Source organism: Amphibalanus amphitrite, unplaced genomic scaffold (assembly GCF_019059575.1).
Source record: "Amphibalanus amphitrite isolate SeventyFive unplaced genomic scaffold, NRLGWU_Aamphi_draft 000303F_arrow, whole genome shotgun sequence".
NCBI lineage: Eukaryota > Metazoa > Arthropoda > Thecostraca > Balanomorpha > Balanidae > Amphibalanus > Amphibalanus amphitrite.
In genome coordinates this window covers 1-108,051 of record NW_024881798.1, presented here as the reverse complement: position 1 = coordinate 108,051, position 108,051 = coordinate 1, and the positions used below count along the sequence as shown (strand labels likewise).

Sequence of the window (108,051 nt, the reverse complement as noted above, 5' to 3'; positions counted from 1 at the left end):
ACCCCTACCCTACCCTACTCTACCCTACCCTACCTACGCAATCACCCTACCCTATCCTACCCTACCCTACCCTACCCTACCCTACCCTACCCTACCCTACCCTAACCTACCCTACCCTAACCTTACACTACCCTACCCTACCCTACCCCTACCCCTACATTACCCTACCCTACCCTACCCTAACCTACCCTACCCTACCCTACCCTACCCTACAATCCCCTACCCTACCCTACCCTACCCTACCCTACCCTACCTTACCCTACCCTACCCTACCCTTCCCTACCCTACCCTACCCTACCCCTACCCCTACACTACCCTACCCTACACTGCCACCGACAATCCAAGTTTCAGCTAAATCAGTCCAGAAACGGCTGAGATATTGCAAGAACAAATTTATTGTATTTACTGGCGAATCCCCTTGGCGAGCGGTGCCTTGTGTCGGCCTTCGTTGTCAAAGGTCAATGACCTGCCGGCTCTGATGCTTTTCACTCAGTTTTGCAAGCGAACAACTGAGCCTAAAGCACGTGCGTTCTGCTCGGCGCCGGTCGCGGCCGCACCACGTGCACACCGCTGAACCCACACCCTCGAAAATTTAATACGACAATTGAGTGCACGCGTCCGACTTGCAGCGAAAATTTCACCCCCGTAGCCCTTACCGTTCCCGAGCAATAGCCTGTTGCCGATTCTAGTGTAAACCTTATGGCACACCACGTGAGCACGCGCCACGGGCGCACCCCCGGCCGCATCGTGCCCAAAATTTAATACGACCTGTTGAATGACGCGACCCACGAGTGGCAAAAATTTCACCCTCCTGCGTCAATCGACGGCGCCGCAATAAGCCATTTTGGGAGTTACCCCGACGGCGGCGGACTTTTTAGGATTTATAATATAGACTAGAGGTACAGGTTTACGCGATAACTGTATGTTTTGATTTATGTTATGTTACGGGTGCATCAGTTTTGGGTGATTGACTTGTATTTTTAGCTGTATTATTTGGGTAGATTTGGGTAGCTGTTTTTAATTGAACTGTAAGGGATGGTGATAGTTGCGGGGTGTTCAAGTGTTTTGTATGTTGGGCCCTTTTTGAACTCAACCCTACCCCTACCCTATCCTACCCTACCCTACCCTACACTACCCTACCCTACCCTACCCTACCCTACCCTACCCTACCCTACTACCCTACCCTACCCTACCCTACTACCCTACCCTACCATACCCTACCCTACCCTACCCTACTCTACCCTACCCTACTACCCTACCCTACCCTACCCTACCCTACCCTACTACCCCACCCTACCCTACCCTACCTAACTCTACCCTACCCTACCCTACCCTACCCTACCCTACCCTACCCTACCCTACCTTACAATTCCCTACCCTACCCTAGTCCATACCCTACCCTACTACCCTACCCTACCCTACCTTACCCTACCCTACCCTTACACTACCCTACCCTACCCTACCCTACCCTACCCTACCCTACCCTACCCTACCCTTACACTACCCTACCCTACCCTACCCTTACACTACCCTACCCTACCCTACCCTACCGTACCCTACCCTACCCTACCATACCCCTACCCCTACACTACCCTACCCAACCCTACCCCTACCCTACCCCTACCCCTACCCTCCCCTACCCCTAACCCTACCCTACCCAACCCCTACCCTACCCCTACCCTACCCTACCCTACCCTACCCTACTCTACCCCAACACTACCCTACCTTACCCTACCCTACCCCTACCCTACCCTACCCTACCCCACTCCTATACACTAACCTACCCTACCCTACCCCTACACTACCCTAACCTACCCTACCCTACCCTACCCTACCCTACCCTACCCTTACACTACCCTACCCTACCCTACCCTTACACTACCCTACCCTACCCTACCGTACCCTACCCTACCCTACCGTACCCCACCCTACCCTACCGTACCCCACCCTACCCCTACCCTACCATACCCCTACCCCTACACTACCCTACCCAACCCTACCCCTACCCCTACCCCTACCCCTACCCTACCCAACCCCTACCCTACCCCTACCCTACCCTACCCTACCCTACCCTACTCTACCCTAACACTACCCTACCTTACCCTACCCTACCCCTACCCTACCCTACCCTACCCCACTCCTATACACTAACCTACCCTACCCTACCCCTACACTACCCTAACCTACCCTACCCTACCCTACCCTACCCTACCCTACCCTACCATACCCCTACTCCTACCCCTACCCCTACACTACCCTAACCTACCCTACCATGCCCTACCATACCTCTACCCTACCCCTACCCCTACACTACCCTACCCTACCCTACCCTACCCTACCCTACCCTACCCTACCCTACCCTACCCTACACTGCCACCGACAGTCCAAGTTTCAGCTAAATCGGCCCAGAAACGGCTGAGATATCGCAAAAACAAATTAATTGTATTTACTGGCGAATCCCCTTGGCGAGCGGTGCCTTGTGTCGGCCTTCGTTGTCAAAGGTCAACGACCTCCCGACTCCGATGCTTTTCACTCAGTTTTAAGCGAACAACTGAACCTAAAGCACGTGCCTTCTGCTCGGCACCGGTCGCGCCCCCACCACGTGCACACCGCTGAACCCACACCCTCGAAAATTTAATACGACAATTGAGTGCACGCGTCCGACTTACAGCGAAAATTTCACCCCCGTAGCCCTTACCGTTCCCGAGCATGATAGCCTGTTGCCGATTCTAGTGTTAACCCTACGGCACACCACGTGAGCACGCGGTACGGGCGCACCCCCGGCCGCATCGTGCCCAAAATTTAATACGACCTGTTGAATGACGCGACCCACGAGTGGCAAAAATTTCACCCTCTTGCGTCAATCGACGGCGCCGTAATAAGCCATTTTGGGAGTTACCCCGACGGCGGCGGACTTTTTAGGATTTATAATATAGACTAGAGGGACAGCATTACGCGCAGCGTAATAAATCGATTTTCATTAAAATCGGCCCAGTAGCGGCCGAGTTATTGCCAGAATAAATTTGGCGTCTCCTCTTGGCCGGCGGTGCCCTGTTCCGGTATTCATTGCCAAAGGTCAGTGACCTTCCGTCTCTGATTTCGCTCAGTTTTGCAAGCGAAGAAACTGAGCCTAAGGCGCGTGGCTCTCTGATCGGCGCCGGCCGCGGCCTAAAATCCCGCAAAGATGCGCCCGCCACGTGCAAACCACCGAACCCACCCCCACCAAAATTCAATACGACAAACAGATGCACGCGTCCGACTTGCGTCGAAAATTTCACCCCCGTAGCCCGTACCGTTCCACAGTAATAGCCCGCCAAGCGTGACTGACGCGTTACATACGTACAGACATTTTGATTTTTATATATGTAAACTAGAGGGACAGCATTACGCGCAGCGTAAAGAGGGACAGCATTACGCGCAGCGTGGTAAGGCAATTTTCATTAAAATCGACCCGGTAGCGGCCGAGTTATGGCCGGAATAAATTTGGCGACTCCTCTTGGCCGGCGGTGCCCAGCGCCGGTGTTCGTTGCCAAAGGCCAGCGACCTTCCGGCTCTAATTTCGCTCAGTTTTGCAAGCGAAGAAACTGAGCCTAAGGCGCGTGCTCTCTGCTCGGCGCCGGCCGCGGCCCAAAATGCGGCAAAGATGCGCCCGCCACGTGCAAACCACCAAACCCACCCCCACCAAAATTTAATACGACAAACAGATGCACGCGTCCGACTTGCGCCCAAAATTTCACCCCCCTAGCCCGCACCGTTCCGGAGCAATAGCCCGCCAAGCGTGACTGACGCGTTACATACATACATACGGACATTTTGATTTTTATATATATCCTATGATTTTTATATATATCCGCCACGTGCAAACCGGCGAGCGCACCCCCACCAAAATTTAATACGACAAACAGATGCACGCGTCCGACTTGCGTCGAAAATTTCACCCCCGTAGCCCGCACCGTCGCCTCGCAACAGCCCGCCAAGCGTGACTGACGCGTTACATACATACATACGGACATTTTGACATACATACATACATACATACATACGGACATTACATACATACATACGCAAAAACAAATTAATTGTATTTACTGGCGAATCCCCTTGGCGAGCGGTGCCTTGTGTCGGCCTTCGTTGTCAAAGGTCAACGACCTCCCGACTCCGATGCTTTTCACTCAGTTTTAAGCGAACAACTGAACCTAAAGCACGTGCCTTCTGCTCGGCACCGGTCGCGCCCCCACCACGTGCACACCGCTGAACCCACACCCTCGAAAATTTAATACGACAATTGAGTGCACGCGTCCGACTTACAGCGAAAATTTCACCCCCGTAGCCCTTACCGTTCCCGAGCATGATAGCCTGTTGCCGATTCTAGTGTTAACCCTACGGCACACCACGTGAGCACGCGGTACGGGCGCACCCCCGGCCGCATCGTGCCCAAAATTTAATACGACCTGTTGAATGACGCGACCCACGAGTGGCAAAAATTTCACCCTCTTGCGTCAATCGACGGCGCCGTAATAAGCCATTTTGGGAGTTACCCCGACGGCGGCGGACTTTTTAGGATTTATAATATAGACTAGAGGGACAGCATTACGCGCAGCGTAATAAATCGATTTTCATTAAAATCGGCCCAGTAGCGGCCGAGTTATTGCCAGAATAAATTTGGCGTCTCCTCTTGGCCGGCGGTGCCCTGTTCCGGTATTCATTGCCAAAGGTCAGTGACCTTCCGTCTCTGATTTCGCTCAGTTTTGCAAGCGAAGAAACTGAGCCTAAGGCGCGTGGCTCTCTGATCGGCGCCGGCCGCGGCCTAAAATCCCGCAAAGATGCGCCCGCCACGTGCAAACCACCGAACCCACCCCCACCAAAATTCAATACGACAAACAGATGCACGCGTCCGACTTGCGTCGAAAATTTCACCCCCGTAGCCCGTACCGTTCCACAGTAATAGCCCGCCAAGCGTGACTGACGCGTTACATACGTACAGACATTTTGATTTTTATATATGTAAACTAGAGGGACAGCATTACGCGCAGCGTAAAGAGGGACAGCATTACGCGCAGCGTAATAAATCAATTTTCATTAAAATCGGCCCAGTAGCGGCCGAGTTATTACCAGAATAAATTTGGCGTCTCCTCCTGGCCGGCGGTGCTCTGTTCCGGTATTCATTGCCAAAGGTCAGTGACCTTCCGGCTCTGATTTTGCTCAGTTTGGCAAGCGAAGAAACTGAGCCTAAGGCGCGTGCTCTCTGCTCGGCGCCGGCCGCGGCCCAAAATGCGGCAAAGATGCGCCCGCCACGTGCAAACCACCAAACCCACCCCCACCAAAATTTAATACGACAAACAGATGCACGCGTCCGACTTAAGTCCAAAATTTCACCCCCGTAGCCCGCACCGTTCCGGAGCAATAGCCCGCCAAGCGTGACTGACGCGTTACATACATACATACATACATACATACGTACAGACGTTTTGATCAAACCACCGAGCGCACCCCCACCAAAATTTAATACAATAAACAGATGCACGCGTCCGACTTGCGCCCAAAATTTCACCCCCGTAGCCCGCACCGTTCCGGAGCAATAGCCCGCCAAGCGTGACTGACGCGTTACATACATACATACATACATACATACATACGTACAGACGTTTTGATTTTTATATATGTAGATATGGCCACCCAAGGAATGTTGCGTTTCTGGCGCGTAAAAGACAAAAAGTCTTCCACAAATAATTGCATTATTGAAGTTTTGAACTATTAAAAAATAATTCGTTGCAATTCGTTGTATTGCTCGGGTTTACAGGTCTTAATATAATTCAATCGAAGCTTATTTTCTTTATTGTCTCACTCATGCCCTTCTCTGATGGTGATAGGCTCTGCTAGAAATTTTGTCTCTGGGATGGAAAGTCAAAGGCTCAGGCTGAATCATAGCTGATAGGTTATATTTTGAGTGTTTATCATGGACATTGGTGTTTAGGAGACAATTTCGGACATTTTGTGCTTAGGAGACATTATTGACAGCATTGGTATTTACTATTGCAATAGATATTGGCTGGCTCAGATAATTGAAGCTGGAAACTTGTTTGTCCTGTAATTAAAACCATCATCAAATAGGTAGGTACTAGGTACCTACTTTCACATCTTTTGTCCAAATAGGTAAGTACCTAGTTCACTACTTCTGTGTTCCAAAAATCCATTTCAGCATCACAATTGCATCTAAAATTAGCTTTCAAAAGAAACGTCTTAGCTCGATAAAATTGCATCAGTTGAATAGATATCCGTAGCTAGGTACATTGTATGCGCTTTAGTTTAGTTTGTGTTATGTACCAAGAAATTAAAAAAAAATATTGTCTGCGTCACCCAAAAAAACTTAAAAAGAAAAGTTATGTATTTACTTTGAAAAAAGAAAATAAAAGATTTTTTTTTTGGCAGGACATTTTGAGGTGCTTGCCTTCTAATATTTAAGTAGGTGCCATATTTCTGGATCTGCAAATGTACCTAGTTATTTGTAAAATATAATCTAGGTTTTGTCTAATTGTTTTCTCTGTATTTCTTTTTTCTTAGCCCCTGTTCCTCAAAAGGGCTGAATCTGATAGGTGTCTACAGCAATGATATATTAAACATCTGACAACCTCAACCTGGGCAATAAGCATTACAGTGGATAGTTATTTTTTACATCAAACCTCGACAATAACAAGGACATTTATGCAACACCTTCCAACAATAACAATATCTGTCACATCTGTTGCATTCCACCTTAAAAAGTCATCAAAATTGTGTTTCTTTAATGAAAAAAACTGAAGTTTTACCATGTTCTTCACTCACTTCAGTACCTACCTTCCTATTTTCAGTGATTGTAGTGCTAATTAATACTGTGTCTGGCTTTGTCATTGTTTCCAGTAATCCAAGAATGTTGTCATCACTAATTCGCCTGCAGGCCTGTAGGACTGTGCCATTGAAGAGCACCATCTTGCAGGCTACCAGGTAAGATTGGCTCATGTTGACATGTTGCACCTCGATACACTTAAGAAAACCCTCACTGTGCAAGTTCATGTAGTAATTGTGGTGGTGTTGTATGAATGTGGTTGTAAAATAAAGCCTCCATAGCTTATGGGAATGCCTTTCTGCCAGACTAAACTCTGTGACCTGGTATGATCCCCAAAGGTCCCTGTCCTGCTTATGGCTGTGATGCACCACTCTAATCTCTCCCCTGTTACTGCACTGGTTCCTCTTCTTCCATCCAGCCTCTGCTCTCTAGTGTTTGCTGATCAATTTAAACAGTCTCTGACACTTATTCTAGATACCATTGGGAAGTCTACTGGGATCTAGTCGGTTTCTTACACACCTCTCTCGCCTCACTGAACCACATTGACCCCCTGAAGTTCTCTGATCCTTCCTCCGTTCCCAGGGTGCCGCTGCGGACCCCAGTGAACCGGCCAGTGACGCGATGGGCGCCTCGGCAGCCGGTGGGCAGAGCGCCGGCTCGGTCCGGCCGGCCCGTTCCACCTTTCTCCATCCTGCCTCTCGGCCTGAGCGTGTCGGCTGTTTGCGTGTGGCGCTGGCGTCTGGGGAGCGTCACGGCACGTTGTGAGCACGAGCACAGTCGCGTGGTGCCGGAGGAGCCGGCGACGGAGCGACTGCGACTGGACTGGCGCCGCCTCTGGAGCCTGCTCAGACCCTACCTGCACTACCTGATCGGAGCCGTCTGCGTGAGTGGGCGTGTCGGGTGGGCCGAGCGGACGGGCGACAAAAGACAAAAAAAAATATTCCTACTGTATCTGATATCTAGATATCTAATCTTATGATAAAATGGACACAAACTGATTGTCTTGTAGATGTCGCCGTACACTTCGAATTTTATGCAATTTTGCTCTGGAATTAATTTGCTATGTACCAAAAACATTCACATATGAGTTATGCCTCACAAGTCACAACTATGCCATCTCTGGCTCCTGCAGAGTGCAGCCATAGTGGCGCTATGTAATGTGGAGATTCCACGTCTGCTGGGAGACCTGATCAACGTGCTCACCCACTTCGCGTCTGCGGAGGGTGGCGGCCTCCACTTCACCGATGAGCTGCGCGCACCGGCCCTGCGACTCATCTCGTTCTATGGACTTCAGGTGGGAGAGGGATGGGTAATGACAGATGGTGTTGGCAGCAGCGATAGTACGGCATTGAGGACGTCTGAATTTGCTTACCATCCAGTAAGGTATAAACGTTAATGTCTGGTGTCCATCCCTATGTAGTATTGGTGTCTCTCACGCCTTAGTTAGGGGATCAAGATGATAATGACAACGGACTTATTGGCCCGTTTCCCTTTGCGTTCTTGCTTTCTTTTTCTGGACACTCTGCAAGTTATATCTACAAGTTCGGTGCTCTACAAGTACCGAAAAGTAATCTTGCTCCATACGCCTGACACTGCTCTTCCTCGTTTTCTCTCTCTTTCTCTGCAGTCTCTGTTCACGTTCGCCTACATCGTGTGTCTGTCGTACATGGGCGAGGGCATGGCGGCCGACCTGCGCTCGCAGCTGTTTTCCGTGCTCATGCAGCAAGACGTAGCCTTCTACGACCACCACAAGACGGGCGAGGTCATCAACCGACTCACCACTGACGTCCAGGACTTCAAGAGCTCGTTCAAGATGTGCGTGTCGCAGGGCATGCGCAGCGTAGCGCAGGTATGTACGGGACGTTTCTGGAGGGACAGACTCGACAGTTGAGGGCGAGGCTTTGGTTAGGGTAAGGTGATGGCTATGACTAGGAACAGGTCACGAGAAAAAAAAATAGTCGACGAATGGTAGATAATTTTGTTATTTCCGCTCTTCTCGGTTGCAGTTACCACGGAAAACTGATAAATTATCACTGATACGATTGTGATCCTCCCCAATTCGTTGAATGGCTGAGTTACGAGGTTGGTCTGGATAAGAAGCTCATCACTGGACAGTGGACAGGTCGGATATCTTCATGCAAAGTCTGGCCTGTTCCAGAAGTACTACTGAATATGCGACTGGCTGCTCTGTGCGGTCACATCTCACCCCTGCTAAGTCCCATGCCATGTCCCCAGGTGCTGGGCTGTGTGGCCGCTCTGTACCACATGTCACCGCAGCTCACGCTCGGCTCAGCTGTGGTGATCACCTCTGTGATCAGTGTGGGTACACTGATCGGCAGGGGACTGCGAGAGCTCTCCCGCGAGGCGCAGCAGCAGGTCAGTTACAGTGGAGCGCGTTTTCTCAGATATAATGCTCCTCAGATATATGACTCGCCATCACTGAGCGAACAGTTTCAAGACGTTTCCTTGACATCTCTAGACATCACATTGCGATGTCACGTGTGCCTGTGTTGGTATTCAAAGATCGACTAAACCTGTTTTTTTGCATTTAAAAGTGTGATGTGGCTGAAAGGCGAAACTCAGTTTCGCTGCGCGCCCGGCAGGTGGCGCACTCGACGGCGGTAGCTGAGGAAGCCGTCGGGAACGTACGAACGGTGCGAGCCTTCGCCATGGAGGATAGCGAGACGGAAATATACGTGGAGGAGGTGAACAAGTCTCGTGACATGCATATCCGGCTGGGAATTGGCATCGGCTGCTTCCAGGTATGACGGCTGGATTGGCTCAGGTTTGTGGGATGCGAGGGTAGAGATGTTGAGGATGTAAGAGCTCAGATGTTCTGTAGTTGCATAGTGTGAGAAGTCTGTCTTTAAACTCGGGAGTGACCTCAGGTGACAGACATATTGTTCTGGTGACTGGTGAACACATATTCGGCGTTTCTGTCTCCATCTCATGTCGCACTATCCATAACTTCGTCATCGTGTTCGCTTGTATCGTAAGGCGAACGTCATTGATATCATGTCCTGTCAAACGCGTCTGATTTAGGTAGGTACATCCCCGACCCCCACCCCCAGTCGTACTGACCAACCTGCCCTACCTTCAGGCAGGCGCCAACCTGTTCATGAACAGCGTGGTGCTGGCTACTCTCTACTACGGCGGCTACCTGATGTCCATGCAGCAGCTCTCGGCCGGCGACCTGATGTCCTTCCTCGTGGCATCTCAGACCATCCAGCGCTCCCTGGCGCAAATGTCCATCCTGTTTGGGACGTTCGTGCGTGGGATGAGCGCTGGTGCACGTGTGTTTGAGGTGAGAATGGGTGGGGGTGGGGTGAGAGGACTGGGAAGATCCTGGGAGAGAAAGGCTGTGAGAGTAAGGGTGAGCTTGGGTAAGGCTGTGAGAGTAAGGGTAAGAGAGATAGGGTGTGAGGTGGCGGGATGCCGGATGAGTTGATGTGGGCTGAGAGCACGGTCTGAAGAAAAATGAGGGGTCAAGCTGAGCTAGTGAGCTAGGTAAGAGCGTGAGTGAGCTGGGATGAGTGGCCTTGGGAAAGTTACGCTTATTCATATTGTGTGAGAAGAGGTCGGGTTGCAAAGTGCATATTGCGGAGCGTTTGTTTTCGGCGAGCGGTATGTCATACGAAAGGTTTAAATATGTGCTCAGACTTAATCCTGTGCTTGCTTGTCAGACTCGCGAGACATGTCTACGTGGTTTTTGCGTGACACTCGAGGAATTACATGAGTTCCTGCATTAATTGTGGACTAATGACAGGAACAGCTTTCAACTAGCCTTTCACTGAAACATGTGGTAATCAAACATTGCACACATTTCGTACCAGTGTCTGGAAGATGTAGCACATGTACTTTTGGGATCCAAACATTGTTCAACAGGTTAGCAGCATTCCAAGCCAGCATCATCTAAAATATGCACAATCCTCATGCCACTATCTGACTTCAACTGTTCTTACAAATTTGGGAAATCTGATTGACCCGTGGAATGAAATAATGCGGCACCAATGACGTAAAACGTGTGCCTATTTGAATACGTTTATGGGAATGCGCATTGCGTATGAAATGTCCTTGTCATGTCGTGATTGAGGCTTTTGCGTGCGTGCAATGTGTATAAGTCTAGATCATTTGTGCGACATTCATGACTCACTGATATGAGTCACCTCGACATTTCTGCACACCCTGTAGGTCTGTAATAATCTCAGCACACTGTATTCTGTCATGAATTCACGAGATCGTGGCGTTGTTTTCACAGTACATCAACCTGAAGTCTGAGATCCCGATCCGCGGCGGTGATATAATTCCTGTCAGTCAGCTGACTGGCAGCGTGGAGTTCCGTGACGTTACATTCAGCTACCCCACCCGGCCCGGAGTGGTGAGTAGGACAATAATTTTCCAGGGGGCAGGGATCCATGCATGATCTTTTTTTTGCGAGTATAAACCACAAATGGGACTGGTTGTGCCAGTTGTGGGGCAATGGACAATATGATTTTAATCGAGGTGTTGAGTTGGTTCTGCCTTTTTCCTGTGCTGTGTTTCTGCTTACGTATAATTCCTTCCACCAAATGACACTGCCGTTGTCTCTGTTCTGGTCGTCACTACTGGGAGATCAATTGCTAATTGAATTAATGTTTCTTGCCAGTACTCTGATTAAATTGTGCCGGTCTTATCCTTTCAAGCGGTGCTGGACTTGGTGCTGTCAGGTCCCCATGTTCAGCTATTGTTACGATCCCTTTCCCTTTCAGACGGTATTCTACGGCCTGCAGCAGCAGTCGTTATCAGTTCCCCCACGTTCACTGATCAGTGATCAATACGATCTTCCCCTTGGCCCTTACAGACGGTGCTGGACGGCCTTCAGCTGAAGGTGCCGTCGGGTCACATGCTCGCCCTGGTCGGATACTCTGGAGGAGGAAAGTCCACCTGTGCGGCTCTGCTGGAGAGGTTGGTATTGTTCTCAACCATTGGATAGCAGATTTTTAATGTCATGCTTCTAATCATATTAGGGGTGACATCACAGGACACTTATCTTCTATCGGACACATATCTTGTACCTTAGCGACTTTGTATTTTTTATGTACAATTAGTGTTATGATTACCAGTTTCCTCGGAGTGAGTGAAATAGTGTGATTCCAAGACTACAATGTTTCCTTTTCCAACAACGTTTTGATGAGATTGAAAAAGAGACATTGACCCAGTACCGAGACTGACGGCTGACTGCTGAGCCAGACTGATACCGGTTTCCCTGACACCGAGTCGATTGGTGACGACCCGGCAGCCTGGTCCTGGCGTGTCTTTTCCGACTACTACTGCACACAATCCTCTGGTTCCTGATCTTGTCAACTGTCTCCGTTTGTTTTCCGCTCATATTGCTCCACGCACCACTTTATTCCTAACAAATGCAACGGTTACTTATGAAGTTCATACGTTTTTTTCAGTCGCTGCTGCCATAAAACGAACGGCCGCCATATAACCTGGACAGTTATGACTTAATGACAAACGTGCTCATGAACGTGGCATTAGGGAGAATCAACTGAGCTATATGTCGCTGAATAGTACGCATCCGTGTTGAATTTATAGAATTCCGTTCGGGGAATTAGAGACATCAGTTCCTGTCCACCGTAACCATTTTGCGTAGACGACGAGATTGCATACTGGCCAAAGTCACTCAGCCAAACTTAAACGCAGAAACTGCAGCTACGACGGTGGCGGTGCTGGAGGCCTGTGACTGTGACAATGGTCTCTACCAGTAACCCGTACCGATATCAGTAACTCGACGATGACATTGACCTTTCACGGTGACGATGCTAGCCTGACAGTCCAGTGACGATATGTGCTATTCGCTGGCCAGGTCCTATCCTATGGCCCGCTGTTGGGTCAGGTATATTCTGAACGTGTGTTCTCTCCACCGGCCAGGTTCTGTGATTAACTGACAGGCCAGATGCTGCTGGACGGTCACGTGTGTTCTGATTTCTGAACGTGTATTCCCTCTGCCGGTCAGGTTCTATGACCCAATGTCTGGCTAAGTGTGTTCTGAACGTGCCTTCTCTGTCTGTCAGGTTCTATGACCCGGTATCTGGCCAGGTTCTCCTAGACGGTCACGACCTGCGCTCTCTGGACCCTCACTGGCTGCGCGGCCGTGTCATTGGCTACATCAACCAGGAGCCGGTGCTGTTCGCCACCTCCATCCGGGAGAACATTCGCTACGGCAGGGAGGACGCCACTGATGAGGAGGTATGCACTCGGCAGACGCCCGGCCAGCTCTGCAGCTGTCCAATGTCCATTTCCTTCTAGGGACGGTCAGCTTGCACGGGTTCTGGACAAAAAGTCAAATGATAAAAGGTAAAAGGATGATAAGTCAACAGACATTACGTCAAAAGCAACGTTTTGACTTTTCATCCGTGCATCAGCGTGCACACTTTGTTTCTGTCTGTAGACAGACTCTGTCTAGTGGCGCCGCCGTCTGTCTTCTAGTCTCTCTAATGTGGATGTGGCGATGGGGCGTCACTTTGATGTAACGTACCGTTTGTCTGGGAGGGCTGCAACTAGGAGTCATATTTAGGACTCGTGTAAATGCACTGGCTCGCATGCGTTTTTTTTCGGCCCCAATTCTCGGCCCCGCAACCACCCTATCCACTCCCCCACTTACCTTTCCCTTCCCCTTTACCCCCAGGTGATGCAGGCGGCGCGCCTGGCCAACGCGCATCACTTCATCTCCGACCTGCCGGACGGTTACGACACGGCGGTCGGCGAGCGGGGAGTCACCCTGTCCGGCGGTCAGAAGCAGCGCGTGGCCATCGCACGAGCGCTCCTCAAGGACCCGCGCATCCTCGTGTTGGATGAGGCAACTAGGTAAGTGGCGGGGAAGGTAGAGGAAGGGACAGGTAAAGGGCGGAGAGCGGATGAGGAAGACTCAGACGGAGAGGGAAAGGGAAGGAGGATGATTCGGAGAAAAAGGCTACATTGGCATGGCCAAGTGTTGATAATCGGCAGGATACAAATGCTTTTAGACAACACACCGAACTGTCTTCTTTGTGACATCATACTTGGCTACGTCATATAAAACTTGCACCACGGTTGTTATGAAATTTGTTTGTTTATTGTGGCTTTAGGACGCGCCGGCTACAGCGGTCATTTTGTGCCCAGTTGGTCTGTCATTGCGCTGACCTGTGCCTTTCCTCCCTCCTAGCGCGCTGGACGCCGAGTCTGAGAAGGTGGTGCAGGAGGCGCTGGACCGGGTGGTGACGGGTCGGACCGTACTGGTGATCGCCCATCGGCTCTCCACCGTCAGACACGCCGACTGCATCGCCGTTATCGCCAACGGCAGGGTGGCAGAGGTGAGAGAGGAGGGAGGGAGGAGGGGAGAAAGGCAGAGTAGATGAGGGGGAGGAGAATATCAGAGCCGATCGGATCACATAGGAAAAACCATTCACAGCAGTCATAAGCTCAAATCAGCATGATGTAACAAAATTATCAACATATGTTCTATCAAAACAATTAGACATGATTGACGGAATTTCAATGAGATCCGATAATTAGGCATTTACGCGTGCAATCCACGTGTGCATTTTTCCTCGATCCCTATTTCGCAACGTCATATTACCGCTGTGCTCCGCCCGCATCGGTTGCGATTTTGCGCCTGAGCGCCCGCGTGTCTTTGCCTGCAGAGTTCTGCAGAGCTTGCCGCAATGACCGACCGAGGCGGCACGATTTTATGATACCTTATCTCCGGCCGTGTGGCCAGTTTCCCCGTCTGACTCGTTCAGGGCCGTGCAACGGTTATCCCACGGCGGGGCCGGAAACGCTCGGTCGGAGATGTGGGGCGGGGCTCGGCTGTACCAGACCGTTCGGGCGGGGTCCGGCGGGTTCTGCTGGGAGAGTGGCAGGTCCCTGACCCGGAGTGATAAGCCGCTGACGATCATCCCTCGATCAGTGACCGGCAGTCTCATCGTGGGCGACACTGTTTCTGTCCTCATGACTGGGTTTAGGCGATCTTGTGTCATGCCCGGAGCTGTCTTCTTCGGTAGCTATAAACCTACCCCTTTTGAGGTCTATGATAAAACTGGTTTTGTCTAAAATTTGGTTTTGTCTGGTCTGATTTGTGATGTTTCCTCATTCCTAGCGTGTCTGTCAGTGCCCATTTTATGTCTCTAACCGTGTCCCTCGCCGTCTCCTCTGCCTCAGATGGGCTCACACGCCGAACTGGTCAAGAAGAAGGGCCTATACTGGGACCTGGTGAAACACAACACACTACAAGGCGAGGGTGGCGTTCAGGCCGACACTCGTTCATTGTAACTACGGTGCCAGGGGCCTGTGGAGGCTTTAGATACCAATTATAGTCTGTGATCTATGTAGACAGAGGATAGGTGTGCCGGGAATAGAGTAACGGGTAGGAACAACGATGAAAACGAACAGCAGTTCGGTACGGTACTGGCTGCGGAAGCCGTCTTATATCATGAACAGAATGATTGCCCGATGTCCGTCTGTTTGTGTGCAGAAGTTTGTGGTGTTTGTATACGGTCCAGCTGCGAGCGACCGGTCGATCGCACGCCAGCGGGCGTTTTAGTCCGTGAGAGATCCCGCCAGATCGTGAGTCACTCGTGAGTCATTGGTGAGTCGACAGTGAGTCGACGGTTATTTGTTCACGCTTCGTGAGTCGCATGACGACTCCATGGCCTCGGCCCCGGGCCCGGTTTTATGCAGTGCAATCAGTGTTGGTACTTTGGATTGAGTGGCGAATGAGGTAGCGCGGGTTACACAATTTTAACGGCTGATCCACTCAGGTGAAGTAATTTAAAGCATACGAGGTGAAGAAATCAGCGATAGCTTGTGTCACGTCAGCATAGATAATATGCTTTACAAATGATTTGTAGTGCCAGTTGATACTCTCAGATACTGGAGTGTGACGCGTTACCCAGTATTTTTAGGTGGCACTCTGTGATTGCTCGTTAGTGTGAATGGGTTATATCATCCACATCGTGGGCGTGTATTGTATTCTGTGGTGTCACAATCAATACCTCAATGGAGTGATCAAACAATACACCCATGCATTATCTTTTGATCATCCGGTGTGTACGTATGTAATTGCGCTCCGATGCAGGCAGACTCCCCAACGGGTGTAGACGGAGCTGTGAAAATACTGGACATATCGACTGATATGCTTACTTACGATCTGTCAGCGACCCACGAGAACATATCGTCCATGGCAATGCAGTTCGACCCGGCGCGACGCTATCTCCGTTTGTTATACGAGAACGTCAAATGCCAGATTGTGAATATTTTACGCCCGATTTCCTTAGCCTCACACAAAGCCTGCAGCTCGCGTGCGTGCTGATCCTGATCTATTGGCGGCTGACATCGTGTGAGCGGTGTCGATTGTCCCCCCCCCCATCCACACCACCCCCTTCGGGCCAGCGCAGATTGGCGGAGGTGCCCGAGTGACGTCACCGCGACGGAAGCCCCGGGGCAGCGGCTGGGTCACCGGGAACCGCTGACGGGCAGGGTCGCCTGAAGACAGGGGTAAGCCGGCGGTGAACGCCCGCCGGTGCTGTGACGAACTCTGGCCTGCATCGAGTCCGGATGGAGGCTCTGAGCAAATCGATTGGGGTTGGGGACGAGATGATTGGAAGCAACAATAAAAATGCTTTGCAATCAATCATAAAATCGTGCGTCCGGTGTCAGTTCAGCTTTGAACGCCTCACGATGAGACAAACACTTAGTTTGGAATCGTTCCCAGTCCTACCTCCGATTATTTTGTTGTCTTCCGTTGAACCAAATGAACCAAACTACCTCTCTCTTACCCCCATTCTTTCAGATTTAAGTACAACGTGAAGCGCGGATCACGTTTTCAGTCTGGCCGAGCACGTTCCAAGAAAGGTAATCAACTAGCTGGCACGGCAGACGAAATTTATGTCCTCACGGGAGGAAGCGAAGTCCGGGTAGAACTGAAAATCAAAAGTAAAGTGAAGATGCTCGTAGCTTGAGCAAATTGAAGAACCCTTTACCTACTAGATCTCTAGGCGCGTTCTGGCTCGCACAACGTTCGTGGTGCATTGACTACTTTTTGTCGACCACCTGAGATTCGAACAAAAACTGTCATTTTTTGCGTCCCTCTCACCACCTCTCACGCTGATCACTAACAGAGACTCTCGGCGCGGTACCGACAGCAGGCCCTGGCTCCGTGCGACCCCTGGTGATGGTAATAAGGTTATCGATGTCACAGAGCAGGTGACCACATCGAGCGCTGAATGGTCTCCGCGGGAGGTATGGGGCAGGGGAGTCAGGGAGAGGTCAATGAGATTCATCTCCTGGCTGGGAGGCCGAGCCCTCCTTCAGCCAGTAGCAAATTGTGATCCACTCATCCGTTTTTATCCAACCCACAGGCTGCCGGAGTCCCTTTCGGGCGCAGATGACCAGCACTCTTGAGCTACCTCGTGCGGCATCTCCCCCGTTTGGGGTCAGTGGTACGGCCACCGTTTGTCCTCCCCCGGGCCGCCGCCGCCCGGCCGACCCACGATCGACTCGGCCGCCATCGATCCGCCGCCCCCGCCCCCGCCCGGCCGGCCGCACTGGACGCCCGCCCACCGTACGCCGCCAGGCCGGCCGGCCCGAGCCAGCGTATGTAGGCCGGGCGGGCGAACCGACGGGAGGCGACTGGTACGACTAGGGGCGCAGCGGGGGCCGAGAGCGTACGGGCAAACAGGGTACGCGAGTACGAAAAAAGCAGAGGGTTTGGTACGGACGAGTACGCTCAGGGAACGGTTATCAAAACGCCGGGTGGAGCAGAGTAAGGGTACACACAGACTCGGATAGGGCGCAAAAAGTAAACAGCAAGACTACGGACGGATGGGGAGTAAACTATTCTTGACAGCATTGCGGTAGCGCTAAGTGAATAATATACGCCCATTACTGCGGTGCATAGCCGGTGACGTCTCAATCCAGCCCGTCGGTCGGTGTGGCTCGCTCCGACACCGAACAAGCTGTGCTGACTGGTCGATGGCGAGGCACAGGATACGGCCGTAATTGGCTTAAGCCAACAGACTGCTGGCTCACTCAACCGCGTTGTGCATGAACCCCGAGCGACTAGATTGTAGCGTGCTGTGTGGTCAGAGGCTGGGATTGTTACAGTGTTTGTACAGTCGCATCATCACCCTATGATACCATATCTAATAGCACATGAAATGCACTCAACGGAGACGAATGCAGTGCAAACGCGAACAGACAGTCGACGGCATGGTTCTCAGTCGAGTGGCACTCTGGCCAATCAGTTTGTTCATGATAGTGGTCCGACGGTCTAAGCCGTTCCTTTCTCCCCAGTCCGGCACGAGCCAGTCCGCACCACGACGGTCCTAACTCCTAGATAGCCGGAGCCACGCCGTACCGCGCACCGCCCCCGGCCGGGTTCCGCCCCTGCATACCCTGAAATCGGAGCCACGACCGCCGGAACGCAAACATGTGCACTCAATTTGTTCCAGATTTTGCAGAGTCGCTGTTCGACATACCGGAAGGTTCGCATGTTTTCAGTGATCTCGCAGTGGACAAAAAACGAGTTCCTTTCCGCTTTCGCCGGATGATACCCTGTCGCTTCCGTCGCCTGGACACAGCCAATCCACTTGACGACAGATGTATTTACCACTCCTGGAACGCACAAGATATGCTACGACTCTCAGTGCACATCGAGATGATGATTTAATCAGATCATTATTTTCAGCATCAGGTAAACGTATCAACGCTTAACAAACCCAATTCAATCGGGAGCACATATCACAATGCGACGCGGGAGATTGTGTCAACTGAACGTCTCTACAAATGATGCCATCTATCACGCTGGCCCTGAGCCTAGCTAAACGTCCATTATGCCGTATCGCGACGGGCAACTGTCGGTAACGCCGCCACTGAAGCGTCATGTACAGCTGAGGGGCCGGTGAGGACCGGCGGCGACCCCGGAGTGCAGAACATCACCACGCTGGCCTAGAGCCGTACCGTGAGACCAACAACACCAACTAGAGGCCGACGGGCCGGCTACCGCGCCGCGGCGGGCCGCCCGCGCGGGACCGACACCCGAGCGCACGGCGCCTCGGCCACACCGGATCGGTAATAACAGTAACAACGACTAACAGCTTGAGCTACGTTCGACAATAGTGGGGTGGAGGCCGGGGCGGGCACACCGGCCGGACGCAGAGGAGCGCCGTCCAACAGAGGGGCGACAGGCCGGCCCGTTGGCACACCGCCGGACGCGGCACAGGGCGGGCCGAGCGAGGGTCCGCGCCACATCAAGACGGCCAAAAATCTCGGGAGATCTCAATTACCTATGGAAGCTGTTATTGGAATGCAGAACAACATTAACGATAGTTGCAAGCATTAACATTGTCATGGGCAAAGATACGAAAAACTATGTCATATGAAAGCAAAACTTATCACCGAGCTAAGTAGCGTTTTAGGCATGCTCCCTCAACCAAATACAACAATGTACAATGCACAACAAGTCTTTGCCGTAACGGCAAAATAGAGTTCCAAATAGAACCAAGTAGCGACACAAAGTCCAATAAATGTGTCGGTCAACTTCAGTCAGTGTCACACCGGTGCCGATCCCACGGGGAGGGAGCCGGACCGACACACTGTCCCAGAAGACTCCCTCGAGCCACCTACCATGACGGACGACTCCGCGGGCCGGTGTCGGGCCGGTGTGCCTTCCTCGGCGGCCGCAGCCACCTCAGATCTAGGCTATGGCGGCCGTCCCCGGCGGCCGCCGGCTAGGGGCGCCTGGGTCTCGCGTCTTGGCGCCTAGCGCGGCCGGCCGGGCACGGGCGGCGGCGCGCCGGCCCGGCTCGGCTGCAGCGGCGGCGGCAGGCCCTGGCGGCCGCCCGGTCGCGATGGGATGGCCGGCGCCGGACGGCTGGAGGCCGGCACGGGCGGTGGGCCGCGGGAGGCCGCCGGCGGCGGAGGGCCGCGCCGCGCCACGCCCGGCGACGGCCCGCTGCTGGTCGAGTTGGCGAAGTCCATGTTGACGGCGGCAGAGGTGGGCGCCGCCGTGCAGGCCAGCTGGGCGCTGCTGATGATGCGCAGCGCCTCCTTGCAGGCGTGGTACATGCGCAGCATCTCCTCCCGCTTGGCGGCCTCCTCCTCCGACTCCTCCATCATGCTGGTCTGGTCGCCGCTGGCGTACAGGTGCGCCAGCAACTCGCCCATGATGAACGTCTTGCACTGGTTGATCATCATGTACATGATTGTCTTGGGCACCAGGTCGCCGGTGGTTTTGGTGACGATCTTCATGTAGCTGTCCACCAGGTTGCGGATGGTCTCCACCTGCCGCTCGAGGGCGGGGTCCAGCGAGGCGGACGGCTCAGAGTTGCCCTCATCTCCGTTGGCGGGCGCCTCCTTCTCCGGGTAGACACCGGCGCGCAGGAACGACGCCTTCCACGAGTCCATTTCCTCGGAAGTTTCACACGACAGCTCCAGCTGCTTCAGGTCCTTGTAGACGTTCTTCCCACCCGGCGAGAAGATGGCGAACGCCGAGCGGCGCGACATGAAGCCGCTCTCGACGTCGCGCACCTTCAGGTTGTCCAGCGGCAGCATGTACTTTTTGTCACGTTCCTCCTCGTCCTTGAACCAGCTGAGGCTCTCGGACGTCAGCACGAACCAGTAGTCACGCGAGCCGCCGCGCATGATGCCCAGGTTGCTGATGCCGAGGAAACCCTTCCGGATCACCTGGTTGCCCAGCTTGCGGCCGGTCTTGTTGGCATTCTCCGTCTGAGACTGGGCGTTGGCGAAGCCGATGAAGTCCTCGTGGTTGGTGTTCATGTAGGCGAGCTCGCAGTCCACCAGCAGAATGATCTGGCGCTTCACCTCCGACTCGCGCTCGCGGATGAAGGTGCAGACGATGCGCTCCGTCTCGTCGCGCAGACGCGGGTACCGTGCCATCTTGTCGGTGCACGAGCGCACCACGTTCGTGAGCTCCTGCACCACCAGATCGACGCACTTGAGGCTGGGCTCCTTCAGCCGCTCGATCTGCTTCTTGACGATGGCCTCAAAGGCCATGTCGGGCGTGAAGAGACCGACGCGAATACCGTGGATGTTACGGATGGCGAAGGCGATCTCCTTGCGCAGCTCTTTCTCGTCAAATTCCATCTTGACGATCTCGAATGGGAAACGTTCGTGGAAGAGCCGGTTGATCTTGGCGCCGCCCGACAGCTCAGCGGTGTTGATGCGGCCGTCGCCCTTCCCGGAGCCTTCGATGGAGCGATCAAAGTCTGCCTGCAGTTGCTGGATCATCTGCAGCATCGCCTTCGTCTTGATGCTGGGATCGTCTGGTCGGAAGTGCTTGTACTCCTCCACTTCCTTCTCCATGCTCAGCAGCTGCTTCTGCAACTTGTCCCGCAGGGCTGGCAAGGTGTCTTTGATGTGATTGGACAGCTGCTGGTTCAGGACTCGCTGGAGGTAGGGTGTGCCCATGCGGTCAGCCATTGCCCTGTATGCAGGATGACTGAGGAAGAACTTTCTCTCGGCTGCCATGGCAGCTTTGATATCCTTCCTGCCATCAATATCCCTCTGGCTGCGGTTGACTACACCCACGTACCCTCGTCTCAGGGGGTATGTTCTGTTCTCCAGGATATCTTTGGCATCAGTGCCATCATCCATCAAGTCAAGCTTGGTGATGACTCCAATTGTACGAATACCATCAGGATCCACTTCTTTTGCCAGCTTCAGTGCATCACTGATTGCCAAATCCTGGTTTGCAGGAGTGACTGCAAGAATCAGGCAGTTTGGCTTTGAGATGAACTGCATGAGCATGCTTCTAATTTGTTCCTCAATGTCTTTTGGCTGATCACCAACTGGTACCCTTGTCATACCAGGTAGATCCACTAACGTCAAGTTCAAGACATGGGGTGAGTACACTCTCAGGTTAATTGGTATTGGACTGATCCCTTTGTTAGATCCAGTCATCCGATCAGTTTCTGCTTCAATCTCTTTCCTGATATCATCAAAGTTGGCAAATTGTTGACCTTTGCAGTGCAGGAATTCACCATACTCTGATGGTCCATTTATCAACTGAAGCACCAAGGGTCGTCTTGTCACAATACCTGATCCACGAGGAAGGAAATCTTGTCCGACAAAGTTTTCCAATACTGATGACTTGCCAGCACTCTGTCCTCCAACAACAGCTATTTGGGGCAAGTCCAGCTGCATTGATACACCCATTTGAGAAAAAGCATCTTGCAGTTGGTTTACAATACCAATAAGGTTTTCCATTCCAGTGTTTCCCGACATTTTGATCAGGTGAGTTCACTGTCACTGAGTCCAAGAAGCAAAACTGGAAGATTATGTACTGAAGGTATCAAATTAAAGAGCAGCAATTTCTCTCACATATTACAATGTTTGTCTTCAAGATCAACTGAGCCAGAAAGGTTCAAAATAAAATACCCTTCGTTCAACACATAGTAAGGGTTGAAAACAATCACAGCTGGGACTGGAACTTGGGATCCGAGGACTTGCACCGAGGACTCGGAAGCGAGCCTTGTTTGTTTGTTTGTTTTCTTGATTGTTTAACGACGCATCAGTCAGACTTGACTATTAGCGTCGGTTCTTCTTATTCGCCGGAAGCGAGCCTTGGGAAGCGAGATACGCAAAGCAATAACAAGAGACGGCAGGTCAATATTTTCCTGTCATTTCATACATAAATGGCGCACCAGTTACAAAAACTGAAAAATGTGAGAAGCATGCTGCCACCAATTCAATATTTGCGATTCCTTGTGTCATGCGAAATTTTCTTATCGAATGATACTGCAACTGAGGGACAAAAGAAGAAATTTGGCTTGAAATATTTCTGATGTGGTTTTAAAATTGATATTTTGCTGTTGAGGAAAAATTATCCCAAAAATCTTAATTCAGATAAAACATCAACCACAACAAAAACGCACGGCTACGTCCTCTAGCGTTCGAAATCCAAGCTAAGCTTTGTCGATCGCCGCTAGGTCTTGTCCACTCAGCCCTTGACTCAGCCTGGTCAAGCCGGTCGGTCTGATCTACAGCGCCATCTGATTTTCTTTTCTAAATCCACAGAGGGCAGCACTTATTCCTCCTGTCGTTTTTCGGTGTTGTCTGCTGGAAGAAGGGGAGCCGAAACACCCGCAGGCCGCACGGCAATGGCAGGCGTGCTGGAGCCTCGAGCTTTCGGGTGGCCAATGGCATGATGCGCCGCGCCTTTTCGTACCTACCGGGATGCCTCGTTCCGGAACCGCCAGGTTTCGGCTGTCACTATCTCCCGAACAGGAACGAACTTAGGATTTGGCCGAGGGGGGGGGGGGAGGAATCCCGGGGGCCTCCTCTCTAGGACCTCCCTACTGAGGAGTCAGAGGGGCCCCATGGTCTTGTGGGTTTGTTGATCATTGAGCCACTTTATTAAAACATTTTCATCCACCCCGTAATTGAGAGTTTTGATGTTTCATATAATATCTAAGTATCATCTAAAATGTCTACCTACAAACATTGATGCATGCATAGCATGCTTTGAAACATGGATGCGCAAAAATCCTTCTCTAGCCCTCCCCATATGATCCCTCTCCCTGAGTGCGCCACTGCCGTGACCTCTGACCCACTCGGTGGCCCTGACCGCCAGCCGGCCACATACCAATACGTGACCGTCTCTAATCGCAAGACTCACCCCACTCCGTCCGGGTGAGTTTTCCGTGCGGTTGCGGTGTGGTGCGTTGCGTCGCGGGATAATGGGACGCCGGTGAAAACAGGGCGCCGGAGGGCATATTAGTCACGTGACATTTGGAACTTCTCCCGCTTCATGGGCCTTCTATATCCCAAACGTCACGTGTAAATTTAACGAACCTTGATCAAATCGCCCCAGGCGCCCTGTTTTCACCGTCGTCCGGATAATGCGGTGTGTTGCATTGCGGTGTAGTGCAGTGAGTTTGGGACAGTGTAGTGAGTTGCAGGATGGTGCCGTGTGTTGTGTTGCACTGTGCTGTGTTTCGGTGCGAGTTGTGGTGCGTTGCAGACGTTGTGGTGCAGTGCGCTGAGGTGCGATGCGACAACTCGTGAGGCGATGCGTTGCGTTGCAGGACGGTGCATGAGTTTCAGTACTGCGCGACTTGGTACGGAGGCGGCCTAACTCAGCATACAGAGACAAAGTGTAATCTGAAGACTGAACCACATACATTTTACGTGACCTGTCCAAGAAGACTTGCCCTGTTTGAAAGTTGAGCTCAGTCGCGAAACTGAGCCATTAATTCGGCAAAGTTTGAGGCGCTGTGCCCGGTTTGCCTCGAGCCTTGCTCTTCGTTCCTGGCCGGAACAACATGCGACAGGCGGCAGGCGAATGGAACCGGCACTACAACTATGGACCATCGACTCCGAGAATGGGCAACGGAACATAAAAGGTAAGTGTGACGTCAATCCGTCATTTCTGTAGCCCTAACTATTAGCAAACGGTCAGTCGTCCATAAGCACCTTTTAGCACATTAGCGAACAGTCGCCGAAAGCTTTTAAGTTCTCTGTCTTCAATCCTGGTGCAATGCAATTTCTGGCCGACCGACTTGAATTTTTCATTTATCCAATATTGGCAAATTCAATGACAGCTTATAGCTTTTTTTAAAGCGGTCTTATGCTTGTAAAAATAAATGCGCAGTTTTACCAAAGATTGAAAGGGGGGCTATTAAAGCATCCAAGAGCGCAGCATCCAAAATACGCAACAACCAAAACCGCAGCATCCAGTGATCAAAACCTCCAAATAACATCCAAAATCGGCCCTTTTGGGAGCATTTAGAGCATCCAAGAGCGAAACATCCAAGGATGCAGAATCCAAAACCGTATCATCCAAAATGGCAGCACGAGAATATCTGAGAATCGTATAATCCAAAGACGGTTCATCCAAGAGCGAAACATCCAAGCATGCAACATCCAGAATCGTAATTCGTATCATCCAAAACAATACAGAAAAGATGGATCCACTCAAGAGACTCAGAAGCGCCACCTGGCATATTTGTTATAAACTATTAGTTTTAGGCTCGCTTGACAGGTGGCGAATGCGTCGTGTTTAGCGGCACATCTTCACGATGTGACGTCACTAGGTAATATGACGCCACTAGGTATTATACAGTGGATCCCGCTTATATTTATTAACAACCAGAGCCGACTGCCGGTGGCTGCTCTGTGCTCCCGCCGCCGCCGCCGCCGCCGCCACTCTGTCTCCCGCCAAATAGCAAGAAAGCGCGGGAACCAAAAGCGCGCCAAATCGGTGCGCCGCGTGCTAGCTCTTCGCTCGCTAGGTGCAGCTGCACTCGGCGCCGGCTGCGCACCGCGTGGCAACTCGTTGTTCGGCCGGTACAGATGCACTTAACAAAGCAATGAATTGCGGACAGAGCTGTTAGCTGTTGGCGCCTGGTGGCATTACCGAAAGGTTGGGAGGTCGATGGTATTTGGTTTGATGGATATTGGATAACCTTACTAGAAGTTATTCGTTGAGGCTGCAGGCAGGGGCGTCGCCACGGATTTTTGACTGGGGGGGGGGGGACGATCGACAGAGGTGAAATCTAAAAAAAAAAAAACATAAACAACACGGCCAGGCAACCGTGTTTGGGACAACACGGCCAGTTAACTTATCAAGCTAACAGGGTATCAACATTTTATACATCACGCAAGGTATGTCATTAAAATAAAAAGAGCTTATTATGCCGGGCTTCCCCCGGCTTCCCCCACTGTAGGGTAAGGTGCCTAATTAGCGACCCTTTCCTATTTGCGACATAGGTACCTCCCTACAGAAAAGCTGGGAAGATAAATCGGGGTAAAAACAATGTCAAAAGGTCTGCCATGCTTTGGTTATCAAACTAAATTTTTTTCCGGTTGCTGGTGCTTCTGGTGGAACGTTTTAGGGGAGTTGCGATAAAAATGGCCAGTTTCTTATCCAAAACGTGTGCATTTGGACCCTATCTGATGAAAAGCGATGCACATTAAGATAATGCACCTTTTTTATTCTAAATCGACAATCATTTTCCAATTGATTGCCGTTTTCCCGTATGTGAATCTTGTTACTGTGCACTGCATGGTAGTCAAAAATGTGTCGCAACCCATATTTCCTATTTGCGCCCAACACGGTAGCAAATAGCTCAAGAAGAGAAAGAAAGGAAACAGACAGAAATTAAAATGAGGTGTTGCTGAAGTTTGCGATGTGTGGCGGGTGATACCAACTGTCGTCACCGACTGCAGGGGTGCCGATGCCGAATCCAGGGCGGGCCTCGAATATCATGCGAGATAGCCCGCGATATATGGGTTTTCGCCTTATTTTTGCCTTTGGTGCATCACGTGATCAGTTTTCACCTTCATAAAGGTGTTGGACAAACGCTCCTGTTCCAATGATTGAGTGCTTTGCGTATAAGTTGCCTGTTTGGAACCATATTGCAAATTTGCAGGCGTCGCATTTTTTGCCATTTTTATTATGGGAAAACCCATAGACTTATTAGCGACCCTCACCGTGGTCGCTAATCGGGACGAGTTCCCTATTAACGTTTTTGCAATGGTTTGCCAAAATGCTCAGTGCAAATAAATTAGTGGATATTGGTGCAGAAAATGAATGGATTTTAATAGCAAAATGTACGATCTCTTCGAAGATCAAGCCAGTAATACAGTGGCACCCATAGAGCGTGAGCAATGACGGTTCAAATTAAGGGGGTCGCTAATTAGGCACCTTACCCTACAGATCCGTATGTATTCTGAGTTCTCTCATCTAAGAAAAATGATTTAGTTAAGAAACTAAGCTCTTGGGAGCGATTACCGTAGCTGAATGTTTTGCATCGAAATTGGCCGAACATGACGTCACTCTGACGTTATTTCCGGTTGACCTATGAGAAGCGAATAAATTTTCATTGGAACACGAGGTGTCAAAGTGATGGAGCCGAAGGTTCAAGGTAGTAGGTACTGCAAGTTTCGTGTGCATGGATACGCCCAGTCGTTTAGAAGATGTTGCAGAAAAGCGAGGGGAGTTCTCTGTAGTCCCCCCTCCCCACCCCCAGCGCGGGTTAATGGCAGCCGACCGATTACCTGTACCTACATTTGCAGCCCGATAATTCAACTTAGTACGGTTACAGGTAAAGCCTCTGGGCTGCCATCATTATCGTCGCCACGGGGATGGGGGGGGGGGGTGCAGGCGGGGTCGGGGGTAGCTTCCCCGCCCAAGCTCCGACCGTTTTAGCTTAATCGTTTTGAACTCGTTAGACATAAAATTTGTACCATCCTTTTTCCGTCGAGATGGTTCGAAATATGTATTTGATAGACCTCGGTAGTCGGTAGGTCACTTTCACTATTCGACCCACGTCAAGGTCAGGTCTTGTCTTGACCCAGGCAGGTCTTTTTGCACCTAGCGATCGACATGTCATGACAGTTTGGTACCACACTATTTACTAGTTTTAAGCACCATTATATCGTGGAAAAACTACTTTTTACCATATTTGACCTCAGATGACCTATCCATTTCAGTAAATGGTATCCGGGTCATCCTCACCACTCCAGAGCCGGTGAGGGCCCTTAGAAACTGGCGGGGCCAGCTGGGATAACTGGGCTTTTAGGTACCGGTGCGGGGCCCTCAGACTTCGGCCCCAAGAGACCTAAGGGGGCTGGGGCCCTTAAGAGCCGGCGAGAGCCTTTCGATACTGGCCCATGGGGCCCTGAGATAACCTGCAAGATAACACCCGCACGTACAGCCCACCGCTAAAGTACCTAATGTGTGGTTTTACCAATCTCAACGGATGGCTTTGACCGACGATTTTTAAATGCGGACTGATTGAAAAGAAGACGTCAATAGACAAAGTTGTAGCTGCAAGGGTGAAGTTACATGTAAGCTACATTTAAAGTCTCGTTGCAGTCTGGCTAATCGTTCATAGGCTTCAGAAGCAGAACATACCCATGACTGAAACCACACATTACTTCTGCTGTGGACTGTACCTGTTTAGGACTTAAAGTTCCGGTGCGGGGCCATCAGGCTCGGGCTGGGGCCCTCGAGCATCGGGCTGAGACAAGCAAGCGCCTGTGAGAGCCCTTATTAGCCCGCATGAGCCCGCAATGAAATGTGGATGTGCAAAAAATAGTGTTTGCAGTTTACACACCTTGGGATTTTCAACGTCTGCAATTGCACATGCCCTGCCTCCCCCCCCTCGCCGGAATCCGCAGCCCCATAATCCAAAGTGTTTTTAAAAATATAATTATTCTGTATAATAAAATATCAACATCAGCGCAAAAGATCTACACGCAAAAGCTCTACAGTCTTGCTTTTTGTAGAACACTAAACACTTGGTATGTTTAACGTTACGGTCCGTTTGAAAACTCGGCCCGTATTAATGCTGCCCGGCCCGTATCAATAATGACCGTAAGGCCGGCCTGTATAAATTCGGGCCGGTCAGTAGGTAATCGGCCGGTAGGGCAGTTCTAATACCGACCGGGCGGTATTAGAACCCAATGTTTTCCTCACGGCCATATCAAAACTCGGGCCATATCAAAACTAAAGCAAATAGTCACTATTCGATGTACCTACCCATTAGCAACGCAGGCCTGCAGTGGACTTATTTTTTTTAATGCTGTACAGTGGAATCTGCTTAATAAATCCTCGAATAATAAATCCAGCCGCTTATTGTGGCCGCTTGAGCCATAGGCGGCGGAACGGGGAGGGCACCGGGGCACCGTGTCCCCTTTTGATTTTGGCATTTTAACATGAGCCCTATAGGCGACGCATGGAAAGAATGGGACCTAAAGTCGGCAGTGCCCACCCCCCCCTTAATTGAAGGTGTTCCGCCGCTACTGGCTTGAGCTGTTCTCGGATTTTCTCCATAGATATCCATAGTTTATCAATCCGCTTAATAAAGTCATTTTGGAGTTTCGAAGTCTGCAGTGACGTCTCCCGACTCGAAATGTGGCATGGCATCGAACCCGCTCCTTAACTAAGGTCCGCTCCTTAACACTTAACTAAGGTCTGGTCACAAAGTCAAATAGCCCTCTAAAAAAATGTGGTCCTTTAACCGTATAACTTATTTCCTAGAAGTTTGTAATTTTGTGTAGTGCAAGTGCAGGACTGCGGGATCGGAGCCGGAGCTTGACAGCTCGTCAGCTTGACTTGACAGCTCTGGCCAGAGTCAGAGATGGAGTCACCGAAGTCGTTTGTACTTCGACTCCGAAGTCAGAGTCGACATTCTCTGGCTTGAAGTCATGCTCATTGCTCTTAACTGGTTAGTCGAAATTTATGAAGCCGTTTTAGCCGATCGTGGGCAGGTGAGATAAGAGCTGTAGGTTCTGTTGACCGTTGTGACTGGTGGACGGTGGTTGTATCAGTAAAGAGGTCAGACCAATATAGGCCCACACTGAGTATTCAAACCTCCTGGACACTCTCATACCACACACCGTTCCGTCATTTCTATCCTCAGGACAGTCAAATCCCTCTCCTCCACGCCTCAACTCCTTGTTCCGGGCTGGACGGGCAACTTTATCCCATGCGGGAACCCCCTATAAGAGCACGACCGTAACCGGGTGCGGTGACTGGTGTGTGCTTGGGGTGCTGGTCGGCCTGCCCCTCTGGACGGGCTCAGCCTCGTCGACTCATCAGGGTGCTCGCCCAGACCAAATGTCCCCCCTCGCCCTCCCCCTAATTCCCATCTCCTTCCGGCTCTGAAATGGTCTCGTCAGACCGAAAAGTCCTAACCCAATAAAAAAAAATCCCAGACCGTGGCGAGGTCCTCTGACCTCTCACACCAGCATCAGGTACTCTAAGGTCATGGTGAACTGGTGAGCCCCTTCAGCTGTCGTTTTGCCTAGCACGGGAGGATGGCCGTTTAGAAGTGCTTGAGTATTGTGAATATTCGAATGTGTGGCCTATGCAGCTGTCACCCCACCCAGAGGACCGAACTTCAGCCTTTGGTGGGTGTACAGTCCACAGCAGAAGTAATGTGGGGTTTCAGTCATGAGTATGTTCTGCTTCTGAAGCTTAGGAACGATTAGCCAGACTACAATGAAACTTTGAATGTAGCTTATGTGTATCGTCACCCTTGCAGCTGCAACTTTAGCTATTGACATCTTCTTTTCGATCACTCCGCATTAAACAATCGCCAGTCAAAGCCAACCGTTGAGATTGGTAAAACCCTACATTACTTTAGCGGTGGGCTGTACCTGAGCCGCTGAAGTGTCTGAGTTCTCAGTTGTACCGTCGAACTGACCAGCATCAGTAGGTATTCTTTTAAAAATGGTTTATTTCTGTTTACATGACTCCATATTGAATGACCGTTGCAAATAGTCACTTTTGAAATCCTTTATGGCCGATTTTTTTTTAGGGGACGTCCCCCCCCGGATTCATCGACTGCCGGCGGGGGGGGGGGCGTCCCCCGTCCCCCCGCTTTCGACGCCCCATGCTATCTATAAACACTCTCAAACATCGGTTTTTTGGAAAACATGACACACCCGAATATTGCACCCGTTACCCCTTTGTGTGACCCTGAGGTTATCTCAGGTCATGAAGGGTCACCAGCAGTTTTTTTTAAAACTATTTCTTTTGAATTGATATAAGAGACGACAGACGTGCTAGAGCGGTAAAAACATGTCAGATGTGTTCCACTCGGCGATACGGATCAACTGATATGCAGCATGACCCTTTCCGGTCAGGCCATGCCCTGACCCGAGGTCAAATTTTCCAAATGACCTTAGAAGTCCCAATTTCATTCGACGCGACTCGACGAGGGGAACACGTTGCTGGTAAAAGTAATGTCGTGGCTCCCTTCAGTCAAAATCTGTTACCTAAAACTTTTTTTCGTATAAACCAGGGATGCGGAGCCGTGGAAATTTCAGACGGTCCGGCTTTGGCTCCGAGTAAAATGGTCCGGCTCCGGCGGCTCCGGCTCCTTCTCAGTAGGTACAGCCCACCGCTAAAGTAATGTAGGGTTTTACCAATCTCAACGGTTGGCTTTGACTGGCGATTGTTTAATGCGGAGTGATCGAAAAGAAGATGTCAATAGCTAAAGTTGCAGCTGCAAGGGTGACGATACACATAAGCTACATTCAAAGTTTCATTGTAGTCTGGCTAATCGTTCCTAAGCTTCAGAAGCAGAACATACCCATGACTGAAACCCCACATTACTTCTGCTGTGGACTGTACATCCCCTATTGCGATTAATTAAATACCTACGGGTGGAAGAGAAAGGGCGATTGAAATTGGATTGGTACACGTTGCCTCTGTATTTGCATAACAAGGCTAATTTGAATAGTGAACACCGCATGGCCTTGTACTGTCAAACCGAACTAGGTCAATAATTTTTTCTTCTTAAAAAAAGAGCCGGAGTCACCCCCTTTTTTGACGGCTCCGGCTCCGGTTCCGGCTCCGGGCTATATTGTTTTACGGCTCCGGCTCCGGCTCTGGGCAAAATATGCCGGCTCCGGCTGCTCCGGCTCCGGCTCCGCACCCCTGGTATAAACGGCTATTTTTATATTTTTTGCCCTCTGGAACATGGAATATGTATATCACATAGGACAGGAAAAAGGTTAACTGTGAAGGAACGGGAGGAGCTGACGATGATAAGCGCGATCTGACGGTGAGATGAAGATCCTTGAGGAGGCTTGGTTACGGGGATAGTGGACACTTCACGACTTATTAGGCACTTCTGGTGTGAAAACAAAGGGCAATTAATAAACCCACTTTCGGTATCGGTCTCCATTATCGACACTTCAGCGGCTCAGCCTACCTACATACGTGCCGCGCTTGGATACGCTGCAATGCGTCTTCATGTCATATGTCAGGTTTGTAGTGGTATCGCAGCGATGTCGCTACCAGCAGCTACGCACCTCCGTCTTGAGGATGTAAGGTCATTATAGGGATGCCACTGTATAGAGACTCAGTGATGTACATCACTGAGTCTCTATATTGTATGACGTCATACAATTCCGTCACTTATGAACCGTACGTGCCACCACCTATCGGACAGCCATTGAACTAATAGTTTACAGCTTGTACAACAGATGTCACTATTTTGGATGATACGGTCTTGGATGCTGCGGTGCCAAAAATGTTTTTTGGATGATACGGTCTTGGATGCTGCGGTGCCAAAAATGTTTTTTGGATGATACGGTTTTGGATGCTGCACCCTTGGATGTTTCACTCTTGGATGCTGCAATTCCTCGTCCTTGGTTGCTGCCAATTTGGATGATACGATTTTGGATGCTGTGGTCCTGGATGTTGCAGTTTTGGATGTTTCGCTCTTGGATGCTCTGAATCATCCCTAAGGGGTCGGTTTTGGATGTTATTTGGACGTTTTGATCGCTGGATGCTAAGGTTTTGGATGTTGCGTCCCTTGGATGCTGCGCTCTTGGATGCTTCAATACTCACCCGATTGAAAATTGCGTCGCCAAAGCGACACAAGTCACTATTATAAATCGTTATACAATAAAATAAAAAAAATAAAAAAAATAAAAAAAATAAAAAAAAATAAAAAAATGAAATGAAATAAAATAAAATAAAATAAAATAAAATAACATAAAATAAAATACAAGTTATACTTATATCTTTTATCAACATTGCTATCCTTTATGAATCTGTTATGAGATATGTAGGTAATACATAATGGTTGATAAAGACGCAAAGCCGAAAGCTCCCGAAACTGTAGGCATTTTGTCTTTTGAATTTTTTATCTTTTGGCTAATATGAGGGTAAGGTCAAAATATCTTATTATATTCAATATTCATAATGTCTCTCAAAACTGTACTCAAAACCATTCAAGATGATTGAGTAATTGAATGCAACAAGTCAAGTGCAGATGTAGGTACTTTAGAATGGTAACACTAATGCACTTGTGCATGGCTATGAGCTGTTGTAATCGCTGTGACTGTGCTGTAAGCGCCTTCGACAATTACGTAACAATGGACAGAATGGAGTGAAAATCACCGGGGGCGTGGCGTAATGGTGTTAGCGAGCGGCGTCCGAAGGGCGGGTGGGTGGAGTCGCGTGTCGCTGGCTCGTTCCGTGCAGGTGACGGGTCTTGTGGAGTGGCGCGGGGACCGGGTGACACCACGGTCCGGCCACCGTGTCAGGTGGTGGTCCTGTCTACACCGAGATCGATCGCTCATAATATCGGCATATCCTAGCAACCGACCTCCAAACACAGCCGCCGTCCGGCCTCTGACAGCGGGCCCGGGCTGCGGAGGTCCAGCGGCACCGGTCCGGCCAGCGGGGGTCCTCCGCGCCGAGGCCGTACCTCCCGATCGGGAGTGTTTGGTTCCTCCGCAGCGGGCTCCGGCTGCAAGTGCTCGCCCGGTGCCCGTTGCAAGCACACGGAGAGTCTTGGGTCCCGTCAGAGGACGCGAGGGTAGCCATGCGCGAGGTCATCAGCATCCACGTCGGCCAGGCCGGCGTCCAGATGGGCAACGCCTGCTGGGAGCTCTACTGCCTCGAGCACGGCATCACACCAGACGGACATATGCCCTCAGACACCAGCTTCGGCGTCGCCGACGACAGCTTCAACACCTTCTTCCATGAGACGGGCACGGGCAAGCACGTGCCACGCGCTCTGTTTGTGGACCTGGAGCCGACGGTGGTGGATGAGGTGCGCATGGGCACGTACCGCCAGCTCTTCCACCCGTCTCAGCTGCAGTCCGGCAAGGAGGACGCCGCTAACAACTACGCGCGAGGCCACTACACCATCGGCAAGGAGCTGATCGATCACACCATGGATGTAATCGGTAAGATGGTGGAAAACTGCAGCGGCTTCCAGGGTTTCCTGGTGTTCCACTCGTTCGGCGGCGGCACCGGCTCCGGCTTCACCTCGCTGCTGATGGAGAAGCTGTCACTCGACTACGGTAAGAAGTCCAAACTGTGCTTCTCCATCTACCCGGCGCCGCAGGTGGCCACGGCTGTCGTGGAGCCGTACAACGCGATCCTCTTCACGCACACAACTCTGGAGCACGCCGATGTCGAGTTCATGGTCGACAACGAGGCCATCTACCAGCTGGCGCAGAGAAACCTGGACATCGAGCGTCCGACGTACACCAACCTGAACCGTCTTATCGGCCAGATCGTCTCCTCCATCACGGCCTCGCTGCGCTTCGAAGGTGCGCTCAACGTCGACCTGACTGAGTTCCAGACCAATCTGGTGCCGTATCCGCGCATCCACTTCCCATTGGCGACCTACGCTCCGGTCATCTCTGCGGAGAAGGCCCAGCACGAGAAGATGTCTGTAGATGAGATCACTCAGGCCTGCTTCGATCCCGCCAACCAGATGGTCAAGTGTGACCCACGAAGCGGCAAGTACATGGCCTGCTGTCTCCTGTATCGCGGAGACGTTGTGCCGAAGGACGTCAACGGGTCCATCGCTGCCCTCCGCAACAAGCGCAGCATTCAGTTTGTCGACTGGTGTCCGACCGGCTTCAAGGTGGGCATCAACTACCAGCCGCCGACCGTGGTGCCCGGCGGCGACCTGGCCAAGGTGCAGCGCGCCGTCTGCATGCTCTGTAACACCACTGCCATCAAGGAGGCGTGGGGCCGTCTCGACCACAAGTTTGACGTGATGTACGCCAAGCGCGCCTTCGTGCACTGGTACGTCAGCGAGGGCATGGAGGAGGGTGAGTTTTCCGAGGCTCGCGAAGACATCGCGGCTCTGGAGAAGGATTACGAGGAGGTAGAGACCACGGCGATCTTTGACGACGACGATGACGACGACTATTGAGCCGAATGAGAAGGTGAATTGGAGAGGCTCTCATACGTCACCGTCAGTGAAGTTCACTGGAAAAGCTGCACAAGTATTGAGGAGAAGCTGCTTAACTCAGGAAGGCGTGAAAAGCTTGATAATCTCTTAGAAGGAACAGCAATACATTTATCAGGATTGTTCATAGACATAGCTCACCACTATGCTCGTGAACTAATATCACTTTTGTCTTTTGTCACAAGAAATCTACGGATGCTTCGTTATACTTGACCGAAATCATTAGTGGAAGCTTATTGTGTTGGTAGGGTACGCGATGTCTTAGCATTGTGCGCGCTTGTGGCGCTTGTTGTTTGGGGTAGTGTTATGGCGATTTACATTGTTATTATCTGTCGGTTCACTCTTACATAAAGTGTCTACACTGTCTATCACGGGGACTAGAATAAGGCGGCACCTGCCCAATTACATGGTAGACTTGGACATTTATATACTAATTAATCAGTCTAATGGAACTGAGTGTTCCTTTTGTCATAACCTCATTAAATGCATTGAGCAGCATCCAAGCCTTAATCCGCGTCTTAACCCGCGCCCCGTAGGGCTACCGGAGGACCCTACCACCCGTAGGGGGGGGGGGCCGTTTCGGCCCCCCCTAAGATCTCGGAAAGTTACCGGCCGATTTTCAAAATTCAAACGGTGTTCGATAGCCCCACCCGGGAACTACCTTGTGACCAAATTTCATTGACCTAGGTCAAACCGATGACGTCACAGGTCAGGTCAAAGGTCAGATTTTCACCGTTCACAGGCAATTCAAGAAATGTGCTGTGAAAGCGAGTAAATTGGTAATTTATTGAAAACCATCGATGGTGCATTGTTCGTCAAACACATACTTTGCTATCTGAGGTCACTGATACCAGGTCAGGTCACAGCGAGGTCAGGTGACCGGGGGTCACAATATGAATGTGTCGTGTGATACATGTTTTATGGTCCATTTTACATGACAAATGCGATTATGTGGGTTAGGCAGCCTTTGGGGCCAGCCTAGGTCACGTTTTTGTGAAGGTCAGGTCAAGGTCAGGTCAAATTAGGTCAAATTTCAAAGTTGATATTTTTGCATAAAATGGGTATCGATTCGATGCAGCTCGTCACGGGGAGTCTAATGGTGGTCTTCGTTTGGCTCTACGAGTTCTAGAATTGCCAAAAATTGAGTTTGAAAATTTGACGTCATCATTTTTGAACAGTTTTTTCGCTATAACTTGGCCAAAAAACGAGGTATCGATCTGAAATTTGGTATGTGGATAGAAGACGGTAGGCACTATCACATATATTCCGGTTTTTTCGAAACTCAAAAAACTTTTTGGATTTTTTGGCGAATATATCCAAAAAACGTTTTTTTTATTTTTGGGGGTCAAAACTCAAAAATTTCAAAAATTCGAGATAGTAGTTTTGTAGCCCTGTCAATTCTACACCTTTTATGTCCTGATCATTTTTCTATATCTTCAAAGCTGTAGTCCTGACAGGTCTTCTCGCGAAGGTCTTTTTTCGGTCGAAAATGACAGAACATGACGTCACTCTGACGTCATTTGTGGCCAACCTATCATAGCCTCTGGAAAAAATTTTTGGTCGCAATGTGTAAAATTGATGCCCGGAGGGGTCCTGAAAGTTTGGCGGCGATATCTCCAGCCGTTTAGGAGATATCGACCGAAAAGGACAGGGGGGGGGGGCCGTTTCGGCCCCCCCTACGGGGCGCGGGTTAAGAACTTGTAGACCTATCAAGTTTTTGTTTCAATTATTGTTATTGCCTATAATGAGCTTATTTACATGTCAGTGATGACATTTTATATCGCTTTAGTAATGTTTTGCGCGACGCTTTTCTGCTCTGACAATGATGAATGGTCCTTTTTAACATTGAAATGTAAGACACTTTCATACTTCAGACACTTGGTATCGGACAGTGTCTGTTTATTTCGCAAAGATTTAGATTTATCCTGCATTCTGACCTATATCCCTGCATCATGCTGATTGTACCCATGAGAAGTAATTTTTGAACGATGTAATGCGATGTAGGTACTGTGATAGACATTCATGCAATACACGTCGAGCTTGACAATTATGTTCAATTTAGGTATGCATTCGATAGGCGCCTACCGCAATTTGTTTGAAGGAAACTGAGTATAGAAACTGAAATGCAGCGGACAAGACGTTTCATCTTGATGCCAGTGCGCAGAAGGCCAATAGCAGCAGCACTCGCACTCGCAGTCCTGCACCACTCCTTCTGTGCTTACGGTATTTGTATCGCTCAAAAAAGAGAAAAAAATACGTTCGTGTAGTATCGGCTATGGATCAAATTTCGTCTTTTATTGTCAATAATGGTGACAAGAGTAAAAAGTAAAAACACCGTCAGAAAGGTGACTTTCATTACATTCAATGAGCCGAAACGCCGTTTAAACTGCACACCATCAGTTGGTTCAAATGATAGATGATTGGCTATTTGTTACCCTGGCTTCTATTACTTTTTTGCTATGTTTTTCATCTAACATTTGAAATAGGTTTAAGTCACTACAAGCATAGGTCACTATGTTTGATATCCGAGGACGTATATCCTGGACGCTATTGCCAGTGTTACCGTCAATTAAAACGTTTCATGATGGTGCTCCCTCGCCCCGTTGGGGGGGGGGGCATTTTGGCCCCCCCCCTGTGGTTTTTCCTGAATAATAAGAATAAGAATAAGAATTTTTCCTGAAATTTTCATTACCCTCCCGGGCATCAATTTGACACCTTCACACCAAATTTCAAGTTTTAGGTCACCTTAGGTCAGGAGTTATTGAGGTCAAACTGAGGTCATGTTCGAGCAAAAATGAGCAAAAAACATGCAATCTTGAAACGCTCACCAAATCTACAGTTATCAAGCAATTTCAAAGTTCTTTATATGGTCTAGTAGACAAAAAGCGGCGCTACAAAACTGCTATCTCGGATTTTCAAAATTTTGGGTTTTTGACCCAAAAAATTTCAAAAATTGATTTTTTAGAAAAACTAAAAAAATCCAAAACATTTCCGAATTTCGAAAAAACCGGAATATATGTGATAGTCCCTGCGCTCTTCCATATACATACCAAATTTCAGATCGATATCTCGTTTTTTGGCCAAGTTATAGCGAAAAAAACTGTTCAAAAATGATGACGTCAAATTTTTTAACTCAATTTTTAGCGATTCTAGACCTTGTACGGCAAAACAAAGACCACCATTGAACTTCCCGTGACGAGCTGCATCGATTCGATACCCATTTTATGCAAAAATATCAACTTTGAAATTTGACCTAATTTGACCTGACCTTGACCTGACCTTGACCTGACCTTGACCAAAACGTGACCTAAGCTGGCCCAAAAGGCTGCCTGACCCACATAATCGCATTTGTCATGTAAAATGGACCATAAAACATGCATCACACGACACTTTCATATTGTGACCCCCCAGTGACCTGACCTCTGTGACCTGACCTGGTATCAGTGACCTCAACTAGCAAAGTATGTGTTTGAAGAACATTTCCCCATCGATGATTTTCAATGAAATGCATTTTACTCCATTTTACAACGCATTTCTTGAAATGCCTGTAAAGTGTAAACGGTGAAAATTGGACCTTTGACCTGACCTGTGACGTCATCGGTTTGACCTAGGTCAATAAAATTGGGTCACAAGGTAGTTCCCTGATAGGGCTATCCAACACCGTTTGCCGCTTGTCGCTAGGTTGCGTGGTTCTCGAGATCCTAGGGGGGGGGGGCAAAATGCCCCCCCCCCCCCAACGGGGCGCGTTGCTCGGCAGAGCCCAACGGGGCGCGGGTTAATAGCCAGGATAGTATTTACAATTCAGATCATCATGTAGAAATGCTTCGGTCTAGATGTAACATGCATGTATAGCATACTAAACTCGTCTTTCGGATTTTAATGTCGTAAAGACAGTTAACATCGTGACGTGAGTTTCGCGATGTCTTGAAACTCAGTTAGGTATAGTCAAAACATAATCCTGTTCATTGAGGTAGTGCTTTAACCCACGCCCCCACTGGGGTCTGCGTACAACACGCCCTACTGGGGGGAGGGGGGTCTATTCATAGCCCCACTCCTAACTCTGAAACTACTGCGCTGATTGTCAAAATTCAAAAGGCGTCTGATAGCCCTGGAAAAACTGTCGAACGAAACCTAATTTCATTGACATCGAGGTCACCGATGACGTCACAAGTCAGGTAAAATTGAGAATTATTATCGATGATTGACTTGTTCATATTTTTGGGCTCTGGCCGCCGGCTTACCAGTCAGATCAGTCTCATTTTTAGTTTACACACTCGTGAATAGATACTTTAGCTGGAGACTTCCAGTTTGCGGTTAACTTGCGTTTATTTTGGTGGCTAACTTCCTTACACGCGTGTAGCTGCCCACCAACTTTTACCCGGGGACTTCCATCCGCGGTTAACTGGTGGGTAGCTACACGCGTGTAAATATTTAAATGCCGACTTACACGCCAGTTTAAAGGGCTTCCCGATCAGCTGATCGGGATGCGGCGATCAGCTGGTCCAATGAACAAGTGCGTAATTCCGTTATTTATGGGACCGGTGGCCCCCAATCAGTGTTTTTACACATGCGATGAGTACACCGTAACAATGGGATGTGGTGATGCATTAACCTAACCAGAACAGCGTTTGAAGCCGTGCAAATCAGCATCAATAATGCTAATCGCCTTGTGTTATTTCACTCTGTATGGCCGACCGCCAGTCTACTGCATGATCTTACAACAGCCGTATCTCAGATTACTCGTCTGCCCTCGTCGGTTCGTCTCCGTCACCCCCGTCCTCACCCCCGCCCCGTCACTTCACCGGTGAGGCGTCGTCGGTGTCCAATTCAATGCCACACAAAGGACAATTATCACCGAGTGATCAGTTTAATATGTGCGTGTCGCGGGGGTGGCTGACGTTCTAACGGCGCAGGATCCGGTCCACCACCAGTGCCCATTTGCTGCCGTTTAAACCGCTAATGGTTCTTTTTGGCCGTCCTTTTCATATCTCTCCAGAGCTGTGTCAGCTGTTTCTAGTCCCATTTTTCTTCTGACCTTGCATTACAGGCTGTAACAATGTTCTTCCAAGACCGTTTTCGTTCTTCATTACTCCTTCCATCGTCAGGGGCCCGACACTAGCCGGCTGGCTCGACGATCACATTATTTCGGATGCGATACGAATCCCATCTCACTATCCCGAAGATTACGAAATAGCAGCTGGTGGCAAGGAGATAGGTGCGATGGAAATAGACTAATCCCTCCGTATTTGAAAATTTGAGTCCTACATCCTCAAATCTGTCAACTCAAATATTGCTCTGATTACTAATGTATGACTTGTTGAAAACATCTGGATACTTGCAGTGATGAAATACGTAATTTGTAACCCCTCAACAAGCACAGAGGCCAGTTTAACCAACAGAAAAATAGCCGCCTGGCGGAATTTTTTGCCTAAAGACCGTTTCACATACGGAGTGTAAACGCGATAAGCACGTAAGCGGATAGGGCTTTACCGCTCTCAATCCGTATGTGAATCGGCCTTTAGGCGAAAAATTCCGCCAGGCGGCTATTTTTTCTGTTGGTAAAACTGGCCTCAGTACTATGAAAAGGTGACCTCAAATTCGTCTAATCTTAGCAGCCGAACGGTTAGGCCGAACTGGCTGAAAAAGCCAGAACTAGATGATTGTACTATTGTCTATCACTTGCACATACAATTTGCACAGAAATAAACTTTTAAAACCCCCTAAGGACCAAAAAAAGCACCACCGAAAAGATACCCGCGAACTTAATACATGGGGTGGCTCGCGTGTAAGTTCGTTCGCTAACTTAGCGAACAAACTATTTACCCGCAGATGGAAGTCTCCGGGCAAAGTTACCCGCCGACTTAAACGCGAGATAAACGCCAACTTACCCGCAAACCACTTACACGCGACTTACCCGCGTGTGGAAGTGTGGTGCTGTGGGGCTGTTCACCACATATCAGTGACTGGATTTAACGGTAATCAGAAATGGAGAATATCAACCTGGTGCGTGTTCCAAAAATTCAATCAGTTCGATCCAAACGGCCCCAAGTAAAAGAATTAATTAAAAGAGCGGGTTGTTATATTTAAATTACCAAAACGAAGTCAAAAACCAAAACAGCGAATCAGACAATGGAGCGACGAAGAGACGAGAATGAAATCCAAGTTTGCCAAATATGCCCTGCCTAATCTAAGTTATAAATCCCGGACAGAACGGGCCAAATCGCGGAGCCAGACGTGACGCGTCTGCTCGGGCCAAGAGCTCGGCCAGAAGTCCCGGGGTAGCGCGCGGCCCGACGCAGCGGGCCGGGCCCAGACATGCGCAGAAGCACTCGGACACCACGTGGCTGCCGATCGGAGCGCGGATTGGTCACTGGCCGACGCACTGCGGCAGCGCAGGCCGCAGACACGCGGTCGCATCGTGATGGGACAAAGTTCACGAACAGACACGTCCTGGGCCGCCCCCCAGCGCCGGGGCGGGGTAGCGACGTCACAAGTCGGCGCGCGAATCGGTCTGCGCCGGGAACTCCCGTGCCGGCCGGCGACACACGTGGTTACCACAGTACTCACCGCCTCAGCGCGGAGCGCATACACGATAAGCCAAAACAATCACTTTTCACATCACTCGGTGCGCGACGCGATCGACACTTCACTGCGCGACGCAATAATCACTACACGGTACGGCGCAACGCAATTGTCACTGCACGGTCCTGCGCGACGCAAGAATCACTACACCGCGCGACGCAGTTATCACTTCACTGTCGGCGCCACGCGATCAGGATCGTCCTCGAACGCACGTACGCGGGCGCACTCAAAAGTATCGGAAGTCCGGTTGCGGCCGGAACTGCACGCGGCGGCCGCTGCGGGTGTGCACCGGCGCAGCCGCGGACGGCTTGTCGTCCTTGGCCGGCGATGCGGAAGACGTCACTCCAGGTTTTGAAGTCCTCTTGCTGGACGGTCTTGTAGTCGTTGGCGTCGGTGTCGGCTCGTCGGGCGCCCCAGTGGCGAGGGACCCGAGCGAGGTCGACGGTGACGGCTGCTGCTCCGGCGCCGTAGGCTCGGTACTGCTCGGACCAAGCGTGTCCGCAGATGGCGGCATGTGTGCCGGTTTGAGTCTGTCGACGCTTACAGTGTCGTGGGCGCCAGTCGGCAGCTCCAACGTGAACACTTTAGGGCTGCGTCTGATGACTCGCATGGGGCCGCGGTACGGGGACTCCAGAGAGTGCCGCACGCGGTCAACGCGTACCCACACGTGTGTGCATGTCATGAGATCGGGTGGCACGTGCGTCGGTGGTGTGCGGGCGTGGTTCGAGCCCTGTGAGAGTGTGACGAAATCGATTTCTGACATACGCTTTGCCAGTTCTTGGACGTACTTTGTCCCGACGGGGACCTTCTCGACGGCGCAGCGGGGAAACAGCACCTGCGCGCCTGTGACGGCAGTGAATGCCGAAAAACCTGACTCTGCTGGCATAGCTCTCAAACCTAGCAAAACGACGGGTAGCGCGCGCAGCCACTCTTGCTTGCGCGCCCGGATGGCGGCTTTGAGCGTTCGGTGGACTCTTTCCACCATCCCATTACATGTCGGATGATAAGCAGTGGTTCGGAGGCGATGGAAACCTATCATTGAAGACAAGTGTGAAAACAGTTCTGATTCGAATTGGGAGCCGCGGTCTGTGACTACATGCAGTGGCACTCCGAACCGGGACACCCAAGTGTCGAGGAAAGCAGAGGCTACACTTTCCGCGGTGATCGAGACCAACGGCACGGCCTCGACCCAACGCGTGGCGCGATCGATGCATGTCAACAAATAACGAAATGGCGCGGTGAAGGGGTGCCCGTGGGGTACTGACGGGGGCAGCGGCCCGACTATGTCTATATGTACAGTTTCGAACCGCTGCGAGGGCACATCAAATCGACCGGGCGGAGAACGAGTGTGCCTGTGCACCTTGGCTTCCTGGCATGCTTCACACTCCTTCACCCATCGCGCAATGTCACGGCGCATATCATGCCAGAAATAGCGAGAGCTGATGAGACGGGTGGTGCCTTTCCTACCCGGGTGTGACAGGCCGTGGAAACGATCAAACACGGCGCGCCTGCATGCCTCTGGTACGTACGGGCGTGGATGTGGTCCAGAGTTTTCACACAGGACTGTGATGTCACCAGACAGTGTTACTGGCTCCAATCGGGAGGTGTCCTGCGGCTTTGAGCGCGATCCTGGACCTGACTCGGAATCCTGGTGCTCTGAATCGGCACTGCCGGCGTCTCTCTCCTTTTCCTGCTTCTGAGCCGCCGCGATAAAATGGAGGTCACATGCATCGAGGGACACTGCATTTACCGGGCGACTGAGGCAGTCCGCCACCACGTTGTCACTGCCACGAATGTACGAGACCTCCGTGATGTATTCCGTGACGACACACCAGTGGCGCTGTTGGCGGTCAGACTTAGCCGTGTGCGGGCTGTGAAAAGCGCGCACTAGTGGCTTGTGGTCTGTTCGCAGGGTAACGTGGCGGCCTTCGATCATGTCACGAAAATGGAGTGTGGCCAGATAAGCCGCGAGTAGCTCTCTGTCATACGCGGCGTACTTCTGTTGGGCCTGACTGAGCTTCCGTGAGAAGAAGCCAATGGGAACGGGTACTCCGTCCACAATCTGATGGAGCGCGGCACCCACCGCGACTTGTGATGCGTCAGTAACGAGCTCGTACTGCTCGCAGTGTGGCACTGGGTGTGGCAGAGTGCAGGCGCCAGCCAGCGCTGCTTTACTGTCACTGAACGCCTGAGTCTGTTCCTCCGTCCACGTCAGTTCTTTGCTTTTTGGGTTGAGTCGAATCAGTTCGGTCAGGTGGAACGTGACATCGGCGAATCGCGGAATCATACGCCGGTAGAAGCCGATGAGTCCCAGATAGCGACGCAGTGACTCTGAGTCATGCGGTAGAGGGAGGTCCAGAATCTCCTTCACTCTGGCCTTGGGAGGTGTGACACCTGTGCTGGTGACGTCATGACCGAGGAAAATGAGTGACTTCTTCATGAACTCGCATTTCTCCAGTGAGATGCGAAGCTTGTGCTCAGCCAGCTTGCTGAACACGAGGCGCAGATCTTTCTCATGCTGCTCCTGGTTCTCGGAAAATACCAGAATATCGTCGAGATAGACGAATACGCACGGCACGTCTCGGAAGATGCCGTCCATGACCCTCTGGAATGTGGCACCTGCGTTGCGAAGCCCCATTGGAATGAAGGCGTATTCGTACAAGCCGAAGGGCGTGGTGACGGCCGTCTTCTCTGAGTCAGCGGGGTTCATAGGCACCTGGTGATATGCACGGAGCAGATCGATTTTGCTGAACCACTGAGCGTTGTGGAGCTTGGTTGGGAGGCTCTGAATGTGCGGCAGTGGGTAGCGGTCCGGTTTGGTTACGGCGTTGAGCGCGCGGTAATCACCGGTGACACGCCACTCACCAGGGGTACTCTTCGGAACCATGTGAATGGGTGAGGCCCACGGGGACCTAGAGGGACGAATCACTCCTGTTTTGAGCAGCACATCGAGTGCTTGCTTTGCTGCGGTTAGTTTGTCGGGCGGCAGCTTGCGTGGGCTGGCGAACGTGGGTGGAGCGCTGCCGGTGTCGATGAAGTGAGTGGTTTTGATTGGCGAGTCTGTGTAATCCGGCTGGCTAGGGCTGAGAACAGCGGGGTGATCCTCTAGGATGGGCCGCACTGCCTCAGGCACCTGAGCGAGATCATTTATCACCAAATGAACAGACTCCCCGGTCGTCGGTACACCGGGAGCAGAGAGCAGAGTGGTGGAGTCGCGGAGAACTTGGGAACCACAATCGACAACCAACGAGTTGTGAGCGAGAAAATCGTTACCGAGTAGTGGCTCTGTCACTTCAGCCACTACAAATGTCCATGTGTAACTGCGTCGGAGTGTGGGGAGGGCAATATCAAGAGTGGCCTCGCCATGTACGCGCAGTGGCTGCCCGCTGGCAGTCGTGATCGAAACAGCGGACGGGTGAATTAGAGTTCCATTCACATAGGAGGGTGGAACCAGGGATACACCAGCGCCAGTATCCACGATGAATTTCAGGGGCTGATCATTCACCTTGGCTGTTACCCTAAGGAGCGGCAGGCCGAGGGCTGCGTTTACGGCCTGCTCCTCTCGTTTCCCGACTCTGAGGCTGCACGGGAGGGAGATGCAGCTCGTGAGGACGGCTGCATGGTCAGATCAGCAGCTTTGTCGGGCCAGTGACACCATGGCTTGCAAGTGCGTGCTCGGCTGCCGAAAAACAGGTGAGCACGGCATACTTTCGGCTTCTGGTCAGGGTGGAACGGCGTGAGACCGAGAGACGCCCTTGAATCACGAGCATCACGAGCAGGGGAGTGTGTGGCGGCTCGGCTCTGCGGCTGAGTGGCCCTGTGGTACCTTGGGTGCTGCTGAGCCACAAGGAACGCCTGTGAGTCAGACTGTGGGTCCTGATCCTGACAGTGAACCATGTTAGCAGCTGAGTTTTGCACAAGAGGCACCAGCTCGTCCGCGAGTTTGCCCAACTGCGACAATGAGAGCTCGCGCTGAGAAGCCAGGGCCGTTGCAATGCCTGTAGGTAGCGACTGGATAAATTTGTGCCGAACGAGATCGTCTCCGACACCAACCTTGTCGGCCACCTCTCTGAGTTCGCTTAGAAAGAGTGAGGGTCGGCCCGTCAGACGCGTTTTGCTGATCAGTTTCTCAAACATCTCTGGCTTTGTCTTTTCGTACATGTCAGTGACGGCTGTCTGTAGCTCAGAGAAATTTTTGTTGCTCAAGACAGCACGCGGAATGTGCGAGATGGTTTCCGGAGGCAGGGCAGAGAGAACGTGGTAGAATTTGGTCTGCGAGTTGGTGATTTTGGCAATGTTAAATTGGGCGTCCATAATAGCAAACCAGCCGTCAACCGCGGTGTCCATAAAAACCGGCGGCTTGATCGACACATGATGGAGCGGCTCAGCATGAGCGGGTTCCATCGTGCCCTCGTTCGTCATGATCGTTAAAGTATAGCCGGTGTTTGCAATGCACTGAACAATTAAAATTTAAAACACCGAGTGCAAAATCCGAAAGAGCCAATGGAACGCCGAAATAAAATCACCGAGAAGATAAATGCCTAACTAATCACACGGCGGAGGGATGGCACAGAAACCATCATGGAAAAGTGGCGCAGAAGCCACTGTGGAGCGACGGAATAGCAATCCATGTGGGGGGAATAATATAAAATAATTGATTCGGGAATGAGCGGAGGCGACAACCCGGAAGTATGGAAAAATCGAACAAGAATCACGTCGGCGGTCACCAATATGTGGTGCTGTGGGGCTGTTCACCACATATCAGTGACTGGATTTAACGGTAATCAGAAATGGAGAATATCAACCTGGTGCGTGTTCCAAAAATTCAATCAGTTCGATCCAAACGGCCCCAAGTAAAAGAATTAATTAAAAGAGCGGGTTGTTATATTTAAATTACCAAAACGAAGTCAAAAACCAAAACAGCGAATCAGACAATGGAGCGACGAAGAGACGAGAATGAAATCCAAGTTTGCCAAATATGCCCTGCCTAATCTAAGTTATAAATCCCGGACAGAACGGGCCAAATCGCGGAGCCAGACGTGACGCGTCTGCTCGGGCCAAGAGCTCGGCCAGAAGTCCCGGGGTAGCGCGCGGCCCGACGCAGCGGGCCGGGCCCAGACATGCGCAGAAGCACTCGGACACCACGTGGCTGCCGATCGGAGCGCGGATTGGTCACTGGCCGACGCACTGCGGCAGCGCAGGCCGCAGACACGCGGTCGCATCGTGATGGGACAAAGTTCACGAACAGACACGTCCTGGGCCGCCCCCCAGCGCCGGGGCGGGGTAGCGACGTCACAAGTCGGCGCGCGAATCGGTCTGCGCCGGGAACTCCCGTGCCGGCCGGCGACACACGTGGTTACCACAGAAGTCTCCAGCTAGATGTCCTGAGGGTATCAAACTTGTACTTTGATTTTCAAGTCAGGGTCAGGTCATCACAGATCACGGAAATCTTATATCATATATTGGTCACGAGACACATGTTTTATGGCCCATTTAGGCCACAAATTTCGAATTTGGTGTCGCCTGTGTTGTTTGAGGCCATTTTCAGCTGAACATATAGCTGAGGTCAGGTCACTTTCAGGTAAAAAAGGTCAAATTTTAAAGCTGCAATTTTTCATGAAAAAGGATGTCCATCAGATGCAATTTGAGCTCCGAAACACGATGGTGCTATTCATTTGCTGTACGATGTCAAATACGTACTGAAAAAAACGATTTAAAAATCTAAAATTGTGAAATTTTTGCTATAGGTAATGCGTAAAACTGGGCTATTTTTAAATATATCTGGCTATAGGGTATATCATAGCCTATGCTAGGGTTTATCATGGGCATGTGTTCCGTCACATATATTCCGTTTTTTTTTCGAAAAGTCAAAAACATTTGGGAAAAAATATGTTTTTTTTTAAAGTTGATGCATAAATGATATAATTTTCCAAATTATCAACATTTTGGAGATCCGAGATAGCCGTTGGATAGCCCGGTGTATTCTGAGTCCTCTCATGCTAAGAAATTGGATCTAGCTCAAACACTGAGCTCTTGAGAGCAATTGCCGTAGTTCAATGGTTTGCGTCGAAATCGACCGGACATGACGTCACTCTGACGTCATTTCCGGCCGACCAATAATAGCTACGAGGTTCATATTTTACCACAAGGTGTCAAATTGATGTAGCCGAAGGTACTGGAAGTTTCGCGTCGATATGTCTAGCGGTTTAGAATTTATTGCAGAAAAACGAGAGGGAGCTATGAATAGCCCCCCTCTCCCAGTGGGGCGCGGGTTAGCTTTCCATATATGCGTTTTATGATCCCGCCCTCTACGCCGTTGCAACTAATTTGAGTGTAACGTATGCCCCATGATGTACGATCTCTGCTGCTCACCTCCCCGTTAAGTTCTTCGTCTGGCAGACATTTCCGCGTTATGATACTAGCATTACTCATGTAGCACGTCCTTCGCGTGACTTTCATAATACATTGAGACATATGTTCCACCATTGTTAGCCCTGTTGCACGCTTCACACGACCCTTCGTTCTGCATTCGTTCTGCAAATGCTCCAGCTCTGTTTCCCGTGTAAGGATGGTCGTCACGACCAGCGACCAATGCATGGTCGTCACGACCAGCGAGGGGTGCTCCATTCAGGCGAACTATTCGGGTCAAATGTCCGCCGCACCGCCTGAAAACGTGAGACCTTGTTAGCTTCCATTAAATGAGTGCCATTAAATAGGTCACAGTCGATGTCCACACTGGTCCACACAGCGGGTACTGTCATATGTAGGCATGTGGTTTGAGACAAACTCTCAGGAAGTCAATGAGAGCTAGCATTTACCAGAAGACTCGTGACTTCAATTGACCCGTAGTTCAATGTAACAGAAATGCTATTGAAATTAGATTACAGTTTACGTAACGTGCAAAGGACATTGCAATGTATAACTCATGGTATGCTGCTTTACTGTATGCCTGGCCTATTCAAATACATTAGCCAGAGGGGTGTGGTAATAACTGGTGTAAGCAAATTGACCACGGTCAAAAACGAATTACCAAGTCAACATTTTGGGATGGCCTCGTTCAAAAAACGGCTAAGAGCTTCGGTCTAGACAATTATTTTATCGTTGGCATACAGTAAAATACATACCAAACTCGGCCGGTGATAAATTTTCAAGACCTCAGTCCTTACTGATTTTTGAACTCGGCCTTCGGCCTCGTTCAAAAATTCAGTAAGGACCTCGGTCTTGAAAATGTATTTACACCGGCCTCGTTCAGTATTATATATGACCCAGAAAGAGTAATTCAGGTCCAGTTCACCTCGGCGTTCGTTATTTTGCTGATCGGATAGCGTGCAACTAATGACAGCGATTATGTTCGAGGCCAGGCATCGAGCCTCTCTGTAAGACAGCGTGTGTTCTGCTGGTGGAACACGTCAACTTCGCCAATTAATTTCGTCATTCAGCCTGACGTTCCCCGATTGGGTCTAGTGATCTTTGACCAGCACACATGGCTTCAGATGGGCTGATGCTGGCTGGTTCGTATAACAGATGCCATTCCCATGAGCTCTAGTCGCCATGCCTTGGTGGACTGTCGTCATTATTGTCTCAGTTTAGTTTTATTGCTAAAAACCATAGGTATCCAACACGTACAGTATGAGGCTGGTCTTTTCTCCCCTCAGCATTTTTTTTTTATTCTATAACTCGACTGAATGCAAAGCTGAGTGAATTTGCCGAAATTAGTCAAATATTGATTTTATAATTATTATATAAAAACATGAGAGAAGTGGGTGTAAATAAAACGGGAAGCGCTCATGATGTACGACATCCACATAAAAAGTTCCTGTAAGTTTTTGTTCTCGATTGATTAGTGATTCTCCGGCCTTTTCCTCTTTTTCGATGCCGTCGCATGTAGTTATGGTGGTTGTTCCGCAGACGTATCGAGGATGACAATCCGGTGTTATCGCTGGCTTCCAGCGGGCTTCCAGCGGATGAGCCGCCTCTCAGCCCTCTGCCGTCATAAGTGCGTTAGAGGGGAGAGGGCGGTATAGGGAGGGTGTCTAGTGGGCAGTGGCGGGAGCCGCTCCCCGGCGCCGCTCCTATATACAGCCCAGACGCCGGAGAATCTCCCGTCAGCCGCGCACAATGGACGCCCACAAAGGCGACGCTCTCCATCCGTCACCAGTCGATGAGAGCCGCTGCGTCGGACCCCCTCCCCCTCCCCCCGGGCCAGCTAATCCTGCCAATTTCCTCCGGGCCCGTCAGACCCGCGCGTCGTTTTCCGCCAGTTCTTGGTGTCTGCTTCTCGAGATATTTCAGTCAAATTAATTTACTTTCATCCAAAGGCGGCGGAACGGGGGGGGGGGCACCGGGGCACCGCGCCCCCTTGATTTTACCATTTTAACATAAGCCCTATGGGCGTTGCAAGGAAAGAATGGGACCAAAAGTCGGCAGTGCCCCCCCCCTCCCCCTTAACCCGCGCGGGGCTGGGGGGGTAAATTTTACCCCCCCTCGCGAATTTTTGCGATATCTCAAAAACGGCGGCGCGCAGCGCCGCCAAACTTTCAGTACCTTTTCTTACATCAATTTGACACGTTCCTTGAAAATTTGAGCGAAATCCGTCGGAAATTTTTTGCGAAATTGACGTTTTAGTGACGTCATGTTCGCCATTTTCGCCTCAAAAACGGCAAAAGTTCAAACGCCGCTAACATCTTCATTTTTAAAGGAATCAAGACGTAACAAAAAAGGTTATACGTAATTTTACTTTGTCTATCAAATGGCTATCTCGGTTTTTTGAAAATTTTGGATTTTGGCCTAAATTTTTTCAAAAAACTGATTTTTTTGGGAAAATCATTATAAAATCCAAAATTTTGAGTCTATCGAAAAAACCGGAATATATGTCAGAGAAGTGGTCTATGTGCACCTACATACCAAATTTTAGAAGAATCGGTTCAAAAATGTGGGAGTTATTCAAAATTTTATGACGTCACGACACACAAATTTTTTGAAAAATGACATTTTTGGAAGTTCTAGACCTCGTACGGAAACAAAAATAGCACCATTCGATTCGCCGTGAAAAACTGCATCAGATAGACACCTTTTTAGGCCTTAACAACCAACTTCAAAATTTGACCTCACTTGACCTGACCTTGACCTGACCTCGACCTGAAATTCATCCAGAGGTGGTCCATATCACTTATTGAGTGTGCCTATTGAATTCTATGAGTAAAATGACCCATAAAACATGTGTCGCACATGCCCTTTTCTATATTTTGTTTTTTGGTGACCTGACCTGACCTGACCTGACCTTGACCTTGACCTCTGAATGATATTGTATGCAACGAATATTGTCTTGGTAGCCTAAGAACACGTTTTGGGCGATCAGTCTCAGTCCATGACTCCATTCTTCGGCAACTACGGTGCATGGCCGATACTGTAGAAACTTGTAATTTGTACCCTTGACCTGACTTTGACCTTGACCTCAAACTTTAAATTAAGTACCTGTGTTTAGTAGTTCGTGATGAGAGCTTTCGATTGGCGTTTGAATTTTCCAAATCGGACCATTAGTTCGGGAGATAACAGGGGGGGGGGGGTAAAATTTACCCCCCCCAGCCCCGCGCGTTCGGCTGGAGACCCCAGCCCCGCGCGGGTTAATTAACTGATGGTGTTCCGCCGCTACTGCACTCAACCAGGCCCATGTCGATGCTTACCTTCTCTTAGTCTAGAAACCCTCGCTGTTTTTCGGAAATTTTTTCTTTTGGTCTCAGCTCTTCATCAGTCCTCAAACAGGTCTTTACGCCAATTCTATGCAGAACGTTTTATCGTACCAGCACTTATTCGTCGGCTGAGTTTTTTTTTATAAATTTAGTCCGAATCTTTTCATAGGAAGGATTCTCAATGACAGAGCCACCGCTTAGCGAAGCTTGTTGCGGTGACCCTGCCTTCTACCCTCCGATCGCGCAATTCCAGCTCTATGGCAGAATTTAGAGTGCAAAGTCTAACGTGCGCACATAGCCGCGCACGGCCGGTCCCCTCACTGACTTCGCCTAGCTACGGCCTGCCACCAACCGCAACCATACCTGTCAGGAGGCCCATAAATGTCAAGCGTCCGTCGCGCTTCGAACCCGGACTGTTATAACCGGGAACGTGTGCTCTCACCACGCGGAATCCAACACTCTACCAACTGAGCTACGGGACCGGCGTATCGAGTTCAAACCCTGCTTCCGATACCTGTGGTCATGGCCACTTCCTCAGGCCTCAATCCTCACCAGTCTGCGTCAAATCTATCAGCAGTGTCAGTGGTTGACGATACGAGTTGAGCAAACAGAAGCGCGACACTGATCATCACACAACAGTTGACAGCCCTTTATTCAGGATTTTGAGTAATAGCACGAGATTACAGCCATGCTTAGCTCCAATCGCCACTCAAAGTGACGCAGTAAATCATGAAATCAAATTGTTTTGAAAGAATCATAGTTGAAGTTCTGCCATTTCTTTCGATTTATGTGCGACAATAAAATCGTGCTTCGCAGGTGTTTCCGTTTCCAATGGCTTAAGTTTGACGAATGCTGTCACAAAGCGACGTTTCCTGTGCTGGCCTGTTTTTTTTTTCAAAGGACGCACGACAATAGCGTGTCTTTGCTATCACCACTTACCCGGCAATTAGCAGTCCTTTGCAAAATGCAACTAGCAACATCAACAATCAACATTCAACATGTTTGGCAGTGTTAGTTCGTCAAAACTTTTCCAGTATCGAGTATCAGCATGTTCTAACGTGGAATATTCCCAACAACATCAAAGAAAACGTGCACGCAGAGACCTTACAAATTTAACGCACGGGGACTCGCCGATGTGCATGTGCTACATGCTGCATGGCCTGCATGTGACAGTCTGAATGGTCGCCAATAGGCCCTAATGCGTATTGCCACATGCCGTCAACTCCAAAGGACTTTTTCTACTAGAGGCCGAAAAGACTTTGATGTCCCATGAAACATTGACATAGCGCTGCTAGTCTCACTTCATTTTGAGTGCATTTTCACGTGGAGTAAATTCCTGCTAATGCATGTTGTGACTGCCTTTCGCCACGATGTTAGGTCGCGCGGCCCAATGTGTGTATAATCGACCACGACTCTGCAGATTAAACAATACGAGCCAAAGGAGGGGTGGCCTCACGCCACCCACCAATGCTGCCGGCCACAGCTGCCTCACTGAATCTATCAACAACAACAACACCAAAAAATATGCTGCCCTTATTAATGATCATAGCGGACCTCTTAGACAGTGAAAGAGATCCGAATTTATGATCCAATATAATCCCAAATCAAGATCCTGGAATCAGATCTCACATACACCTCGGATATCTCTGATACATGTTCATTTCAGGTCTGTTCTATTTTTCCTCTCATTTGTTCTCGTCTTTTGAGTTTTTTTTATAACCGGGCCATAGTACCTACCCCATCTGAAAATCGGAGACGAGGCCATAATTGGTTTAGTCCTTTGTGGCTGAGCGTACACACATAGTGAACGCCTTGATATGTAATCATTAGGCGTTCTGCAACTTGCAAGATACTTCCAGCCTTGAGGGCTCAAGTGTTCTCACTGAATTTTCGTGAAACTGCTGCTGATTATGGCAAAGCTTTTGTAAATAAGAACTCCAAAAATTTTCGTGAAACTGCTGCTGATTATGGCAAAGCTTTTGTAAATAAGAACTCCAAACCAAAGCTAAATCCCTTCCAGGTATTATGCTCAGCTTGGAAACTTCCTCGAGCACACACCAACTTACACGGGATAATTCGCCGCCTCAGTTTCCAATTCTCGACATGATTATCGTCGGAATTAATCAAATTTCAAAAAGCTATGATATCCTTGGTGGCATGTAACGCGCTGTTTAAGCCGGTTATATTTTGTGGGATACCTTTTGGTGGTTTCCATCACCACACCAAGTATATTCTATGTAGTCAGTATGCAATTTGTAATAATTTGGTGACAAATTTCACTTGCACTTATAAGTCTTCGGTCCATTTCCATTGCACTGAAAGCAATAACATGACACTCCTTTTGCCGTTGTGGCAGACCATGGTGACCGCCAGCAGGTCAATCTGCAGGGGCGCAGCCAGGCACACTGCAGAGTGGGTATCAGCTGGGCGGCCGGCAGAGGCGGCGATAGACGGACATACAACCGACTACAACGTAAATACTATCTATGATATGATTACAAGCTAAATTTTCTTGCAGTGCAAACAATTAAACAAGACCAAACTGTAGAGCTTTATAGACTTCAAAGCAACAATTACTCAAGGCAGAAGACGCGACCGAATTCATTCTATCCTCTTGCACTTTCTCTCACCCCAACCTCTGACGGCGGGAACAACATAATATCATTTCCCGGCGGAGTTGACGGCGGCCGATTCCATTTCGGTTTGATTCGCCCCCAGGGCACGTCGCCCGCAATCGCGTCGCGCGAGCGACACACGCTCGTCAGCTCGCGGACACGAGGAGCAGAACGGGACGGCGATTGGACGTCGGCCGGCGCTGCTGAAATGTGCCCTCGCACACTGCTGTCTCCAAGCGGGGATCAGAGACGGCCAGTGGGTGGGAGCAGAGCAGAGAATGGCGGAGGAATTGAACCCACAGATGAACTTACGGAGCGGCAGGTCAACTCAACGAGAAGAATCGCTGGAATTAAGGAAGCATTAAACTTCGTGAAAGTGTTTTTAGATTTGCTGTGTCGATGCACTATTTCGAGATCCCCGGAAACATTTTATTTGCTTCAGACATAACCAATTTTGTGTAAACGAATAATTCTGATCCTTGACATAATCATCTGAAAAAATGTCCGCTGCGTGGGCAATTTTATTTCATGCTGAATTTAAAAGCTTCTAGCTACAGATGTGCTTAATGTCAACAGTCAGTGATTAGTAACTCCTTAGTTAATGAATCAATATTAAGACAGATAACTCGTCAGTTTGGTATGAATTTTTAGAGTCTATTTTTCAGGTTCATGTCAGCGAATGGGACGAAGCAAGTCAGGCACTGCATGCATGCTAAAATTTGTTTTCTTAATTTTTCCTAGGGCTCGGACTTTCCCAACTGAGCTGGTATAGGTAAAGGTAGGTACGTAAAAATGTAGATAAAGATGTGTGTGCTGCATAGCAAGCTCTGCTTAGCGCGGTACAAACGTGCTTCGTTAACCCGTCCATTGAATTCATTGAAGCTCACGACCACTTAAAACAAATTACATTCAATTTATAAGCCTTATAGAAGACGTGCTATATCCATTTAATCACCAACATCATTCATCACAGGCTCACAGCGCGTTCCGAAAATGAATTTAGGCAGAGACGCATTGCCCTTGCTGGCTGCGTAGTAATACTGTGCCGCCTAGCACGTAAATTCCTCACTCTGCCACTAGGTGGTGCTAGTAAAAACGCCTGAAGTTATGCTGTGCCGGCGTACTCCGAGCTAACGACCAGTGACGTATCGTTTGTAATTAGCGTCAAAGGACGTGTCATATATTTCTAAAATTTGTCCCTTAGTGCAGTTCTTGAAAGCGCGAAGAACATGATAATAACATTTAAATGTTTTACGACCGAATTTGTGGCGCATCACTCATCACTCATCAGTTACCATTGCTTACACACATTTGCTAGCTCCGGCCAACGAGGCATATAAATAAACTGACAAAACAACGCACTGGTCTTACAAAAAAAGCCCGAGCACTGCCTCAGGCCGAGTTGGGTTACCAGAGCTCAGGTTATTTAAACGCTAACCCACCACTCCTATACGTAACGAATATACCGGGGAAGGAAATCCAAACTAACAGAGAATGCAGACGCTCTTTCGGAACATTCTCGCACCACAGACAGTTTATCACCTATCCTACTGCGTGATAAATGAATGATCCAGGCTACATCTGCTGGTACTTACGTCCGGATCGATGCTTCTAGTAAATAAAGGACGATTATATTATCTTGATTGATAAATTATGTCGAAGCTGGTGTGTTGATAAATTATACACAATATGCAACATTATTGATCATACGCAAGTACAACCATAATAATCTACATACAGTACGCATAAACGTCGGCGTATCATGCAGTTTACACTTGGCATTTATCAACTGTGCATTTATTCACCAAATTCTCTTGCATCGAACTGCTAATTAGGCTGATAGCTAATTGGACAATGCCTGACAGCTGGCGTTCTCTACTGCGTGGTCGGTCCGTATTCGGCGGCCTGACGGGAGCGTTACTGTTGGTTATCGATAGTCGATCGAGGGGCACAGACCGACCTCTCCTCAGCTATGTAGCACATCGATTGATTCCGGCGCTGACCTGGGCTGGAGGCTGTTCGCCATGGCACCAACACGCTAATGGCCAACAGTGGCAGGTGTTAGCCATTAGCATGACGTAATGCAGCACCGGGTGAAACGAAATTCGGGTGTGAGAAGTGCGCCTATGACACTCGTTTACTAAACTGTAGGGGTGTTATTAGCATGCTAAAATAATCATAAAAACATAAACATGAACAGCTAAATGCACTGTAACCATCAAAAAGTATTTTCCAGGAAACAGATGGCTGCAATCTCGGCTTTTTTGCAGAAGGACTTAGACGAGACTGTCATGCAAGCTATGTAGCAAACCTAAGCTGATTGTGTGTACACGAAGTCTATGTAAACGAGATATGGAACGATAATAAGGTGGAATGGGCCATACGATATATGTGATCCAGCGCGCAAATACGGACACCACGTCATTTGCGTCACGCCACTGTAATGTTACTGCGTTTCAGCAAGCCGTATTGCTGGATACAACCAATGGCCAATGCTCCAAAAGCAAAGTCATTGAATCACTTCTGGAAGCAAGCCTCTAGAAAATGTCATGCATACAAGACAGATGATATTACGAGGCAAGTAATGCAATAGTTTTGAAGTTGGGAAAATATTTTTTTTAATATACAACGCAATCCAGCTAAGATGAATCATGCTAAAATGATGAAATGAAGACGCCACTTTCGAAACAGCACATTCCATTCCATCCTTGATCTACCCACATGCGCTTCACCCCGGGCCGACCACCCGTGTCGGCGCCTCCGTCGCTGCCGGCGCGTCGACCGGTCACCGCCAGACGAGCCGGTCGACACCGAGTGGCTCTCCAGTCGACAGGCGAGCGACGCCCGCCGGGACCGAGGAGCCACTTGTTACACTTCACGTGACCAGCCGAGACGCGCCGGGCGGCAGCGAAAACAGCTCGCCGCGGGGCCTCCGGCGGCGGCGGGGACGGCCGTGCCGGTCGTTTCCATATCGAGCGCTCCAGTTGGAGCGGCCTGCGAGGTCGGGTCCGACCTGGCTAATGACGCTAAAAATCATCCTGGCCGTGGTAATTGTCAGGCTGGGCGCCGCCGCCTGGCGCCGGAGTCGCCCGTTATGGCTCTGCTTAGTCGCCAAACAGCGCTAAGCTGTTTTCATAAGTGAGCTTTATATTGAATTCTATGTGTAGTTTTGTGGAATGTGATTCGTGAGGCAATAAGTGTGGTCATAAATATTTGCTGATTTTATAGCTCCAAATTAACAGTAAGTTGGGAGACACTTTCTACTAATTAGTGTCATTATTCTCATAGCAATTAAAGCTATTTCAACAATGCGACTCCTTCGTGCTATTTTTAGGAAATATCGATCGGCAACTGGTACCAATTTATAGATATTAGGGTAACCCTCCACACGCCGGGTGTGACGTGCAATCCTCATTGGTATTCGCTGTGCGTCGCAGTGTGGTGGATTGTGGCGGCTTCTCGGTGCTGACTCGCTAACGGAATCAGTTCCACGCCCCGCCAGCGCTGCGTCTAACCGCTCCCACTATCGCTCCGACCGAGCCTTATGACAAACTTCTACCGCCGTCACCTTCGAGGTCGCATTTTCCTAATGCACCTGAGATTGTGTTGAATCAGGCTTTCTTACGTATTTTTTTTTTTAATAGCACAACGAGAGTTGCACTTCGCTTTGTTTTTCTCCGTATAGGTTGCAAAGTTCTGTAGAAATAGCGCATAGAGCAAGCAGCTCCTAAATTTGGCAAATTAGCAACACCAAACAAGTTTGATATTGATCTGCGCCGATGGCCATTGGCCATATCCTCAAACTAAAGCCAAGACCAAAACGCAGTGCTAACACTACATAGTGCGCACATAGTGCTAACAAGTGCTAACACTATGCAGTGCGTACGAGTACGAGTACGAGTACGCCTCCAGTAACCAATGTCTTTTATAAGTCGCCAACAGTCACTACACTGTAAAAAAATGTCACGAGCCAATTCTATGACAAGGAGTGGGTTACACGGTCGTCCATTGTACCTTGCTGTTATATATAGGGACATTATCAGCCTGAGCGTTGTTAGTTAAGGAGTGTCCTCGTAAAACAATTGGTTACAAACGGTAACCTAATAACGTAAATGCTTCCCTAGCACCCCTTCCTGCTTATCAACAGATTTCGCGCTGTGTCGGAAAACTACGCATAGTCTCATAATTAAATCCGCCAGAAGCTTGTTGCATGCTAGTTACATGCGTGTTTCATTATCGTGTCATATTATTATTATGTCGGCTAATGAGGCACCGCCCTGCACTTGCTTTAAATATAATCCTGCGCACACGCCACCTAGTCGGAAACTCATCATCGGACTAGTCCTGGTGGGTTTTCGTGTTGCCGAATGAGGCGAAACGACTTTGATTCGGTAGTGCCTCATAAATCCCTGCTACGGTGAGCAGCGACGAGTCTGAGACTGCTTCTAAAACGCGTCCTTCACTTCCGGCGGACCGTCATTTCCGGCCGCCATTGTTCAGTTCTGCGGCTGCCGGCGGTTGGTGCGGTTGTGTTTTGGCACGGTGCGTTGTGAAGTCCTCGAACTGGGATATTTCGAAGGTACGTTATATTGTATGATATTCACGTAGCAATGGGCGACATTTCATTTATTTTGTAATATTCTGAACACATGTTGCGTCATAGAATTCACCCCTTGACCGTTGTGGGCCACTTTTTCGTTTGAATTCCGACTATTGGAAGACGGACTTTCTTTCAGTTGCTGTCTAGCCTTTTTTTCCAAATGTTTAAGCTACACATATTGCCTCGAATTGATTTATCGTATACAAAAGTCAGTTGATGTAGATAATAAAGCCATCCTCACTAATATTTTTAAATCAGCAGTTAATTTTCTTTTCTGTTTGCAGAGTTGCTTAAAGTTGTGGGAGACTGAGGCATGAAGGTATACCAGAAGCCAGCGATATTTCTGTTGGTAAGCCTCGCCCAGAAAAACATACTTGCTTGAATCTGCAAAGTATGGCAAACATTAGATGGACTGCACAGTGCACAATGTACCTGGCATGGCAGGATCAACTTGCTCACTCGCCTGTTGTAAGTGCCGTTGCGTCAGAGCCCGTGGAAGTGCCGGATCGTGTCTCATGCAACCGTATTATTTTGTGAATGTTATTGGTGGTGACTCGAATCAGCTTTTGCACCACTCCACTATGATATTGTAATATGTATATATTTAGATATTTTGTATCGTATGCTAATAAGTAATAAACGTTATTTTTGTGTACGTTTTTTTGTAACGTGGTTGGCACGCTGTCGTGGCTGTCGTTGGCCGGGTCGTCCACCAGTCGAAGGGGCGGCTGGGGAGAAGGGGGGGGGGTGTGACGCAATTGAGCTAGTATTACTACTGGGCAGCAATAGCAGGCGCTAGCTGGTTGGGTTACCAGGCGAGTCCTGCTAAGGAGCCTAATCGGCGTACCGATCTGCTGGTTTTGTCCTCGTTTTCAAACGAGGTACCGAATAACGAAACGAGGGGCTGACACGGGGGTGCTCGGTTTATGAGGCGTGGGCTTGTCATTTACTACCGAAACAAGCTTGTACCCTCTTACTAGCTAAATATGAGGCGATTTTTACACGTCGCTGCATGCTCATTTTTGCGCCAGAGGTTTTCCTACAAGGGGCTTGTAAGATTTTTTTTACACGCGGTCAGGACTGCGAGTAGCCGGGACGATTGCTCACGTGCGGTGGCCATCCGGCGGATTCGGAGGCTTTCGGCAGAGATTGCTCACTTTGCATGCGCCTGCTCAAGTGTCGTGACCTCCGGATTGGGGACGGCCCTGCCTGAGAGATGTGGCTACGAGCTGAATGTATGCTTTGGTATTCCGTGGGCGAGCATTGATTCAATTGTTTCATATGGGCCTGTCGTGTTCACGATAAAGCAGCTGTGCCTCGGGTGCGGCAGCTGCAGTCGTAATGGGTTGTCCGTGATCGGAGCTGCTGGTAACAGGCCGCTGCTCATCAATCGGATCTGGTACGATTGTTACCACTGACCGCTAGGTCATGTTGCTAGCCGTCGGCACAAAGCCACGTGATCTGAACTGACCCACAGAGTCGAGCCGACATTCTTGAGAAGGAAAGGAAATTATGAGCTAAGGCGTCGGCAGCTTGTAGATGATAGCCTATACTGCATGGACGACATCTTTGACAATTATCTGGAATGTCACTATTAATTTTGTTCGGAACAGCACGTCCGCTGGGTTCTTGATTTTCCACGCCCTGCTGGAGTACTAAGGCGGGCGAATGGGGCACTAATTACCCTTCTAACCCATCTTTTTTCTTGGGTCGCATTATAGATAATGGGGAATCATGCGGATGTGACAGTCGAAATTTCGCTAAAATAATATTGACGGTACTTCGGCAACTTTGGTATTTACTATTGAGTGAGCATTGAGCAATGAGGTCACCTAAAGTCAACTTTTTATCAGCTCTTCGGCATTTCGGAATCGTGGAAAACAGGAAGATCATTCACAGCTTTATCGTGAACTTGTCAAACTTGTCACTGAGTCATTGGTTTGACCTCCGCATGTCAGCGTTAAATGTCAGCCATCTGCAAACTGTTAGTTTGTACTAACTCTGGATGTTTGGTGTAGATGTGATTTATCAGCCGGTCGCATAGAAACAGCGTGGAGCACATGTGAGTACATTCAGTAACATGTTTTTATTGCACGATTGTGTCGGTATCTCCATCAAACACTGGCGGATATACGGCGGATACAGTCGAAGCAAAGTCGCAATCATACAAAGTGACTGTCAAAGACGCCCCTCACAGATCCCAATTCTAAGCGGTACCGAGAGGGGACAAAGTGGATGTTTCTTTACTTCAATAAACACTCAAAATTCATCAACAATCCGGAAAATATTCATTGTAAATTAAGTTTCAACTAATTTCAATGCAATGCCAGAAGTATTCATGAGTCCTAATAATGACACCCACCCAGCTTTGCACACCTTTTCAGCAGAGCCCGGATGAATGCATGGATTGAGTGTGGGGAGGGGAGAGAGGGGAGGAGGAGAGAGAGAGGAGGGGAGACGGGCGCGGCCCCTGTGCAGAGGGCTCAGCGAACGGAGCTGGTCAGAGTGACGTCACTCACGCGGGCCTGACACTGACCTGACACATATTGAAGGTCAGTCACCGGTCAGATACCTGAGTGGGGAGACGAGAAAACTGGTGAGCATGGCGCGAATAACCAAGAATGGTGCTGTGCGTTTGCAGAGCTCGGTTTGGTTGCTAGACTGGTTGGGTCGTATCTACTGGTGCGTCATTTCTCGAGCCATTGAAATAAAAGCTGCTGGTTGAGGGGTGGAGGGGATTCTCAGGAGCCACTCCAGGCCCGCGTGAGTGACTACGACGGGGGCGGGTATCTCCACTTCTGTCTGAGTCTGACCGGGACCGGTGGGGGCCGCGCCCGTCACCATCCCTGCGCGTAAACCCCACCCGCCGGGAAATGACACGGAAATCAGACACCGCACAGTGTGACACCAACACGGTTTAACCCTATTCCTGGCGGGGGGGGGGGCCTCAGGAGCCCCCCCCTGAGGTTTTTTGGTTATTTCTCCCAAACGCGTTGAGCTAGGAAGCTCAAATTTTCTGACTTTTCCTAAAAGGCTTCTACGGAACATGTCTGAAAATTTTGAGTTGATCTGACCTCAGGTCAGGTCACCAGAGGCGGTTTGGTGACCCTACCTCAGAAAAGTTTGCAATCACGCCAGAGCTAGAGTTTTTGACCGATCAATTTCTTCTCTTCAGGCTTTAGTTAGGGTACCAGTATGTGCAATTTGTATATCTCGGAATTTTGATATCGGTGACCTAAGGTCAGGTCAGTTTCGCGACCTCCCCATTATAAGTCAATGGGGGAAAAATCAACTCCCTGTTTTTACCACTAAAACGGGTCGGAATGGCCCCATATACCATACATGACTTCATATACGATCAACCTACACTACCTTGAGGTCTGTTTTGCTGTTGGGCAGCTGTGAGGTCATGTGACGTCATCAAAGGTCACCAAAGGTTTTTGGCCAATAACTCCGTACAGGAACAAGATACAGACATGTGGATGGTCTCATTGTGTTCAGCTCGTCAAGACGCATCTAATGATATACATGATGACCTCGAGGTCACGTGACCTGAGGTCAACCTTTGACCTTGACCTTGCGAGGTCAACATATATATCATTCGATGCGGATTGACGAGAGGATCACGATGATGCCCTTAGTTTGTTCCTATCTTGACTAATTCGAAAGTTATTCGAGAATAACTCTCTCCATATCTAGCGCCACCATTTTGACTTTTTCGACCCCTGTGACGTCATCTTTGACCTGACCTGAAAATGACCTTAGTAAAAATTGTAGATCTTGACCGTGCGTATCCGATGCCGTTTACCGTTTGTCGCTATCTTGCTTCGTTCTCGAGATCTCAGGGGGGGGGGCCGAATCGGCCCCCCCCGCCAGTTTCTTGTCCCGGCGGAGCCCGCCAGGAATAGGGTTAACACCCATGACACGGCTCGACACCTGACCCGACACTGAACTGGGTACAGCGCCTCAGTACAGAGCGGCAATACACAATGTACAGTGCAGCCATTTCAGTACCGGGCGATGAGACGTGGATGTTGAATGCTTTTTCATTGACACAACGCACATGTAACAGCTACTCGGTTACATAACTGATTGAGGAACGATTTCATATCGTTTAGGTCTTAGGATAATGCTGGTTTTGTAATGACACATTTGTCTGTCTATCTATCTACAACTACATACATCTACATTCTACGTCAACATAAAAGGGGGTATGAGTTTATACAATGCACATTGCACATTATTCTGGTTTCCTGTGTCATAATTACGTTGGAGATAAACGTAACAACACATTAATGGCTGAGTGATCAGCGACTTTATCATACACATGGGTCGTAACATCATGCTTTTAAAAATATAGACATTATCAGCTGTTTTATATCTGTTTGTCGCATTTGGCATCAAAGGAAGGTAGATTTCCCTCACAGCGAGTAAATTGCCAAACGGTTTTGGCACATGCATCACTCAGCACCTGCCTCTCATTCATTCATTTTGAACAATTTGCCTCCTCTCAGGTTAACAGCGAACCTCGGCAACTTGAGATCAGTCTTTGGCGGAATAGTGGGAGAGTTCCAGCCCGAGATCACAATCACAATAGTCGACGAAAATATCTCACAAACCACAGTTAACCCATGTGCGTTCACTCCAGTTCCTTATTCACATTCATCAGGTAGCGTTGGAGCTCCCCGTCAGATCACCCCTTACACGTAACGCGACGCATCTGAGCAACACGAATGCATGCATTTCAGTTGAGATAGATCACAACCAACTTCACAACGATTACCATAAAAGAACTCAACCAGTATCAGCCAATTTCTTACCACAAGTTCTACATATTCCTCATGCCAAGCACCGGTTTCACGGCCTCTCGTTCTTCAATCACCGCTCTCCCTTTGACCCAATACATCTAGCTACTACACAGTTTACATGTGAAGATCGGTCGCTGAGAAACTGAGCCTCGTTTGTGGTCGGAGCTGACACCGCGGTCGGTCCGCACGGCCGGCGCACATCAGATCCAGATCTCCTCGTGTTTGACGATCTGTATGTCCTCGCCGGAGCTGAAATAGGCGCTGGCACTGCGTCTCACCGAGTCACTGAGCTCCAGTTTCTCCAGAATTCGGTCGAGGCTGCGTGCCGTCGGCAGAGGACCCGGCGCAGGCTGCTCGGCCTTCTCTGCTGCCGCCGAGTCCGGGGTATCTGTTGGGGGCGGCACCAGCGCCGGCGGGTCCTCCGCTGGTGTTTTCTCAGAGAGGAGGCCAGCCGCAGGAGGATACTCACTGGTCGGAGGCTGGGGGTCCGACGGGCGGGGCGCGGTGTCCTTTGGGACTGCCAGCAGTGGCTGCTGCTCGTCGACGGCTGGTGGCGGGGCGCGGTCGGAGCCGCCCCCCGCCGCGTGGCCTCAGCTCACCGCACTGACCAGCAGAGGAGCGCAGGAGCCGCCGGCGCCGGCCGGGCTGAGCAGAGGCGTGTTGCCGTTGGCCGCCGGCTCGCCCTCTGAAGCCGTGCTCAGCGCCTTCACGTTGAGCGACATGGATGACGCCGGGGCCGAGTTGAGCTGTGTCAGCTGTGAGCTCGCTGTCGGGATCTGTCGTGTCCGTGCGAACCGCATGTTGTTCGGCCGGCCAGCCGAGTTCTGAAAGAAGACACGACGATGATCAGGGCCGAGAGAGTGAGAAGCCTGATCGCACGGCAACTACACTGTAGTAGCATCACCTACATTTCCTAAATTTTGATAACAGGATTGTTTTTACCCTCTCAGACTTCCCTCAATGACGAGGCCCGTGGAGTTTTAATAAAAGTTACAGGTCCTCGTGTCTCCCGCCCGGTACGTACCCACACCTCTCTATCCTGTCTTTCCCTGCAGTAGCAGATCTATTTCAAGCTCTCTGCCGCGGTCTATAACCCGTTCTGAGTGAACTGTCCATTCGGGCGTCAGGCGACTTAGCCATTCTATCAGCTAACAAGCCTTGCTAGGAAAGCCGTCCGGGAACTAAGCCGGTAAACCAAACTGTGATCGCGACACTGATTCAAGGATCGCAACTGTTGTGAATGCGGTTCTGAGAAAGTCAGTTTAATCTTCCCAAAATCCATGGACAGCTGTCGACCGAGCCGGCAGTACCATAGACTTTAAGCAGTTCTCCTGAACTTGTATTAACTGTATTTATTTTCAACATTATTTTAGAGCACAGAGCCTTGTGAATGACAATATCATTATTCATGGCTCGTAAAGGCAAGGTTCCCTAACGATTAATATATTTGTGATTCAGATTTAAGTCATGACTCATTGTGGGAAACTCTTTACCTATATTTTCGAACTGTAGCGCACCAATTTATCCTACTGAGTACCTACTGATGCAAGACAGCTGGTAGTAACCTATGGCCCGTAAAAATAATCATCGCGTTACACCTTTATTTGTCCCCAAGCACTTCCATCAAAGCTGGTCGTCTCTCCACACATCAGTGTACCAAAATCATATTTTTGCTTGGGTGTCAGAGGGGAAAATTGCTGACCAAAAAAAAAAGGATGAGAGTGAAAATTGTCGGTCAGGTAAGGCCCAAAAAGAGTGGGAAAATGATCAAAAACATTAATCTATCTACAATTGTGACAGATGTAAAACAACCATTCCCGCAATTGCTCCTTCTCGGTGGGATTGGGAGTGGAGAATTGGGCTTGAAAACTGGAGGCGAGAGTGGAAAATGATTTGCATTTCGATGTCGTTTCCCACCCACATCTACAAATTTTGGGACACTGCCACACATGGATCTTGAATTCATTGGTCGAGGGTTCGCCAGGTCGGGAATGACCAGCCGAGTCGCCATGAGGTGTCTCTCGCGAGTTGATTTGATGAATTTTCCATTAGTTGGTCTGACAGGCCAACCAGATGAGACGACTCGTCGCTGCTGTCTGCCGTCGCTGCCGGCACGCGCTGCGGGCCGTAACGGAAGGAGCCTCGGAGCCCGGCCGGTCAGACGGTGAGGGTCAGTAACGGAAGGAGCCCCGGGGTCCGGCCGGTCAGGCGGTGAGGGTCAGCTGCTTCTAGCAGTCGACCAGTTCCATAGTGCTGGTACTCCACGCTAAAGTCCACGTTCTTCCCGCTTTAGTGGGGAGGATCCTGCCCTACCATACCCGCTGCTAAGGTGCCCAATCCTTTTTGATTGTAGTGATGCTTATCTTCGTTAATACGAGTAGCATCTCATCATCTCGTATACCACCGCTTCCCGCTGTCAATGGACAACGTCTTATCCTTTTCGGTAATAATCCTTCTCGGTAGCATCACCAGTTCTCCCCGCCCATCTCTTGAGCATCCAGTTATCCATGCCAGCAATCGAAGCCTTCAAGGTCAAATAGAACCCGAAGTTAGCGCTTCTCTAAATGTCAGCCCTCTCATTTTGTCGCGCCAATGCATCCGCACATGGACGGAACGTAGCAGAACGACCGAACTGAATTACAATGTTGCCACCATATTCAACTCGACGAGTTCGAAGTTTCAGCTGGCTGTCGTACGCGGTTCCACTTCTCAGTTGCTTGAAGAGGCGAGCAGTTATAAATAGTTTACCCAGAAACACATGTATTCATCAATTTCTGCAGCAAGAGGAAAAGAAGATAATTACCAAGGGAGCTGAAGGGAAGGTTAACGTGAGGTGAGCAAAAGGAAGCAGTAGAGGATTAAATTTAGCAGAAAGTGGAAGAGATAAACAACTTCACAATGAGAAGGAAGCATCCATCGGTTTAAATTCAGATAGCGAACATACAAAAGCTCCATAATCAGTTGGTCCTTTATGGAAAAGCAAAAGCACTATCTAAGGCTAACGAGGAAGCCGATCAAATATCGGCATAAGCTAGATACATGTATATTTATTCCCCTTCTTTCATCAGTCCCACAATTCTTTACATCATTTTACTATATAAAAGTCGTAGCTGTCAGCTGAGAATATAACAGTGCAACTCATGGGCCAAATCGCTCATAGCATAAGCACTAAGCACGGGAAATGCCATCACTCATCACCCTCGGTATGATTGGGGTCGGTATGAGTCGCTCCATCATCCGGCACGACAGGAGCCAGACGGACAGACGGAGAGTAGACTCCTTGGACCGCACATGTCCGACGCTGGCCGGAGTGGGTGTGCCACTGCCCTCTGCTGTCCGTCCGTCCGCCCCCGTCCGCCGCGCGCCCCTCCGCCCGGCGCTAATTCAGCAGCAGAGCGGCGCAGAGGTTCAGCGATTCGTCGGCGGGATGGGTGAGTCGCTGTGTCAGCCCGTCGGTCGGCCGCTGCCTCAGTTCCGGCCCGGACGGAGCGGCCGCGGTCACTGGTCGCCGGCACCGACAGATGGTCGGGCTGCGTGCCGACCTTCGCCGCCCCTCCAGCTGCGTCCCGCGGAGTGGCGGATGAGCGGTCCGCCGCCCGTCCAGCTGCGTACCGGTGGCGGCGGATGAGCGGGCCGACGTGCCATCTCCCCAGTGAGGATCGGACAGAAACAGGACAACGTGCACCGGTTATGATGATGAAAGGCGACAGTTTCGCAGCGCCGGCGCTGACTCTTCATCTGGGCGGACGGCGCCGGGCTTTGGAGGGCCCGACCAATCCCGGGGCTTTGTAGTAATGAATGCACGTCTTGTTGGATGGGAAAGCGCACAGCGGGTGACGCAAGACGCCATAAGCCAAGCGCCAAATTCGCCCGGGGTGGTGACTTCGACCACGTTGGGGTGAGGTGCCGGTACTATAATAGTTTATTTCACCGGTCGAAGTCGGCGTCGGCCTGGCTCCACCAGGTGCCATCAATTCCGTAACACGCGAACACGATCCTTCCCGGGACCACAAATTATAATGATCAAATATGGCCCCATAAAGGGTGATGTTCCATCATGTCCCTTTGTTCCACTCGAAGCAATAAATACAATAATATTGAATGAAGATGAATACATGCGACAAAGTTGCTCCGTCTTTCTATGCATAATGCAATTTTTTACGGCATAACACTTTGATACAATACAGCATAATACTTACAACAAAAGCTGTGCTTCAATACATATTTCGTCCACCTTTAACGTCGATGGTTGAGAAATTAACAAGATGTTGAAAGCACACATGAATTCAGAAAACAAACCAGCTTAATTTTGCGCATATTAAGTTTGCCTGGCAGCATGTTTGCAGCCTGCAATTTTAAATTTTCTTGCTGCTCATTTCTTTTCGATGTTATCCTCGTGGCTTTTTCGTCGAGATATAGAGGCTGCGTACTGCGTAGTGTGTTTTATTTCGTCCATTGCAATTTCCAACAACCAGTTGAGTGCCAGCTCTGTACCTCACCTTATCTAGTAAATACAGCCCACACCCGCAGTCCCACGGTTATAGGTGATATATTTGTGGTCAAGACAGACCATTTCTGAAACTTTTCTTGCTTCGGTGAGAAATTTAGCCGCCAAAATGAAATTTCACGCCATCTTGGTGCCGCCTACTGACGTGGGTTGGCCGCGGCACCCACCGAGCAAGTTCGGCGCGGAAAAGTTTGCGACTTCAAAAGTCATCCCAGAAGTTTGAGCCTATCAATTAATATCAATATCCTCGGACTGCCTGGTCAGCCGAAGTGACCCTGTTCCGACACAATAGTGGCTTCTGAGAAACAATGGTGGCTGATACCGAACAGATCCTCGCGCGGCGGAATAAGAGGCATATGGAGGTCGTCGTATCCAAGGGTTAACGAGTTGATCTTGTGTGTGTTACCGCCAGAATACTTCTGCACAGTTAGTTACTTAATGCCGTCGAAGGATTATTCTTAAATGCATTAGAAAACAGATGAAAACTACAACACAATGATCAATAACGAACGTAAGCATAGTACCAAGATGTGTTTAACCTGAAAGTTAACACCGTCGTCCATCACATCGCGTTCAGAAACGCATTACTTTGTCTGCATTACAACTAATTTGGCCTCAAGCTGTGAACGATTCTATGTTATCTCTCAACGTGATAGCCTTCTCTCCCCTATAAGATCAAGCACAACTAATTCAACATCTGACCATCAACTCTCCACCATTTACAGCGAATTCATCAAGCCATCACATCCCCACACTATTTACCGTGACCCATCCAACCAGGCCTCTCCCTCGTACGACCCGGCCGACCCTGCCGCGCCTTTGATGGCTCAGCATGGGACCGGCTGTGACATTTTTAACCCTGCGTCTGCCTGAGACACGTCGATTAGGGTGCCATCTCCACCATCGAGTGACGGCCGATGCACCTGGCACCGCCCTCAGGACCATTTGAACCGCGTTCAGACCCCACTTTTCAGCTGGGCCGGAATCGAGTCGCGCCCCGCCCCGACATCCGTTCGAGCCCGGCCACTCGCCTGATTGCCACCGCCCGCCTGCCGGACGTTCTTGTACGGCTGGAAGATGACGATGTACAGTTTGGGAGTGAACAGACAGAGCAGGGCCACCGTAGCGCTGATGGTGACACAGATGCACAGACTGGCCAGCTGCACCTGTTCGGAACAGGGGGAGAGAGATAGGTCAGATCAGTGAGGCCGGTATGGAGGGAGTTCATGCGTGATGGACCGCCGACCGGGGTCAATAACAACTCAAAATAATCAAGCTTGCTGTAGTAGATTGTAGTGACTATCTGGGACAGCTAATGAAGAGCTATGCGTTGTATCGGCTTATATCCAGCGTGACGAGTACCTAGTGACCGTAAGTGGACCTGTCACAAGCGTCAAATCAAATTCGACGTTTATTTCCAGAGACAATCTCATGCACCTGACCCTAAATATTTTTGACAATTATAAAATGCTTGTAGCACGTAACGTTCGCACGTTCAGTAAAAATTCAATCGATTTTTCACTTATCCATGCGCATCGACATAATATGTAATTCATCAGAACCAGCCAGTAAATGCAAGTACTTTTATGTGAAGTGATAACACAAATATTGACCTGTCAGTGAGCACTGGCAGAAGATGGAAACTGCACGGATGCAATGGAAATCGGGAACGCTTTTGCATTCAATATTCACGCATCCGTCTTGAGTAAGACCCATCCGACGGGCGGTACGTCTGGAGCATAATTCATTATCACCAACACACCTCGTGCCACCTCCGCGCCTCTGTCTGCCGACTGATTGCATCTCGCTGGGTCTGCCCTGGGGGTCTGCCCGCGTGGGATCTGCATACGCCAGGGGCAGATTATCCGGCGCCCCCGCCGCTCCCGACATGCGCCGTACGGCAGCGGTCGAGTGACGGGCATTGCGTATACGACTGCTCGGGTGTCGGCTGCTTGTGAATGTGCACATACCCTGTAGGTGCACCTATGGCTCACGCCCCATAGAACGTGGAACGTGAGTAGAGCAGCAAGAACATGAAATAGGCACGTCCAACAGGCACTATGAAGACTGGCAGATGGGCGAATTAATGGAAATATGCGGAATTTTCCTACATTTTGTAAGTTTCCAACTAGCCTGTCTTTATGAAAAATGAAAAAAAAAAAACATCATAAACCTTCCCTTATTTTGTTGGACGAAGCGAATCCCATTCGTTGAACACTTAAAAAGGGGAGCTAGTTAATATTTGTCCTGGGCTTAGGTTTAAAAAGCGAGGTTAATTGGGACGTTAAGCTTGATGAGTGGCATGGTTCTACGAATGCAGTGAATATCGAGTCCATTTAGCTTTGATTATGCGTGCAGTGTGCGTGGCATACATGCATAGGACATGCATGTTAACCCGCGCCGGGCCGGGGGGGGGGTGTTTGAACACCCCCCCTGCGGTTTTTCGCAGATATCTCAAAAACGGCGGCGCGAAGCGCCGCCGTTTTTGGCACACCTGTTTATGCATCTTTTCCACACATGTTGTGAAAATTTCAGACCCAGGTCACCTTAGGTCAGGTCACCAGGTCACGCCAAGTGACCTCACCTCAGAAAAAATAAGAATGCTCGTCATAGCTATACCGATTGATCGATTGCCTTGAAACTTTCAGCGATTGATTAGAGCAACATTATCTATAAAATGTATATCTCGGAATTTTGATATCGGTGACCTAAGGTCAGGTCAATTTTGCGACCTCTCCATTATAAGTCAATGGGAGAAAATTGAAAAGCGTCTGTTTTGCACGAACGTTATTCTAGACACTCTCAAACATCGAGATGTAGGTAAAATGGACTCACTGAACTGGAAAATGGCAACTGTGACCCCTCGTTATGTCCCCGAGGTCATCTCAGGTCACGAACAGAATCTAACAGTTTTTCGCTAATAACTTCTGATAGAGACGTGCTAGAGCGCTGAAAACGCCTTAGATGTGTTCGGCTCGACGTTGCGGATCGACTGATATGCAACATGACCTTTTCCGGTCAGGTCATGACCTTGACCTGAGGTCAAATTTTCAAGTTGACCTTTCAAGGTCAACTTATGGTTCATTCGACGCGTCTCAACGAGAGGAGCACGATGGTGGCAAAAGTAATGTCATGACTCTTTTGAGTCAAAAGTTATTGCCGAAAAAACGTTTTTCGTAAAAACGGCTATTTTTGGAGTTTTTGCCCCCTGGAGGCTAAACCGTTGACCTGAGGTCAAATCTGAGAACATTACTCAGAAAGGTCTGTAAAAGGTCTATCGAATGCGCTTTTCCGCGGCGCTGTAGCTCTATCGGTTCCCGAGATAGCCGTTGGCAGTTTCCAAAATGTTAAAATAGTGGACATTTGACCTTTGGTGACCTCTGGTGACCTGACCTTTGACCTGACCCAAAAAATGACTGAAGTGTTTTCGTCCTTATTTTGGACGTTCTTTCGATTGCCGCTTACCGCGTGTCGCTACGTGGCCCAGGAGCCGAGTTAGAAGGGGGGGGGTGTTCAGACACCCCCCCCCCCGGCCCGGCGCGGAATCTCAGAGCACCGGCCCGGCGCGGGTTAAAGGCTAGTTATTTTCTGTTTTATGAGACGATCCAATGAGCCGTAACAAAACGTCGGTGAATTGATCAGATGGTGCCGGAGTATGACCTGTTCCGTAGTTTTGGCCCCTGCACTCTCCTGGCGTTGTTCTTGTAATCTCCTGACCAACATAATTAGCCACGAATTCTTCCCATGAGACCACAAGCTATTATGAATACAGCGAACCAGTTATACAGCAATATGAGTTCCCACTACTTATTACGTTCGCCCTTGATGGATGCCAGCTAGATGGATAACAAGAATCTGCTGCTCGAAGAGATTTCTTCCGTCTCGTCTGCCAAGGTCCAAAATATTAAAAAACATCATCGCGCATGTGTGGAACCATTCAGGTTACTCCAATGTGTTAGTTTTGTCTTAACGACTTAATATACAGAGTTTGCCACTGTGTCGTCCCTTACAATCCATTTTGAATTTCGATGTTTTTATTAAATTATCCAGCAATACCGTATTGAAACCACCGATAACTGAGCATGAATAGGCTAATGACACAAAATAACCACACTGCCGCTGCCACGGCAGTCCAACGCGACCCATGCAGTCCGTTCATGAAGCCCTGGCATTCCTTCTAAGTTCCGGGTACGGCTGATGAAGGGAGTCTCCAGTGTGAGTGCGCGCAATAGCGCATACATAGCGTTCCACAGACGGTCGGTACGTCACCTCACGCAGTCTCAGTAATGTGATTAATACCGAGTGGCGACCACCTCCCTCGCTTCTCAGTAACAGGGCGCTATCAGCGTACACGTATAGTCCATCTCCGCCTGCTCATGGAGAAGCGGGGAGGGGGGGGGGGCAAGACGCTCTGTCGGTAGACGACAGAGGACCGTAGGCGTACACGTATAGTTCGAACGGGCATGCGTACGGACGGTATACGTATACGTACACGTATAGTCAATCTCCGCCTGTGTACTGGTCTCATGGAGAAGAGAGGTGCAACAGAGACGTTCTGCCGGGGTACGGCAGCGGCCCGTACACGGATAGTCCGTAAGTACGCCTCCTTACGTCTGCTCATGGGTCTGTGCACACCCGGAACATGGACGTCCGACCGCCGAGGGCTCTCAGACCATTATTGCCACGCTGTGATGCGACTGGTGAACGCGGCTCAAACCAGCTGTAAACGGCTATAAATGCGCCGCTGTCTCGCGACGACAGGGGAAATCTATGGGTTCAGTGGATCGGAGCGAAGCCGGATAACACTACTCACTCGTATAGAACCCAGTGAAGGATGGGGGAGATGGGGCTATTTATATCGTCATTATAGTGTGGCGGAATAGTCAAAACATTATCCGAGACTGGTCAGCATGATTGTATGTTGATTAAAACTTTGAGCTGCAGTACGAAGCTGGTCTTTGAATTAGCTACAATATTGCAAGACATTTGTTTGCTGTGGTTTAAGTATTTTCAAATGAATTGGAACACTCTTTCAACAGATCTGAAGCCAATTCCTGCACTTAATCTGAAAAAAGGCAACGAACCACCTTTTCGTGTTACTCTAACGCACTCCGCAACTCCTTTATACCGCGTCTCGGCGGCGGCCGACCCTGCCATTTCTTCTGCCGTGCGCTCTCTGTACCCCGATCAGGGTACCATCCGGCACCGAGCAGCCGCCTGTCAAAGTTCGGCATTCAGCGGCCCAAGTGCACCGGCCGGGCCGGCGCCGCGCCTTTCTCCTCCCGATCGGGTCGGCCAGCCACGCCAGACCCGGACAAAGTTGGCCGCTAACTTGCTGGGTGCGCCGCTGCCTTTTGGACGGGTGACAGATTTCGCCAGAGCGCCGGCTTGAGAGGCCAGCCGTTTTACCCTGATTTTAGTCAGAAAACAGAATTTGACATTAGGAGAATTCAACATGTGGTCGGTTCGATGCCAGCTCTGAATGGCAGTCTTGAAACCCAGTAATTATTACAAGTTTCTAATTGAAACTGCTCTGCTGAATAAGAAACGCTTTGAAGCTAGTGGCTGGGTCTTTTAATGACAACTCCTTAGCAATTTAGCGTCGAGGCGAAGAAGTGTTTAGTCTCGAATGCGTGCCATATCAAAGACGCTTTGAAAATAAAACAGTCATTTACTTCCGAGTTGTTGCGCTCCACGTCTTGATTAGGATCCCCTTTGTTTACACCAGCCGCTAGGCACGGAGTGTTTTATTTATAGTTAGCGGGGTACGCACTTCAACAGCTTTCCACTTTGCAACACCATTCAAACTTCTGACCCACCATAATCAGCAGTATGCCAGTGTTCCTCATTTAGACGAGTTTTAAACATAAAGGACTGCAAAGTCTAATCAACGTTCAAACGTTAAAGTGAATTGTAAGATTGATTGAAAAAAGCTGAAAAGTAGCCCACCTAAAAAATGTTGACACATTTTTGACAATCTGAAGCGATGTAAACCCATTTCGGTGGACATCAGCTTACCTGCATAAGCATGCATTAACTAGGTACAAAAATGCATTAGCGGTATGATAAAATCACGTAATGTTGAATTGGAAAATAAAATTAACGCAAAAAGTGAGGGAAAAGAGAAAGGGAGAGAGAGAGAGAGAGAGAGAGAGAGAGAGAGAGAGAGAGAGAGAGAGAGAGAGAGAGAGAGAGAGAGAGAGAGAGAGAGAGAGAGAGGGAGAGAGAGAGAGAACGAGTGACAGGGAGCAAGTGACAGGTAGACACAGTAACAGATAAAGGGAATATTTCGAGAGTATCACGTACCTTATATTCGTTATACGTCGTGAAGTAGATGGGTACGAAGGCCAGCCACACGATGCATGTGCTGTACATGGTAAAGCCGATGTACTTGGCCTCGTTGAAGTTCTCGGGTATCTTGCGCGTCTTGAAGGCGTACCAGGTGCAGAGTATGATGAGCACCATGTTATAGCCGAGGGAAACCACCTGCGAGAGACTGCTGATGCCACAGGTGAGCACGGCTGTTCGCCGGTTCGGGTAGACCTCCTTGGTGGAGGGTCGCTCCAGGATCAGCCAGACCACGATACCGATTAGCTGAATCGACACCAGGCCTGGAGAGGAGAGATCAGACGATCACTGGCGGTAAGAGACCATTGTCGAGCTGGAAGGAATCGGGGTAATTGTCTTTGTCATCTCGGTCAAAAGGTGCATAATTTTCCATAACTGCTGAACAAGCACTACGCAGAGAAAGAGAAAAGGGTTAGAGAAAGTGAAAGAGAAAGAGAGAGAGAGAGAGAGAGAGAGAGAGAGAGAGTGAGAGAGAGAGAGAGAGAGAGAGATAGAAAGAAAGAAAGAGAGAGGTAGAGAGACAGAGGGTAGAGAGACAGAGGGGGCGAAAGACCTGAGACCCATCGACTGACCGAAGCAGATGGCGATCTGAGACCTCGGCGACGTATAGGGCGGTCGTTTGATGCTCCTCATACCCATGTTGAAGATACGGGAGATCCTGCCGGCAGTCGGGAGGATCACATTTCGTCAGCGTCAGAGGGGTCACCATATTCGGCATGTCAGCACATCAGCCACCACCCAGACTAAGGAGGCCGATCAGCTGGGAGTGCCTACGCTGGGGGCACATATCCCGCCCCTCCCCGCCGCCGATCTATTTCGGAGCCACCCGAGCCAGCCGTGTCCGTCTGATTAAACGGAGCCAATCATGGGCTCGCTACTTTATGTCGCCGCTGGCCCAAATCAATGCTGCCGGGATGCTCTGGATGAAAACTGGACGACGGCGGAAGTCGCGGCATGCCTCGACTGTAAAATATTGAATGTGGTGAGGATATCATATTTGGGCGACATGCCGGGCTGCAATGTGTCGACTAGAATCACCGCACGCTAGCTGAGTCCAGAATAGATATTCGGCAAGTGTTGGGAAGTATGAATGAGGCTACTTGAGGCCAGCAACCGCCACTTTGCAATGTAAATGTGATTCACTGAGAGGATGGCCGACTAAAATTGAACGGATACATTTTCGCAGAAGCTCTACATACAGAGCCAGTTCATCGTTTCCTGTGACGCCCAGTAACCGGACACGGCCTGTCCAACGCCGAGCTTGCTCCACCCGCCGACCAGCTCTCTGACTCTCCCGCTCACATCGACGCTCTAACTCACTCCCCACAGGCCCATCTCCCCACACTCCCACTACCTTGACCTCGCTTCTCCCTCCGGCATGGACCCTACTCCTCCTCACCGACCCTCCACGTTCCTTCCCAGTGACTCTCCTCCTTCCCTCTCCTCTTCCAGAGACCCACGGCCTCCTCCTTCCCCCCGCATTCTCTCCCCTTATCACTGGTTCGTCATTTTTCTCACCGGTTCGTCTTGGTGAGCAGGGCGCTGTAGCAGATGTTGAGACACAGCCCGAGTCCGATCCTCATCATGGTGCACGACACCACCGACGGCTTCATCAGGATCACAAACGTCATGGCGTAGCAGACGACGATGCCGCAGAGCAGGACGTAGCAGAGCTCGCGGCCCGACGCCTTGATGACGGGTGTGTTGTTGAAGCGCAGGAAGACGGCGATGACCAGCAGGGTGACGACAATGCCGACCGAGCTGATGGCGGCCGGAACCAGCGCCCAGCCGGAGCTCCAGGCCATGTACTCGGCGGTGAGCCGGTAGCACGAGCGGTAGTCGGCCGTCGGCAGGTGGCCCAGCGGACACTCCACGCACGTGTCGTTGTCGATCCGGTCTCCCTCCGGACATTTGACGCAGCTCCAGCAGCACGCGTCCTGCCGGTAACGACCACTTCCGGTCACCCCGGCTCCCGGCACGGTCATATCCGAGTGAAGTCTAGTGGAAAATAAGTTGCAACTTGTAATATTGAGTGCCGGAACCTAGAAACCTGTGATTAATTTACGCCTATTTTTGCATGAACATTTTGTGAATTATTTTTGGTTTGATCATAGAACATTGAATGTCAAAAACAAACGCACGCGAGAATAAATTCACTGGGAACATGGAAACAGTTACTTTTTGTAAAGAAAGGGGCACATATAACCATCCATCCTTCTCCATTCCAGATGCTCTGTTATTTTCCTTCGACTCACAGAAAATGTAAATCAGTATTCAGCTCTAAGTCCGCCATAGATCTGAGTGAAGGGCAATCATTGCCGTGGTATTATTTTTCCATTCAGATTTTTGCTTCAATGCCTTGCGGCCTGACGGGCCGCTATCTATGGAGTGCAGGGCGGCGCTGGCTAATTTAGATTCGTCATCCTGTGTTCAAAACGTCAACCGGACAACATATGCTTTCCGGCAGCCAATCTCGCCGAAAGCTGGCTGTCAATCTCACGCTTGTTCGCTTGTGGCGCAGCCATAAACTCCGACTGGTTCCTCGAAGCCGCATTCTTGAAACAGAGGCCGGCTGGCTGTGACAGACATTGGCTCTGGTACACCCGTGGCCGTCCAGTTGAGACAGCATTTCAGGTAAAATAGCCTCGCGGAAATTTATTTGTTAAGGCCAGCATGACGTGTTTCTTGACATATTAACTGGAGAATTCGCAAACAGCCAGCCCAGGCCTCCCAGGGCGACACTCATCTCGCCGGCTTCTCAACTCATCCAAAATTCAACGGACATGGTGACTATGCGAGCCCACCAAACACAACCCTGACAAATGATGTCATTTATCACAGTGAGGGGCACGCTAAAGTTTGTAACAACTTCTGTAGCGGTAATAAAAATTAAATGCCAGATGGCAACAATCCATAACATTTATTGCCTCCCCATAACCCACGAAACATGCCTTCTCAATAACGTCGTGGAAGCAATACATTCAACCTTCCGAAAAGTTGCTACTAGCTAGAGAGGAAAAGATAAGTATAAAGCTGGCCAATTTTAACGCTCCAGTCTCCAAGTAAAGGCAACTCAAATACGAGTTTGGAAACAAGAGTGTGCTAAAAAAATAAAACAGGTCGCCTGGCCGCCTGAGACGTCAGAAATGTTGTAACCGTTGATAAAGGTTGCTGCATGTACACACACTTCTAGATACCTCGTCGCCTTACGTAATAAAGCATGCCCACTTCTCATCACACCCCGAATGCCACCACAATTTGAGGAGCGTCGGGAGGGTTACGATGCAGTTGTGGCGGGCACTAACCTGAAAGTTGCGAATCTTGCCGAGCGGACACGGCTGACTGCAGATAGAGGATGGAGTCTCACTGCTGTCACCTCGCCACTTCATCTTACTGGTGCTCAGGTAGCTCAGGCTGAGAGACACGGGGAGTTCAGGTCAGGGGGACTGAGACACGAGGTCAGGTAAGGGAGCTTGAGACTTAGGTGAAATTGTGACCGCACCTAATTGCCAGGTTAGGGATACAAAGACTATATGCTAGGAATGCTCAGTAGTTGGGGGAAACTGAGACATGAAACGGTCAGATTATCCGATACTGAGACACGGAACTGTCGGGGAAGACTGTGGAAGTGTTGAGCGGTACGAGCAGAGGAAACTGAGCTACGACGAACTTTGGTTGAAGGGAGACTAAGCTATTTAGTTCATGCCTGACTTAGGGAATGAGACGTAATTAATGGGAGAGCCAGTTTACGGTCAACTGAAATACGTCAAAGCGAGCTTTTGTGAAAAGTTAATTGAAAAGTGGCGAGTTCAGCGAGAAATTAAGTAATATTTCTTATATCACACTTTAATTATTCAAGCAACATAACATACCTTTCAACCCACTCTCCAATTTGATAATATTCATATTTTCCATCCCTCTTCTGGAACTGGTAGATATTGTAGAACCCGATGGCATCTCCATATTCATTAAAGCGAACTTTCCGCTTCTGTCTGCCTGAAATGAGAATTGGCCAGAAAATTTAATCACTTTTTCGAAGACAACGGTTAAGACGTGTGCGAGATTTGTCCGACAGTTGGCGTGGTTGATAACATACTTGGTCGCAAACTACTTAGCCAAATTACTTCCGCGCACATCCCACAGCTGTTAACATCCGCTAGCAAAACAGATCTGATCAACGATAAAGAAACAGAAGGGAAACAAAGAGAGTCTAAGCACAAGCGAGTGTCGGTTATTCTGATTTCATCAACAAAGCTGTACTTGCTTCTAAAATATGGCACCGTTTTTTACTTGAGCTATATTCTTCCATATCCAGACCGGGTGTGCCGTTACTTCAGTTCAGCTGCAAGAGTGTCTGGTAACAACTCTAATCTCCCCCATTTCCGTGTTCCAATTTCGCTCCGTTTGGCCGCTATCTGGGCCGTTGCTGAGGTGTGAGTCTGGCCATGGCCCAGCTAACTGGACACGGCACCACTGCCGTAACCTACTGCCGTCGGGCGAGGTAGGGCGACGTGCGGCTCATGTGGGCCGAACGGTCGGCTCCGACTCCGATAGCGCGGATATTTTCCCAGCTCGGGTCGTCTTGGGAGCGGCCAATCTCGCCCGTAGCCGGGCCGGTCACAGGGGAGGGGCGCCGCCGGCGCTAGACCGAGCCCGTCATATCTGCGGCGCGGCGCTCATAGGGACGAGGAGAGAGGAGGAGAGGGAGGAGAGGGGTTGCGCGGAGACACCCCTCCCTCGGCCCCGGATACGCTGCCGGGTCGCTGGGCTCGGGCAGCTGCCGGCGATTGACACGGTCGAGCGGTGGCGGCATCGGAGCAGCGGCTCCCGGCTCCCGGCTCCGGGTCGGGTCGGGTCCTGGCGCGGGGGGAATTCGACAGGTCGGCAGCGCGACCGAGGGTGCAGCCGTCTCTCACCCGTCTTGGTAGACCGCAGCCGTGCGACTTTTTTTTAGGACCTGTCTCAATTTACCGCAGTCGGGTGACATGTGTCGCGGACTGGCCTCGATAGACGGGCTACGTGTAGGTATAAGAGCAAGTCACGCGACTTTCCGCAGAGGCAAGCCTTCCTGGACCAGCCAGTCATAGCACATCCAATATGACTCTGATCTGATTATGGGGTTCGTCATGCATGGGGGCGTCTCAAGAGGATTGAGGAGGTCAAAGGGTACTACTCGGCCATGGTCATGACAAAGCGATACAGGAAGAACTAGTCACCAAGGATCCCGAATCTAATGACGTGAATTGAATTGCTTTGTTCAGTTCTGCCTGGGAATCTATGCGTCATTCCAGTTATAGGTACTTCGTCACCAAAATAGGCTCATTTGTCGTCTGGTATACATACATCCCTTCACTCGACTGTGACATCAAAGAAGATGTTTCTCCCACCTGGCCTCACCTACTGAAGACACGTTTCTTCCATGTCTGATCTCGCCCATGAAGGAGACGTTTCTCCGATCTGCGGCCTCACCTATGAAGGAGACGTTTCGGATATGTTTGAGCAGCTGCTGTCCATCGGGTACCGGTTGCACCTCCTTGCAGAGGGTCACTCCGCCACAGCGCGCCACCAGCATGTTGTGCAATGCGTGAGCCAGCGCGTACACGGCGTCCACTGGCGACGAAATGTGACGTCAGTGATGGCGTCATTGGTGGTGAAATGGATTGAAAGGACGTCGTTGATACTGCTGGTTGGTACATTAGCATCATGCAGCCACATACAGGGTGACACAAAAAAAAACGGTCATCACCAAATTTCGAATAACTTCGGAAGTTTTATTCAGATCATCACCAAACTTCGGTCACTTAAGGTCACACCTATGTAGCATACATCCACCAAGTTTGAGGTCTTCACTACGAATACTTTTAGTACAGTGTGTGTTTTACTGACGCTCCACAATGTGCTCCAGGTGAGCGCCACGGCGCTGCAGGGCGTAGGCACACTTGCATCCGGCGGTCAAAGTTGTCGATAACCCGATGGCTGTGCACTTTACAGAGTGCAATGGCCTCTGAAGACAGTGCTCAGGGGGTGTGCTACCCCTGAAACGTTATTCTTATCGGGTTATCGGCAACTTTGCCCGCCGGATGCAGGTGTGCCTACGCCCTGCAGCGCCGGGGCGCTCACCTGGAGCACATTGTGGAGCGTCCGTAAAACACACACTGTACTAAAACTATTCGTCGAGAAGACTTGAAACTTGGTGGATGTCTGCCACATAGGTGTGACCTAAAGTGGCCGAAGTTTGGTGATGATCTAAATAAAACTTCCGAAGTTATTCGAATTTTGGTGATGACCGCTTTTTTTGTGTCACCCTGTACAATATCGGTTTTCTATGCTGTGAATTGACGTGATTGTCGAGGAAATTTCAAACATTTTCGTTCAAATCCTCCACTAAAAGTAATTCATCTCAATGTAGCTGGAACAGGTGGGGAACTCAAGTAATTCTGGGGAAACTTTCCACCTTTCTCAATGTCATTAGGCCGCAATTTACGATGGAACCACACTGGGTGCTTAAAAGCTCAACCTTCAGAGGCATATGCCACATTTCAAGGCATCAGCCGCGAGAAACAAAAGGGCCGGAGCTGGGGGCGTTCATCGCTCCTCCCAGGTTGGACCATATAAGCACGCTGCTATTTGTTAAGAGCATCGGAGGCGGTGAGAGATCATTTTGGCCGCACGGCAGGCGGCTAAGCTCGGGGGCACCACTATCCAAAGCCGATTTATACCCGCCCAATGGCCCAGAACAGCTGAATGGTCCCAACCGGCCGGTTTTATGCCGCCATCTGTCTTGAACTGGCTCAAGATAAGCTCGTCGCAAATGGCAGCGCCGATTGAACAGCTGATCGCGGTGTAAGGCCGCAGCCTCGCTACTTCAATGGTGTCCTGTCGAGAAGGTGTCGGGTGGGTGACGACAGACCCGAAATGGACAGGACAGGGACAGTTTGAAGTGCCATACTTTAGATAGAAAAGAGGTGGAATTTGTATGTAATAACATTAAAGGTGTAATTGATACAGCCAGATGCTATCTTGACATCATGCAGTTGTGCTATTTTTCCTCTGAATTTGGTCGATGAAGCCGTCATACGTGAGTCACGTACAGCAAAACGGATGGCCGGTGTCAGCATTTTTAGACCGAATCATCTATCTCATAATATTGCAGTTTCATTTTCCATTTGCCGAATGGAGCCCGGAATGGATTACGATTCCTAACTTCACAAAGCGCTGCAGCATCAGTTTCTTGTTGAATTGTCTGACGATGTTTGGATAACAATCGAGCAGCAGGTTCAATGTAGACTTTAGCAGCTTCCGATCTAACTATCCCAATCTGCAGCACTGCCGTTTTTATCAGCTGCGGAGACATCTCGCATATAAAAAAGTGCGCAGATTTACTCCATATCTACGATATCCTGCCGACAATATCCAATGCTTTTTCCGTCCGCTATTTTTCTGATTGTTGTGAGCGAAAACTCACGTTCCGTTAGTTGCCAAATCGATAGCTTCCCTGGCCTAGCTATATGAGGGCAATTCAACTCCATTAGTTGCTCCAGACCCGCCAAAGGAATCGATAGCATATATGAGCTGTGATCCTGCACATAAGATGAACAACAAACGCTGACTATATCACACGTAATGCGTAACAGCCACAGTATATAAGGTGACTTACGCGATTTATGGCAACTTCTCTGAAGAACAGCACTCATTCCCAAATATCTTTCGTCCATCTATCATAATGTGTGCACGGGATCTAATGTTACATGTCATATGACGCGCAATATGTTTAGAACATGGATCCGTTATCCGACTACCTTTCATTAGTGAGTCATTCATCTCCCTCCATTCGTTTCCGTCCCGTTGTATGCCTACTTCCTGTGGCTGCTTATCCTGATTATATTTTCCATTATTATATTTCCTCCCTGCCGCGGTGGCACTCAGCCTCCCTCGGCTGTGGTTGTCCTATGTACAGGGCCGACCGGCCGGCCGCCGCTCCCCACTACCTGGATCCATTACGGCGGCCGCGCTGCCCGTCTGCAGCACAATCGGTGCTCGGGCCGACCGGGGAGCGCCTGACTCTCACATTGTAACCACTACGAACTATCTCGCCGCCACCCAGGGGTGGTCAGTGGAGCGGTGTCCCAGACGCATCGGAGTGCCAGACTGTACGCTCACTGACCGCTCAGGGGTTGACCGGGTATACCGTCCCTGGATTTCTCCTAGTCCTGTTACTCTGACCCTCTGAATCTCTCTCTCTCTCTCTCTCTCTCTCTCTCTCTCTCTCTCTCTCTCTCTCTCTCTCTCTCTCTCTCTCTCTCTCTCTCTCTCTCTCTCTCTCTCTCTCTCTCTGTCTCTCTCTCTCTAATTTGCATCTCCTCCTTCGTTCTTTTTTCTCCGATCTCTTGCTTGCTGTTTCTGATCCCCATTCCTCACATTCCCTGCCTCCTCCTCTGTCCCTTTTCTCTGCTCTTCCTCCCTCCTCTACCTTTCCTAACATCCCTCCACTCTGGCGCCGTGTCGCGCCCGTGCTGATGACCAACAAATGCCTACCGTCAGTCACTAGCACAATTGGACCTGACCCCTGACAGCCCATTTGTGGCAGTTAATATTGGCCCGCATTAGCATAGCGTATGGCGGCCCGCGCCGCCAGCCAGTCGCACTATTTCGGTCTTAATCGCAGTTCGCGCGGGTCAACCAACGCTCGACAGTGGCGACAGTTGCACCAGCGGGTATGAATTGTAGCTGCTGATTGTTTGCTGGGTAAAGAGGAGGTAAACATGAGATGGTAAAGAGGAGCGGTGTTTTTGTCTGTTTGAAATTGCAATGTTCTGTGAAAATACTTCCTTTTTCAGACACAAATGGCATGCATGTAACACACACTAAGAAGAGTAATTAGGAAATTACTTATCACTGAAATTGACAACCATTTTCAAAAATGGACGTTAAAGGCGCACGTCACATTACACGAACAGATTATTAGAACAGATATGATACAAGCCTATCAGCGTTTCGGTATGAATCCTTTTCTAATCGTAGCCTTATATGTTATCTGTTCCAAATGAATGCACACACTGCACAATACACATGCAAGCGTTTATAATCTGGACCTGTTTGTTTCAGCATATAGCAATGGCGGGGAACAGCAGGCTTGCTCCGTCTTTCTCATCGACCTGAATTCTGCAAATACCGTCCCGGTAAGTACCATGCATGTGGCCCAGTTCGCGGAACCAATCTGATGCACTCTCGGGTCAGCCTCAGACAACCGATTCCACTTACCAGTACCACCAGGCACCAACTCCCGTCTCCGTCGCGTCTCCGTCGCGTCTCCGTCGCGTCTCCGCCCAGTCTCCGCCCCGTCTCCGTCCCGTCTTTGTCACGTCTCCGTCCCGTCTCCGTCCCGTCTCCGTCCCGTCTCCGTCCCGTCTCCGTCCCGTCTCCGTCCCTTCTCCGTCCCGTCTCCGTCCCGTCTCTCCCGTCTCCGTCTCCGTCCCGTCTCCGTCCCGTCTCCGTCCCGTCTCCGTCCCGTCTCCGTCACGTCTCCGTCCGATCTCCATCCCGTCACTCACCTACAAACGGCACGAGTCCCTCCTGTTTGTACTTGGTGAGCGTCTCGTTGCCCGTGCAGCGGCGCTCGCCCCGCTCCCTCCGGTCGAATGTGCAGTTGAAGGCCTGGCTCCAGAACTCGTGGAACCAGATGTCGCGGCAGTTGATGTGCGGTCGCCGTGGCCGGCCCCCGACACAGTCGTCCTCCCGCACCGGCGGCCGCAGTGAACGGAAATATTTGTCGAATCCTGTCAAACATGATCATATTTTAATGATTCATCTTGCCAGCATTGACGTTAAAATGTTTTTTTTAATGAACTCTTTTAATAGCTTCGAGCTTGAATATGCTTTAACGCTAGTTCGAGACACATAGCTAAAAATAGTAAGAAAAATAACCCCACTCTCATGCTACCTGCATATTTATATTCCTAATGCAAAAGAAAGAAAGCGACTTTTCGAAAAGCTTTCGATATTTCGCCATCATTAGCTCTCAAATTGTGCAGTGAGATGATGATAACGAAATGCCGAAGGCTTCTCGAAAAGTTATTTCTCTCTTTTAAATTTGTATTTATATTTAGTCAATATCAGAGGTTATCAGCATAACAATAATTAGCCCAGGACTCTAGATGCGGACGGATCTTAGGCCTACGGTAAAAAAAAAACTAAGAAGACAAGTAGCTTTGACAGCTTTAGATTGGCAGCTTGACTCGTCAAAAATAACTTAACCCTCGCCCGCACATGGGGGGGGGGGGGTGGTTGCCACCCCCCCAGGTAGTCTTTCTGCTCTGCACTCAACATTTTTAGAGCTAGAAGGCTGATTTTTCGTATAGCTGCTCCTCTATCCTTTCTTGATGTCCACTGAAAATTTCAAGTTTCTGTGACCTTTGGTTTCGGAGATATGACCTTGTTTTTTAGGTCATGTCATGACCCAAATGGCCAATTCTCGACATCTTGCGTTGGCTATGGGCCTTGTGAGCTTTTGACACCTTGATTTCGGCCTTTTTTACCAGTCTTACCTCCCACCCATCATGGAACATGTTGATCGACGATGTACAGATGTCAAGGTCAAGGTCAAGGTCAACCTAGGTCATCTAAGATAATTGCGTTTTAGGCAAGCATAATTTACTTTTTGTGAAGTTTTTTGACTGCATTTTTGGTAAAAGCTTCTCAGATCATGATTTCATGTAATATGGACACATAAACAATCGGTGCACACATCAGTATTCAGTATACACACAGACACATACAGACATACAAACACATATAATTGACCTTGACCTAACTTGACCTGAAATGACCTCAGCAGCAAAAACCTGGTCGGGTAGTGTGAGAAAGAGGTTCTAGCTGGCTTGGCACCAGAAAACAGCATCGTTATCGGTATATGATAAGCAGCGCACTTGATATCCAACGGTGACCCAAAACAGCAACATTTTTTAGTTTGACCTGACCTGGAAGGTCAATGACTGACCTGAGAAGGTAAAACTGGGTATCATTGGATTTGTCTCTTCCCAAATAATCTTTTTGGTCTTTACCGCTAAGCTCTATCTCCAACAGGAACGAAATGGCGCGGGGGGGTGGCAACCACCCCCCCATGTGCGTTCTAGGATGGGAAAATGGCATGTGCGGGCGAGGGTTAAAAGCCAACATAAGTGTTTTGAGGTACATGTTTTTGTGGTTGTATCACACAGCACAGTTTTTGTAATGGAGGCCTATGTACAGGCACCTTCCGGCACCCCGTCTGTCTCGCGTGCGTCATATCTGACTCACCGGGCAGCGGGGTGCGCTGGGGCAGAATGGTGATGGCGCCCTCGGCCACGTGCTCCTGGTTCCTGACCGGGTGCACCTTGGCACCCCACGAGTCGCTGCCCACCCAGAGGAAGCGGTCCGTGATGTTGGCGCGCACAGCGGCCGCCAACAGTTTCCTGCCGGGCACCAGAGCGGCGCTCGTCACAGCCCGCGGCCAGCGCCAGCCACGCCGCCGGAAGATTGCCAGTTGACACGAAATCGCAGCGATTATGCTCCAGAATGAAAACAAGACGCCGTGCCGGTGAGGCGATGGAGTTAATACAGTGCCGAGAAAGTTGTGAGGAAAACAACTGAGATTGTACGTAACCTATATTTGGTATAAGATGAACTTCTCTGCTTTATATTTGTGCTCTATTATGTCTTGAATTTATTCATTGTTCAACAAGTACGCACACCTATGCAACTATTTGAAACAAAATGCTTTACATGAAAATAACCCTAAACATTATGGCCTTATTGGCGGAGAATATGGTTAAGAAAAATATGTTAACGCTAATCATAAATGTCTCTGCATTACTCGTAAATTACAGAGGAAGGAACACATCATCACAAATTCAAACCGTACATTTAGGCAAAAATCGGGTAATTAATGGCCAATTAGGATCGTGGCCCAGATTAGTGGAATTAGCTCGGCAACATCGCACACTGGGCCTTCCAGAGAAGCTGAGTCAGACGACCGATGCTACCGAATGCATCAAATCCACTGCCCTGCATCCAGGCTGCAGAAGTGAGATCAAACTCCTAAAACGCAACAATCATCAGAATTGAGCAAATAAATTGGATCATTTGTCATTCAAATACCATTACCCTGGACGACAATTGCTAGTGTGTTGTGTACAATGAGCTGGTCTAGTTATCATTAGCAGGGAAACAAACTAGACTCGGTGAGCCATTTCTCTCTCAGCTTCCGTGCCTTTTCATTTATGCATGCACCAATTATGTTGCACTACGGAAATGCAGTCAGCTGGAATGGTGGCCTCATCTGCAATGCCCATCCTCACCTCTGTCGGTAGGCATTTAGCCGAGCCAACTAACCATTAGCCGTTTTATCATATTTCTTCCCATGGGACCACGTAGAATGAATGCGTGTTGCGTAGTAAACAAACCTTCTCAAGTCTTGAATGATAAACCGTGCAGCCCAACTAGTTAGCTTGAACTTTGTGCTGAGATGTATTTGTATAAAAACGCTAGCGGTGCTTGTTAGCTCCTAACTTACAATGGTATTTGTGTTTGGATAACCAATTCTCGTTGAATGCGGCATGCGCGCATTACAATGAATGATTTTATAAATTATTCCCTGTCTTCATCAACGATCATTGAATTAGACAGGCGGTGTTGTATCGATCTAATCGACCATCCTCCCCATCTGGTCACTCCCATACAACTAGCCTCATCCAGGGTAATTGTATATTCCGATCACCTTCCCTGCCGGCGGGTGGGAGCTGCATTCTCTCCGTTCGCGTCAGCACCGCGGGGCGTTCCTCCAGACCTCTCGTCTCTCCCTGCCGCGCGCGAGCATGCATGTACAAGCAGCCGGATCCGTTTCCTCGACGAGCGATGCTGATTTCGCACCGCTGTCTGACGCCGGCAGCGTCGGGCGGGGGCGGGGGCGGGGGCGGCGGGCGGCGGGCGTCGAGCAGTGAGTCTGATGGAGTGGGGGCGCGCGCCGTGCAGGCGGACTGGCCGATGGATGTGGTGCGATCTCGGGACGCTCACAGTCTCCGTCAGAAGAGGGGATGGGCCCCCAAACCTCCCAGATGGACCCCCGGTGACACTCAGAGGAGCTGTCCTCCGCCTCCGCCCACTCCAGCCGGCGGTGAGAGGAGGCGGCGTCCGCAAGGCCTCTCCCCGCCCGTCGAGACGGCGTCTCTCCATCAGTGTTACACCAAACGGGAATAAACGATGGCCGCTACGCCGACCGTATTCCCGAACGTCCATTTCTCTTCAGGAAAGCGCACACAGAAGAAGTAAACATCACGGTATACCGGTGGATGCTCACCGTCGGGAGTGGGCTAAGTGCTACAGTTTATCACACCAATGATGCTGAGCGATGCCATGATGCTGCTATATTTTGGCATCTATTCTTCACAATTTCTGTTTGTTTGGTGCTTCCGGTGATAGTTTTTGTAGCGGTTGGAAGAACCAAGATCGCAAGTTTGCAGATTTAGGCATGATTTTTCCTCAGCTGCCTTTCAATTTATTTGCTGCTAGTGTATCACTGTCACGGACACCGAGCAACTGCTGTTCACAACGCCAATAAACGGTATGCCGAATCGGCTCCGGCAACCCGAGCGGGATGATTGGCTTGGGTCGCCGCGGGGGCCGACTGGTGATGACAAGACATGTTCTCCAACTGACAGCCGGAGGTCTGCCTCCCACCCCGGCCCCAGACCCGGCCCCAACCCCTGCCTCGCCGCCCAGCGAAAACATTCGCCCCGGCTCAATAGCGGACGCGAAGTGGGACGTGGCGGGTGGTCCGCTCAGATCGTCGTCATTCGGAGGGGCCACCATATGCTGCAGTGCTTCCGTATGATGGGTGCCCGAAACGGCGCTGTGGCAAGCGCGGAAGTTTTTGCGAGCCTTGTTTACGCTAAAAAGATGGCGATGTGGAACAAATAACGCATTAAGGAGCATCGCGATGAGTTTTTGGGATAAAACGTCAGAGGAAGTTTCTGCGATCGCTTGAACTTGTGGAAAAATAACAGCGCCTCTTAAAGCATAGCTGCATAGTCGATGAAACCGCGATTCAAGTCTTTCAAAGGATAGTTTTAAAATGTAATAAATACAATGTGCATTTACCATTCGTCAATGATGATCACAAAGTTATAATTTCTATAGCAAGTGTCCGCTCTGGTTAATTCATGAAATCTTCAGATTGTCTTACGTGCAGTTTTTCAAATTTCCACTACCATACCGTGCCATATCTGCATCACATCGTTCCAAAGCCGGAGCCCTGGATAGGTAGACTGTGCCGCGCTGTCTCGGTGCTGGGCGGGACAGTCTACCTTAGCGCACTCGACTGCCAGCGCAACAGCAGGAGCACTGATGGCAGTCGAAAATTGTTTTCTGGAGATATCCATGTAAGCCTTAGCTAGTTTGTAGATAAATAACCATACATCTGTCGCAACATAACACTGGAATAATGGGAGAAAAACACGGAACAAATAGTGCATGGACGCGTTTCGATTATTAAATCTTCATCAGCATGACATATTCACAGAGAAAACAAGACATACCTATTACCTAGCACACAAACATTTGAGCTCGTCACAGTGCTGTTTGTGTGCTATGTCTTGTTTTCTCTGTGAATATGTCATGCTGATGAAGATTTAATAATCGAAACGCGTCCATGCACTATTTGTTCCGTGTTTTTCTACTTGTCTCTATCAATATACATTTGACTGGAATAATGCTGTTGTAACTTAGGCAGAGTCGTCAATGATTTCGATAAGGCGTTGAGCCATTTGTAGTGCATAGCACGAGGCGCACACTGACCCATGTTACAGCAGCCTGTAAAGATTGTCGGTCAATTTCATGGTATCAGATGCAAACGTATGAACTTTAAAAGTTCACGGTTCACGCGTCTCATCTCCATACGAGGCGCATTGGCACCACACAATGATGGCGTTTCAATAAGGCTATCTCATTCGTTCGAAAGCGGCGGCGTCGCTCTACAAAGATAATGGAAGCGCCGTTCAGAAGGCCGGCGACCCTCTCGACTATCCAGCGGGCGTGAAGCGAGCCGTCATCCTTATCTGGCGCCGGCAGATGCATGATGGATGCGGCTTGAGCTGAGAGGGCGACGACAACCGAAAGGCCAGCTCGCTCGGCAGAGCCGCCGTCAGCCGAAATGCTGCCGCAGAAAGTCTGAATTGGAGGGACAGACGTCGGTGGCGGAACATTATTTTTCGAAGCATTTTAGGTGATCGTCTACATAGCAGGCTCGGTAAATTTGCGTTATTGCTCTTAATAGCTGAATACTACAAGATACTACAGCCGTCGCTGTAGCTTTTCCTTGCGACCGCTCCCCCGTTTTAGGCCCGGAGTAGAGGGGAAAAGGGGGCGGTGCGGGGAAGGGGAGCGGAGATATGCCGTTCGTTCACGCCTGGCTCGTCCGGACAGGGTCACGGGGTGGCCGTCGGGGCGCGTTATCGGGTTGACGGCTGGCGGCTCCGATGATCCCTGGAAGCCGGCCAGACCGATGATCTGCATAATTACCAGCAGTATGCCGCCGTCTGTGTGAGGCCGGCCCGCCATGATGTAGAGGTCATGACGTCATGGTCAGGGTCAGATCAGGTGGGTAGGATCGACGGAACTGTCAGAGATCTTACGAACAACTGATCTGATTCGGTCGCCTCTGCTGCACCATGATAGCAAATTTTAAGAGAATATTTAGCGAGGTTCGAAGTTGGATTCGGATTTAGACTCAGACCCGAAGGTTTGAATCAGATGCCTTGGACTCAGAGCTTGAACGCATAATTTTCATTTGGACCGAACTTACCCCAGACCCGGGTCCGACCCCATGATCCCTTAGCTCTTACCGGGCTACGGAACTGATCATAAGCGGTGGCACAGATCGTAAGCGGTGGCACAGATCGTAAGCGGTGCTGTGGATCGTTGGCGGCGTTCAGTGTGGGAAGGGGGATCCGTTAGGCAGCTGCCCGCCCCCTCCTGTGGGAACAGGCGGTCTGGGAAGATGGTCCCCAGTGACCCGGGGGACGCTGATGGTGCACAGGCAGATACGCTCGATAAGAGAGGTACCAGAACAGATGTTAATGTCCCACCCTCAACCGTCTGCAGATGTGAGGCTCTATTCGACTGAACTCTGGGAAAGAAAGAAATGATGGGATTTAAGCGTTTGGGTTATTTACACGAGTCTCATCACTGCAAATAGACCGAAGAAGCCTGCATAACTGAACCTTGATAGAAATGTCCTGGAACGTTAAGGAAGAAACGCATTCAGGGAGGCGCAACGCTAACTGCTGCGTTTATTTTGAGAGCATTTCGTACGAAACAAACGCCAGGTCTAGCTTTCTTCCGTTGACCTATGATGCAGACGTCGAAGATGTCAAAAATAGCTTGACCTTTGGTTACCGATATTAAATATTTGAGATTAATTTAAAATATTGGACTGGGAGAAAGCTAAAACGTCATCTGTAATAATCATCACGCGGTCTACATAGTCCATGACATCAAGCAATACATTTGCTCTTTTCGTACACACAGAAAAATATTAACACCGTTAGCGGTGTAACTGCACAGTACATATCTGAGCACTTGAGGAAAGTTAATTTAGTCCCTTCCCCGCTTAAATTACTCGCGCTTCTAAATAAACACCAGGAAGAAGGTAATAGAACACTGTTAGGAGGGTTGAGTGTTTTGCTACATGTAGTAAAACACCCAACCCTCCTAACAGTGCTCTATTACCTTCTTCCTGGTGTTCATTTAGAAGCGCGAGTAATTTAAGCGGGGAAGGGACTAAATTAACTTCCCTCAAGTGCTCAGATATGTACTGTGCAATTACACCGCTAACGGTGTCAATATTTTTCTGTGTGTACTCAGTGGGCTCATGCAGTATGCACTATGCATACATACTGCATAGGTATTGCATAACATCATGATTCGTTTCTGGCCATCAAACATGACAGATCTGTCAGAGAGCACCATCATCAGTGATGGCGGCGGCACTCTGTCACGGCTCGCTCGGACAGCGGCCAGACGAGATAATAACTCAGACTTATGACCAACGGTTTGTCACCGAGTACTGACCCGCCCAGGCCACGGGGGCAGGGACTGGTCAGTGTCCACTGGGAGGTGGGGTCACAGCGCCCTTTGATGGATTCATAAACGCTCGCATGAATAGTGCTGTGAAGCAAATGGACCCACTGCTGGGGAGGAAATTGTCTTTGTTGTGATTTCCACGTAAGGTGATATTGATAAGTACTGGTGCATATTGGTTGCTCACGACAAATATGACTCATAATTGTCGTGAGCTACCAATATGCACCCGTACTTATCAATGTCGCTGGGCTATTAAATGAGCCAGCAGGAATCACCACGGTTGTTTTCAAATAGGCAGGTATAGGTATACAACAATTTCATATTCAAACGCAATACAATTGCGCTTCTTGAGTTACTTTTAACGAACGTGACTCTGCATATTCAACAATCAGTTTTTGAAATTAGGCGATTCGGTCGAAATTCACCACACTTCCGACTGCCCGTGTTCCTCGAGGCCCTATGAAATTCAATGGGCACCCTGGTCGCGAAACTTCAAAGGATGAAGCTGTGAGATCATTCTATGATGTGGACAAAATAAGTCGCCTCCACTTGCAAATAAGACAGCCTACTGTAGTCTGAAAAGAGCATCAAACGGCGTCAAAAATGCCTTTCTAGGAAGAGCTTTTTCGTTCTCAATAGACCGCACATGTGAGGCGGCTATTCCAGTGGAATGTTGATCCGTCTTGCTGATTCAGTCGGCTGCATTCGCGGCCTTTTACAGCGCCCGGGGCGACAGAGGCAATATGCAGATCGGAGTGTGGGCTCTGAGTCCGTCTGGTGAGAACTGACAGCCAGAAGCGAGTGGGCTCCACCGGTCTCACCTCTGTCTGTCGGCTGACTCAACGACAGAGGTCGGTTACAGACCGCGGAGGGTCACAGTGTCTACCGGCACCAGTTGAATTACCACCGACGACAGGTAGTTACACGGTAACATTGGATACAAACACGCCCAACAGCTGTCCAGTGACAGCTATCAAATCACCCAGCGAGCTCCACCATTGGTGAGCCCAAAAACCCACAGCAACTGGCTGCGGAGTGGAACTCGCTCTACACGGTTTTCTGGACAGGATTCGAGAGAGAAGCCCAATTAGTGGTTCATTCATGCGCGCCGGTCGCAAAGTTGGACACTAGAGAGGCAGACGGGGGAGGGGCAGAGGGAGGGCGGGCTACCTCGCCCCGAATCACAGTGTAGAGATACCATCGAGTACAACTTTGTCCCGAACACAGGCCAATCCGGGCGGCAAACAAACTGGACGAGTGCGGAACTCGTCCGCCGAGCCAGGTCGGTCAGAGCTGACAGAGATCGGCAAACCGACCTGACGGATCGGTTTGATTGTTTTAGATTTAGATCGAAGCGGAACACGAGCGCAAGCTGTGTATCTGAGTTAATGAGTAGTACTGGTGATATACGCCAAGATGTAATATGCGATTACATAGATTCGCACTCATTGTTCCGATTTCATGAAAGAAAACAACCAAAACAACGAATTGCATGTTGAACGCGTTACAATAAACACACCATACACCACAGTGCCAGAATAGCACACTGCGTTCGATATTAATCTCTAAAAACCTTTTACCGGCAGCGGATTTGTAGTGTTTGGTTTCCCGGGATCGGTCTGGGTCGCGGGCTGTTTTCTTCTCTCCGTCCGTTCGTTCGGAGCATTCAGCCGAATGCCCTCGACTCGGTCCGCCGCACGGGCCGCTGAGTGGAGACGGTATGGCTGCAGCACGGCCGCCGGCGCGGTATGGTTGTGGCGTGGGGTGGACTGGACCGAGCTGGGTGTGGTTAGGTATGGTGGTATGTATGAGTCGGGCGGGGACCGTGGCGAAGTGGGGTGCAGGCACTGGGCAGCACTGGTAGGACTGTGGCGGTGAGAGCTGATCTGAGCCGGTTTGGGTCGTTCTTGGGGTGGTGTTTGTCTGTCTGATTAGGGTTTGTCAGAGAAGTAAGGGGACGGTAATTGTAAGGTGATCAGAACTGATAGACCCATTACAATTGGCACAGCTTGAGCTAGGACAGGCTATCACTTAGTCGCTGTACGAAGGGACCGAACGATCATTCCAGCTAACATGAAATTGGATCTAAGTAGTTTAATTGCTACATTGGGCAAATACCAGCATCACACAACACTGTGCTCTTTATTAGCGATCGCACACTTGCAACTATGCAGGATAGTATTGCGAATGCAACCACTGACCATCCCTTTGGCTATTGTGTCGATCGCATGTCTTGTGTGGTTTAGAATGAACGAAATATTGCCATAGTAAGTGCTCGTCATAAATATCCTATTGGACATTTATATGTGGCCGTGTTTTGAGCATGATGATAAGACCACCACTGAGGGAATTTATAGGCTGCCATTTGTTCACGCAACATCTGTTTCATTAAACAGATTGATGGTTGGGACTTCGAATGCTGCACTCACATACGGCCAAGCTGTATTTACACTGGACACAGTCCATTTTCCAAGTATTACGTTGTCCAAACCCTCTTGAAGAAACCATTAATGTTAAAATATAGGTAGCAAATAATTTGCGCTTTAATCATATGGCAGCCTTATTTGAAGAGACTCGTGCACGTGAAGCTGCGTCCTCAAAGTATTCACCATTTACGTTTTGTTTTAGCGCAATTTCACATAAATCCTTGCCATTACTCTTAATCCCTCGAGCTTAGTGTTTCGTCGTAAAATGCTGAGCTATTAAGTCGCCTCGTCATCCGCGTAGCCAGCTTAATCTCCAACGCTTACTAAACTGGCTTGCAATGAGTTTGCCTGTCAAAGGCCATGCCGCCGAGACCAGATTGATTTTTAAAATTCATAATTTATGCATTAGGATTTATCCTCCTTACCGAACAAAAGCCCTTGCATAACCCAACCTGATTACGATGGCATCCAGGCTATAATGGTATGTAATGCGCATGTTTATACCCGGGGTAATTAAAAACATTGTTTGGTCCTGGCTTTCATTCGGTACCAAGAACATTGAACACCTAATGGCTGTTCCGAAAATGCATTTAACTCTTCCTTCAAATCAGATATACCCCATGCGAAATCTATTTTATCTAGCCTCATACAAATCTGTCTTTCCTCCCGGTGACATGTCCATTCTCTTCCTGGTATGCATATCTAGTTAGTTTAGTTTATTTATTAAGTCATCAACAGGCTCACACCCTATGACGAATGAAGTCATGATGTAAAACAATAGTTATAACATATAACAGTTCACAATTTAAAACAATAAAAATAAAACTCTGATCCGCTCCGGCTCTGAGACGGAGACACGCCTCCGTCCTGTCACCTGGCCCCTCCCCTCCGGATCTGACCATCTCAGACTGTCCCATCCAGCGTCTCAGCCGGTTCTCCCCATAGGCGGCCAGTCCTCCCCCGGCACCAGTTTGCGGTCTGGCGTCCAGCAAATGGTCGGCGCTAAACCGGCGCCAATATCGCCCTGGGGAGGCGGCAGCGTCCGCCGCGGCCGGGCGCCGGCTGCCGTGTTGCTCTGCCGCTCAATTTTCCCCGGCGGCCGGCCGGTGGTCGTCGCCGAGACCACATTTCGGCCGCCAGCTCGATGGTTTGACCAAACGAGCGCTCCAGCCAGCTGGAACAGCGGCCCATGGTCCGTCGTGGACACAGGGGGACGGCAGCCGGAGGTGGGCGAGACCTCCGTTCCTGGGGTCACCGGGAAACGTTCGAACAGCCGGTATCGGCGTCCAACAGAACGCGATCGCCTCAGCTCGGCTCGGACGCGCTGTCGGCGCGGTGTGACCGTCGTCGGTCGCGACGGCGTCCGAATGGACCCAATCGCCGGCCCGAATGGCGCTCGATGGGTCACCAAAGGCGGACAGACGCGGTCCGGCCGGCTTTGATCTGCGCTCGAAAACCAACAGCGCTGCAGGCGGCGACATTGGTTTGGCGAAACGCGCTGACCTTTTCGGGAAATGCTGCGCTGATGGTCAGTAAAATATCATAAATATCAACATATCCATTCCCTGTTGTTAAATACTGATCAGTTGCGACTGCTGATCGCTGTATAAAAATGCTGCATTGAACCGTCCAAAAATATAGGATTAAGGTTGACAATTTTTTTTTTATAAAGCATCACTTTTCCTTGAAAATTACCATTCATCCCTCGTTGCTAAGTTTTGCTTTTCTCTTCAAAGATATCTTGAAATCACTGGACATTATAAGTTAAACATAAACATTATAGTTTCATCAACGCAAATGGTCACCTCCCATCCCTCCATTTTGATGCCAATAATAATGTCTAGATATGACTTGCTGCTCGATGCCCCTCTGAAAATGGAGCATTGCATCTTTCCTAATAAAAATTATTCTGTTAAAAAATATGTATTGTGAATATTCGTCGTTTCGTCTCGATATCTCTGAAGAAAATATTTCCCAGAATAATCCTGGAAAAATACCAGCGGGAGGGACTATGCTTTATATCAGTACCTATAAGCACTGCAATCATACGGCCTGAGCACACAAAACAACCGAGCGCACGCTATAATAGAGAAATGTAACCAAACAAGTTCCAGCTTATTTGTGTGGCTGACGCAGAGATCCGCATTGTGATCAAAGGAGGGCTAGTAAAAAGTCAGCCTCAGCATTCGACAGATCTCAAAGCGCTGTCAAAATATGCCACCGCAGTGCAGTATACGTCGACTACAGTGCAGTAAAACTGGCTGATAAATGTAAGTCAATAGCAAATACTGAAATAGGTTGAAGAAGCGATGAAGATGAACTCACTGAAGAAGAAATTACGCTTATGTGATTTTCAGTTTGTTTCAAGGACTATTCGTTCAGAAAGTCAACAGCTTGTTATCGTTGTACGTGTTCGCATGCCCTTTTGCTCCTTATCTACCTGACCTACATTTCTAGCCAACCATAGTCTACCACCAATCACCATCGCCCACACCCGGGATGCCTCACCTGATGTTGTCCTCGTCCACGAACATGATGACACCGCGCGCCTCCGGCTTGGCGGCCAGATGTGCGATCGTGTTGTCAAAGTCGGTCTCGTTGGCATTGCGCAGGATCTTCTCCGCGACTGCCACACAAATCCCGGCGCTGCTGGCCTGGCTGGTGAACGAGGAGATACCCTGCAGGAAGGTCGAGTGGGTCAGATCGAGGTCAGGGCAGGTCGGGTAGAGGAGAAGGCAGGTCAGAGTTCAGGTGAAGGTCGGGATCAATTGGACGGAGATCGTTGAAAAGGGCAAGTTAGACGGAGGATTGGCTTCCTCTCCGTGGATGGTGTGACAACTGGATTTTGAAAAGCAAAAATACACAAAGCATGTAAACTTGACTTTGACAAAATCCATTTCATCTTCAACCATCCTGCTCTCAATCATCGCCCTTTACTGCCTATTTCTCCCTAAGTATCCTCTTCATAAAAGCGTCCTCACCTTCTCGCCGTAGTCCCCCTGCACGGCCACAGTGCTGACGTATTTCCAGCCGAGCGCCCGGACCACCTGCACCATGGCCTGAGCCTGCCGGTTGTCGGGCGGCACCACGCGCGAGAAGTACTCGAACCGAGTCTTGTCCGACAGCTCTGTACTCGTGGACGCGTAGCTGATCTGCGGGATCTGCGCGAAGTGGCACAGATATCATGTCACAAACGCTGATTTTTTTCTAATATACTTTTCTATGCACTTAAAACAGGCGTCTGCATTGTTGAGCCACTGATTCGTATTTGTGACGTTTCATATCGAATTAGAGCTCACGATGCATTTTAACAGTATGACGAGAACATACCTAAAACACCATTGGACTGACTTCTTGTTATCGAGGCCATCCGAATGAGGGAGGACCAGCAAAACCTTACAGATGATAAAAGATGGTTGATCAATTGCATAACTCAATACGTATCTAATAGACGTAGTACGCACAACGAAGACGTGGAAACTCCCTCACGGTTTCAGCGGTTTAATTTCCTTGCAGGATAGCGGGCGCTGTCCCAGAACATCCTCCTGGCCATGACCCAGTCTTTCTCACCGCGCGCGGACGCTTTGTTAATCTGTGATGCCAACGATAGGCCGGTGGCCTTGCCATGAATTATTTAGCCGCGGCTAACTCCCCAAACGGTGCGGCCTGTAAAGTTGTCCAGTGTCCAACGATACCGTCGCCCACACTAGAGGACCTCTGGCTCGACTGTCGGAGGTCGTCCGCTCGAAACAGATCGGCCAACTCACCACATTTTACAGCCGCTTTCAGCGCCCCCAATGGTGTATTGAATCGACTTGAAACGGTAGCACGCCGGCCTTTCGATAGCGGCAAAGCGTGTCTGTTTAGGGCGTCTTTTAACGCCTGAGTAGTCTTGCTGCATGACCACATAAAACTGTGAATGCCGGGGTGGGTTATACTTGTGACCGGCCTCCATCTGTCTTTGGCTCACAGGCGGCCAAATCTGGGCGGCAGCTCTGAGACTGTCAACTCGTCCAGAGGTCGGTGACCGAGACGTTGACAGCGCAGACTTTACATCAATTACATTAGGGCTGCTGTAATAAGAGGCCGAAATTGAATTGATTCTGTTTTATGGCCACGGCTGCGCCCGATCCATTGGTAGCAGTATATTCTGATGATTCGCAGAATTTTGCTGCCTATGTCGTATAGCAGGAGAAATGGTTCTTCTGCAGAAGGAATCTCGTAGCGCGGCTGTCTATCTGGTCAAAGGGTCAGAGAGCGGCAACACAAATGTCTATGTTCTATTGGGCTTAGGTACATTGGCTTTATCCAGCCCGAATCGATACGGCTACTAGCAGAAAGTGGTGTTAATCATCGATGGTTATTCGGTTTAGTAGCGCGAACATTTACTCATCCCTGGTTTTAGTCGCACTCATAGGTATGGTCCATTTTACGTCGTTCTTAATAAGTACTAATTATTTAGAGCAGCCCTTGAAGCAAGATGAATGAACAGCCGGACAATTAAAACGTCAGCTATGCAGCTCACTTTCTTGTGTCCATTGTCTTTGATAAATGGCTGTGGATTTAGGCCCTGTTTAGCATCTCACTATCTCATGTTGACGCCCCAGCTCAGTGTCCCTTACTCAGTCTTTGATGCACTTTTCATGGCGATATGCCAATGTTTCTTCTTCGACATTTAGACACATCTTATTCATATTATGAGCAAAAACATTAAAAGCTTGTGCGTACATAACCACATGTCTAGCTCATTTCAAGGAGAACAGCTTTGCAAACCCCAGACAAACTGCCAACCCACACCATCTTTCAGCCATTGACCGGGAAGCAGAGACGGAGGGGGGGGGGGGAGAGACACCCTTGCCGAGAGCATGGGGCGGGGTGAACAATTTCGCCGGGAACTGATGATGACAGCGCTTTTTCAGGCCGCTCACGGCTGTTGGTGTGGCGTCAACTGAGTGGGCGTTTCATCAGGAGACAATTTCCGCGGCCGCTCTGATCCCAGTCAACAGACAGACTGCACGAGCAGTCCCCGAGGCATTGGGCCTTGGGTGGTCCGACCGAGACGAGAGATGGATGGAAGACGAGAGAGAGAGGAGAGAGAGGAGAGAGAGAGAGAGAGAGAGAGAGAGAGAGAGAGAGAGAGAGAGAGAGAGAGAGAGAGAGAGAGAGAGAGAGAGAGAGAGAGAGAGAGAGAGAGAGAGAGAGAGAGAGAGAGAGAGAGAAGGAAAGAAAGACAGCGAGTGAGGATTCTTCATGTAGGATAAGCACAGTACGTTCACACGTTAGTTGATAAGATACGGCGTTTTTCAAAAGCTGCTGGTAAACGACCCTGCTGAGCTAAGCTGGCATTAATTCTGAAATGAATAACCAGGCATACCCCGCCAAAGCGTTTACATGATCCCTCTGGAGATCACGCCCCATTTTTTTAAAGCTGGCATTGTTGCAGAAATGACCACGGTGCATCGGCGAGATAGGCATCAACACCACGGCTTAACCGCGCTGGAGAAAACAGTAGCACAACAAGGTTTTATGGTCAACCCTGACCACAAGGCCCGCTATAGTATCCTAGTCATACAAACTTCACCATAAAAGTCCGCCGTAAAATTCCCGGGACGAGCTGATAATGCTCTTTCCCCAAAACAGCCAAGGAGCCACAAACACTGCCAGTGATGCTGTGTTATAAGTTTCGCCTTTCAAGGAAACCGACTCGGCAATAGCACAAACTAGCGAATTTTGCCATGCACTGAATTTTCATTGGCCTTCAAGTTTGAGGTCAAAATGAACATATTATTTTTGCCTGGAGGCTCTGCTCCGTATTCATCACAATCCAACACGCGATGGGTCGGCCTCGGCCACCTTGCCACAACAACCACTGGGTGTGAGATATACAAAATAAACTATCCATCACCTGTAATGGCTGCTCAGACTGCTGGCTTTCGCTGGTGACGAAGAGACATACGCCTTCTCAAACATCTCAATACCCGGACGGCCCATTTCGCCGAGAAAAATGTCTTTCTTGTAAAAACTCCAATAATGTTTTCAGCGGATGCCATCGTAAATTTATGAAAGCAAACAAGGCCTGTGGACTAAGGAGCCTGAAATATTTGTTCCATTTACATCGCATGACAAGCGAGGAAGACTCACGCGGAATGGCGTGACTTTAATGTTGCCTTTTAAAGGAAGACTGCCACCTTCAAAAAGTTTTCTCAGATCGGCCTATGATTTATTCCCTGGATAAAACAAAATTTTAGAATTCACCTGACAAAGTATCATCACGTGAATCGCGAAAAAATTATCGATTATCATACAATTATCAATCGGTTAATGTCTAGCGACAATGTTTACACATCACTAGACTTCAAGGTCATAAGATTATTACATTTTATTTGAAAAAGTAAGGTATTTTATGATTTACTAATATATGATTTCATAAGAAATTGGCCATGTTTAATTTATTTTGGATTTAACTTCGTAAAACATTTAAAAATCATGGCTCATTTGGAATGGGTCTGGCCCATGTTAAACCCCATTTCCCACACTTTTTTGGAAAAAATGAACTACTGAACATATAAGTTTAACTTTTATTTTGACACTCCAAAATTCTTCTCTGATCTCGAAACAATCAAAGTTTTGACATATATTTGCCAAAAGATAAGAAAATTCATGTTTCAAAGTTATCGATAAACAGTAGAGATGTCGGTTTTCTTGGACTAAAAAAAATGGCATCAAACTGAACTTTGGTCTCCGATTTCTCGCAAACGGGTTCGAATTTCGGGAAACCGACTTCAGTCTGGGACATAGGTGGCTCAGCTCTAGTGAAAACCGTTTTGTGAAAAAAAGGTGGCAGTCTACCTTTAACTAGCTTTCTTTGAACTACACATCTTTATTTTTAACTGCAATAGTAACTACGAGTATGCTTTAGATGTTCCACATTTTCTCTGATCCTTCCTCCCAATCCTTTCGTATTTCCAAATTATGTGTGTTTTTTATTTTAGATTTGGACATAGCAGATGACGTTTTCAGCTATGCGCACATCTCACAAACAAATCTAAAGCAGAAAATATCAAATGAAAACTGAGCGACACTGAGAAGGATTCACTCGAAGCGGCGTTCAGGCGAAATCATTAACCTTCGCCCCAGTGGGGGGGGGGGCATATGTTACCACGCTTTCGCGTTTTTTGCGTGTGAATAAAAAACTGCGGCGCGTAGCGCCGCGCCGCTTGGGGTAGCTTTTGGTACATCAATTTTGGACAATGTGTGAAATTTTTGACCCCAGGTCATGTCAGGTCAGGTCACCAGGTCAAGTTAACTGACCAAACCTAAAAAAAAAAGTTTGCAATCATGTCCAGCCTGCAGTGTTTGTCAGAAAGGTTTCAAACTTGGTGGGTTGCATGCTGTTATGAACGCCTACAATTTGTATATCTCGGATTTTTATATCCGTGACCTAAGGTCAGGTCAGTGGCGAAACCTTTCCATTACAAGTCAATGGAGAAAAATGAAAATGCCTCTAGATCTGCGTGTACGCATCGGAACAGTCCAAATATTTCAGAATCACAATGATTTAGTCCACTCGTGATGACCAAGGTGTCATTTTTGCTGATAGCCTCTAGACAGGTCATCCGAGGTCACTTGAGGCTACAAACAGTTTTTTGCCAATAACTCGCGATTGAAAAGAGATAGAACGCTGGGGATGGTCTCATTGTGTTTGCCTTGTTGAGACGCATCGACTGATATGCAACATGACCTTGTTGAGAAGGTCAACAAGGTCATGACCGGTAAGGTCATGACCTTGACCTGAGGTCAAATTTTCAACTTGACCTTTCAAGGTCAAATTATAGTTCATTCGACGCGTCTCGGCGAGAGGAACACGATTCTGGCAATAGATATGTCGTGGCTTTTTGTAGTCGAAAGTTATTGTTGAAAAACACTTTTCGTAAAAACAGCTATTTTTGGACTTTTTGCCCTCTGGAGGCCAAACCGTTGACCTGAGGTCAATATTGATAATGACCTTTTCAAAAGAAGAGTTTAAAAGCTATCGATTGCTTTTCCCTGCGTTATTCTAGCTACCATAGTTCCTGAGATAGCGGCATGTTTTCTGAAAAATATAATGACAATTGGCAAATGTTGACCTTTGATGACCTCTGGTGAACCCAATATTGCTCTAAGGTGAAAATGACTGAAATACTTTCAAACGTACGCATTGAGAGCTATCGACTGCTTTTTACCGCGTCTTTCTAGCCCTCTTAGTTTTTGAGTTAGAGGTGGGTGGTAACATATGCCCCCCCCCTCACTAGGGCGAAGTTGGCTGAGACCGCCACTGGGGCGCGGGTTAAAGCAATAAATGCAACAGAGACACTCCATTACGCTAAAAAGGTCACAGAAAAACAAAAAGACGTCAGATATTGAATAGTCTGAGAGAATCAACGGACATATTTCAAACTCTAAATTGAGTTCTAAGAATGTAGAACGAATGTGTGGGACAGGTCACGTCCATCATGAGCAGTGCTGCGTGAAGAAAGACAATTATTGATTATGTGGATGACACAGATCGTTATTTCGGGCATTCCTGATACGGTCTTTCTTCTGGCCAACAATGGGCAATCATGGCGTCCTGTCTGACAGAGCGGTCTGGATAGGCGCGCAGAGCAAGAGAAACAGCAATCCCGCCCGTATCTGTCACACGCGACAAGCGCCAGACATAACTGGTCACGCTCAGACGAGAGCGTCTGGTTTTTATGTGTTCTCTGTCAGACATTTTTGTTCTGCAAGCTGGGAATGCCTGGCGTATCATAACACTTCAGATAAAGTTTTTTTGACAATATTACACCCAGTAATTAACCGCCAGGTTCATCCAACCACCTTGCGACCTGAGCAATACAGAGGTGTACCTAAACTGTAAATTTCACGAAAAATTGCAGCATCGCTGTGAAATAAAGCTTTGCAAACATGGTTGTAATAGTATTGACTTAAAGATTGGTTGGCATTCATATAGTGTAAATGATGCAGTTAATAAGATGACGCTCATTTCCCTGCCGGTTTTTCTTGCAATTATTTCGCATCTTCATATGAAACAGACAAGCCTATATTTCTAATGCCAATGTCTCTGCATATTACATGTTGAACTTTTTATGATCACCTTTCTAATTGAGCTACTCAGCAAAATGTGAGGCGTTTGACAATCAGCACTCAAAAAGAGCAAATATCATTGAATTCAGTGAGGCTATTAGCTAACGAAATCAGACCAATTTTCTCTCCTCAGCGTAGAATTAATGATCTGTAGGCGTTTCAACTGGAAACGGAAAATAGTTATCGACGGGGATAGCCGACGGCTCCAATCAGAGCAAATGACAAAGCTCCATTTATTCGCAAACGTCACCGATTTGAAGATCCTGCAGCTTTGCATCCGTGATCACTCAGTGCGCAATGCGCATGGTACACCACGGGCATTTCATTAATTTACTACCCCTTTATTCTTAATTTTTCATTTGTCATGAACATATTTTTCCATTATTAACTCCCTCGATCCTCTGCCACTCAGTGTTTTTTTTTTTAAGTAACAACAGCCCCGACGTTTTTAGATTATCAGTGGTGTAAAAAATTTACTTGCACTTTCTGTTGCACTTACCTTAAATATTTGTAGAATTTTGGCGACGTTGATGCTGACTCCACTGAAGGCGGCACCGATTACCCCAGAGACGGGCTTTGGCCGCGTCACGTTTGTCTCACAGACGGAGTATGATCCGGAGCCCTGCGGGTAAGTTAGCAGTGTCAGCAGTACACGGTGAACAGACACGTTTTGGCCGCGTCACATTGGTCTCACAGACGGAGTACGAGCCGGAGCCCTGCGGGTGAAATAGCAGCTGTCAACAGTGCAAAGTGAACAGACGGGCTTTGGGCGCGTTACGGTAGGTAGTCTCACAGACGGAGCCTACGAGTGCGGGTGAAGGGACGAGTCCCAGTTCAGCCTTGCGGGTGAAATTGCAATTATAGACTGTTTACAGAGCACGGTGAAGTAAATAGTACAGCACAGTATCGTTTAGGAATACAATGCACCCTACACAGTGCAAAGGGTGTATGATGATGTGTTTGAAGATAAAGCGAACTGGTAGATGATTCTATTTCAGCCTAATGTTTCTGTCTGTTCCTTTTTATGCTTACTTATTGCCTACATTTTAATAAACAATTCCCATTATTGCTCTTTTTACTGTTCGACGAAAAGGAATATACCAAGTTTATTATTGACACCAGGGACAATTAAAATGACGCCCCACCAAGACGCGAGCCCAGATTAGGACACTTGGTCATTCAAAAGAGCACCGGTCTTTCCCATAGACTCCGATCATTCCAGGACGGCAGTCATTTCCAGGACAGTGGTCATTTCCAGGACTGCGGTCATTTCCAGGACACTTCCATCTCCCGCCACCTCACGACACACCTGACACCGGTCTAACCCAGAGCAACGCTCAGCAGAACACCTATCAGTTTTATAACAACGTTCAGTATCGGAACACCTGACCGTCCCAGGACACCGTTCAGTTTGAGCCACCACCGCACCGGTCAATTCCACCCCGAACAGCGGTCAGCAGCGTCGGCCGATAATCGCCGGCTATTCAGATGATTAGCGGCGAGTCTCGTCTGGCTGGGCTCAGTGGACCGTGTGCTGTGTCATCAGAGCGTTCCCCTCCCCCAGAACAGCCCCCCAGTGTTAATGGAGCCCCTCCCCCTCCCAAACACACGGCAGTGGACGGTCAGCAGCTGCTGCACCGCGGGCCGGGGACCGGCCTGTTCTGGCGGGAGAGAGAGAGAGAGAGAGAGAGAGAGAGAGAGAGAGAGAGAGAGAGAGAGAGAGAGAGAGAGAGAGAGAGAGAGAGAGAGAGAGAGAGAGAGAGAGAGAGAGAGAGAGAGAGAGAGGAGAGAGAGAGAGTCGACCAGTCGGTCGCGGAGAGGCACGGAGCGCGCTGATCGGTCTGCTCCGGTGGACAGCGCCGGTAGTGGGACAGCGCGGACGCAATTTATAGAGGCTATTCCATCATGTTTATCGACCATGAAACTGTCAAGGTCATTATGACGTCTCCGGAGGGCTGTTAATTAGGGATTAGGAGGCGAGACAATGTGAGCCGCCCCTAATATCGGGCTCATAATCCATACACTGACTCGATGATGGCAATGAATCGGACGTTATCGTCAACCACTGGGGTATTACGATGATTTAACACCATTAAATGCCCAGTCTGCCGCGTTCTGAGGAGGCTGATGAGTGGAACTAGTAGTTCCTTTTAATGCTTTAAATAAATATACTAATTTTAGCTAGACAGATCGCACATTATTAAGAATCATAGTGGTCACCCATGTCGACATAACTCAAGTTTCTCCAACTTAACGAGATCTTCGAGCAGCTTCGAGTAATGTCCTTACGAGAATGCTATCTGTTGCATACAAAATTGTCCCATTATTTTGTATCCATTTTCCTAAAAAAGTCGTTTCTCATCAGGCTTTCATAAAATGATAAATGTTCCATTGGAAGGAATACCATTTGAGACCCTTCTGCCCCAGTCTCCCCTTCCTCAGCAATCTGCTCTCCCGCCGGCAGCGCCCTACCCGCCCCGCTCCAGACCGCTCTTGGAGAGCGCGCAGAGACCCGACTGGTGCGTTTTTCCTCCAATCCGGACAGAAGTGAACGACAGGGACCTATGAGCCGAGTCAACATGGGCACGGCGCGTCAATATTGACATGCGGCCGTCCGGATATTCGGCCCCGTCAGAGAAGGCAGGCCCTCAGTGGATATAGAGACGTGAGACGACCCGAATTCGCCGCCGGCCATTCTGCAGGGCGACGGCGGCCCGCACGACGGGTCCTCGCAGTGTGCCGAGTCTATCGGATCGATACCGGGGCAAATCATACGCGCTGACGAAGCTGAGGATCAAACTTGAAATATGTGAGCTTGATTCAGGACTGGTGTGTTAGATAACCAACAGAACAGCTGTAAAATGATTTTCACCATATACGTTTATAACAAGCATAAAGTTTGCTTTGCAATAGAAACTATTATGCACCTAAAATGCAGACTGCTGGATCAATGCCTCGCGTTAGTTTCCCTCGAGAAAACTGCTGCGTATCTGCTTTCATCACTTCAACCGTCCCTGGTCCCATCTGACTACCGGAACTGAAGAGTCTCTTAGCCGTGTCGATCATTCGTTCGTTCGGAGGAGTTACGAGTTTGCTAACTCGTATACGATTCCAAACAGGTCGCCCCATGTCGCTCTGTTGACGACACCAACTTTTCTGACGACCACCTGTGTCATGCTCCACTTGGTAGTAAAACCACCAACAACCGGCGAATTAAATCCATTTGTGGTCTCCGGTTTACGGCCGCCCGTTCCGTGACCTTGCTCTGAGCTATCGGCACAGTTCTGCTCTCAGTAGCGTCGTGTGCTGAGCGCAGCTGATATGCTCCAACACTTCTCATTCACGGGACTGATTGCCTGGGCGGGTCTGTTAGTCGCTAGGCGGCCCGTCACCTACCCGGTAGTGTATGCTCTACGCCCCTCCGCTCCTCCCCTGCCCCACCCCGATACGGCCATCTCCGGTGTCACAGGGCCCGTCCGGCGATCCTCAGACGCCTTTGGTGGTGTAGAAGCCGAGAGAAGGCGAGCCGGGCCGCCGGAATCGCTGATGAGGCCGAGAGAAGCGTGCCGATAATCCATCTGACACATCGACGGGTGAAGATGAGCGATGGTGGCGGCCTGATACCCCCGGCAGCGAGATCTGACACTGCACCCAGATGGGACGGAGGCCGCCGCGAGAGAGGGCGAGCGACCGTCGGCAGCGAAAGGAGGAGTGAGCCGTGTGGCCCGGATGAAAGTCTCAAATATAAACAAGCTGTCCGACAGCATTTTAGGCACCAACTTTACTGGTCTGTAGCGATGTCAAGGGCTCTCAGAGTGACGTGGGCAGCACTGACTGCTGTGATGTCCCCTCAGTGACATCACTGACGACGCGGCGCCGACATCGCAGTCGACGGACGCTGCGCCTATGCCAAAAGCGTTGCAATCTATCTCGTGGCACTTGCTGAGGACACGCAACACTGAGTACTCATGCATGTTGTTCGCATACTCTAAGTATGGTGTTAATTACCGTGTCAACATTAACTATAGTGCAGCTGTTCCTGCCATTAAACTTGGGAAATGTCGCGAACTCGAGTGCCACTAATTCGCGGTTTAACATTCTAGTCAAGTTACACAGGTGATGATAGGTATACCTATATGTACGGCCTATAATATACCAGTCTGTCTTTACCTATAAATGTATACGAATTATTTACATGCTGGCGCACCTTTTTTATCGACACAGTGATACGTCTCTGCTCATACAGAGACGTATCACATTGTTACGAAGCGACTGTAGGCATCGCTTCGTAACAATTAATTAAATTAATAATGAAACTCTAACACTGGAAAAGGACTCCGTGTTTCAGATGCTGACAACAGCCTCTCTCTGCATTCATATCTACCAAAACCACTCGAGTTTGGCGCTCTGAGCGGCTGCCATTCAGCTCTATCACCCAACTGCAAATTAGGCCGAGCCGATACCTCAGCTCATTCAGCGCTCGTCAGGTCCAACGATATGCCCCGACTGGGCCGTCCAAACTCGGCCGATACAGCTATGTGCGACAGTGTGAACTGGCCACTTCCACCCCCACTGCGTGTCGCCCCCAGTGAGCGCCGACAAAGGTATCGCTGCGCCGCTGTCCGCCGCAGAGTCCAGCGTCCGTCAGTCTGCACGGCCGCGCGCCGCCCCCACCAGCAATCTGGATGTGTCTCGATAGCATCGTGTTCCCATTCACCGTCTCAACACGGCGCCATTAATTTCCGTCGGCAGCGGCGTCTCATTTTCGGCCGGCATTCAGGCCGGAAGAGGTCTTCAATGGCGCCCCGTATCGGCAGCTGTCACTCCCCATCGCTCAGTGGCTCCCGGGAGGGACGCCCATCCGCCCCCGGGGGATGAAGCTCCGTCGCCCCGGGAGAATCGTTTTCGGGGGTCACTCTGGGGAGGGGCTCAGTCCCACCCACCCCCTCCCACATGAACACAAACGTATTTTAAAGGCACTCGCATTCATCTCTCGGAGATGCAAAATCACTCCTTTACTCGTAAAAAACTGTTCGGTAAAAATACGCATGCATGATTTCAAGCTTTTATGACTAGACATCTTTGTTCAATGCACGTTTAACGACTAGTAGACGAAACAAACTTGCATTGAACTAAAAAGACGCATATCAGTAGGTGGATAAGCGTCTTGTCAACAGCCGAGGAAGGGATTCTGCCTGGTGCCTCAGCGCAGACTGTTACTTTCCCCATTGACAGCTCATCGTGCTACGAACTGGCTTAACTAGGAGTTAGCGCCACATCGAAATTCCACTAGTAGGCTGTCACATGCTCACATGCCGAGGATGAAGGGTTGGGTAAACGTTTTGTATGCATTAAACCTATTCGTTTCAATGCCAACCGTACGATTCTTGAGTGGTGTAAATATAGATGCTTATGTAATGTAGACTGGGACAAATCATCGAGATAAAAGTGATGCACACTTGAGAGCTGTTGACTACGTTGGTCGTTGCAAAGTAAGGTATACTTTCTAGGACTCGCGGCGAGGGCAGCCAACAGTTTCTGGCCCTGGCGGTTCCCAGGGGGACTTCACATGCCTCTGGCCTGAGGTAGTCCTGATAAAAGTAATCCATACCTACCTGACAGTCGAATGAGATCACCATCACAACGACCAAGTGCCCCCGCAGAGCTTCTGGAATCTCTCCTGACGCAGACCT

At 49.5% G+C, this 108,051-nt stretch overlaps 4 protein-coding genes across 7 annotated transcripts; 2 read left to right on the top strand and 2 right to left on the bottom strand.

The window, feature by feature from the left end:
* Positions 1 to 5,721: 5,721 nt before the first annotated feature.
* On the top strand, positions 5,722 to 15,887 carry LOC122387911 (mitochondrial potassium channel ATP-binding subunit-like). Of its 4 annotated transcripts, none has more exons than XM_043378561.1 (14): positions 5,735 to 5,800; positions 6,898 to 6,981; positions 7,406 to 7,706; positions 7,956 to 8,117; positions 8,451 to 8,672; positions 9,059 to 9,199; positions 9,427 to 9,585; positions 9,924 to 10,127; positions 11,082 to 11,201; positions 11,664 to 11,767; positions 12,883 to 13,057; positions 13,497 to 13,675; positions 14,013 to 14,160; positions 15,008 to 15,887. In XM_043378561.1, exons 2-14 carry the CDS (start codon positions 6,908 to 6,910, stop codon positions 15,116 to 15,118), a joined length of 2,100 nt encoding a protein of 699 aa, XP_043234496.1. In that variant the 5' UTR covers positions 5,735 to 5,800; positions 6,898 to 6,907; the 3' UTR covers positions 15,119 to 15,887. The 4 variants fall into 4 exon arrangements, with proteins under 4 accessions (XP_043234497.1, XP_043234496.1, XP_043234495.1 ...); XM_043378560.1 differs by having other exon boundaries at positions 5,739 to 6,111; XM_043378559.1 differs by having other exon boundaries at positions 5,739 to 6,153.
* A 2,545-nt stretch (positions 15,888 to 18,432) lies between these two features.
* Positions 18,433 to 22,438, bottom strand: LOC122387910 (dynamin-like). The gene has a single exon (XM_043378558.1). The coding sequence runs from the start codon at positions 22,088 to 22,090 to the stop codon at positions 19,607 to 19,609; it is 2,484 nt and encodes an 827-aa protein (XP_043234493.1). The 5' UTR covers positions 22,091 to 22,438; the 3' UTR covers positions 18,433 to 19,606.
* A 10,657-nt stretch (positions 22,439 to 33,095) lies between these two features.
* LOC122387909 (tubulin alpha-1C chain-like) lies at positions 33,096 to 35,092 on the top strand. Its single transcript, XM_043378556.1, has one exon. It carries the CDS (start codon positions 33,160 to 33,162, stop codon positions 34,507 to 34,509), a length of 1,350 nt encoding a protein of 449 aa, XP_043234491.1. The 5' UTR covers positions 33,096 to 33,159; the 3' UTR covers positions 34,510 to 35,092.
* Positions 35,093 to 63,265: 28,173 nt separating this feature from the next.
* Positions 63,266 to 102,980, bottom strand: LOC122387921 (metabotropic glutamate receptor 3-like; the record flags this gene model as incomplete). Its single annotated transcript, XM_043378578.1, has 13 exons — positions 63,266 to 63,663; positions 68,378 to 68,512; positions 73,653 to 73,957; positions 74,267 to 74,352; positions 75,213 to 75,631; positions 77,000 to 77,108; positions 77,567 to 77,690; positions 79,164 to 79,304; positions 83,246 to 83,470; positions 84,990 to 85,144; positions 95,744 to 95,913; positions 96,217 to 96,396; positions 102,858 to 102,980. Coding segments are annotated over 13 exons (2,406 nt in total), but the record flags the coding sequence as incomplete, so codon positions are not given.
* Positions 102,981 to 108,051: the final 5,071 nt, after the last annotated feature.

Coding starts and splice junctions, on each gene's coding strand:
- LOC122387911 (XM_043378562.1), top strand. CDS start 6,785: ATGAAAAAAACTGAAGTTTTACCATGTTCTTCACTCACTTCAGTACCT. Junction 7,707..7,955: donor ACCTGATCGGAGCCGTCTGC/GTGAGTGGGCGT, acceptor TGGCTCCTGCAG/AGTGCAGCCATAGTGGCGCT. Junction 8,118..8,450: donor TCTCGTTCTATGGACTTCAG/GTGGGAGAGGGA, acceptor CTTTCTCTGCAG/TCTCTGTTCACGTTCGCCTA.
- LOC122387910 (XM_043378558.1), bottom strand. CDS start 22,090: ATGTCGGGAAACACTGGAATGGAAAACCTTATTGGTATTGTAAACCAA.
- LOC122387909 (XM_043378556.1), top strand. CDS start 33,160: ATGCGCGAGGTCATCAGCATCCACGTCGGCCAGGCCGGCGTCCAGATG.